The 144,179-nt window shown below is 36.4% G+C and overlaps 1 protein-coding gene and 1 pseudogene across 19 annotated transcripts; one reads left to right on the forward strand and one right to left on the reverse strand.

The window, feature by feature from the left end:
* Window positions 1-12,421: 12,421 nt before the first annotated feature.
* C2CD5 (C2 calcium dependent domain containing 5) lies at window positions 12,422-108,562 on the reverse strand. Of its 19 annotated transcripts, XM_063672514.1 has the most exons (28): window positions 108,300-108,500; window positions 108,044-108,159; window positions 99,294-99,380; window positions 91,503-91,674; window positions 89,417-89,512; window positions 88,269-88,424; window positions 87,220-87,418; window positions 81,788-81,939; window positions 78,772-78,963; window positions 77,130-77,215; window positions 70,827-70,935; window positions 57,347-57,461; window positions 54,234-54,329; window positions 48,804-48,995; window positions 46,655-46,841; window positions 42,454-42,618; window positions 38,904-39,044; window positions 36,892-36,955; window positions 36,434-36,495; window positions 36,115-36,213; window positions 35,549-35,638; window positions 34,958-35,045; window positions 33,841-33,927; window positions 23,487-23,537; window positions 22,470-22,571; window positions 20,956-21,146; window positions 17,862-18,008; window positions 12,422-13,729 (listed from the first exon to the last, which is right to left on the reverse strand). In XM_063672514.1, exons 2-28 carry the CDS (start codon window positions 108,131-108,133, stop codon window positions 13,598-13,600), a joined length of 3,348 nt encoding a protein of 1,115 aa, XP_063528584.1. In that variant the 5' UTR covers window positions 108,134-108,159; window positions 108,300-108,500; the 3' UTR covers window positions 12,422-13,597. The 19 variants fall into 19 exon arrangements, with proteins under 19 accessions (XP_063528584.1, XP_054301422.1, XP_063528577.1 ...); XM_054445447.2 differs by lacking the exon at window positions 78,772-78,963 and having other exon boundaries at window positions 108,300-108,562; XM_063672507.1 differs by lacking the exon at window positions 78,772-78,963 and having other exon boundaries at window positions 108,296-108,562.
* An 18,837-nt stretch (window positions 108,563-127,399) lies between these two features.
* Window positions 127,400-140,333, forward strand: LOC129010678 (leucine-rich repeat-containing protein 34-like; annotated as a pseudogene).
* The last annotated feature ends 3,846 nt before the right edge of the window (window positions 140,334-144,179 follow it).

A 144,179-nucleotide genomic window follows, 5' to 3' on the forward strand; every position in this document is an offset into this window, starting at 1 on the left:
TAAGTGAGAGAAGCTGGACTCAAAAGGAAACATTCTGAATTATTCCATTTATATAACATTCTTGAAAAGGTAAACTTGGGAACAAAAAACAGATCAGCAGTGTCAGGGTTTGGGTGCTGGTAGAGGGGATTCATTACATAGGGGCAGGAAGAAACTTTTTTGGGTGATGGAAATGTTCTAGATCTTGTTTACGATGATGGTTACACAACTACAAGTGCTTTTCAAAATTTATGGAATTCCACACACAAAACAGGTAAAATTTTTCGCATATAACTAGACCTCAATATACTCCAATAAATTTTGACTTGGTGGCAAGGAAGAATTTGTAAAAACAGAAGCCAACAGTCATGCAAAATTAAATACTTAAAAGATTAATAAATTTTAGCATGTGGAGATCACGGCAGATGGGAGGCTGGACTAGATTGCAGCTCCGGAGAGAGCAGCATACAGAGGCTTGCATTGTGAATTTTAGCTCCAGATCGGCTGCAAGAACAAACCAGCAATCCTGAGAGGACCCACAGGCCCTCTGAAGGAAGCGGACGGCTCCTGCAGGACCCGAGAGACACCCTAAATATTGTGAGTGCCCCAACTGTAGAAGTTGGAAAGGGAGACCCTCCTCTTCTGAACACACACCCGCACTGGAGAAGCTGAAGGTCTGTTTGTGGGAGAAGTTTCCAACTTTACCTGGAGCTGAGTCAAGTTAGAGAGCCGAGCCAAGCAAAATACAGGGGTAGAGAAAGCAGCAGAAAGGCCCTGGGGGGCTCACTGGGTCCCCAAGCAGCCCATTCCTGCCTGGCACCGCAGGGATCCATCAGGAGGGTGGCCAGAAGAGCAGAGGGTAAAACTCCACAGGGAGAAGGAATTCTCTGGCTAAACTTTGTAACAATTTGAACGGGGTGAGAAACCTCCTGGTCAGAACTTTGGGGGAGGGTGCAAATCTGGCTTGCAGACTTCACAGGCAGGGGAAGAACTAAAGCCCTTTTCTTTCACGGCTAGGAGACAGAAAGCCTTGGGCAAGTTTTCAAGCCTGTCTTGCCGTCCACCTGGAAACAGACTCGGGACTGTTGCGGTAGGCACGGTGGGAGTGAGACTGGCCCTTTGGTTTGTGTGAGAGCTGGGTGAGGTCTGTGACTGCTGGCTTTCCCCCACTTCCCTGACAACTTGCATGACTCAACAGAGGCAGCCATAATCCTCCTAGGTACACAACTCCAGTGATCTGGGAATCTCACCCCATGCCCCACAGCAGCCACAAGAAGACCCATCCAAGGAGAGTCTGAGCCCAGACACACCTAGCCCCACCCCCACCTGCTGGTCCTTCCCTACCCTCCCTGGTAGAGGAAGACAAAGGGCATATAATTTTGGGAGTTCTTGGGCCCCACCCATCACTGGTCTCTCTCCACACTACTACAGTTGATGCTTTCTGGAAAGTGCCACCTCCTGGCAGGAGGCCAACCAGCACAAAAATAGAGCATTAAACCACCAAAGCTAAGGACTCCCACAGAGTACACTGCACCCTCTGCCACCTCCACTGAACAGGCACTGGTATCCATGGCTGAGAGACCCATAGATGGTTCACATTACAGGGCTCTGTGCAGACAACCCCTAGTACCAGCCCAGAGCTGGGTAGACTCTCTGGGTGCCTAGACCCAGAAGAAAGACAACAATCACTGCAGTTCAGCTCACAGGGAGCCACAACCACAGGAAAAGCGGGAGAGTACTACACCAACAGAACAGCCCATGGGACAAAAAAATCCAAACAACATCTTTCAGCCCTAGACTCAGACTCTGACAGAACCTACTCAAATGAGAAGGAGCCAGAAAACCGACGCTGGTAATATGACAAAACAAGGCTTATCAATACCACCCCAAAAATCACACTAGTTCACCAGCAATAGATCCAAACCAAGAAGAAATCTCTTATTTATCTGAAAAAGAATTCAGGAAGTTAGTTACTGAGCTAATCAGGGAGGGGCCAGAGAAAGGCAAAGGCCAATGCAACGAAATCCAAAAAATGATACAAGAAGAGAAGGGAGAACTATCCAAGGAAATAGATAACTTAAAGAAAAAAATCAAAAATTCAGGAAACTTTGGATACACTTTAGGAATGCAAAATGCTCTGGGAAGTCTCGGCAATAGAATTGAACAAGTGGAAGAAAAAAATTCAGAGCTCGAAGACAAGACAAGGTCTTCAAATTAACCCACTTCAACAAAGACAAAGAAAAAAGAATTAGAAAGTATGAACAAAGCCTCCAAGAAATCTGGGATTGTGTTAAATGACAAAATCTAAGAATAATCGGTGTTCCTGAGGAAGAAGACAATTCTAAAAGCTTGGAAAACAATATTTGGGGGAATAATCAAGGAAAACTTCCCCAGCCCTGATAGAGACCGAGACATGCAAATACAAGAAGCACAAAGAACACCTGGGAAATTCACCGCAAAAAGATCTTCACCTAGGCACATTGTCATCAGGTTATACAAAGTTAAGATGAAGGAAAGAATCTTAAGAGCTGTGAGACAGAAGCACCAGGTAACCTATGAAGGAAAACCCATCAGATTAACAGCAGATTTCTCAGCAGAAACCCTACAAGCTAGAAGGAATTGAGGCCCTATATTCAGCCTACTCAAACGAAACAATTATCAGCCAAAAACTTTGTTTCCAGTGAAACTAAGCATGTTATGAAGGAAAGATACAGTCATTTTCAGATAAACAAATGCTGAGAGAATTTGCCATTACCAAGCAACCACTGTAAGAACTGCTAAAAGGAGCTCTAAATCCTGAAACAAATCCTAGAAACACATCAAAACAGAACTTCTTTAAAGCATAAATCACAAAGGACCTATAAAACAAAAATATAAGTTAAAAAAGCAAAAACAAAAAACAAAGCAAAGTACGTAGGCAACAGAGAACATGATCAATGCAACGGTACCTAACATTTCAATATTAACGTTGAATGGAAATGCCTAAGTGCTCCACTTAAAAGATACAGAACCACAGAATGGATAAGAGCTCACCAACCAACTATCGCTGCCTTCAAAAAACTCACCTAACAGATAAGGACTCACATAAACTTAAAGTAAAGGGGTGGAAAAAGGCATTTCATGCAAATGGACACCAAAAGTGAGCAGGGGTAGCTATTCTCATATCAGATAAAACAAACTGTAAAGCAACAGTGGTTAAAAGAGGCAAAGAGGAACATTACATATTGATAAAAGGCCTTGTCCAACAGGAAAATATCACAATCCTAAACATACATGCATCGAACACCTGAGATCCCAAATTTATGAAACAATTACTAACAGACCTAAGAAATTAGATAGATACCAATAAAATAATAGTGGGGGACTTCAATACTTCACTGGCAGCACTAGACAGGTCATCAAGACAGAAAGTCGACAAAGAAACAATGGATTTAAACTATACCGTGGAACAAATGGACTTAACAGATGTATACAGAACATTTCATCCAACAACCTCAGAACACACATTCTATTCAACAGCACATGGAAGTTTCTCCAAGATAGACCCTATGATAGGCCATAAAATGAGCCTCAATAAATTTAAGAAAATTGAAATTACATCAAGCACTCTCTTAGACCACAGTGGAATAACTGGAAATCAACTCCAGAAGGAATCTTCAAAACCAAGCAAATACATGGGAATTAAATAACCTGCTCCTGAATGAGCATTGGGTCAAAAGCAAAATCAAGATGGAAATTAAAAAATTATTCAAACTGAATGACAAGAATGACACAACCTATCAAAACCTCTGGGATACAGTTAAGGCAGTGATAAGAGGTTCATAGCCCTAAACGCCTATATCAAAAAGTCTGAAAGGGCACAAACAGACAATCTAAGGTCACACCTCAAGGAACTAGAGAAACAAGAACAAAACCAAACCCAAACCCAGGAGAATAAAGGAAATAACCAAGATCAGAGCAGAACCAAGTGAAACTGAAACAAACGAAAAAATACAAACAATAAATGAAGCAAAAAGCTGGTTCTTTGAAAAGATAAATAAAATTGATAGACCATTAGTAAGATTAACCAAGAAAAGAAGAGAGAAAATTCAAATAACCTCACTAAGAAATGAAGCAGGAGATATTACAACTGACACCACTGACACTACTGAAATACAAAAGATCATTCAAGGCTACTATGAACAACTTTACGCACATAAACTAGAAAACCTAGAAGAGATGGATAAATTCCCGGAAAAATACAACTCTCCTAGCTTAAATCAGGAAGAATTAGATACCCTGAGCAGACCAATAACAAGCAGTGAGATTGAAACAGTAATTTTAAAATTACCAACAAAAAAAAGTTCAGGACCAGACGGATTCACAGAAGAATTCTACCAGACATTCAAAGAAGAATTGGTACCAATCCTTTGACACTATTCCACAAGATAAAGAAGGAACCCTCCCTAATTCATTCTGTGAAGCCAGCATCACCCTAATACCAAAACCAGGAAAGGACACAACCACGAAAGAAAACTACAGACAGATATCCTTGATGAAGTTAGATGCTAAAATCCTTAATAAAATACTAGCTAACCAAATCCAACAACATATCAAAAAGATAATCCACCATGATCAACTGGGTTTCATACCAGGGATGCAGGGACAGTTTAACATACACGAGTCAATAAATACGATACACCACCTAAACAGAAGTAAAAACAAAAATCACATGATCATCTCAATAGATACAGAAAAAGCATTAGACAAAATCCAGCATCCCTTTATGATTAAAATTCTCAGCAAAATCAACATACAAGGGACATACCTTAATGTAATAAAGTCCATCTATGACAAACCCACAGCCAACATAATACTGAATGGGGAAAAATTGAAAGCATTCCCTCTGAGAACAGGAATGAGACAAGGATGCCCACTCTCATCGCTCCTCTTCAACATAGTATTGGAAGTCCTAGCCAGAGAAATCAGACAAGAGAAAGAAATAAAGGGCATCCAAATCAGTAAAGAGGAAAGTCAAACTGTCCCCGTTTGCTGATGATGTGATCGCTTACCTTGAAAATCCCAAGAACTCTTCCAGAAAGCTCCTAGAACTGATAAAAACATTCAACAAAGTTCCCAGATACAAGATTAATGTATGCAAATCAATAGCTCTTCTACACACCAACAGCAACCAAGCGGAGAATCAAATCAAGAACTCAACCCCCTTTACAGTAGCTGTAAATAAAATAAAATACTCAGGAATATACTTAACAAAGGAGTCGAAAGACCTCTACAAGAAAAACTACAAAATATTGCTGAAAGAAATCACAGACAATACAAACAAATGGAAACGCATCCCATGCTCATGGATGAGTAGAATCAATATTGTAAAAATGACCATTCTGCCAAAGTAATCCACAAATTAAATGCAATCCCCATCAAAATACCACCATCATTCTTCACAGAGTTAGAAAAAATAATTCTAAAATTCATATGGAACAAAAAAAGAGCCTGCATAGCCAAAGCAAGACTAAGCAAAAAGAACAAGTCTGGAGGCATCACACTACCTGATTTCAAACTATACTCTAAGACCATAGTCACTAAAAGAGTGTGGTGCTGGTAAAAAATATAGGCACATAGACCAATGGAACTGAGTAGAGAACCCAGAAATAAACCCAAATACTTACAGCCAACTGATCTTCAACAAAGCAAACAAAACCATAAAGTAGGGAAAGGACACTCTTTTCAACAAATGGTGCTGGGATAATTGGCTAGCCACATGTAGGAGAATTAAACTGGATCCTCATCTCTCACCTCATATAAAAATCAACTTAAGATGGATTAAGGACTTAAACCTAAGACCTGAAACTATAAAAATTCTAGAAGACAACATTGGAAAAACCCTTCTAGACATTGGCTTAGGCAAGGATTTCATGACCAAAAACCCAAAAGCAAATGCAATAAAAACAAAGATAAATAGCTAGGACCTAATTAAAGAGCTTTTCCATGTCAAAAGGAACAGTCAGCAGAGTAAACAGACAATCCACAGAGTGGGAGAAAATCTTCACAATCTATACATCTGACAAAGGACCAATACCCAGAATCTATAACAAACTCAAACAAATCAGTAAGAAAAAAACAATCCTATCAAAAAGTGGGCTAAGGACATGAATAGACAATACTCAAGATATACAAATGGCCAACAAGCATATGAAAAAATGCTCAACATCACTCATGATCAGGGAATTGCAAATCAAAACCACAATGCGATATCACCTTACTCCCAGGGAAATGGCCATAATCAAAAATCAAAAAACAGTAGATGTTGGCATGGGTGTGGTGATCAGAGAACACTTCTACACTGCTGGTGGGAATGTAAACTAGTACAGCCACAATGGAAAACAGTGTGGAGATTCCTTAATGAACTAAATGTAGAACTACCATTTGATCCAGCAATCTCACTACTGGGTATCTACCCAGAGGAAAACAAGTCATTATTTGAAAAAGATACTTGCACACGCATGTTTATAGCAGCACAATTCACAATTGCAAAATCGCAGAACCAACCCAAATGCCCATCAATCTAGTGGATAAAGAAACTGTGATATATATATATATCCATCATATATATATATATATATATATATATATGATGGAATACTACTCAGCCATAAAGAGGAATGAATTAACAGCACTTGCAGTGACCTGGATGAGATTGGAGACTATTATTCTAAGTGAAGTAACTCAGGATTGGAAACCCAAACATCATATGTTCTCACTGATATGTAGGAGCTAAGCTATGAGACACAAAGGCATAAGAATGATACAATGGACTTTGGAGACTTGAGGGGAAGAGTGGGAGGGGGGTGAGGGATAAAAGACTACAGATATGGTGCAGTGTATACTGCTCAGGTGATGGGTGCACCAAAATCTCACGAATCACCACTAAAGAACTTACTCATGTAACCAAACACCACCTGTACCCCAATAACTTATGGAAAAATAAAATAATAAAAATAAAAATAAATAAACATGAAAAAATAATACATTTTACCATATAAAGATCCTTTTAAAAGTTGAATTATGCTCTAAAAGATTAACTGTAATGAGAGGTATCAGCAAGTCCTCTATTACCAGAAAATCATCCTGACATTGCTAAACTCCCTTCAGAAGGATGTGTTACGAATACTTTGGAATTTCCTGACACGATTCCCTTCGGGGAATAAGGGAAAGGTCCATGGAAGCACTTGAGGATACTGCTATGAAGTGACAGACCCCAGAACCAGTTATGATAAGGAGCCCCTGGGGCTTCCTGGTCCACTGGGAGGCAGCTGTGAATGAGAACTAGAGGGTTGAGCACTGGGAACTGAACCTGGGCAGACTTTCTTGGCTGGATTAGGCATGGCCTAAAGACCCCTGGAAGCCTGTGCAGGAGTCTTGGTTAGTACAGCATCATCACCTGGGAAGAGGAGCTACTTCCCTGTTCTGTGTGGAACTCATTCCAACAGCGCCACCGTGTGATTATAAGAAGCAGACGCAACAGTGAACCGAGAAGGTTCCTGCACTGTAGCCGCTTGGATGTGGAAGCCGTTAACCCTTTGGGGACTTCATTGAGCCCTGGAGTTGTTGGACGATTCCAGAAGTAGAGAAGCGCTTACAGGCAGGAGATTCTGGACTTCCGCTAATTATTCATATGGGTATACACAAAATTGTTAGGAAAAATAAGAGAGATGACAGTGCGTTTACCTTGAATTTGTGAAGCATTTTCTATTAGACGTTACTATCACAAATAGCACAGCTGTACGGTAATTTTATACTTTATGTATCTCTATAGTTGAACTTGTATAGGAATTTGTATTCGTTTTCTGTTGCTACCGCAACCTTAGTGGTTTCAACAACACAAACTTATTACCTTACAGTTCAGTAGGTCAGAACTGACATGGGTCTCATCAGGCTAAAATCAAGTCATTGGCAGGACTGTTCCTTTCTGGAAACTCTAGGGGAGAACACACTTCCTTGTTCATTTGAATTTCTGGCATAATTCAGTTTCTTGTATTGTGGAACTGAGACGGTTTCTGGCTGTTGTCGGCTGAGAGTTATTCCCAGAGTCTAGTGGTCACACACATTTTTATTTTTTATTTTTTATCTTATTTTATTTTAATTTTGAGACTGAGTCTCCCTCTATCGCCCAGGCTGGAGTGCAGTGGCACAATCTCGGTTCACTGCAACCTCCGCCTCAGTGATTCTCGTGCCTCAGCCTCCCAAATAGCTGGGATACAGGCACCTACCACCATGCCCGGCTAATTTTTGTGTTTTTAGTGGAGACGGGGTTTCACCATGTTGGCCAGGCTGGTCTCGAACTTCTGACCTCAAGTGACCCGCCCGCCTTGGCCTCCCAAAGTGCTGGGATTACAGGCGTTAGCCACCGCGCCCAGCCCACATTTCTTCCTCTGTCTCAAAGTCAGCAGTGTTGAGTCAAGTCCTACTCACATAGAATCTCTCTGACCTCTTATACCCTCTGTTTCCATTTTAAAGGATTCATGTGATTAGATTCTAGGACCCTCCCAGATAAACTAGGATAATTTCTCCATCTCAAGGTCCTTAACCTTGATCACATTTGCAAAGTTTTTGATATGTCAGGTAATATATTCACAGGGGCTTAAGTTGGGGACATCTTTGAGGGCCCATTATTCTGCTTACCATAGATATTTTGAGGTTTTTTAATATTTAAAAATATAGTCTTTAAAAAAACTCCAATGAACAAATGTTTATTTAAAAGGATTTTTACAGACAACAACAGTCTTACTTTCAAAAAGCAGAGGAACCATTTTTATGTTTTTATTTTTTATATGTAAAAATATAGTCTTTGTTGGAGAGTACGTGGAGAAAAGGGAACCTTGCACGTTGTTGATAAGAATATAAATTAGTACAGCCATTATGGAAAAGAGTCTGGAGGCTTCCCAAAAAATTGAAAATAGAACTACCATATGATCCAGCAATCCCACTACTCTGCATGTTTCCAAGGGATATGAAATCAGTATGTCAAAGAGGTATCTGCACTCCCATGTTCATTACAGCGTTTTTCACAATAGCCAAGTTATGAAATCAACCTAAATGTCCACAAACAGATAAATGGATAGAGAAAATATGGTATCTATACACAATGGGATACTATTCAGTCTTTAAAAAGAAGGAAATTCTGCCATTTTCAACATGAATGAACCTGGAAGACACAATGTTACGTAAAATAAGCCAGGCAAGAATGACAAATACCACATGATCTTACATAGCATATGTGAAATCTAAAAAAGTTGAACTCATAGAAGTAGATAGTAAAATGGTGGTTGCCAGAGGTGGGGCATTAGGAGACGTTGGTCAAAGGATACAAAACTCCAATTAAATAGGAGGGATAAGTTCAAGGAGTCCATTGTACAACATGGTGACTACAGTTAATAATGTATTGTGTTCTTGAAAATTGCTAAGAGAAGTAGATTCTCAGTGGTCCCACCACAAAAGAAAAAAGTGAGGTAATGCATATGCTAATTAGCTCAATCTAGTCATTCCACAATGTATATATAATTTAAAACAACTGTTGTACAAGATTAATATCTGCAATCTTTTGCTATTAAAAAAAGTCAAAAAATTATATATAATTATATATCTACTTTAAGTTCAGATATCAATATAGGTATATTAATATATAATTTATATATAAATATATCTAATTATATAGAAATGTTATAAATATTAATATATTATATATTGATAATTAATCTATTAACTAAATATATATATTATATATAAATAATATATTGATTTATATTATATATAAATACATTTATATTTAATTTTATATATAGAGAGAGAGAGAGAGAAAGAGAGAGATTGAGAGTCTTTATAGTGCCTTGACTTGTCTATTAGAAAGAAGCCAAGCTTTTTAGGATAGTATTTATCCAACCATTCCTAACACTTTCTTCAGCATGGTTCCTTATTCAGCCTGGGGTCAAAGAAGTGGGTTCAATAAACGTCCTGAAGTAGTATGCAAAAGTTCATGTATATGCTTATTTTTGGGGACAAAAAAGGTCCAGAGCTTAGATCGGATTATCAAAAGTACTCTGAAAAAGACACTCCTCTGAAGGAAAAAGAAAAAAAAAGTTTGTAAATAAATGTGTTGCTTCCACACAGCACACATTTTTACGCTTCCACGTCTTTATGCACTGGTGCCATGAGATTAGGTGGCATATTGGAAAGAGGATAGGTTTTGATCTCCCAGACTTCTGATTCAAGCTAAACTGGCTAAATAGTAACAACACTTATAGAAATAAGAAATAGTAAATTTTTATTGATGGAGACATACTGACAAAAGAGCAATTCAAGATGTATGAAAATTGATGAAGCTTAAGGACAGCACCCCCCCCCCAAAAAAAAAAATCAAAGAGAGAGTAGAGGTCAATTTAAGAAGCTAAAAAAAGGAAAGATGGTCACACTGTCCATAACAAAAAGTATAGATATTGTGAAAAGTTACTGTAAACTGTAAAGATAGACAACAAAATAGAGGGGCAATTGTCACACACAGCAGATTAAATATTAACAAGAAAAAATCAACCCCATAGGACAGAAATTTTGATTTTCACAAAAAAAGTGCAAACCCAAATGCAAAACAACTCTGTTGGCCAAAAATGTTGTCCATGCATAGACGCATCTCAAAAGCATTATGCCAAATGAAAGTTGCTGAGCACAAGATCCCACTGACATGGAACGGGGAGTAGACTGACTGCAGAGGGACACCAGGGAACTTTATTGGTGATGGAAACGTTCCATATCTTGGCTACATGATGGAATATATTTGCCAAGCTCAAACTATACACTTAAAATAGATGAATTTTGCTGAATTTAAATTATATCTAACAGATTTTTCAAAATATGTAAGGATACACATTAGGTTATTAACATGGATTGGAAGTGATGTGATAGGGAAGAAGAGAAAACCAGGCAAAAAGGTAAAAAAGAAAACTACTCTAAACATTGTTTATATAATCCCATTTATGCACTTATGAAAAAGCTGTATGCATTAAAAAAAAAACTTTCGCCAAATACTTAATACCGCAAGACTGCAATCCAATACTTATATCTTTGGCGTGTTCAAATTCAGGGGCAGAACAGGTGATAAAAGCCAGATGAGAATGGATCATGGAAGAGAAGGAGGTGGAGGAAGTGGGACAGTGAGTTCGTTTAAATTGAGTCGTTTCCCTTGGAGCAGTGATGAAAGATGAAGGGCATGTTAAGCCTGCTGTAAATGCTGTAAACTGGCCTATTTCCAAGAGTAAGTCCCAGCATGTCCATTCCAGATGCTCATGTTTCAGGGGTAATGTACACATAGTGAAAGAGCAGCAGCTCTTGGGGTGTAGGGTAACATTAGCCTTTCTGGAAGGAACCAATCTTGGTCCAGATGATTATGCTTCAAAGGTAGCCCACATGAGCAAACAGGAGCAAACAGGCCCGTGTGAGTAAATAGGCAGCCAAGTTTGGGTGGTTAAGGAAACTCCAGCTTTGACAGAAATCAGTCTGGGTCTCGTCATGAGTATACAATTGTTCATACTAAAATAGAGATAATCCCACCTGGCTTGTTTTATGAATTATTAGCAATATTGTATGTACACAGGACATGGCACAAAACAGCCAATTAGCAATGGCTGTTATTATTCCTTTGCCTAGAAAGACTCTGGAGCACACTATGCAATCACGTAACAGCTGTTGGATGGACAAATGGCTGGACGAATGGATGCATGGATGAATAAACTGGGAATACCCAATTCCAGTGAACTATTTTTCCTGACTGAGCTAAAATATTGTCTCCTTTGGGAAGTACCTCTATTCCAAGCTACACTCACATTTGCTCACTTACTAGTGTAGGTTTTAGAGCCAAATTGCCTGTGCTTGAATCTTGACTCCACTATTCACTGTGTCTTTGGGGCAACTCACATAAACTCTCAATTCAGCTTCCTCAACTATAAACTGGTGCTTAACAATAAGGTTTCCGTAAGGATTAAAAGAGTTAATACAAAAACATCTTTATTAGACTGGCTGCCCATAGTAAGCATTCAATAAATATCAGCAATTATTAAAATACTACATTACCACATCTTACAAATTATTTACCTATGTAGACATTGACTGTAAGCTCTATGAGAGGAAGAACTTTTGTGTGTTTCGTTCACTGCCTAAAACTGTGCCCTGCCATCTAGCAGGCATTCAATAAACAGTTGTTGAATGAATACCTACCTACCCTGAAACAATGAAAGAGCCAAAATTACAAACACACACCCCTTCCAAAATTAAGGCCAGGTGCTCAATAGATGTTTGTTGACTGAAGAAATGAATGGAAATGATCAGATAGAAAGTGATTCAGAAAACTGACAGCAGTATATGATGGAGGTAAAAAAAAGATTTAGGAATATTCCAGTTTATTTTTATAAACTTTTTATTTAAAAAATAAAATTATAAACAAAATACAGAAAAATATTGACACCTGTGATAACAAGGAAATGACTCTTAAGGGCAGTTTGTTGTCCTGGGGGAAAAAATCATAAGTGTTATCAAGAAATATTATTGTGCAAAGGAGGAATGTAATATTTAAGGTTCATTTACAACGGGCATTTGGCGTTGACAGAAAAAGTCTTTCTATGTATACATTCAACATTTTGCAGCATATTTACATTCAAGTTACATTTCCAAATTCTATGCCAAATACAGTCTAACTCACCATCAACAATCCCTCAGATATTACTAAAATCCTGTTTATTTGGTAGGATACCAATATTATCTTATTAGAAAATAATTTTTATGTTCCTACTAAGTCAACTGTATTTTTACTACTTTAACAAAATTCACTGACATTTTTATCCCAGTTGAAGTCAAGCCTCTTTTAGACAGTCAGTACTAACTCAAATGTTGCCAGTTATAAAATTATATAATAATCTTTTCCTCCCTCCTTAGAGACAGTATTAAAACTTTCAATGAAAGGACACGAGCTATGATAAATTATTTTCTTTTACAAGAGTTAGGATGTATTACAGATATAAATTCCAGAATTTTAACTTGTTTTCAAAAGATGGCTGAAGCACTTTTCCCTTTCAGTTGTTACCGAATTCCTCAGCAAAACAGAACACATTCAGAAATCTACATAGTAGTTTTCTGAAAACTTTTCTCCATTGTCCCCACACATTTCTCAAATCAGAGTGCTTACTCACTAACAATTGGAGAATCTCTTGCTTAGTTTTTCTAAATTACACTAGAGTAGCTATCCTAATTTCCTGACAATCTTCCCATTTCATTTTTTAGATTATGATTTTATTAAAATCAACATAAATTACAAAGGTTCCATCTTTGCTACAGTTCTTTTAAAAATTTATCTTAACTTACTGAAGGGTCAAGACCCCACAGGGCCTGTCTAGAACAGGCAAACAAAATGTCAAAACTAGAAAATTCTCATGCCTCCAAAAGACTCCAGGCAAATCAAATCTACTCAATTCTTCCTTATTTATCTCAAGTTCAATTTTAAGTCTAAGAAGATAATTAATGACAAAATAACGGAGATTTATGAATTTCATTCAGTTGAGCTCTTTTTTCCTAATTTTCTTCAGGTTGTAACTTCACTTTCAGTACATGATGACTGGCAGTTGGTGGTAGGTTGCTGAGATGACACCACTTCTAAGTCAGATTCACGAACAAAAACCACTGCGTCACCACTTACATTTATAAGACACTGTGCCTATAGGAACAACAAACAGGACAGGTTCAGTTATACTCAACACGTTCATGCTCTTCTGTTACATAAGGGGCAGTGCTGTACAGCTAAAAAAGCACAGGCTTCTAAATCATTAGGATAAAGATAGGCAATCCAACAGAAAAATGAGAAAAGGGTAAGAGGGCAATTCACAGGAAAGAAAACTCAAGGAGCTCCTGTGAACATATGAAAACATATTCAAGCCTGCTATTAGAGATATACAATTAAAATGACAATGAGACACCACTTCATATATATTGGCAAAAAAATGTAAAAGTTGGATGTTACCACGTGTTAACAAAGATATGAGACAACAGCAACACACTTAACACTGCAGCAGTAAGTGCCACCATCCTGAAAAGAACCATCTCCTAAAGCAGAAAAAGAACACACTCCGTGACCCATTAATTCCATGTATATGTGTTCCCTAGAGAAATCTTGGACATGTATGCAACAAAGATTAATAAGTAACTTTTCACTGCATCATGTTTAGCAAAATACTAGAAACAAACTAAATGCCCATCAAAACGGAAATGAAAATAAACTGTGGAATATTCATGCCTGAAATACTATATGGAAGTGAAAAATGACCTAAAGCTCAATCAATATGGGTAAATCTCACAATAAATTAAAAACAATTTTCAAAATGATATATACAACATAAAATCATTTACATAATTATATATATCCTTCTATATTTATATAAAGAATGTGCAAAATATCTCGATGAAATATATGGAAGTGAAAAATGACCTAAAGCTCAAACAATATGGGTAAATCTTACGATAAATTAAAAACAATTTGCAAAATGATATATACAATATAAAATCATTTACATAATTATATATATATCCTTCTATATTTATATAAAGATGTGCAAAATATCTCGATGAAGGGGAACTTTGGAAATCTCTATGAAAATTACAAAGGTACTACTTTGACCTAGCAATTCTGTTTTAAGAAATTTTCCCTACAGAGATGCTCACACTTGTGCTAATCACTTATGCATCACATTGTTTTTGTAGCACAGTGTGTATTAGGCACAACATTTACTGAAAACAATCTAAATGTTTATCAGCAGGGGACTAATTAAAGAAATTCCGACCGACCTATACCATGGAGTGTTATGTGGTTGTAACAAACAATAAAGGTAATCTTTATGTCCTGAAATGAAAACGTTGCCAAGAAAAATCAGGTGAAAGAGAAAGCTGAGGAGCAATATGTACTGGAAAGCTACCACTTATATTAAACTTGGAGATAAAAGAATATATATTTATATATATTTGCTTGTATGTATAAAATCTCTCTGGTTACACACTCTGGAGTGTTACATCTCTAGAAGTTAACATGTGGGGAAGAAAACTGACTGGCTGGAACAGCAGACAAGGAGAGACTTTTCCATTCATACCTTTTTGAATTTTAAATCATGTACTACCTATTCAAAAATATATTAAAACATTTTAGATACAAAATAAGACAATTAATTTTTTTAAGATATAAAGGCATGCATAGGAATGACAACAAAACTAAGATGGTTCATTCAGTATAAAGAGGAAACAGGCCCACTGAGGCTTCAACCATATTTTTAATATTATATTTCTTAAGCTGAGGGTTACGTGTAAGAATGTCTGTGTGCAATTCTCTACATTTTTTGTGTATATGCAAGATCTCACATAAAAGTGGGGGGAAAAGCTAATGACATAAATCATGGCACCTGATATGTGTACACGTCAGTGGTAATCAGCCATTGACAGTTATTATTTGGGTACAGAGGAAGACGACTGGTGGTGGAAAATCTGGGTATATTCTAGCTTTTCTACTTATAGCCTCATACCAAACTTAAGTTTTTTAACCCTCAGTTTTTTTTCACCTACAAAATGGAGTTAATATCAACACTACAAAGTACTAGAAATGAAAAAAAAAAAAAAAAGCACAGTTCATTTGGAAAACCAAACAATTCAATCTACGTCTTGGGTATGTTAGGAGAGGTGAGGCGGGCAACAGATGAGTCTGAAAAGGTAGAAGACCTGAGAATGTGGAAGACCTTGTATGACATATTAAGAAGCATGACTTTGTCTTGTAAGAAATCGTTGAAGACAAACATTTAAAAGATAGTAGTAACAACTTTTACAGTGCTTACTATCCACCAGCACTAAGCACATTACATATATTAACTCATGATTTCCCCAATTTTTATCCCAGTGTTATAGATGAGAAAACTGAGGCATAGAGATAAATTCTGTTCTGGATAAGCTGATTTTGAGGCACTTGTTAAGGTGCTAGTTAAGTCAGTGAACAAGTTGTATAAATTTAACGCTGGGAAAAACCCAAAACTACAAATCTCAATCTCAAATATAAAGTAATTAAGCAAAAAACGATTCTTAAAGTAGGGAAAATCCTCTTATATCAAATAAATTATTACAAAGAAGTATCCAGTTGAATATAATTTCAAGATCTAATAGATGCTTTCTTTATGACCAGATAATATCAAATGATATCAAATACTCCTGCTCAGGATGTGCCTGGTTTCCATTCTACTTCTACTTTCAAATGATCTGTGTAGATGTAGTTCTCAGCCCTCCTGGTTTTCCTCCTGCCTTTCTCACTGTTCCTTTCTCAATCTTTCTTCTCCCCATGTACCCCTTTTGACAACTCCACACAATCTCCTTCACTCCAAATCTTATCAATAAGCTGGTTGCAAATCCAGAACTGCAGTAGCCTCACTAAGCTTTAGATATGCCCCAATTATCTACCAAAAATCCTCCTAGGATGTTTCATAGCTTCCCTTCCCCCTCCAACGTGCCTTAGCCATTGCCAAAACTTATGAAAAGGTTGTCTCCTAGTTTTGTTTATCACTATTTTTCTTCAACATGTTAATGAAGTTTAGTATACCATGAGTTAACGAAAATGTATAAACTATCAAGAAAACCTGAAAAGAACTTAGTAAATGAAGTAACCTTCTGAAGAAATTGATTAAACTTCATGATGTCAAAATAAAACTAAAACCAGTCAGGTGTGGTGGCATGTGCCAGTAGTCCCAGCCACTAGGGAAGCTGAGGTGGAAAGATCGCTTGAGCTCAGGAGTTCAAGTCCAGCCTGGGTAACATGGCAAGACCCTATCTCTTAAATAAAGCTAAAACAATTTTGCATTTCCATAATGTCTTTTCAAACTGCTTATATATTTATGACAGCAACTCACTTTCACTATAGGATAATTCTATTAATGAAAAAAACAATGATACTAAGAATTTAAATGATTTGTCTTTGGTTACAATTATTTAGAAGTACAGGTAGGGGCAAAAAATATATATACATACACACATCTATTCATTCTTACTCCTGCTTAAATGATAAGTAATTAGTCTATATTAGAGCTTCTTAAGCTCTGTGTCTGCCAAGATATTGATCCCCTCTGCTCTCAGGGGTGTCACTTGGGTCAGAAACTGAGGGCCAATTGCCAGCAGCCACATACAGCTCCATGCATTCATCATAGTGTACCAGTGGACCACACAAATAGGATTTTTGATGTGTGCCAAGAGAAGCAGGTTGGGAAGAACTGCCTTTATCCATTTCACACTATTTCGTATAGTTAATTAATTTTTAAAAAAACTTAACAATTTTAAGTGAATTATCTTAACACAAAATTTAGAAATTTATTTTAAGATTTAAACTAACTGCCTTCATCCCCATTAAGAGAATAACACTACTTATTAGAAATAAGCAAGCACTCTGGCCTCACTATGATATACTCTTCATTAGTAAGGCAGCTGAAACTGGACAGCATCATAGTCCAAACTAAAGGATATCTTTAGCTCTCCTCAGTTAGCTATCACTGTATTCTAAACACCTACCAAAAAGAGGGTGGAAACAGTAACTCAGGAGCACAAATTCCAGACGTGATTAAGAATAATACCTAGTTACCTGAGATGTCGAAATAGCATGTATTGACTTGTGACTATGTATGACCATGGTTATTAATAAATTCACTAAAATGTCTTACACATCTAGACTCAAAGGGCTCTAAAGAGCAATTCTCTTTGGAAGGGGGTTAGGGGTAGGAAGCCATGGAAGAAATTCTCAGGTTCCCGCCAATCAGGAATTTTTAACTGCATCTTACCTGGTTTTTATTTGGATTCTCCATGAAGACACACTGCTTCATTATGTAGGAGACAACAGCATTCCCTCCTAATGCAGCAACATGAGCTCTCACCATTGCAAACACTTCAGCAATAAAAGCATGGAGAAAACCACTGACTCCTCCTTCCTAAATAATAACGCACAGGAAAATCATACTATATATACATGTGTATGGACATAGGAATGCATACAAAATGTCAAAGAATATATATTAAAACATCCTAAATTATCTTAATATACCAAATAACTTAAACTTCTCTCACAATGGGGATTTACTGCATGAATGAACAAACATTGACTGAACACATGTCCAGGCAAGGATTTACTACCTTTACTTTACAGATGATAAAACTGAAGCCTGGAGAATTTGTAATTTGCCCATGACTAGCTATGATCAAATAGCTAGTAAGTAAACGGCAGGGCAAGAATTCAAATTGTGCCTCCACCTTCAACATCTCCATCAAATCATCATCATCATTTTATCATCATTTAAACAAATTGATGATAAGCCTAAACGATAAAACTTACCTGCTATCCATATCTCTCATTCTGAACCTGAACCATGTTCCAATCAAACTTGCCTTTTTTTCAGTTTCTCGAATGCACAAGCACTTTTCCTACCTCGGGCTCACTGGCACATGTTGCTCCCGAAGACTTTTCATTCAGTTTTTTTTTTTTTTTTTCAGAGAACAACTCATTCACTCCTTGGTCCCAACTTACATATAATGTCTTCCGAGATACTTTCTCTGACTGTGAACTCTAAGTTGAATTCTATTATATACTCTGATAGCCTCTGTTCAATTTCTTTATATTACTTACTCACCCTAGTAATTAGATACTAATTATGTGATTATTTGTTAATGTCTACCATGCTCCAGTTCTACTAGACTGTAAATTCCATCAGGTCAGGGACTGTATCTGTTTTGCATACAACTATATGCTAACATCTAGTTCAACAGGTGCATATAATAAGAATTCCATATATAATTGTTAGGAAATAAAATCTAGTAGTTCAGGGTACTTTTTCCATATTCAAAAACAAGCAAAACAGAAATCAAAGGCTAGTCAATAGCTTAAAATGCTTTTCAACCTAGGTTTCCACAAATTTTATTGGACTTATTTACAGTCTAGGAGGAAATCTCCAACTTTAAACTGGAAGTTAAGGGGAAAAATGACTACAGTATTAGAAAACCATTCTATTGGGTCACATCTTTCTGAAAAGCCTGAGGATCCTACATATACTTTTATAAAGATATCTCTTTTTGCAGTTAGGGAATTAAGGGAGTTGCTTCAGCCCGCCTCCAACTCAATCATAGTTCAGCATATTTTTTTCTTTGACTTTTATCAGTTTCCTCCTGTTTATTAAATCAAAAAATTCTGATGGCACAGTAGCAAAGAGGACTAATTTTAAAAAATATTAATTAACTGTAAGAAAATGACTCAGGCAATTAACACATTTGGGATATTGTGCTACACAGTTAATATTATAAGTTTCTGTTGAAGGAAAACCTACCAAGAAGCAACATTTTGAGGTATGGGAGCTTAAGTAGTCAAGAAGGCTTAGGAAATAAAATTTTATGGATTCAAAATAGTGTAATATCCATGTGCTACCAAGAGCAAGTAGAAAAGGTTAATTCATAATATATGCCAGCTTTTCGCACCAAGTCTTTGTCAAATTTAAATGGATGTAGAAGTATCATCTATTTTAATTCTCTATCAAAAGGTTTTTGAGAATATCTTGATAGTTTATTTTTCATCTTAACATAATTAACAGTGATATAAAAACTACTTTATCTTGTTTTGGGGGAAGGACAGAGTCTCACTCTGTCACCCAGGCTGGAGTGCAACGGCGCAATCTTGGCTCACTGCAACCTCCACCTCTCAGGTTCAAGCAATTCTCGTGCCTCAGCCTCCTGAGTAGCTGGGATTACAGGGGTGTGCCACCATGCCTGGCTAATTTTTGTATTTTTAGTAGAGAAGGGGTTTCGTCATGTTGGCCAGGCTGGTCTCAAACTGCTGGCCTCAAGCAATCTACCCACCTCAGCCTCCCAAAGTGGTGAGAATACAGGCGTGAGCCACTGTGCCTAGCCTAATTTACCTTAAAGAAAACATCCACCTAATTAATTAAATAATCTGTCAGAAGCTATTCATTCATTTGCACAAAAACATATTGTGTTTATTCCGTGCCGGCTACTGTGCTAGGCGCAGGATGGTGAGTATGATATTAAAGATAGTGTGCAGGCTGTTATTCCTAAGAAAGCATAGAAATATTGCTGATGAAAAAGGGCACAGCTAAGTCATCTTTATAATGAATATACTTTCTAAAAATACAAACTGCAGCTGAAGTAAAATTTGAAAAGGTTATTGGATGTCACACCTCAGTAATTAAAAAATTTCCCTATTCACAATATTAATTTGCTTGGTAACCCCTGTTCCTTAACATATGATACAATATAATTTTTTTAAGTTTAAATTCCTGTGTTATAAAAGATATAACAGGCTGACTCTGATTCTGAACTTTTCCCACATCAAGTAAAATATTACAACTTGTTATTTAAAAACCAAATTAAAGTTTAATGATACTCTGTGAGATAAGACTGAAGAAATGTCATCCTCATACACTAACGGAGAGAGTAAAAAATGAGAAGCTTCATTCCTTTCTCTGGATGAAGAAACAGCAGAGCTAAATTACATAAAGTATCTCCTTAGACATGTATCTATAATACAGTCCTCTACTATTTGTAAATGTGATCTATCAAAAATTGCTAAACTACTGAGAAAACGAAGCTGTTCTTTCAGGGCTATTTTAAACCTCTATTTGAACACAGATATTTGTGTTATTTACTATATGATAAGGTTCTAAGATTTCTAACAATAGGTTTAAAACTAACACAATTCTTGTGATAATCCTAGCTGCTAAATGAAATAAACTCTAGACTCAATCCAGATTATTATAATATAAATAAATATTTGTAAATTTTTGGCAAAAAACAACAATTTGAAACTTGTTTGGTTTTGTTACTAAATCTTCAGAGAAAATTTTTTAAGAAATGAAATAACTTCTATAAAATTACCTCCCGAAGAGAAGTAGTCTCTCGAATAAAAAACATGTTAATTATCCCAAGATACTTAGTTATTTTTGCTCCAGGAATAAAAGAAAGAGGTGTCATCTTAACAACCCCAACTGTGGAATTTGCACAAGGTGGAGCAGAACGATTCCGGAAATTTCCATCACCCACTGGACTTGCTTTTTCAACTGTCACGGCTAAAATTGGAGAAAGAGGAGAAAACATTCAGAACAGACGCTGGTAACACAATTATTCCCTGAGGTTTCCAAATAAGTGGTGACAACATTCAGCTGTCTGTGAGGCTAAGCCATGTCATGAAAGAAAAGAAATTATCATGCACTGCATGCAATTAAAAAAGAGAGACAGAAAAACATGAGAGGAAATGCTGGAATGGAATTCTTTTGGAAGAAAAATGGCATTCCTGCAAAAGAAAATGTTGATGCAGTATAGCTACACACACAATGATTGGTTATAAAGTGAAGAAAAAGAAAAAGCGGCAGAGCATTAAAATTATCTGCTGTAGGAACAAATTATTACAAGGAGAGTGTGAAAGTTGTTCTATTTCCCAGTGCAATTTTTCCATCTTTTTCAGACGACTTCATCATTGTCAACTTGTAGATAAACCTTATGTTCTCTAGTTGTAAGATACTGTTTTTTTCCAAACCTTTTTGAAAACCAACTCATAATTTTAAAAGCTTAACATAATGACCTCTGCTAGCTAAAAGTTGGTTGTTTATAAAGTAAAAAAATAGCTACCACTTATTAAATAACTGCCATAAGCCAGACATATATATATATAATCCTTACAACAACCCAAAAACACAGGTTATCATCATCATCCCCATTTCATGCATGAGGAAATGGAAGGTTAGAGAAGTAAAGTAACTTGCCCAAGGTCTCATAGCTATTAAAATGGCACTTCTAGGATACAGAACCAGATCTGGCTGGTTTCACATCCTATATTATTTCTTGTGAAATGTAGTTTTTTCCCCCTTTTAATGTACGGTAAGCTCTTTCACTCAAATATATTTACCTCAAAATTTACCAAAACACATGGGGTAAAGATAACATATAAGTAATGATTCTGATTCTAGCAGTAAGGTAATAACTACTTTCTCACCATAAATTCTTTATTAGTTTAGCCCTCTGCAGATCACACTTAATAAACCAACAGATGCCACATACTAAATAGTACCTTGGGTCCTGGAAGAATGTCTTTTCAATAAGAGAGAGTTGGTAATTTACTTCCAACTAGAATGATATAATATCTATTTATATACTTTTAAGAATACCTGCACAAAAAGGAAAATTTTAAAAACACAATTCTATAGGTAAAACTAATAAATCTAAAGGCCTTTCAAAAGCTTTTCCTAAATGACCATTACAGTCTGCAGCTTTCACACTCTAACACATGATGGATTGGCAATGTTATTACTGGGTAGTAAGGTCTAGCTTTCACCACTGGGAAATCAGGGATATGTTTCTCAGATTATCATAATGTGGTAGAAACATCCGCCTACTTGTCTTAATTGATCCACGCCTTATGGTCTGAGCTTTCAGTTTAATGAGCTCTATCCAGCTGCTGCATCTGTCTGCAAAGGAACTGTAATCAACTGACGTTGCTGAAAACACAGACAGAAAACAAAAGAAAAAAACAAAGAAAAAAATATGGATGATGTCTCTTACTCGTCTTAACACTCCTTTCGATGATGTAATTTAACTGTAACTCAGAAAAAGAATGGTCCTTTTCAAGTCAGATAAGAGAGATAGTAAAGAGTCAAGCTTTAGACACTGATTTGTCCAAAACCAAGTTCTCAGTTAGCAGGCTGAGCATTTTTGGTGATGTCATAGTTGTGTGGTCTCCTAGGGAGAGCCTGAGTGGGGTCTAACATAAATATCAATGAAAGGACCACATACTGTGCTTTAACTAACTTTATTTCCTATTCTTCTTAATTTACAATATTTCAGTTGTTTCTATTTTATTTTATAATCAAAGCTTTGTGAATAATTCATTTCCCTAGTTTTACCCTAAAATTTTAAAAAAAGAGAGAGAATCAAATGTTGAAGAATATATTTTAAAAAGTTAGTAGTTGACTTATCTGTTATTAAAATATCTTCTTTCTACAATCAGTAAGAGGAAAACCAAAGGGCCATTTTTGTTAATGTTTTGTTTCCATGTCTGATTTTGGGCAACAAAGTCTCTGATAATATGGGGTCAGGGCAGGTGTGAGCCTCACAAGTTCCTCCTTTTAAAAAGAATAACTTTTACTACTGCTAAGCTGGAAAAAAATTTTTAAGGAGCTAAAATTTTATGCTTAGAAACTGGGAAACCATTAACATACTAAAAAATTTAAATATTAGTTTAATTGATGTTTTTTAAAAGAACATATTCTACCTACAAAAAAAAAAAAAAAAGCCAGATTTTGGTGTCTATTCCATATTGTCCAGTGCATTTTCTTCAATGTCTATAATTTTATGCACCACCAAACTAGAATTTTACACCCTTGGTGACTATTTGCTTAATTAGACAAACTCACCTCTCTGTGCAGCTGGTATACCTGAGTTAGAACTTGCACTCTCCAGGTGTTCTAATAAGACAATATGAACAACATTAGCTCGGATGCTAAGTACAAGCCAGTACCTCTTCTTTGTTATTTGTTAATACCTCTATAAGCCAGAAGAATAGGAGGAAATCTTTATGGCTTCATTGCAAAAGCAAACCAAATAAAAGCATTTAGGTTTAAAATGCAGTTTCTATTGATAAATGAAAACTAGCTCAGTTCATAAATACCATGCCAAAGGAGACTACTTGCTTACTATAACACAAAAAGAGTTTCAGAAACTTTATAGTCACAAGAAAATATAAACATAGTAACAAATGTGAGTATGATGAAAGCAGGATGTGAGACTAGGCAGAGAAAAGGGTCAATGTGTTGGGAAGAATATCTGAAATGAAACATGGAAGGAAAATGTTTGCTGTGGGGAAGAGTCTATAAGATTAAGAATTACAGACAAGATAATGATTATGCTTCACAGATCAGCATAAGCTGCTCCCTAGTCTTAACTCTCACCACCAACTTCTTCATTCGAGGACTTCGATATCAACAGCTCCCTCTGGTGGTATCAAGACTTTGTGAAACTAAAAAATGAGTGATCACAGAGGTAACTAGGAATCCCAAGCCAGTATCACTCCCTTTCCAGTAACCTGACAGTAGCATCCAGAATTTTCCCTGATATTTTTTATTACAGGTATTTAAGGTATTGTACAAATTTAAATAGCACTATAAAAAAACTTCATAATCTATTTTTAATGCTCATGTTCTACCCACATTAGAATATTTAAATTTTTGTTTGAAAGAATTTTACAACTAAAAGAATAGTGCTGCCAATTTAGAAATAACTCATGAAAAGCACTGAGAATAATTCTGTTGGCTTAGTATAGTATAGTTTAAATATAGATAGATAGATAAATACGTTTTTTCATTTCTACTTAGTGTGTTGATTTTTTGGTAACATTCTTAAATTAATTTAAAAAACTTTTCAAAACATTATTTGTACAGAATGTTTCTACCATAGAATGTTGCTGCTAATTGAAAATACAATGCAAGTATCTCACCATGCCCCACCAACACAATTTTTTTTTTTTTTTTGAGACGGAGTTTCGTCTTGTTGCCCAGGCTGGAGTGTAGTGGCATGGTATCAGCTCACTGCAACCTCCATCTCCCAGGTTCAAGTGATTCTCCTGCCTCAGCCTCCCAAGTAGCTGGGATTACAGACACCCACCACCACGCCTGGCTAATTTTTTTGTATTTTTAGTAGAGATGGGTTTCACCATATTGGCCAGGCTGGTCTCGAACTCCTGACCTCAGGTAATCCACCTGCCTCGGCCTCCCAAAGTGGTGGAATTACAGGTGTGAGCCACTGCACCTGGCCCACAGTTTTTATAAAGCAATTGACCACTAGCTAATACTGCAGCATATACAGAGCTGATGAATAAAAAGGATCACCAGGTGGGGTCCACAAAAGGCCTATGAGGGTACCACACTGTGGACATGCCCTGACCATCATGCTCACTGACTGGAGATCTAGATAGGAAAAGTCCTCCTGATTCAGGATCTTGAGGGACTCTGGAAGTCTAGGAGGAGATGGGACCTATAGAAAGACCAGCACAGACCTGACATTCATAGGCTTACCAGATCTGTAGGGACACTCAGCACGGAAACAGACTCAATGGAGAGACTGGGACACCAACTGTCCTACCCCTAACTTACATATCTCAAGACAGTCCTGAGGCTCTCATATGTCTTGTGCAGTATAGATTTGGTTGGTGTAGAATTACAGAACATATAGCTGGCATTTAGGAATTCTGTGCATTTTTTTAAACTGCAGGGGAAAGAGCAATGGCTTAAAAATTTCTGAAAAATCACTAAAACGACAATCTTTTCTATACCTTGATATTATCTGAGTAATATGGAATTCCCTAGTAGGAACTGCATATATTTTAATGGCAAACATACACAGAAAGAGCTTACCTGAGTATGTATTAAATATCTGTTCCCATCTCTAACATCAAGTGGAAAAAACAAGGTACACAATGATATGTAAAATACTCATGTTTTTTAAAAAGGATGAATAGAGTATCTTTGAAAGACAGACAGTAAACTGCTAAAAGTAGTTGCCTCTTGGGGAAGGAAATGGAGAAGAGAGCTTTATTCTGGACTATATGATTTTTGTAATATTCGAATTTTTCACGATACACATGTATTACTTTTACCCCATAAAATTTATATAAAGGGTGAAGAGGGAAAAAATGGGAGGGAAAATGTTTATTCCCTGCCCTCAAATATGAATGCATCTGAAAAAAATCTGAAAAACCAGTTTTAAAGGGAGAAGATTTTTGATTTCACTTAGGGAGAGCAGGTTTATCTTTTAACATGCTTGCTATCTTAATTTTTCTCCCAGAAAAAAAGGCCCAAGAGGCCCAAGGCCAGCTGGTCCCAACAGCAGATAGACAGCAGCACCTTGGACGGGTCTGAATACCTCAAATGTCTGATGACCTCAGACTCCCAGGCCCTGAGCTCCTCCTGATCAGAGTTTGGCTTCCCAGGTGGTAGGCTTTTCAAAAGAGAAGGTACTGCAGATACACGCAGTCTGACTCACTGACCAACTGGGAGTTCTGGTTTAAAAGAAATAAAACAACATGCAATCTCTAGGCTAATACTAAATTAAAAACAACATAGTTCATTATTCAAGGGTAGAAATCTCCTTAAAAGTCTTTCAGGCTTTGTTGAGTTGTGCTCAGTTGTGTGCCATTTGTAGATCTATACGGAAGAGTCTGAAACAAATGCTTTTCATGTCAGATCCCCCTTCTAGCTGCAAACAGAGTCTCAATTAAGCCACACAACAGTCTGCTTCTATTATAATTTGGTTTCCCATTTAACCAAGAAGATTATTTTGCATTTTTTTAAAAGTCACCATTAAGTGATAACCCTGCAAGCCCCAAATAAATGACCCTAGAAACTTAGCAAAGCAAAACAGGGTTATGGTTTTATTATTCTCCTAGTGCACTCTAGCAATATTTAACAAGCCCTGTGTCTAGTGGTGTGGGAGGGAAACTAACCCAGGTTAAAAGCAGCTTAGTGGAAATGAGCATATTAATGACAAAAAGGATTCTTCCTCCCTGAAACAGACATTCTCCAGTGCGTCTAAAGTCTGAGACTTTTCCATTCTTCTAAATAACTTGTCGTAAACAATGGCAAAGGTATTTGTTAGCTGCAGCGATTATTTGAATGTAGGTCCCCTCCAAAACTCATTGAAATTTAACTGCCATTGTAACAGTACTAAGAAGTAGGACATTCTGGCCAGGGGCAGTGGTTCACACCTGTAATCCCAGCACTTTGGGAAACCTAAGTGGGCAGGTCGGTTGAGCTCAGGAGCTGGAGACCAGCCTGGGCAACATGTTGAAACCCCATCACTACAAAAAAAGATAAACATTAGCCAGGCAAGGGGGTGTTAGTGGTCCCAGCTACTCAGGAGGCTGAGGTGGGAGGATCGCTTGAACCCAGGAGGTAAAGGCTGCAGTGAGCCAAGATCGCAGCACTGCACTCCAGCCTGGGGGACAGAGTAAGACCCTGTCTCAAAGAGAGAAAAAAAAAAAAAAAAAAAGGCCAGGCACGGTGGCTCACGCCTGTAATCCCAGCACTTTGGGAGGCCAAGGCAGGTGGATCACTTGAGGTCAGGAATTCGATACCAGCCTGGCCAATAGGGTGAAACCCCGTCTCTACTAAAAATACAAAAAAAAATTAGCCAGGCATGGTGGCAGGCACCTGTAATCCCAGCTACTTGGGAGGCTGAGGCTGGAGAATCACTTGAACCTGGCAGGCGAAGGTTGCAGTGACCCAAAATCATGCCTCTGCACTCCAGCCTTGGCAAGAGAGAGAGACTCTTGTCTCAAAAAAAAAAAAAAGGAGGACATTTAAGGCCTGATTAGGCCAGGTCTCCACCCTCATGGGTGGGATTGGTGCCATTATAAAAAGGGAGATTTGATCTCCTCTTGCTCTCTTTTCGCCCTTCTGCCCTGTGATAACACAGCAAGAAGGCCCCTGCCAGATGCTGGTTCCTTGATATGGGACTTCCAACCTCCAGAATAAATAAATCTGTTTATTTATTCTGAGTCAATAAATGCCTGTTCTTTATAAATTACACGGTCTCAAGTGTTTTGTCACAGTAGTACCAAACAAACTAAGATAAATACAGGAATAAATTTCTACACTGATCAGTACCTCTTTTGACTATCTATTCACTTTATATCATTAGAATTTGCAGATCATCTTTGCTCTAAATAATTAAAAAATGTTTGAGAAAATCTTATCTGAATGTCTTTTAAAAATTACTAAAACTAAAAAACTTCCTACAAATTTGGAAATGATTCTCTGGCAGATTAAAATATATGCAGTTGGGAGTCATTATAATTTATGTTTTATTTTCCTATTTAAACATTCTCAGTTTTATTATGATCAAAACTCGGTTTTATGTTTCTTTAGGAATTTCCATCACTTGATAATGCATTGATTAGTTATGCTTTATAAGTATAAAATCTAACTTCATGACTGGGGTAGACAAATGATATATCTAAACATTCAGTATAAACCTGATCTATAACGATACTCCAATACTGTTGAATTGATAAGGAAACTGCCATATCACAGTTGTAAATTACTAAGGCACACAGAAAGACAGAACTAGCTTCAATTTGGACAGTTTACAAGGGAAAAATTCAACTGTGATACCTAGGTAGTACATATATTAGATAACAAAGACAATTAACTTCCCTATTTGGGTCATTTAAGTTTCTAATTAAAGGTGTACGACATCCTAAACCACTTGGTCTTTCTTCTTCAATCCCCTTCTTACATTTTCCTGCTTCTATTTCCAAGCATGCAATCTCCCTCTCACTCCTATCTTTTATAGCTTCTCTTCCAAATAATCCGTTTTCTGTCAGTAACTCAATGCAATTTTCCTTTGCTTTTTACTCCCTCTTCCTCTAACTATGGATTTCACTGTCCTCAAGCTGCCTTGAAGAAGCTACAGAGACAAAGATTCTTTATTCCTACTTCTGCATCAATTCTCTTGCCTTCCGTCCTTCCTTCCTTCCCATTTCTGGGATGAGTTTTTCACACATTTTCCTCTAGTTAGTTTCTGTTTTTTGCATTCTCTTCCCCTGAGCATCTCTTTCCTTTTAAAACTTGCCGTTGATTATTTGGCCATCCAATAACATCAAGAATTTTAACTGTTTTTTATTGTTGCTGCCACTTGGTCATAGTGACAAAATATATTTTTTAAAAAATAGTAATAACAGACATGCAATGGACTATTAATATATAAAAAAAACTATTAATATATAATAAAATATATAATATATTTAATTAGTATAAGGAAATATATATAGTCATAAGAATTCAAACCGTTAGTTGGCAGGAAAAGTAAAAGATAACTTCTGTATTTTTTACAAATATACAGTTCTAATTGCTATTTTAAAATAATGTTAGCAAGACTTTAAATTCAAACAGTTAAACTATTTTAAAATCAAATCTGTGAGACTGTCTCTAAAAAGAAAAAAAATCTAATTTGATTTAACAAAGAAAAAGTAACTCTTCTAGCCTACAATAAAAAACTCTGATGCAGACACCTAATTTTGAAGTACAATGTATTGTGGGTATAAGCCAACTTGATTTTGTATTGAAATCCAGATTTTAACCTATGCTTGCCACAGCAGTCAGCAGCTAATGTAATGAACAGAGTATTCCTGCCAGCCTATAGCTTATGCCACTGAACACGAGGAAAGTACTCTAGTAAAAGCAAAAGGAAAGCAGGAAACAAGGTGGGTATTAAAAAAAAAAGAGTCTTCTATACAGTTTCACTCAACGGTATTTAAAACTAAAATTGACTTAATTAAACCTTTTTAATTTTTAAACGATCAGTGTTTTAATGAAAACTATTATCCTACCTTAGGTAATATTTTTTAAGAACTTGAAATATATTTAAAGCAGTATATGATTTATACACACTTGTCTAATATAAGTTCTTAAGCCCTACAATACAGCAACTAATAGCTCAAGATGTAAACCTTTAGATTAATTTCTCTAAAGTAATATGCTAACCTTTTATAAAAATTACATGTATACAATTCTTGAGATAAACTGAAATCTATGAGAAAAATCTCGCTGATTTTTTTTACTCTTCTCCCAGACCTCAAACCAGACTCCCCCCAATTTTGCTCATTCTTTTTCCCTATATATATATATATATATATATATATATATATATATATATATACACATTATTTTTAAAGTCTCTTGAAAATCATTTCAGAGAAAAACTCAGGTTTGGATATCAATGATGAGGAAAAAACATGAAAATTGTATTAAAAATTTGCTATAGCTACCATTTTTCTCATAACACACTCTTGTATAAACATAAATAATTTATGTTGATACCATATCATCTATCCTTTAATAAATTATTTAGGCTCAGCACCAGTTAATATATCAAATCAGAAAAATCAAGACAACCAGCAAGGTGACACCAAATCAACCATAAATTTGAGACATACATCAAACTACTTAGTTACCTTTAAAAACAAAACCAAATATAATAAACGATGGAAAGAAAAAATTGAACATGGATGGACAATTCAGGCCCAGGCTTACTCTACACAGTGAATTAAGATACATGTTATTGAAGCAACATTTCTTTACATGACATTCACCCATTTTCAATAACACAAAAAGTCAATGAAAGGTTTATCTACAAGTAAAAAGATGGAAATATTAATAAACACACTATGCTTAGCTCTTGAGACTAATCCCCTAGTCAATATATAAGGAAATAAAAAATTTTAACAATCATCCTATTTGTGATTAAAAACATGAAATATAAACTGGAATTCAAAGTTACTGAAAGTAAAAAAAAAAAGCTATCGGCTTATTTAACTTAACAAAACAATTAAAAAACTATACTTTTATTTATCAGTATTAGTAACTGACTTTTAAGCCTCTTATGGTTGCATATTTTAAAAAGCAGAGAAATCTTTTGAGCATTTATCCCTAACACTCTTACCTTCCTCTCTTCCTACTTCCACTAAATTGCTATTCTTGAATTTTTCCAGACATTGCCTTCTGTCATGTTACAACACTCGATTACTCCATTTTTAAGACTCTAATAGAGTCTGAAAAATATAATAGTATTTTTCAGACCTTTTCAAAACCTATCTTACCCTCAAATTTTCCAAAACATTTTGAGATAGCTTTAAAAACTGTATTTAGCCCATGCCCTCCTGAAAAGACTTGAGGAAGCACAAGACAATAAATAAGCATGCAACATAAACCACAATTTACAAAACTACAGAAATATTGACAGAAAAGTACAGATACACTTTAAAGTGTTTACTGATGATTTTACAATGCAATATTCAAGGAAAAGCACATAGGTTTTACAGTTAAGCACTTAGTATAAAAAGTTTTACATATATTAGTATTAGATGTGATGGTCTGATGATGATGATGACAATAAAGGGTGGCATAATCAATCAATGGTTTTCAAACTTTTTGAGACCCTTTCTTCAAGTGAAATCACATACTTCTGTATGGATATATAACAACACATGGAATCAAAGCTGCTGTTTCAGAAAAGTAGGGGATCCAGAGACCTACCCTCAATCCCATCTTTCTCTGCTCCCTTTTACTCTGCCTCCTGGAAGGCCAAGAGGTACCTCTGACAAACCTCTATGGTTCAGAGGAGCAGAATTTAAAATTAAAATTATTGGTTTAATTGACTAAAAGTTATTTGAAATCATTTTTTATTTTGTTTTACTTTTTTGAGACAGCGTCACTCTGTCGCCCAGGCTGGAGTGCAGTGGTACAATCACAGCTTACTGTAGCCTCAACCTCCCCGGGCTCAGGTGATTCTACCACCCAGCTTCCTGGGTAGCTGGGACCACAGGCACACCACCATGCATGACTAATTTTTTGTATTTTTTGTAGAGAAGAGACTCCTAGGCTCAAGCAATCCGCCTGCTTCGGCCTCCCAAAGTGCTGGGATTACAGATATGAGTCACCGCGCCCAGCTGAACACACTTAAATTAAATACAGAAGCTCAGTGTGACCTTGGGGACTAATTTAGCTTTTGATTTACTTTTCGAAATGGGAATATGTTAATAATTGAAGAACCATAAACTACAAAAACCCAAGGAATTTTAAAGGTTAGAGAGAATCTTTTCACATTTCACACATGACGAACTGAGGCTCAAAGAGGTTAAGCAATTGGTCCAAGTTCTCATGCCTAATCCACAGCAGAACTCAGGAAACACAGGTCGGTTGCTCTTCCAACCTACCTCATGGTCCCTCTCAATTCTCCCTAAAATGAGTTGCAAATATTTTAGGTACTGTTCAAATAGGACTTACTCTACTCAAATTCTTATTTTCTTGTTTTTTAGTCCACAAAGTATCATTTTGCATACCATATACTAACGATCACATAAGCACCAGTTATAATTCCTTTGAAGACATTTTGAAAGCTACTGCAGAAGTGGAATGTTGTCCTTATAGACAAGGCAAACTTAGCTTAAATCTAATCTTCTGCAGAATTCAGTAGGTATTAACAACATAGTAAAACAGAGTTAATAGGGACCCCAAGTCCACAAATACGTTTTCCTACAGAATAACAATCAATCAAACCTTTGTCGATTAGGTTTTAGGGCTTTTTTTTTTTTTTTTGGCCCCTATTGCAGGATAAGGATAAATGAAATTATACCTAGAAGTGATTTGGAACTAACCCTGAATAAATACAAATTTCTGTATAAAGTAGATGTTAAAGAAAAAAAAACTTGCTGTACAGTGAGTTCAAGAAAGACTTTTCTTCTTTTTGAGAGAGGGTCTCCCCCTATCGCCTAGGCTGGAGTGCAATGGCACAATCACAGCTCACTGTAGCCTTAACCTCCTGGGATCAAGCAATCCTCCCACCTCAGCCTCCCACATAGCTAGGATCACAGGTACATACCACTACATGCAGCTAATTATTTATTTTTTGTAGAGCTGGGGTCTCACTGTGTTGCCCAGGCTGGTCTTAAGCTCCTGGATTCAAGCGATCTTCTCGCCTCAGCCTCTCAAAGTGCTGGGATTACAGGTATGAGCCAACAGGCCCGGCCCAAAGAAGACTCTTGACAGTTCTGCTTTCTTCCTGGAAGCTGTATTTAATTCATAAATCTGAACTCACATTACCTTTGAATTTGATTTTTCCTCTCTATTCTTTCAAGGATATTGAGATATGCTACAATTCTCTATGGAGTTCTAAATCAGAATTTTAGGTGATGACAAAAAGGAAAAAAAGGATCACAGTTACCACGTTACAAAGTTCAGAATTTGGAAGCAGCTTATTTTTCATCTTCGAAATGTGAGACAAGATCTATTTATCTATATAAACAGACTGTACTGATTTAATAAAGATTCTATTGACATATATGGAAAGTGAATATAAAACTATTCTGTATTATACATAATTTGGTATCAAATAACAAGTAGGAATCATAAAATAATATCCATTGTATTATAAGACATAAAAGTTGAAGAGCTGATTTCAAATAACTATCATTTCTCATAAATTTAGTGAAAAACATATACTACATTTATCTAATACATAATGCTACAAAATAAGGTACAGTAATTTTAAAATTTTTTGTAATAAAAACTATACTAAAATCAGATGAGAAATGGAAAACAATACCTCCCACTTTTCTCCGAAGATTATGCAGATCAAAATAGATTTATTGCTATTAAATTAAGGAGCTATCAATTTGCACTGGAAAAAAACATGGCAGTGTCTTATATAAGTATATAACAATGTTCTTCAATTATCGCCACAGCAAAGACAGGAAGCTCATCCCTTTCTCACTTGTACTACTCCCACTCAAAACCTCTTCATATATCTTCTGAAAAAAAAAAAGCATTCTGTTGTCCATGAAAATCCAAAACTTTTTGTGAAGGTTTAATTGTTGCTGGAAAAAACTTACCAAATATAATATAAAATATCAAGTATTCTATGTGTGAATAGTTACAGTGGGAAATCCAAACCTTTGAAAATAAAGCTTTAATACATTAAGGTATGAGAATGGAATATCATAGGAAAAATTACCTTAATAACTTACAATGAAATTATTTGAGAAATTAAAATAAAAGGAACATTAATTTCTCCCCTTTATGAATATGAAGAAACATATAATGAGGGAATGAAGGATAAATTTTCACCTCAAGGTTAGTAAGATTGCCTATAATGAAGAAGCAGTGAAAGGAACTAGAAACCAGGATTTGTGTTTGCTTTTTCCCTCACTTAACCAACCTTTTGCTGGTGGAAAAGGATGAGAAGGAAATGAATCTGAACACAGTTCCAGTGGAAATTGTAAAAGTTCTTCATTATCTGTTGAGGCTAGAAAGGCAAGAAAAATATCAGTTATTTAGTAATGATCTATTATTAATTTTTTAAAATTAAGAATCTGTGACAACATACATATACATATTCTCAGCTCCATCTCCCTGCCCCAATTTATTCTGGTCATTTTCTCCTTGATTTCTCCCATGGAAACCCTTCATCTGCATGATGCTGAGACTGGTGCTATCTTCCCTGCTATGACTCTTGTGAAGCTTTAAGAGATTAATATCTGTAACTCACTTAGCACAGTGCTTTGCAAATAATAAATGCTAGATAATAATTAATATCCTACATTTTGTCCATTACTAGTTTTTATGATACTTAAACCGGTTACATGTCTTCTTTGATAAATATCTGAACACATAATCATTTAATACATCTACCTGACGTTAACGCACTGCTCAAATCTTATCAATGCTATACATGTAGAATGTAAGCAACTTTTAAAAGTTTAGGACTAATCAGGAATATTTCATTTAGCCAGTAAATCATTCAAACTATACAAGAAAGTATAGTATCCCCCATTATGTGTTTTTCAGAACACACAGTTTCCAATAATTTGGATTTCTTCAGAATATATTAAGAATACTGCTTCCTAAATTTTACTGGATTAAGGCCACCTTTGTGAATCTGTTGAACACTATGGAACTTGTCCTGAAAATAATACACAGGCACACAATTGTGCTTACTACATCAGCAGGTCCTCAGATGCCTTGAAGACCTTGCCAGAGATCTTAGTATAGAAACCCTTATATTACTGCAGAATTAATACGCTATAATTTAAGTCTAAAAAACCAGCAGCATTCTCTACGTAAATATCAGGCAAATACCACCCAGTCGTGTGTGAAAAATATCAAGTCAGCCATACGCTTATCCACACAGTTACCTTCATAAAGATGAACAGAAAAAGCAGCAAATATTCTTCAAGAAACAAGTAATTTATTGAATCCATCTGTCGTCTATATTTTATCACTGAACCATAACACAGACAAACACAAACTGAACTTCCTATCCAGTAAAGATTTACCTCTTTGCAACGACTTTTCAACAGGGGTTTTTGTGGTTTGTAAAGCCTGATTTTTGTCAAAAGTTATTGCGACTGCCGTGACTGTAACCTAGAATTATAAAAACAATAATGGTTAGCAAAATAATCACTGCCAAAACTAAGTTTCTTACATATTTTTTTCAGTACCATGGAACAACCTATACCAAATACCTTTTCTGGTTAAAATCCTCAACCAGAATTATGTATAAATTCAGATACACAAACTACAACTATGCCAAACAGTTATACCTAAATCTAGATATTCCAGAAAAAGCTCAAGAACCTTCTCTAAAAAATGGGAACTGGTGAAATCCCACATGATGGGTACAGATCCTACTGTATACATGCTGAAGCATACGTGTGCTTACCCCCTCAGATAACTAAAGTTCAGAAAAAGAAACACACATGGCCTAATGCATACTAACATATATTTTTTAATATTGTGAGGTAAACTAGTATATGTTTAAGTTATTTAATTAAGGCAAAATTATGATAATGAAGCAGATAATAATGAAAATAATAAAACAGATCAGATAAAGACTATTATTTAATAATGGACTAAATCTTAATTACCTGAATTAATTCATCTTCAGGCAGAGATACTGTAAAATTTACATGGCAAAGGCAGCAGGGGATCATAGACCGTAGTTTAAAGTACAGGCTCTACACAATAGAAAATATTAGTATGTCACTTTTTTATTTAAAAATTTTTAAAAGCTGATTTTTTTAATGTACATTATATTATAGCAAATGGAGAGTTAAAAATAAAACAAAACTGGTCCACTTTTGTGTATTTTTACACTAACGATATACTTTTTGATATTTAAGTAGACAGTAAGATTTAATCATTTGTCAATAAGTCACAAAAAAATACAGTAAGTTCTTTTAAATATACACATATACACTAGATTTTTATCGAAGTTAAAGCTATTAACTAACTTAAACTATTTCTTTTATAGTGATATAGTAAAGGGGAGAGGACACCTTTAGTATCTCACTCACTGATAGAGGTAAGGTAAGTAGGTAAGAATGATTCAACCCACAACTGTGTAAGGTATTACAGATAATACAGCAATATAGACACTTAAAATTTCATTATCGTAGATGCATGAAATAAAATTTAGTCAGAAGGTTCCTACCTTGAGCAAATTTTCACAGAGATCATTAAAGTTCTTATTGAGAGCTTGATTAGTCAGGTTGAGGCTGCTTAATCTGATTACTCTTACTGAAGTGAACATCTAAATGTGGGGTGACATGTCATTTTATTATTTTTAACTAAATATTTTAACAGTTGATAAATTGCCAAATAATGAACAATACTAACTAATGTAGTAGAATAAGGATGGTATTTTAATTGCAATAAGGAGGTAAAAAAAAAAAAAAAAGACAAATATTTAGATGCAACTTACTAAAATAACTTATGTGTTATGTGCTTAAAATTAAGAAAAAAAGGTTTACCTGTATTTCAGATGTCCAATTATTTATACCGGGCATAATTTCTGTATTACAACTATAAAAGCCTGTCAAAATAAATCGTAATCAAAATATATGATAATATTTCATTGATTTTTGTGTTAAACGACATTTTTCAATTATTACATGAAGTTCTAACTATAAAACCCTTCATTTTTTTTCTCCTAAAACTATACCTGCAGGAGACTTTAAACCATCCTAATAAATTATCATAGGTTTTTTTTTCCATGTATGAGTATAAAAGGACTAAAAATCACTTCCACCTAAGTTCTAACGTAAGTATTTTTAAGGTATGTTTTCTACCTTGGAGTAGCAAAGTACATGACAAGCTGTGACACTGTGATAAGTCCTTCTTTTAAAGTAAAATTAGTACTGTAACAATTATGAGCGAAAACATTTATATGTAAAACTAGTTTCATCTCAAAGGTAATTTTTTTGTTCACCTGAAGGAGGAGGAACATCAGTAAGTAGAGAATGGACATCTTCCATGGCATCTGTGTCATCAATCTTAAAATAGAGATTAAAACTATTATGTAAGTAGTAAATGCATAATTATTTAACATTATAAAAGAACTATTAATAGAGTCAAGAAAAGGCAGTCATTTTTCCCTAAGTAAAAATATGTAACAAGAAAAAAATTCTAATATCAGTAAATTCCTCCACAGTAATAACCACAAATACTTCCAAGTGAAATATTTTACATACAAAGTACACTAAGTTAAAAAAGAAAACTAGCACTTTCTCAAGCCTTTATGAGAACATGTTTCTAAAGACTTACAAAGACACCATAAGCAATCATTATTCCAATTTGTTTAAATTAATAAAGTGTAATCAGATCCTTTCACTAAATGCAGAACTGCTTTACAATGGAATTAGGCAGAGATAAATTTAAAGACATGTCTAATAATAGGTCTAAACTCTATTTTTCTAATAAAATAAATAGGTCTAAATTCTATTTTTCTTACATCACCGTATTCCACTGTGAATAATAAATAGGGAAACTATCCAGCTGGACAGGCGCTGACATTCATCTGCACCTCAGTTTCTAAGTCCTAACCTGCAGACTCGCTAAGCTTCTTCCCACATCACCCTCAGGACTTCAAGAACTACTTTCACTTCCATTTCACGTGGCTACCCACAGTCACAGCCATACCTCAACCCATTATTCCCCAAAACATTCCACACCCAGGATCTCGAGCATTCTCCAACTACAGTCCTGTCTCTTTGACCTCTTACTGGATCTTCCACATGCCCTCTGTCCTCTGCCCATGTTTGAAGCACTTTGTTCTCATGTGCCTCTCTACTTAGCCAGGATCCCAAGATCAGACATATCAATAATGCCCGAGATCAAACTTCAGGTAATGTTTGGCATCACCTGGAAAGTTTGTTAAACAGATTCCTGGGCTCCACCTTGAAATTCTCATCTACTAGGTCTGAGGTAGGGGCCCAAGAATTTGCATTTCTTACAAGCTCCCAGGTAGAGCTGACGCCACAAGTAGTCACATCACACTTTGAGTAGCATTGCTGTAAATAGTACCCTGGAACTTTTAACCTCCTTGACCTGACATATTTTCCATGAGATATTTTCCATTCTCAGACTGTAGAGAAATGTGGGGAAAAAGTGGGGGACAAATAGCCACATAAGTTGAGTTTTCTACAAATCGACACTCTCACCTTGGTTAGGCCTGTGTGTCTCTCATATATTCTTGTTACAGCCACTGGCGCTGTTCCTGACTCTTTAAACCTCCAGTCCCATCCCAACACAATTCTACCACCAGCTTCCTGCTACACCAAGATCAAAGCATCTGATTTTCTTCCCTCTCAACTTACATCTTACTCATTTATTTTCCTTTCCTTCAATAGGAAAAAGAAAAATCTGTCTCTTTGGGAGCTAACCATTCTACAGGGGAGTGCAGAGGAAGCAGATCTGTGAGGAAGGAGTCTCCATAAACTTTTCATGTGACATTTACTCTCTGGGAAAGTGACTAAAGTGTTCTTAGTATCTTTTTATAAAGATGGATCAATTATACCTTTTGAATTCAGTAAGAAAATACTACACTCAGAATTCACAGTGATTATACTAAAAAATGTTATAACTACAGTAATATACAAAAAAGGTAATAATTATAGTAAGTTAAAGAATGGTACTTTAATTTCTTATTTAAATTCATTCAAGTTTACAAAAATAACTTCAAACGTTTAATACTATTTTATCATTATTTCAACCCATACATTAACTTTTTCAGAACCATCTGCATTATTGTATCAGTCACCTGGTATTGAACAAACATATGCTAACAAGTTCTGTTATTTTCAAGTTTGTTGCAATTTATATAATAATTTAAATATTTATAACAGTTGTAATGATATAAAAGTATCATATTAATTTAGCATCTGAAAAAATGTGTATCTTAGCTTCCAAAACCTTTAAGAAATTAGTCCAATGCCAAATTACCTCCAAAACAAAAGCATCTTTTTTCCCATGTGAAAGGTCTAATTCTGTAACTTCATCCGAGCTTTCTGATTGAGATCTTAGAAGTCTTGAGCGTTGCCTAGGTTCTGGGATGGGTGATCCTATAATCTCTTCAGATATCTCCTAAAAGAAAGATAATTGTTTTATATCATATGAGATTGTCTTTTCCAGTTTAAATTTTACATCTTTATATTAGTAGACACCTACCTGTGGAGAAAAAGCCTGTAAAATATACTCAGTGAAGTCTGTACTTAAGTTAACCTTTAAAACTAAACTTTTAAAGCAGATATGGCAGCCTTAATGATACACGAATCAGAAAAATATATACAACTTTCACAGACATAACAAGATAAAACTGACATCTAGTGTACACACAGGACACTACAATGTGTATGGAATTGGCAGTCCTTACAGCTCTGAAATCCAGTACTGCTGTGTGTGCATATTTTCTATTCAGCATTATGAAAGTCCTAATAGGCCTTAACAATTTAAAGACTTACGTTCCTAGAAAGAATTCTAATCCTTTATATCTTTTCTTATCCACTGGTAATTTTTCAAAGCTCCACATAGCAAAACATGAAATATGATCAATGTATGAGTATGAATACATATATACTTATACTATGCACATATTTGCTATTCAATTTATTAAGCTAAATAAACATTGGTACTTACAATAATGATCTTTTTAAGGTCAGTGTATGGTGCAATACTGTATGGCTTAGTGAGCTTTTCGCTGTTACATAGCCAAAGATCACTAGGGGTTCTAAGTGTCTGTTGGCCACAAGGAATGCTGGAAGAATGTGAATACGTGAACACAAAAGCAAAAGCCATGGCCTATTGCTGATGCAACAGAATTGTCTTTTTAATAAACAAGGAAATTGTACATAAAATTTTTCAAAAATATATAGTTTTAAATGTTCATTGGTAGTACACACCTTAGATAAAAGACTACCACTGCACAATTTCATAATGTAATGATCTACGGAGCACTTTCACATCCATTTATCTTATTTGTACTCCAAATTAATCTGCCCTCTATAAAGTTAACATTATAATAACTACAAAATGGAAAAGAGCTGTAATTCAGAAGTAAATTAGTAGTCTGCCTAAATTTGGAAAACTAGCAAGTGTAGAGCCAGTCTAGGTCAGTCTTTTGATACACAGTGCAACGTTATTCCCACTAGATACCACACTACTTTTTATAATTTTACAGTAGTTTTAAATTGTTACGCCTTTGTTCACAATGCCACAGACTTAACAAATATAACTGTCTAGTATTTAATACGTTCTAAATTCATACTGAAACTTCATCACTAGTACTATTATTCTGAGAGATGTGCATCTTATTTTGATACCTTTGATTATCTCCATAAAGCTTAAGTGGTACTACACCTTTGTATTAGAAACATTTTTTAATGTATTGAGAAAAAATTCAAACAGCAGCATTTATTTCAGTGAGGGCTATCATCCTAAGAGAAGGAACACTCTGATCTACATATTCAGGGTGGACATAACACAACACTGTAATGTGTATAGTGGCCTGGTAATCAACCTTGTACACTGACTCTGTCAAACAAATGCTGAGAGATTATGCTAAAAGACTATAAAGTAGTCAGTATCTACAATAAGGAAAGACATATTAGAAGATTCATAAACTGATGAGTACTGTTGTGAAAATACAGTCATCCTCAACACATGAAATTCATATATGCTAAAATTTTTAAAATCATAATAGATTTACTCCCTCCTTCCAAATGTAAACTGTATGACACACAGTAGCAGCTCAATAAGTACTGAATGGATGAAGTAACTTAATTCATAGTCTTATTTAAATACATCCCTGTCTCCAAAGGGCTTACATTATAGTAAAGGAAGACAGATATATAAAAACTAAGTATAATAATATGTAACAGTTTCTATACAAGTACATACAGGTACAACAAGTACACAATGGAGGAAGAGTCCATTCTTCCTGTGGGAGGTCAGGATGGATTTACAGAGGTGAGAAACACTATTAAGTAAGTTAAAAAGTTCAGCTCATATCATTAGAAATAATAAATGAAGAATATATGAAACCGTAACACAAAGCTTTACAAATCATTTTTTCCAAGTGGCATACTATAAACAGATGTTCAAATATCAAAATATAACTACCAAATAAAAATAATGTACTATAAAAATAAGCAGTCAGTAGAGTGGTGCACAGAGAACTTTTACAAAGTCTATTTTTAAAACATGAATATGTTAACACATCAACATTTGTATTCAGTTTATAGAAGCCCTAAGTCAGTATTGTTCAATAGAAATATAAAGCAAGTCACATACATAATAAAGTAAAAAGAAACAGATAAAATCCATTTTAATAAAACATTTTATTTCATTCAGTATATCCAAAATATTAAATTTTTGACACATAATCAATACAAAAATATTCATATTTTACACTATTTTTTCCACACTAAATCTTTAAAATCCAGTGTATATTTTATACTTACTACACATTTCAATTCAGACTAGTCACAAGTGCTCAAAAGTCACATGTGGCCAGTGGTTACCACAGTGAATAATGAATAGTGCAGCTGTAAGTCATATCCTTAAAATTCCTCCCAAATGAACAACTATGCTAGAATAATATGACGAAAGCTATATATGTGATGCAACAATCCAGACACACTGTTCCAGAAGACCAGCCAAAATTAGATAAGACGTTTAAAATAATAAAAATAATAATGTCATACTTTATTATGTTTTTTATTATACTGTAAGTTTTAGGGTACATGTGCACAATGTGCAGGTTTGTTACATATGTATACATGTGAATGTTGTACTTTCCTTTTGTGAAAGTATTTCATTATCAGAGACTCATAAAAACAAATAGTTCCATTCTAACTCCAATCCATTTTTCTTTCAATTCAGACTCTTGCCATCAGTCAACCACAGAGGAGGCAGCATTGTGATACTTATTGCAAAGTTGGTAAAAAGACTGATTAAAGGAAATGACTGGGAGCAAATTTGTAAAAAAAAAAAGAAACTGTAACTGAAAAACTGTATTCTTTCACATTTTTACCACCGATAAGAATCTCTTTTTACTAACAAAGAACATTTTAAACCATTTATTTCATCATTCAACAAATACTAAGAGACTACTACCAATAGGAACTTTTCTAGGCAAGAGAAATAAAGCCCTCATGGAGCTTCACTCTACCAGTACTAACAGGCAAAAGACCAACAAAACACACACACTCACACACACACACACACTCACAAAGATAAGAGCTATAGAAAACAATAAAAGAGGGAAAGGTGATAGGAAGTGGCAAAAATGAAGTCATAATTTTTAAATAGGATGTTTAGAGTAGGCTTACCCGAAAAGGAGACAGTTGAGCAAAGACATAAAGGGAGGTGAAAGAATGAGTAATAAGGAGAGCTAAACAGTGAAAAAAAAATCTTGTGTCCTCAATAAGATAACCTAAAAATATACTAATAAACAATAACTGATACATTCACAATGTAGGTTTGTTTTACTTACTGGAGGATTGATTTCATATAACTCTTTGTTTTTAGCAATTGTGTCATTTATCTTCTTCTGCATATGAGAGATGTGTTGTTCATATGAGCCGTCATTAGGAGTCTTCCCAGCAATCTGAATACCACCAGGAGTTGGTAAAGCTGCTAAATATACACCTGTGGCAGACTTGTAAAAAATAATGGGGAAATAATCAGAAAAAATATCTACAGAATAACAGTTCTTAAGTTTTCATATTTAAGAATGTGGTCAACAGCTGGGTGCAGTGGCTCACACCTGTAATCCCAGTACTTTGGGAGGCCGAGGCGGGGCAGATCACTTGAGGTCAGGAGTTTGAGACCAGCCTGGCCAACAAGGTGAAACCCCGTCTCTACTAAAAATACAGAAATTAGCCAGGTGTAGTGGTGTGTGCCCATAATCCCTGCTACTCAGGAGGGTGAGGCAGGACAATCACTTGAACCCGGGAGGTGGAGGTTGCAATGAGTCAGGATCATGCCTCTGCACTCCAGCCTGGGCAACAGAGCAAGACTCTGTCTCAAAAAAAGAAAAAAGGGAAAAAAAAAACCCAAGAATGTGGTCTTTGCTCATTAGGAAGAATATAATCAGCATCGGGGTATACATAGGACATCTCTGGAAAGGCACACAAAAACAACTGGTAACAAGCATTGGTTTCTTTTGGGGAGGACCCTGGGTAGGTGGGAGACAGTTATGAAATGGGGATTTACTTTTCACTGCATACCCAATTATATTTTTTATGTTTCTACCTCACAATTTTTTTTTTTTTTTTTTTTTGAGACGAAGTCCCACTCTTTCACCCAGGCTGGAGTGTAGTGGCGCGATCTTGGCTCACTGCAACCTCCAACTCCTGGGTTCAAGCGATTCTTCTGCCTCAGCCTCCTGAGTAGCTAGGATTACAGGTGCCCACCACCACCCTCAGCTAATTTTTGTATTTTTAGTAGAGATGGGTTTTCACCATGTTGGCCAGGCTGGTCTCCAACTCCTGACCTCAACTGATCCACCTGCCTTGGCCTCCTAAAGTGCTGGGATTACGGGCGTAAGCCACTGGGCCTGGACCTACCTCATAATTTTAAAAAATAGAATTAGAATTAAAAATAGCAAAAAAAAAATTAAAGGTTGCTAAAAAATAAATTTTTCATGAATGAGCAGACGCTCTATCTTTAAAGGTGGCAAAAGTAAAGAGGAAACTTTTGCAAGGCAAGAGACTGAAATTCAGAAAGGTCAGGGAACTTACTCAAGCCAAGTCAATAAATGTGGACAAACAATTTGAACTGAGTGTTTCTCACTCCAAAACCCAAATGCATTTCACTATATTGCCCTACCTTCCTAATTAGCAGAGAAAAATGTTTATTTGATACAGATTTATTTTAAATATCTAATTAAATTACTATTTAATATCTGACTCTGAAACAGTACTACATTTCATTAGTACTGGAAAACTATTATGGGAAATACAAAACAAGGTAACATTTATACATATCCTTATGTGCACTTATGTGTAAATATGCTAATAAGCAAAGCAAAAAAAATAGAAGTATAAACATCAAATTGTTAACATCAAAGGGGTGGAATGGGAAAGAGAAAAGAATTCTTTTAACTCTAGATATTTGTTACTATTATTTTTTAAATTAATTGCCAATTTTGTGAACACCAATCCTAAAAAGGGATTGATGAAGAAGTCTGCATAGTAGATAAAATTGTTCCTCAAGAGTGCTTACTCCTGGTTTGTTCATTAATGTCCATCACTGTATACATGACCCAATCTCTAATACTCAACCAGGGAACCCCCCCTTCTCCATGCCATATGAAGCCTTAGTCCACCACCTCTAATGTGTTTGAGCTCCACTCATTAACGAAGCAACAGCCCTGAATGGCTAAGAACACAGACTCTGGCATCAGAGAGGCCTGATTTGAAACCATTTCTAACACATGTAACCACATCACTTTACAGTCTCAACCTAACACAGCACACATTTTCTCCTCCTGCAAAGTGAAGGTAATATCACATTCCTTCTAGAATAGCACAGTGCCAGACACCTAGTCAGCACTCATGAGAGATCACCTAATAAAGAAGCTACTCTTGAGAACTTAGTATTTAAGTGCACAAACTATAACAAAGCACAAAGATGAAATGTCAAACAGTGGTAGTTAATAGCACTAGTGATCAAGAAGGAAAGAAAAGATTAGTATGAATCAGAAAAGCAATATTTGAGGCAAGTCTTGAATTACATCAGTGTCATAAACTAGTTTCCTAGGGCTCAACCATCAAAAATGTTTGTTATAGCTAGCAAAGTTTTTTAAACCCCTCAATTTAAATCCAGCTCTTAATTGACATGCATAGCCACCCACCAATCACTACAGTCTTGCATCAAGCACAAATTATACATTTATGTAATGTCCTCACTAAGCATACAAATTTTTAGACCACTGAATTAAAATAACCACTTTTCCCCAAGTTACTCTAAGTATAAAAGAAATTTTTTTTTTTTTTAAGACAGGGTCTCTCGCTCTGTCAGCCAGGCTGGAGTGCAGTGGCACGATCACGGCTCACTGCAGCCTCAAGCTCCCAGGCTCAGCTGATTCTCCCACCTCAGCCTCACAAGTTGCTGGGACTACAGGCACAAGCTGCCACGCCTGGGTAATTTTTGTATTTTTAGTAGAGATGGGGTTTCGCCCTGTTGCCCACACTGGTCTCAGACTCCTGGGCTTGAGCGATCTGCCCACCTCAGCCTCTCAAAGTGCTGGGATTACAGGCAAGAGTCACCATGCCCAGCCTAAGTATCAAATATTTTAATATGAACCAAGTTACCTAATTACTACAAATTTCTGTTGTTAGAAAACTGTAATACCTAATTAGTTTATCATCATCATACAATTATCCTCTACATACAAAACTACATATTTGCCCTTACAGAAAGATGAAACAGGAAACAAATGTGCACTTGACCTACAAATGTATAGAGACAAAAAAGTCAAATTCTATAAATTTCTTAAAATTAAATGTCTATGCATTCTCAAAAAGACGGCAAGAGAATTCAAATTTGAAAACTGCCAATAACACAGACAAAATGCTGGTTAGCAAAGTACCTAGAAAATGAGAGAATTTCCATAAACGTGGTTCATCAGATTCCATATGATCAATACACTTTTTGCAGGCACCTGGTTCTCTGAGTCCTACACTACTTGTAGAAGCAGCACTGGCTTTCCTCATTAACATCTTTAAAGTCAGAATTTATTTGCTAACAAGCCAAAATGAACATTAAGCTGAGACACAGCTTTTTCTTGTCTCATATTTCATCAGCACTTAAGAAACACACATTTTTTTTTTTTTTGAGACAGAGTCTCACTCTGTCGCCTCGGCTGGAGTGCAGTGATGTGATCAGGGCTCACTGCAGCCTCAACCTCCCAGTACTCAATTAATCCTCCCACTTAAGCTTCCTGCCAGCACACCTGGTTAATTTTTAGTTGTTTTTTTGTTTTGTTTTGTTTTTTTTATAGAGACAGTGGTCTCACCCAGGCTGGTCTAACTTCTGGGCTCAAGTGATCCTTCCACCTCAGCCGCCCAAGTGTTGGAATTATGGGTGTATTCTACCACTGGCCACAGGTGCACATTTATGATAAAGTTTAATTGTCTGTCCAATAGTGTCTCACATGTTTTGCTTTATCTTCTCCATCAAAACTAAAGATTAATCCACAAACTGGGGTAATTTTGCTCCACCCACCAAGGGACATTTGGCAATTTCTGAAGACATTCTTATTTGTCACAACTGGGGGGATGCTACTAGCTTATAGTGGGGAATTGCCATGGATGCTGCTAAGCATCCTACAATGCACAACTCAGTTCCCTGCAACAAAGAGGTATCCTGCCGTAGTACTGAGATGGAGGAACCCTGTTTTAGCAATATGTAAACAATAATAAAGTCCAGAAAAACTGTGGCCAACTTATTAAGCAAGCGACAAATGATAATTTTTAGAAATAGAATTATTAAAGTTATGATCACAGTCCCTTTAAAATACGTGAAAACCAATCACCAGACTTTTCACTTCTTAAAATGTCCTCGTCCCATACAGGTCTTAATGTCAAAGTCTTTAGATAAGCCTTCGAAAAGACTCTTTGAATCACATAACATAGAATCTACTATAATTAAGGAAATCATAAAACAAAACCAAAAACATCTAAACTTACCGCTAAGCCCATCAACATATTTTCACCCACTGTGATCTGAATTCTTAGTCCAAACAAAGCATTCATTCCTTTGAGTTTTAGTTTATTCATTAGCTGAGTATGCACTTCATATTCCATAAATGGCAAGAGATTACTGATAGCTGTAGCATTTGCTTCTGCCTGTGCTTTCTTTTTTAAGCGACATAACCTGTAAAGGAAAATAAGTCAGTGAACAGTATTCTTGGTACCACCTTTAAAAATGTCCAAATTTTAAAACTTGCTAAAAGTGTGCTGAATAAAACATTTACTTGTTTCTAATGGACTTACTGAGTTATATCAATAATCTTTTCTGCTTTTTATCATTGTATAAACTTGCACTAAAAATCCTATTTCATAACGGGTACACAAAAATAGAAAGAATGAATAAGACCTAGTATTTGATAGCACAACAGGGTGTCTACAGTCAATAATAATTGAATTGCACAAGTTAAAATAACTAAAAGAGTATAACAGGACTGTTTCTAACACAAAGGATAAATGCTTGAGGGGATGGATACCCCATCTTCCATGATGTGATTATTATGCATTGCATGCCTGTATCAAAGTATCTCATGTACCCTATAAATATATACACCTGTTTACCCACAAAAATTAAGTATTTTAAAGAATCATATTTCAATAAACAAAAATAAAAACTCTCAAAAATCTCTAAAAATGAAATAATGACCAAAATCACTAGAGAATATCATTTAAAATCTTAGGTTTTATAACTGCATGTGTTCAATATAAATGGAAAGCAGAAGAAAATGTTACTCATTGAAAAAAATACAAAAGTCACTTGAGCATCTACTTCATGCCACACAGGCTACATTGAAAGGGACAGTAACTAGACTAACATTATTTCTCAACAGTAGCAATGAAAGCCAGAAGACAGTGGTGAAGAGTACTTCAATGTGCTGTAAAGAAATAGCTGCCAGCCCAAAATAATTTTTAAAGATAAAAGTAAAATAAACACATTTTTCAGACAGACAAAAAAAATAGTTCACCACCAGCAGATCCATCAAAAGAAATACTAAAGCGTACACTTAAGGCAAAAGGAAAACAATCCCAAATGGAAGGTCTAAGATTCAAGAGGGAAAAAAAAAATGGATTAGAAATATATTTTAGAAGAAAAATCAACGGACTTTGTAACAAATTTGATGTGGGGAGGTTGAGAAAGAGGATAGTGCCAAAGAATACCAAATTTGGCATGCAGAACTGGATAGAGAAAGGTACCATTCATTAAAACAGAAAAGGCTAATAAGAAAAGTGAAGAAAATCAGCAGTTCAATGTGGAACGAGTATGAGATGCCTATGGCTTATCAAAATGGGGTATGAAGTAGACAGGTATGAGTCTAAAGCTCAAAAGAAAGTTCTGGACTAGAGTTTTAAATTTGGGAGTCACAGACACATAGATAGCATATAGATCTATATAAGTTGATGAGTTCAACTAGGGAGAGAGCTTTGGGCAGAGGGTCCAAACCCATGGCTCTCAAGGATCAAGAAAAGAGAAGTCATCAAGGAGGCTGAAGATTATACATAAAGGTAGGAAAACACAGGAGTAGCATCATGAAGTCAAAGGAATTTCAAGGTGAAAATAATTAATGGTGTCACTATTGCTGAGAAGTCAGAACTAAGATGAGGACAGAAGTACCTGATGGATTTGGTAACCTGGCAGCTGTTGTCATGAGTTCCCCAATTAGGATTTCCTACTCCAGTGTATTTTAAAAGGAACTCTTACCAGCTAACTAAAGCAGTAAAAGAAACACTTCATGGCACTATTCTTTAAAAGATAAAAAGAGTCAACTCCTAAAATGTGTTACATACTGAATGTCATTGAAGCAATCTATACTTAGTCACATCCCTTGCCTTTGGCAGGTTAATAATTCCCAAAATGACAAATATTTGTATAGAATTTAAAGTTAAAAACTGCTTTTGTATACAAACTTATTTGAGTTTTACACAGAGAGTTTTTTTTTACATGCAAAAAAACACAAAGTTCCAATAGAATTGTCCAATTTGTGCAGGATCAAACAGGTAGGAAACAGTAAAGCTGACACTTGAAAATAGGTTTATGGCTCCCTATCTCATACTTTTTCAGGGACACCAAATGCTGTTTTCACAAACATACCTTGCTTGAATAAGACAACCTTTTCCAATAACTGTTGCATCTGTTGGGAGGTCTATAGTTGTAAACAGAACATCAGGAACTTTTTGTTTCCTGCAGTTATAGCAATATGTGAGATGAGCTGGAAATGGCATATTCAGTTCATCATATGGTATATGACAAAATCCACAACGTGTAGGCAAATTTTCTTCAAGCCTATATAAATAGATTAAGAAAAAAATAAGATATTCTTTAAAAATGTACAAATTTTTTCAAAAATAATTATGAAACATATTACATACACAGTACTTGTATACGAACTATCCAACTTCTACCACTGCAGGCTACAAAAGTACCACTAAGATTGATAAGAATTAAAAACGACCATGAAATCAGAACCATACATTTGTCCTATGAGAGAAAAGACTTATCAATTGCAAAGTCATTTTGCACCAATTTATTTGTTTGATGACTTACCACCTGACAAACACCACTATCACCCCAAAGTTTTTTCTCTGGGATACAACATTTTAAAAAAATGGTTAGATGATAATGATGACATTTTCCCACTGGTTGACAAACATAACCACAAAAAAAATTCCCAAAGAAAAAAATATTTTGGTTACCAGAGGCTGGGAAGGGTAGTGGCAGGCTGGAGGGAAGGTGGGGATGGCTAGTGGGTACAAAAAAAATAGAAAGAGTGAATAAGACCTAGCGTTTGATAGCACAACAGGGTGACTATAATTGATAATTTAATTGTACATTTTCATGTACCCTATAAATATATACAGCTACTAGGCACCCCCAAAAATTAAAAAAAAATCCAAGTGTAATCATTTTTTAATTTATGAAGAAAGTATTAAAAAAGAAAAATAGTAAGTCAAAAACAGGCATACTCTAAGATTTCTAATTTCCTATGATAGCTTTAACTTTTTTGAAAAACAATAACATCTATTTCATAAAGTCATACTAAGCACTAAGTAGCAGGCCTCATGTTTGAATTTCAGTTTGTTTGAATCCAAAGCCAATGTGTTATAAGGGGGTACAAAAGGATGAAAACCGAAGCAATTTTTAACTAAACCACTCACACAAATTTCAATATTAGTGGTATACATAAGGCATAAAAATAAAAGTATTAAAATTTATGAAAGCATTTGAAATATGAAATGCACACAGGGATTATCCCTGAATAGTGAGATCATAAGGAATCTTCTCTTCCTTCTACTCTCCTACATTCTCCAAATTTTTTTGATTCATTTTAAAAATTTAATGAAGAAAACAAGTACTTTGCAACTAAGCATTATACGAGTCAAATGCAGATAGCTATCAAAACATTTTTAAAATAACCAAAGTTATTACACTGAAGTCCTGTTAAGTCCTGGTTATCCTAATACACATCTTATACTGAAATTTCTCTATGGGATGGGTTACTGAATAAAGTGAGAATTCCTGTACTTAGGATCCCTAGTTTTGACCTGCTACTTATCATGTCTTTTTAAAACCAGGCTTGAATGGAAAAAAAAAAACACTGCAAAGCACACTCTGAAGCTTTTGCTTAATGGACAGCTCTACTTCGGCCCATTCACTGTGGTCACTCATTCCCAGCTACTACACTGCTCTCGTATCGTTGGTTCCTGACTGACCTGCACTCTAGTTTGTTCAGAAAAGTCTAGAGGTGAAGCTTTAATCCTAATCCACAGTTTCCTTTCCCCGTATCAGTGCCAGAGCATTAGCAGAACCAGTATTTCTACATAAGGGAAAACTAATGAATTCATTTTAAACAAACTTCTTATAAGCCAAGACAAGGCATTAGCTATCAGTTATGACTTCAAATAAATACAACTGCTGAGGACTAGCACGTTGCATTTTTCCAACCACAGGTATAACCTGTGCATTTAGGTTATTTTATTTTTCTTTCAGGAAAATAATATAATTAAACATCTGCTCTCTAACATCTATACGAATGAATGGCTGATGATTTTAGAATCACTGACAGTTTGGTTTAAAGACAGAAGCTCATTTAATTTATTGTTTTTAATAGAATATTTCTTAAATGACATTTTAAGGAAATGCCAAGAATGTTGGTAGAACTAGAGTGTTTAGTGTAAGAAAAAGATGCAAAATTTAAGCCTTTCTTAAACTGTAGAATTATCTTGTGAATGGCAATTATTACTCAATATTGTGATATAGAGACAATAGAGCTCTCAGAAATAATGCCACACATCTACAACTATCTGATCTTTGACAAACCTGACAAAAACAAGAAATGGGGAAAGGATTCCCTGTTTAATAAATGGTGCTGGGAAAACCGGCTAGCCATATGTAGAAAGCTGAAACTGGATCCCTTCCTTACACCTTATACAAAAATTAATTCAAGATGGATTAAAGACTTAAACGTTAGACCTAAAACCATAAAAACCCTAGAAGAAAACCTAGGCAATACCATTCAGGACACAGGCATGGGCAAGGACTTCATGTCTAAAACATCAAAAGCAATGGCAACAAAAGCCAAAATTGACAAATGGGATCTAATTAAACTCAAGAGCTTCTGCACAGCAAAAGAAACTACCATCAGAGTGAACAGGCAACCTACAAAATGGGAGAACATTTTTGCAACCTACTCATCTGACAAAGGGCTAATATCCAGAATCTACAATGAACTCAAACAAATTTACAAGAAAAAAACAAACAACCCCATCAAAAAGTGGGTGAAGGATATGAACAGACATTTCTCAAAAGAAGACATTTATGCAGCGAAAAGACACATGAAAAAATGCTCATCATCACTGGCCATCAGAGAAATGCAAATCAAAACCACAATGAGATACCATCTCACACCAGTTAGAATGGTGATCATTAAAAAGTCAGGAAACAACAGGTGTTGGAGAGGATGTGGAGAAATAGGAACACTTTTACACTGTTGGTGGGAATGTAAACTAGTTCAACCATTGTGGAAGTCAGTGTGGTGATTCCTCAGGGATCTAGAACTAGAAATACCATTTGACCCAGCCATCCCATTAGTGGGTATATACCCAAAGGATTATAAATTGTGCTGCTATAAAGACACGTGCACACGTATGTTTATTGCGGCACTATTCACAATAGCAAAGACTTGGAACCAACCCAGATGTCCAACAATGATAGACTGGATTAAGAAAATGTGGCACATATACACCATGGAATACTATGCAGCCATAAAAAAGGATGAGTTCATGTCCTTTGTAGGGACATGGATGAAGCTGGAAACCATCATTCTCAGCAAACTATCGCAAGGACAAAAAACCAAACACCGCATGTTCTCACTCATAGGTGGGAATGGGAACACATGGACACAGGAAGGGGAACATCACACACCGGGGCCTGTTGTGGGGTAGGGGGAGCAGGGAGGGATAGCATTAGGAGATAAACCTAATATTAAATGACGAGTTAATGGGTGCAGCACATCAACATGGCACATGTATACATATGTAACAAACCTGCACGTTGTGCACATGTACCCTAAAACTTAAAGTATAATATAAAAAAAAAAAAAGAAATAGCAAACAAATGAGGATAAGAATTTCTATAGGCAGCATAGTGAATTAACATGAAAAATGACAGCTGACTTCAAGGCAAGATGTAGGAAATCTTACAAAGCATGTAAGAATTTGAAAAGTATGGCAATCTAGCATCATTTGATATAGGAACTCTCCAAATTTTTTCTAATAAGCAATAATAATTTTATAGCAGAAAGAAAAGACATTTTCCTTGTTTTTTCTTTTTTTTTACAACTAGGGGTGGCACCTATTGTATTCAACTACTGTATAAGAGAATGTATTGTATTCATCCAAGCCACAATACAGAAAAAAAACAAGCTACATGAAAAAGGTGATTTGTTAAATTAGGCTTCCTATCAACTTAAGAATGAAATCTACAGACGTGTAAGAACTATATTGTATCACTGGTACAACTCACTGACAAAGACAGTTTTCTCAATAGAATATTCTAATTATTTAGTGTGCTTCAAAATGCCCCACCTTCACTTTCCTATTTACAATGACCTTTAAGGCTCTGGAATTTATAATAGTCAATATCCATTTTAATACTGACAAAAGAAACTGATGAAGTTCCTCTAGTGAATACCAGAACTAGAATATATTAGTTATAAATGCTTGCAAGTTTATACTAAACTTGACAAGATACAGAATTTTTTTGCTACTTTTCTTTTTTTTTTTTTTTTTAAATAGAGTCTCACTCTGTTGCCCAGGTTAGAGAACAGTGGTGCCATCTTGGCTCACTGCGACCTCCACCTCCCAGGCTCAAGCAATCAATTCTCCTGCCTCAGCCTCCTGAGTAGCTGGCATTACAGGCGCCCACCATCATACCAGGCTAATTTTTGTATTTTTAGTGGAGACAGGGTTTCACCATGTTGGCCAGGCTGGTCTCAAACTCCTCACCTCAAGTGATCCACCCACCGCAGCCTCAGAAAGTGCTAGGATTACAGGCGTGAGCCACCACACTTGGCCTTTGCTTCCTTTCTTTATACTTAATATATTAATACTGGGGAGGTGGGGAGTAAATAGGCACACTGTGGCATAAGGGGTAATTAAAATCTGTATTATCTAGGTAGACTCCGGTACCAAACTAATAGTTTATATATGTGTGTATATATATATATATATATTTAAATATACAGTCACCCTTCCGTATCCATGGGTTTGGGATGCATGGATTCAACCAATCACAGGTTGAAAATAGGAAAACAATAAAAAATCCCACAAAATTCCGAAAAGCAAAACTTGAATTTGCCACATGCTCAGCATTACACTGAATTCATGAAAATGAAATGATGAACAGGTATTATATCAGGTATTATAAATAACCTAGAGATTATTTAAAGTATAGGGGAGAATGTGCATAGGTTACATGCAAATACTATACCATTTTATATAAGGGACTTGAGCATCTGCAGGTTTTGGTATCTGCAAGAGGTCCTGGAACCAATTCCCTATGGACACGGAAGGACCATATATATTATATCTACAGATAATCTTGATAAAATGCAGTACTTTTACTATTTTGTAAATTAAGAATTGTTTTTATAAAAATTGTTTCATAACCTCTTTCTGTTTTTGGAGGTGAGACACAGGGAAATGAAAGGAAGAGAAAAATTCAAAGATTATTTCTATATCATGACAAAGCAAAAAAAAATGGACACTTGAAATTCTTCAACTGGTAATCATACATGTCACTTATCAAGACACTAGAGACAATAATGTGTGCCATATAGTGCAGAATCCAATACTCTTCTGTTACTATGGGTTAGTTAAAAATTAGTGAAGTGCTTGGTCCTGATTTCTACACTGTACCACTGTAAGCCACCCTACGGAGAAGAATCATCCCAACTCTGAGAAAAAAAAGTCAACCTCTCCCTTCTCTGCCCTTATAGAAAATAAGCCAGGCTGCCATGACAACCTCTGTTCCAAACAGCCTTCCACGGTGCCATCCTGCAGAAATCTAGGATTCAGTACAGCCGCTGTGCCAGATGCAGATAAAATGCAGACCTCTTCACTATAAAGGAAAAAACACAAACAAGTTAACATTTTTCAGACAGTATAACTTCGGGAAATGCTAAATATCAAAATAATTATAACAGTGACAATTTAAGTTCAAGTTAGACTCTACTAAATATTAAATAATGTTTACGAGGTTCACCTCCTAAACCTAGCCTAGAAAACAGAAGTAACTTTATTTGAATGGAGGACAAGAATTCTTCATAAATTAAAAATTGAAAAAAGATAAAAGTATTAATATTAAAGACAATAACTTCATTTAAAATATGGCAAGGCTGAAAGAATGAAATGTTTCAAAATATAAGCAGTAATAAATTGTATTGCTGAATCTAGCATTAATCAATGAAACTATATTAAAATACTCTTTAAATCTATATGAAGTTTTATTAAAATTATTCTAAAAGCACAACTATGTAAATATCTCTATATAGGTGATTTATATAGCTTAATCTAAATTTAAATCATTATAAAGGTTACTGAAACAATATACAAAATATACTAAATGAAGCTTAAACTACATCATCATGTAACAGAAAACTGATATTCAAAATAATTTTTAAATTATTATATGTCACCCAATTTGAAAGCTAAAAAATTAAACCATCAACATAATTATTGAATGAGATCACCTAAACAAATGAGAAAAGTAGCAACTTAGGGATGAACTGCTGAAAACCAGGTATAAATAAAAGCCAGAAATAAAATAAAACAGAAGCCTAAGAGAACAAGGAAGGAACAGTCACTTGAACTGTAAATAAAATAAAGGGAGACCAGGCTTAAAGTGTAGGTAGGAATTAAGGATGTCAGAAGGAATAACATGAAACCACTGATGTCTTCGAATCAAGAAGTTATAAGAGCAGAAGTGCATTTCAGAGAGTTTAATCCAGTAACAGAAAGTAGCATGGGCTGGAACAGAAAAGATTAGTAAAAATTTAAATACATAGATGTTTCTGAGGTCTAGAAAGGACCTCTGTCAGACGACATCTGTCAGATGAACTCAAACTTCTAGGTAAATTAACTGAACTCATTTGCAGACTCCTCCATCTGTGACCTATCATCAGCCATCCTGAGTCTACATCCTATGGCCTTCTTTTTTTGCTACTCTTAAGTGTTGAATGCATCTTGTAAGCTTTGAAACCTCTCCTTATGCCTCTTCTTTTTATTTATATAATTCATATTCATCCCCCAAAATCCAACTCAAGCATCAGTTACTTCATTGACATTTTCTTCCGATTCTACTTTGAGCTTTCAGCCCTCTAGGATCCCAAAGCATCCTATATCTCGATCTTAAAATTTTAATTATCTTAAAATCATAATTATCCAGTAGAATGTAAATGTGATACCAAGAACTATGTCTTCTAAAACCGTGTCTCTGGCCGGGTGTGGTGGCTTACACCTATAATCCCAGCACTTTGGGAGGCCGAGGCGGACAGATCACGAGGTCAGGAGTTCAAGACCAGCCTGACCAACATGGCGAAACCCCATCTCTACTAAAAATACGAAAATTAGCCAGACAGGAAGGCAGGCACCTGTAATCCCAGCTACTAAGGAGGCTAAGGTGGGAGACTCACTTGAACCCGGGAGGCGGAAGTTGCACAGTGAGCCAAAATCACACCATTGCACTCCAGCCTGAGTGAAAGAGTGAAACTCTATCTCAAAAAAAAAAACAACAACAACAACAACAAAAAAAACCATATCTCTAAGGCCTCAACGTTTATGACATTAAATCCATCAATGTGGCAAGACAACCAGGGAGTAAGGCAAGATAAACTTGACAAAGTTAGTAGTTAACAAGAGTAGAACAGCTGCTATGGGAATAAACAGTCCAGGAGTATAACACATGATCTGCAAAGGAAAAGAAAAGCCCACAGAAGATTAAATAATATGGCTCTGTAATGCCCACATTTACTACAGTTTAATTATTTTTCCCTAACAATAAGGATCACCACAAGAGCAGAGGATCTAACAGTAAGAATTATCTAAGAATAGATGGTAGAAAAATAAGATAGCAGACGGTTAAACAGTTTCTGGATGATATCAATTGTAAACTTTTGAAGGGGCTGAAAGTAGGGTTCAAGGATGGCAAAAGAACAAGAAAAGCTAGAAACTAAGTAAGGAGCTGAGAAAACAACTGGTTAAGGTAAGGGTCAAAACAAACTAGATATAAAAGAGCAAATGATGTTGGTAGAAAAACGTTAAGTTGTGATCTGAGAGTAAAATTTTATAGTTTCAAAATTTTAAGGCGGAACAGTTTCAAGTGATACTGAGGTCCAAAATATGGTTGAAAGTTAAGTGGGGTCAGAGAACTTGAGAATAAGAAACTATAATGCCAGCTACTAGAATGAACATAATCGTATATAACTGGAGGAGAGTGCAGAGAAGTAACTAAGAAAGGCAGACGAATGCTTTGGAAGTAGACAATGGAACAGTAGAGTGGCATGTACTTTAAAGGAGGAGATTGTTCAAATGAAGGGAAGGAGAAAAAGGAATTGAGAACCAAGAGTATGAAAGCCCCTTCCTAATTTGTCAGTATTAGGAAGAATGATTTGTTAGCAAGAAAAGTTACATTACAGTAGGTAAAAGGAGGCAGAATGAGTTTATGGACAAACTTTAAAGACACATGGCAATTCGTTTACAGTACATCAAGGGTTCCAAAGGTTCCAGTGGAAGAAGTTAATACAGTTACATACTATAGTAAAGGAAGCCTAGAGTTAATATTTGCTATGTGCCAGTATTATATTCTCACTTAATCACTGATGTAAATGATTAATTGATCTGTGGTATTATCTCCATTTTAATGTACAAATTGAGGCTTAGAAGAGTTAAATAACTTTCTCAAAGTTACACAGTCATTAACTGGCAAAGACGGCATATAAACCTTAATCTAATGTACTCCAAGGCCCATGATTCTGAACACTTCACTATTCTCTTTTCTTTTATTTACATAAAGCTTTTCCCCTTTTAGATGGCAGTCTAAATTAGTGTCTGGAAAATCAAGTTGTTATTATCATTTACCAGATGCTAGTTGATTCACTGTAGCCCACTACAGCATGACAGCCTAATGCTTTAGCATGTGATTTTATTTCTTGTCTGATTTCTGCCCACCATGCATCTCGAGTTTCTGGTTCATCTGAAAAATAAATTTTAAATCAGTTTATTACTCAATAGCACATAATATATATGAATATGAAATGTTTAAAATAAACATACTATGGGAAGTAGAGAAGTTTTATTCTATAATGGATTTTTAAACTTCCCATCTTTAAAATGCTACTTCTCAAAAGGCATAAGATTTAACCTTTTAAACTCAATTGCTGGAAAACAAACCACCTATCTGTATTTGCTTTATTACTTTAAGAGATATCTATAGGAATATATTATTAGATATAATTTTAAATGTAGACCCAGAGTTTCCAAATTCTAATCTTAGCTATGATTAGAATTTTAGAATTAGACTAAGAGGATATTCTACATCTCACCTCACTGAGTGAACACCTTATGTATTATATCCATAAATTTAACTTTAATTCTGATTTCATTTCTTGGTACCTATTTTTTATAACTCACTATATTGTGGATTCTTTCCAAAGCAAAGATTTGTCAATGTTAAAAGAGAGAAAGCCATCTGTAAGCCATCCTTCTACAGAGATGTGGGTCTTTAGGCAAAATACAAAAAATTAGAGACTAATTAAAAAAAAAAAAAAAGCAAGCAAGCAAACACACTTAAAAAATTAACCAAATAATTTGGTAATGTATATAAGGAAAAATTTCAGATATAACACTCCATGTATTGATCTGTAATTTTTAAAAATGATTTAGAGTCACAGAATTGTATTTTATTACCAGAGAAGTCCAATATTGCTTGTAATGGAGCACTATAAATGAAGCATCTGTCACACATATTTCCTCATCACTTGCATTTAGCTGCAAACTACTGGTGACAGCAGCTGCAAATTATAGTAACTTTTTATGTACAATGTGTTAAAAACAGAAAGTCTATAATTAGCATATCATAATTTATTTCTTTTTGTGGCCAATTCTTACTTGGGAATAACTTGAGATAGAAAAAAAAAAAAATCAACTCTAGATAGAATGCTAAGCTCTCATTGTAATTTTTCCATATAAAAGACACTATTAAATCTAAAAACCAAAAAATCCAAAGTTTCTATTTTTGAATTGCAGTATATATCCAATTTTCAAAATATGTTTTTCAAAATTAGTAGAATAAGTAGAATTATACTCACTAGTAAAATAGTGAAGACAGCAAAGTAAAGAAAGGTTAAGAGGCGTGTTATAGCTCACAATCCTATGATGAAATTTTTGTTTCCTCCACAGGGAGGAGGATCAGCAAAAGGGAGAAATAAGGAGATAAAAGCCAGAACTACAAATGATGCCAGCCAGTTCTTGAATTAAAGTTTTGGTTCCAAGGCAAAGCTACCTTAAAACTTTCTTTCAGAAGAAAGAAATGCAGAATTCAGGAAACTGAGAAAAACATCAAAGTACAAGATAAAATAAGGAAGAGAAATAGAAAAGACTACAATATGGTATTAGCAATCAATGTTATAAATTAAGAAATGTGTGAACAATTAAGTGAACCTATTTTACACAAATACTACTTGTGTTAAAAGAATTTCTTCATATTCCCAAATGAAATGTATATAATAACAGCAAAAATACACTTCCAAATCCATACTCTCTTTTTCTTCTAAGACATACACACTTACGGACCAATCTGAACATCCATTTAACATCATCCTTTCCTAAAAGATAATTTTTCTATCATAAGGTGAACTATTATTCAAGTGGTTGCCCTAATCTATTAAATTACTATGATTCTGAGAAAATAATTGTCACAAATAACTATAGAAATGTATTTCAGTTTAGAAAATACCTATTTTCCCAAAAAAATTGCATGAAATAAAATTCTAACTTTTCTTAAACTCACTAATAAAACCTACTGTTTACTTTTTAAACCATTCTAGAAGTTTAAAATATTATTTTCTAAAGCAAATAATTATGTACTATGTTTTTATAAGATTTTTCTCACATTGGGTTTGCCTACATCTGTACCACAAGTAATACATGGTAGCTTTACTGTTTTAAAAATGAATTTTACAGAAAGTAATCCATAAACAGTGTTTTAAAAATTAATAAAAAATGGAGGAAGCTACTTAAGTTCTACATATATTTATTTTTAAAACGCCAGCATGTCTAAATGGGAAAGTACGTTATAACAATTCCTATGAGATACCACATAGAATACGAAGTTCATTTACATTAAACTTACCTTAGTATAACACATAAAATAATCAAATAATTAAACCAAACACTATGAAAGAATAAGTGGCTGATTCAAAAAACAAACGAACGAAAAAAAAAAGCTGAATGCAGCACAAGTGGAGCATTCATATTCTTCTGACAAATTCACAAGCAGCCTTTATTTTAACACATGAGCCACACAATTGCACATGGGGATGCCATTATTGTATTTAATAAGTATTTACAAGTTTAATACAAAGCTAAAGAGTTACATAACATGGGAGCTAAGGAAGCAAATGGCATATGTCCACACTCCAGAAAACTTCTTAAATTTGGTTTTTGGCTAAAGCAAAAGCTCAAAGAACGAAGGGTTTGCAAAGCAGATTCAGCATACAGGAGCCAGAAACAGTGGATATTTTGGCGCATGCTTGGATCAGGTGACAGTACAGACTGAAAACTATGGCAGCTCACTGAAATGGTTACAAGAAAGTAATGGCCCTAGAGTCTAGGTGAAAGCAAGGCAAGCATACGGTAGGGAGCACTTAATCACAAACTGGTAATTATATTAACAATCATCTACAACTGTAAGAAAGAGACTAAAGGAAAAATTTTGGGCTACTAAATTTAGGGGGCATTTAATTAAAACAAAATTAAGATTAATTTGTTTAACAATAAAGAGAAGTTAAATTTATCTTCAAAGCTTATTTTATACTCATGCCAGACATGAGCTAGAGAATCTTCAAGCAGTAATTATGATTCAGCCTATCCTATTACCAATAAAAATTCAGAGATATCACAGTATTTAATCCCTATAATAGAATGTTTAAGGTTTAAAAACTGATAACTACAGTCTTATAGGAATGTATTGTGTTTTCCTATAAGAAACACACTAATGAATTGGAATTATTTTATTCATCCTAAAAAGTACAAAATTGAGGATACTATACTAACATAAAAGCAAACAGTCTGGCTTAAAATTTTGTGGCAACTATATATGTGACACATGAAATGATACAATTTAGTTATCTGAGGGATATACAGCTGAGACGTGAGGTCATTTAATAAACATTTCAAAGATGTTAAGAAACAAACCTCTTCACCTTAAACACATTTCTTCTGATAATCTACAGAATTATTTATAATTATAAAAGTTATTATTTTAGGAAAATTTAAAATTTAATTATATACAAATTAATACATTTTTAATATATTTTTATATACAAATTATTATATATATGTTTAATATACAAGTTATATTTTATACTATTTTATGTTTTTCTTCTATGGGTCAAAACTCTTTGTAGATAATATCACAAATCTTTTAATATATCCTTTTAATTGCAGGCATGAACTGAGCTCTAAATCAATCCTCACTGATGTCTCTTTTAGGGGTAATGTCAGCACACTTAAGTTGACATCAGAATTCATTAATTTTTACTACGTTACATTCCTAGAGCATGGCCACAGCTCGATATCTTGCCATCTTTTTAACATTTTGTTTCTGAAGTACAGGTGAAACCAGTAAAATTCTAAAACGGTAGTTTATATCTCAGAAAATAACAATGTGAACAACTCAACATAATATGCTCTTATTAAACTCAACCTCTTTGAGATTTTAGGCTATCATACACTTGGCAAATAAGAAACACCAACTACCTGAAATGTTAAGTTCAGTTCATTTTTATATAGCTCTGGGAGAGAATAACTCTGCCTTGCAGATTCTTTTAATATGGTTAAAAGAAAAAAGAAATTATTCTAATGTTTTAAAGCAGAGTGACTATAATTACCAACACTGTACTGTATATTTCAAAACAGCTACAAGAGAGAACTTGAAATGTTCCCAACACTTAGAAATGATAAATACTCAAGGTGATGGATACTCCAAATACCCTGATTTGATCATTACTTATTCTATGCATGTAACAAAATAAAACATGTACCCCATAAATATAAACAAATATTATGTATCAATAAAAATTATTTTAAAAATGGACAGTTATTCAATCTAATTTATAAATCAACGAAAGGAGATAAAATGTTAGGTTGGATCAAATAAAGGTTAATACAATGATAATCTATCATGTTAACGGACAGTATAAAAAGCTATATTCCCAAATACCTGAAAGTAACATTCCAACTGCTAACCTCTTGAAGAAGATAAATTTCCCCTAATGAAAAAGAAATTAGAGAGTTCAGGTTCAAAGGAGTATATAACCTCAAACTGGGTGGGGATCAGTAGACTAGGAAGAAGATTCTCATTATAGAGGAAGTCATGTGCAAATACAGAGAAAACGTCAAGACCTAGTCATTTGTGATGTTAGGATGAAACCAAGATATAATCCATGTTTGACCGAACTGGAGTCTTTACTATCTGTAAATTTAGAAAGTCAAATGTGTAATCTACTCCATAATTGTGAAATTTCACTACACACACGCATGCACACACATACCCCGCCCCCCCCCCCCCACACACACACACAATGTAACTGGATTTTCATTACTCTAAAATTACTGGTAATATAGAAAAGCTCACATGTCACGCATGCTGTATTTATGCCATCTTGCATCTTGAACTCTTATTTATCTACTTCCTGAAAACCTTATTAAAATACTGAAAACCAAAAGCTGTATAAGTTAGGTATAGTTTGCACATCTGCTCATAAATATCTCTCAGAGAAAACGATAACTGCTGAGATTATCAGTAAAATTAAAGTTCCAAGAGAGCCTACCACCTATCTCCATTTAACTAATACACACATATGCACACACCAAAAGTGTAAGAATTACCCTAGACTAGGTGTGTACAGGACGTCTGCCTGGCTTAACAATTATGTTTCCAGTACCCAACACAGTGTGCAACACATGGTAGGCACTCCACAAACATCCACTGAATAAAAACTTAACTGAATTGAAACCTAAACTAAAAAAACAAAAAAATTCATTCAGATGAGCAGACTGATCTGTACATTCTATAAATATATCCCTATATAATCAGCTGACTCACATCTTGTTACCATTAAATATTTTGTAAAGTAATTAACTTATTTTTATAGGACATAACTACTCGCTTTTGCTCTTAAACTAAATGAATTTTCTAAACAACTATAATTCTGATGGCTAACAAAAAAGACTAATATTTTCTAATTTTGAACCATTAATCCAAAGCTTGTTTATCACTAGTAAAAGTTTATGATTGAGACAAACTTAAGTATATGTCCTAAGATCTATAATCTGTCTAAAATAAAATTTGTTTAAAAACCCTTTTAAAAATATTCTCAAAAACAAACAAAAGGCTATCCAGTGTTAAACACTTGTTTTACTAACTCAGGACTTAAAATATCAACTCACAAATTTTGTCTACGTCCGGAAGCTATCTCCCACTAATAAACAATTACATTTTGCTACCACGTTATATAACTATCTTACTTCTTCTTGCCACTTCCTGAAAAAAAATCTAAGCTGACATGCAATCTCTACAGAGGAAAAAATAGCAAATTATCCACAACTATCAAGATTATCACTGATTTAAAAATTATGTACGTGAGCTACTCAGAAATACTTCTAGTGGTAACTCAAGGGAAAAAAATAAAAGATCATACTCATTTGAAAAATGAGTTAAGACTATTAAAACTTGCTCTTTAAATATTTTCCCATCTCATCACTCAAATAAACTTGAGTTTCCGAAGGGTAGAACTCAATTGCTATGCATAATTTTAGAACTGTAGGTATGTGGGATAATTCCCCTTTCTGTCTCTTGTCTTGAAAGCAGACAAGAGCATGCTTCATTTGCCACATTTCACTAGTTACTAGGTCCTGCTGTTATTACACTCAAAATATCTCATTAATTTATAGTTAAGAGTATAGGTTCTGAAGCCAGAGTACTCAGGTACAAATTGTGGCTTAGCCACTTTCTAACTATTCACCTTTGGAAAACTACTGTTTCACTTTGCTCACCTACAAAACAGGATTAGAGTCGACCTCAGAGATCTGTTTTGAGGATTAAATGGCCTACTATTATAAAGCATTTAAAAGAGTACGTGGCATATAATAAGTTCTTGATCAGTGTAGCTCTTCTATCACCACCAAAACCTAGGTTACTTATGTAGCCAAGGTTACCACACAGTCTGCTAACTGGTCTCCCTGTCTCTAGTCTTATTGCCTTTAAGCCCATTCTCCACCCTACAGTCAATGATCTAATGCAAATGTGCGCATGGGCTACCCTAATTCTTACACACTTCCAATCCTAGAATGTCACATATAAGATTTATAAATGCTGCAATCTGCTTCCTAGCAGCAACACTCACCTGCCTGGCCTTTCTCAAAGTCTGTTACCAAGCCAGAAACATAAGCAGCATGATAAGTAAAGGTAACATTTTAAAAATAAATTCTAATATTGAGTTCCCTTCTTCCTGCTCTATAAAAACATTTCTAGGGCTGGGTGCAGTGGCTCACGCCCGTAATCCCCACACTTTGGGAGGCTGAGGCAGATGGATCACTTGAGGTCAGAAGTTCGAGATCAGCCTGGCCAACATGGTGAAACCCCATCTCTACCAAAAAATAATTAGCCAGGCATGGTGGCACATGCCTGTAATCCCAGCTACTTGGGAGGCTGAGGCATGAAAATCACTTGAATTTGGGAGGCGGAGGTTGCAGTGAGCTGAGATCACGCCACTGAACTCCAGCCTGGGCGACAGAGCAAGATTCCATCTCCAAAAAAAAAAATTGTAACGCTGTAGTTAACACAAACTAAGGCGGCAAAGCAGGAGAAAAGGAGACAAAAAAAAAAAAGCTAAACTAACCAAGATATTTTGTACTCTGTGGCAAGCAACCTAGTAAGCATGAAGTAACTATGTAAACATCACCAAATGAGTACTGGCTAGGACATTGTTTTGTAAATGCTAGAAGTTTCAGAACCACACTCAAAGTATGTATAAACATGGGTCCAAAAACACTGAAATACAAATCTATGTGATTCTCCCATCTATCCTTCAAATCTGAGCTCAAGAATTACCACTTCTATAAGTTTCTCTCATACAGAGTTAATCAAGTCTTCTTCTTTAACTCTTTATCTTATATCACACCATACCACACAGTAAATTATTTAATGTCTGTCTATCCTCCAAGAATATGAGCTTCCTGAAGGCAGGGGGACTGGCAATCTTTCCACCCTAGCACCTAGCAAGTTGCGTGGCACAAAATAAATTCTGATATAAGTTTGCATGATCTGTCATATTTTATACATTACTGCATAATATAATAACATTTTCCTATATCTTTCCATATTTTAATGTTTCTGAAATAAGAATGTCTAATAATTAATAAGTATATTTAATATGGTGGTATATATTTTTCTTTTCTCTTGGAAGTCTGTTATTAAAATGATGATGCTTCATATAATACATGGTACAAAGCAGCCAGGAAATACAGTGTGAATGAGCAATTCTAGCCCTAATAAAAATGGTATCAACAATTCTTTTCCTAACATGGTTAGTTCTTGATTTTCTACATAGGAGAGCAATCGCTAAATATTCTCAATTTACAGAGAAGAATACATAAATGATTTGCATATATTTACCTATATCAAATTTTTCTTCAGAATTATCAAGTTATTTTTCCTAAACAAGTATGAAAATCCGTTGTTTCTGAAGATATACTAAGTCTTACCAGAAAGATTCTAATTAATCAAAAGCATACTACGAGATGTCATCATTTATGTTCTTTTAACATTTTATAACATATCTACCTTTTTTCTTCATACACTTCCTACATGACATTATTTTAAATGATGGCAAGATATACTGCTTCCTCAACCATGTTTTTCTTTGCCAAACCGTAATTCTGCTTACATGGGACAATGTCCTTACTATGTCTATAAGATTTAATTATTGCCATTTCCATTTCCAAGATTGTTCTACCATTTGACCAACACACATCTCACCCTAAACATCTTTGCCCTGACAAGATTTCAGTTCCTTATATTATTAATGATCAATATGCTCTCAATGTCCTTTTTCTATATATCTTTCCACTATACTAATCTGTCTATGTTTTAAAATTTCTTAAGAAATCAACCTAGCAAAGTATTTTTCAATTTCTCACTAAAAACCAATTATAAAATATTACACTAACAAATGATCATTTTAATTCTAATCAATGACAGCAGGCTGGTAAAAACTTGGATAAGAAATTTCCCTATGGATTTACCGATTGATATCAATCTACATCTGTAAATGTTGGACTTATATGGTTTACCAGACTGAATTTAGGTAAATCTACATGATGAATATGATTTACTTCATAGTCAAACATGCATTACTTACATCAAAACTTATATCTTGAACTCCTAAGAACAAAAAAAAGTTTACAATATTGAAAAGATTATGAGATATTATCTAAAATTCTGAGCCCCGTGGCGTCTTTGCTTTTCTGTAAGATATACCTTCTGAGACAAATAACTGAAAAATTTCTTTAGGCAACATGCCAGCTTCTGACACTGAATCAAAATGGTTGTATTATTTCATTCTAAAAAATATAATATAAACAATTAGAAATGTACATTATTATGTTTTTATCAAAAAGAAAAATTAATTACTTTTGACTCTAAAACATCATCAGCTGTAAAGCTCGCTATCGTAGTCTGGTTTATTTAAAAGCTACAAAATACATTCATATGTAAAATTACTTTTTAAAAATTATATTCACATGTGGAAAGGGAAGGAGGAAAGTTTAAGAAAGCTGTTAATCCCCAAAAAGTCTATTCTTAGTTATCTAATTTTGGAACACTTCTAGAATTATAAATAAAAATGCTAACAGTTACACTTTTACAGTAGCCTATAGAACGCTAAATATATTCTATTCAAATCTAAATGTGCATTTAAATATACTTTATTTTTAGATTTATGAAACATTACTTATATTTAACAAATATTTGCTTAATCTTAAAGCTAATGCCTACATCATTTACCTGATATAGAAAACCATCCAAAATGTAATAAATATAATTTTAAATGATCATTTTGAAGTTAATCACCTAAGAAAAGTCATTGATAATTTATGGTATTTCTATGGCTTTCATTAATTCATTTTAGTTAACACATTTTTATATTTGTATTTCCATTGAAATTACAAGAGTTATTACATACGTAGCACAGAATATTATCTGTATAACTGAATTGACCTTAAACCTACTTCATCTAGAACATTTCTAAAAACTTCACTGAGCTGCCATAATTTTTGTCAGCATATGTAGTACTGAATGACCATTAAAATACCTGAATTGAAACTATTCCAGTCTAGCAGTTTGTAAGATCTTGTGTTACCCATAATTCCGACAAAGGCTGAGTTCAAAACAGCAAATTAGTAGATCAGTTTTAGGTGCAGAATAGTAGGAATAAAACAAAAAACACTACAAACAAGAACGCAATTGACAACACCACTCGACAGGAACTGGAAAGACACAGACAGCAGAGTTAATAAGAAGTAGAAATAGAAAGGGGGAAAGGAGCATGCTATAGTAATCTAACATTAACTAATCTAATTATTTAATTACCTTGATTTTTAAAACCACCCCATTCTTTCCCTTGTTGTAGTCACCTGTTTGCTCAATATTTACCAAAGGAGGATGTTCTTTAAAAAAGCCTCCAAAATAATAATCCATAGTTAGCAGGTGGTAGTGGTTTTAAAATAAGATTTTTTCCCTTCTATAGTGAGAATGAAACAAAAATTTCCCATATTCACTAGTCAAAAAATAGCTGCAAAATTCATTTGAGAATGCAAACACAACATTTTTAACATTAGCACATGCATCTCAATCCATCGTAAGTTTCTCTCCACAGAGGAACTCATTGTCACAAAATTAAAACATCATCATTATGGTAGATGTTAATCTAGAGTTTTGTTTCAACATTCAGCTTTTCTTCAATATATTAAAGTTTCTTCATAAATAATTACTTAAGAGGCCTGGAGATTAGTAAATGTTCTCAAGAAAATGTTCCTTTTTAGTGCGTAATAATACATAAAACAATCCGAAGAATGTGACATTCTATTTTATTTTTTGAGATGGAGTCTCCCTCTGTCACCTAGGCTGGAGTGCAGTCGCATGATCTCGGCTTACTGCAACCTCCATCTCTAGGGTTCAAGTGATCGTCCTGCCTCAGCCTCCCAAGTAGCTAGGACCACAGACACTGTACCACCACATCCGGATAATTTTTGTATTTTTGGTAGAGAGAGGGTTTCACCATGCTGCCCAGGCCGGTCTCAAACTCCTGAGCTCAAGCGATCTGCCCGCCTTGGCCTCCCAAAATGCTGGGATTACAGGTGTAAGCGACCGTGCCCAGTCAGAATGTGATACTTTAAATCAAAATAATATTAGAACCATTAGAATAATTACACGTATTTAACTAAAAATAAAACAAAATGAAAATATAACTTATACACCATTGAAAGCACTTATATGTATATGTCCATGACCTTTTGGGAAATAATCCATTAATAACTGAGAATTTCTAAATGTGAGCTGAGAAAATACTCTAAACTGGGAGGAAAGGCAGAGAATGGGTGAGCTGGTAGTTACAATACACAAAACACATTCTGTAATAAGAATTACTCTTTTCTTCCCTGGGCCTGGATTCTTACATTTCTTGCACAATTAGCATGAACTGGCACATAAAATAAACCCCAAAATGCAGTTAGTTTTTTTTTTTTTAAAGTAGTGACATTTTAAATACAACTCTCTACTTAAACTTATTTAAGTAAATTTCACCTGTTCTCCCAGACTCTATAGCTTACTCAGAGTACATGGAAGCAACAAAATAAAATCAAAATGTTTTTCTTTCTTTTTTTTTTTTTTTTTTGAGAAGGAGTCTCGTTCTGTCGCCCAGGCTGGAGTGCAGTGGCGCAATCTCAGCTCACTATAACCTCCGCCTCCCGGTTTCAAGCAATTCTTCTGTCTCAGCCTCCCGAGTAGCTGGGACTACAGGCGCCTGGCACCAGGCCCAGCTAATTTTTGTATTTTTAGTAGAGATGGGGTTTCACCTTGTTGGTCAGGCTGGTCTCAAAACTCCTGACCTGAGGTGATCCACCCGCCTCAAAGTGGCTTCCCAACGTGTTGAGATTACAGGCGTGAGCCTCCGTGCCCAGCCCAAAATGTTTTTCAGTAAGCAGAAGACATCTAGTAATTAAATATATTCCTGAAACCATGTTTCGAACTATCAGATCAGTGGGTGCCATCTATTAAAATATTTGAGTCAGTGGTCCATAGAAACACAGGTAACTAGCCTTGGGTCACAAGGGTGATGTCAGGTATCTTAACTCAGTATTTCCTTGCATTTTCCAAATAATTCAAGCTCCTTAACACAAAGATGTAGAATTTGGCATAGTCTTCAAGATCCCAACACATTAAACTGGCATCAGTCTGAATTTTTCTTTAAGTACTGTACACAAATACTACAATGGAGAAAACATCTTATATTGACCACAAAAATAAGAAACAGGGAAAAAAAAAACTAAAGAAGGGAAAAAAAAGAGAAAACCAGTGCTTAGAAGATGTATTTGGCCAGTTTTAGAGTTAAATAATCCTGACTCGCACTGTTTTTCTGAAATCTCATTCAGGGTCCAGAGAATTCTAGTCTTCTTCTCTGAAATAAACTCAAATGACATCAAACTACAGGGCATAAATTAAACTTTAAAAAATTTTAAAAAATAGTAATGCTCTGTATCCTCAAAAATAGTCATTATCTACAATGTTTTGGTCCAATAACTTCAAAGCATTTTACCCTTCTTTTTTTTTTTTTTTTTTTGAGACAGAGTTTCGCTCTTGTCGCCCAGGCTGGAGTGTAGTGGCGCAATCTCGGCTCACTGCAACCTCCACCTCCCGGGTTCAAGCAATTCTCTGCCTCAGCTTCCTGAATAGCTGGGATTACAGGTGCCTACCACCATGCTCAGCTAATTTTTGTATTTTTAGTATTTTACAGGCGTGAGCCACTGTGTCCGGCCACCCTTCTTTTTATAGCTGTCAATACAAGCCTCACAAAGAGGTCACTGGATGTGCCAATTTAAAATTTTCAAAAATATATACGTCTATACGCCAAATAAGAATACTAATATAACTTCAGGTTTAACGTATGTTGATTGAGCATCTCGTCAATGAGAGATGCAAGAACACATTCCATATGGAAAGTTCCCACTATTCGTCATGCTTATTTTAGACGTAGAAAAATCACCAGAGGATTTCTGATCCAAGGGCCTGAATCCAGCGGGACTTTGATGCCTACTTGCTTTTATAATTATGGTCCTATGTTTTAAAGAAGTAAGCTACTATTCTTAATCATTTGCTTAAACATAACAAATAGCTACATAAAAGAAACTGAACGACCAGATGTTAGTTTGCTCATCTGTTTTTCAATTCTTAGCTACTCTAGACAACGCCTACAATTACTTTGTTGCCCATGCTGGATTCCACCAGTGACAGAGTGGAATCCCAGCACAGTGCTGGGATCTGGGTTCTGTGTCGCCTGAGTGCTGCCTAGGTAGGCTGGAGGGGACAGGTGGCCGTGGTCGAAGACAGTCCCAGTGTGTTCAAGTTACACAATAAGCTCTAAGAAATGACAGCTCCAGTAGCCTGCTCAGGAAGAGGGTCTTTGATCCATGGACTGGTCTGGTTCCCTGTGCTACCTATCTGTTCCTATGACACCCACAGTGTTTACATAGGTCTTGTTACGTTGCCCAGGTTGTTGCCCAAGTCTGGCTATGTTGCCCTGGGCTCAAGAGATCCTCCTTGCCCCGGCCTCCTGAGTAGCTGGGACAACAGGCACATGCTACTGTGCCCAGCTTTACAATTACATTTTTTAAAATACCTGTTTTAAGAACAAGGAAAATAATTAATCTGTAAAAAGCTACTGCTAATGAAAAGAACTAACATCTTAAACTAATGGCCATAATGGTCAATTTATAAAAATGTTTATCTCCCCTGGGTCAAAGAAAAGTTATTTAAGGATTTCCTTAAAGTGATATTGTGACCAAAAATAAATCAAGATTTGTTTTTTACAGAAAAGTAACTAAAATACACTTAGTTTATTTATAATTAAGATGACTACAAATATATTAAAGTAACATGCTAGTTTATAGTTTCTTTTCATTTCTCTTTTCAGATAGATTTGGCTTTAAGAAAAATCATAAAAATCAATTTTAATAACCACAATTTAAATAAAGGAAACATTGAAACTTTTTAAGAACATACCAGGATTGTGGATACGATCCAAAAGCTTCACAGAACGTGCACTAACTACACCCCCAACGTGTACAAGGAATCCAGGAGGAAATGCCGTCAAGGTAAAAAATGGAAATTCCTAGTGGAAAGAATAGGGGAAAAATACAACTTATCATGTGTAAAGTGTAAAAAATTTGCTTATTAAAAAGCTTGCCATAGCAAATGTATTACATCCCTTGAAATAAAAGGCCACCCATTATACATTACACATGCTTTGTAATTAGAAGTTTTATTAAATGTTTAGAGTTTCAAATCCATTTCCCCATATATACAATGTTATACAGAATCCAAAGACCCATTTCATCAATTCTCAATGAGGAAAAAAAAAGTGTTCTTTCAATTTAAGATATTTGAAACACACTCTTCCTTCCTCTGAATCTCCAACTCTGATGGAACTTCTCAATGAGATGAGGGAACTGCCCTATCCCTCTACCCCATTATCTATTTCTCAGTGGTTTAGACACCCCCTTCACATGAACACCCAGTATAAGACACCGGTAAAGACTCTAAAAACCTGGGGCCAAGGGATCTAAATGAAAGTGGGACCAAAGGAGGGTAAGTGAGAGGATAAGCAGTGTGGGTTAAGAGAAAGAGGATAGTGGCAAATATCAAGTTGAGGTGGGTAGAGAATCATTGTGAGGTTACTCTATCAACTCCAATGTGGCAGGAACAAATACAAGTGCATAAAGGTACATTAAGGAAAGGTGAAAGGTACATAGATAAAAGCTAGGAAGGCAATAAAATTCCACAAGTTCTTGCAAGCTTTATTCTCTCCTTCTCTCTTAAAGAATAAAATTCATCAACTTAGAGACAAAGAGAAACACAAAAAAGAGAAATGAAAAAGCCGAGAAAGGAAATTCATTGAAATAGCATCCAATAAGAAAACGGAGCTCCTGTGGAAACATGGAGGCCCCTCACATTACACAAATTGGATGCAAGTAACGAAAACTTGATGTTTGACCTGTCTGGCTGCAAGATTAATGTAGCTCACTTAACTGGAATCACTTACCAGTAGCCTCAGCTATTTAGAACATAATTGAGCACAATTGAGAAAAATAAGCAAAACAGGGCTCTCAACAGTCAAAAGAACTGTTACGGTCTTAAGCACTAAAGCTCATACACTTTATTCATAGGAGACTCCCACAGATCATATTCATACTATATTATAATAGTTACAAATTTTTATCTTAAGAACAAACAATTCTAAAATTTATCATGATCTTATTTTCAAGACCACCTCAGATTAAATGCAACAAATAAAAGCTGGTAAAGAGATACAGAATACCACCAGAAGCAGGCTCATTAAAAGCAGCAAGAATTATTCACTGGCTGTTTCAAGCATGGAGAATACAAACTCCCAAAAGCATGATTACAAAGCACAGCAACTTGGAATCATTTTGCACAAAAGCAATCAGTCCTATGCACCTCAGTAACCCATGAAGGTTGAGTATAAAAAAAATTTCTAAAATTTATTTAGAAATAAATTCAGTTCAAATTTAGAAGTAATCTTTAAACAAGAGAAAGAAAAATCTACGCTATGTAAGAAAAGAGTAAAAAACCAGTCTATGGAAGTGGTTAGGTGTGGCCCAGCAGAAAGGTAGAGGGAAAATAAGAAAGAGGATGGAAGGAGAGTACGTCACTTATAATAAATGTATTATAATATGTTTAGTCAAAATGCATCCTTATTTCCATTTAAACTTCTTTTTCTGTCCTCCGAGTTTTATTCCTGGAAATCTAATAAAAACTGTACAAACTAGAAGATTACCTCATAATGAATTCATATTTATTATTAGGAAATTTGAATGTAAATGAAGTTTTGAGTCATAAAAATATTTGAATGGATTTATTGTTAGGCACAGCACACACAGGGTAATTACACAATAATATAACTATTAAGAAAGAAGTTGGGAAAACAGTTTGGTAATCACTGACCAAGTCCATCTGAACTTTATAAACGTGAGTTTTAAATGAGAAATGTATAGGTAAGCTTATATTATTAATAATGTAGTTAAGTCTTTCAGATTTTTTTTTCAGTGTTAGGATCACTTAAATTTTAATATTTCCTCAAAATATCTGAGGCATGTGGTGGTCTCACAGAATAAAAAATCACTTTATATGTAATCTTCATACTTAAATCTTTTAAATATCTAGAAAAGACATACTGAAAATAATATTTTTGTAAGCTAAATGGAAGATAGTACTTCCTTTTTCCTTCTAAAGAAATAAACTAGGTAAATTATGTATTAGAAAACATTTTCATATAAGATTTTATATAAGTATGAATAAATGAACCTAAATGACTTCTCAATTCAGGGTTCTTTACCCTTCTCCCCATAGTTCTTTGTTTGGGATAAAGAAAGGAGGGGAAGCATTGTACTGGAGCTAGTCAGAAAGAAACACACAGGCCGATGGCTGCCCATTGAGGCCACGACCCACTCTCCACCTCACATGTCCCCAGTTCACCTAATCGGCACACCAATTCACTCTAAAACACAAAATTTAACCTATAATAAATAAAAATGTCATTGTTATTTAACCAAAACTCCATCTTCATACAATTCTCTCATGAGAAGAGCTACTGCTGAAAGCTATAGCAGATTGTTAAGTACCTATCATCACCACCATAACTAGCAACTACTGTCAAGTACTTCTATGTGCCAGGCCCTGTAGCCTGTGCTTCATAACCTTTCCCATATGAGGGAAGTACTATTATCTCCATTTCTTATATGAAAAACTGAAGTCAAGAGGGCCTTTTATTCCTAGATTCTTTATAAGCAACAAACTTTATCATCTCGTTTCACTGTCATTTAGAGTTAAGGATTTGATTTTACTACACTTGATGAATTTATAGATTTTTCTTCTGTTTAAAAGAATAGCTTCTGCCAGGCACAGTGGCTCACACCTGTAATCCCAGCACTTTGGGAGGCTGAGGTGGGTGGATCACCTGAGGTTAGGAGTTCAAGACCAGCCTGGTCAACATAGTGAAACCCCGTCTCTACTAAAAATACAAAAATTAGCCAGTCGTGGTGGCGGACGCCTGTAATCCCAGCTACTCAAGAGGCTGAGGCAGGAGAATTGCTTGAACCCTGGAGGCAGAGGTTGCAGTGAGCCAAGATCATGCCATTGCCCTCTACCCTGGGCAAGAAAAGCAAAACTTCCTCTCGATGAAAAAAAAAAAGAATAGCTTCCTTAAGATCAGCCCAAGCACATCCTGCTTTCAATGCCTAGATATGAATTTCAGGAACTGCAGAAGAAATTTTCTCCAGAAAGTCTTCATATTTAAAGTAGCTTTCCCTGTGGTACCTAGATAAAGTTACATGCTGATGCTTTGACATAAGCCAAGGGCAGGCAGCATAAAAATATTTAATAGTATGTGCTCAAAGACAGGTTAGTTGAAAAAATCATCAGAGCACAATGGGAGTATTCTTTTAAAAAGAGATTTAAATAGGATTTTTCTTAGGAGATATTTAATAGTTTATTCTTTAAATCAAATACTCTTTTTATTATTGCAAAAGACTAAACTTTCTAGACATAAAATCCATAACAGATTTCTACCATGATTTATTGTACAATTTTATTCCCACTTCTAAAAAAATCAAAATTCTTCAAGAGTTTACCTTATATCAATGTTTCCCAAAATGTGTTCCTCACTAACAGGTATTTTAAAAGGAAAGTTCTATGGTAAAATGTACTTGTGAAATACTAGGTTAAACTAAGTTAACTAGGTTTCTTGACTGAAGGAACTAAAAAAGTACTTCCATATTTTCTCACAGGTAAAATAAAAGTCTTATTGAAAAACAAATCTGGCTGATCACAGTGGCTCATGCCTCTAGCCCCAGCACTCTAAGAGGCTGAGATGGGAAGATCACTTGAGCCCAGGAGTTCAAAAACAGCCTGGGCATCATAGAGAGAGCCTCTCTCCTAATTAATTAATTAAATATCTATTTACTTTACATCAAAAAATTCATAGGTGGAACTTAAATCTAAATAAAACTTTTATCTCTATTTCTCATCTCCCAAAAACCTGGCAATGCTTCTGTGGAGTAAAGAATAACACTTTGAATTTTGACAACTACTACTTGAATAATCCGTAAAAGAGATTGGGCAAATAAAGTTTCTCTTTCCTCAAGAGAAAAAAAAAAAAAAAGCCATATAATTTATTAAGGGTGGTTTACCAAAGGGATAGAAATGAATATTAAAGAAAGGAATATAAAACATCATATAAGTAGATCATGTCAGTGACATAATCTAGTGTTCAGATTAGCAGAATTAAGTCATATCTGAACACATAGGGGGAGAGTTCTTCATACTTCTTGCTTTTCCCCAAACAAAAGCCATACTAATGGCAGTCACAAGTGAATAGGAAAGCCAAAGATGATAATGCTTTGGCTGCTTACTTTGTACACAAGGTAGAGAAGTACTTTCATAAACTTAAGTAACTGCTACTTGGAGGTTAGACAATATAGATGTACTGCCAACTCAGGACTGACAAAGTTGTAAATGAAAACTATAGTTCTCTACACCTTTGCTGTTAATTCCATGAAGATTATTCAGTAATCTATGTCCAATGTGTAAATGTGTCCAAAATTTTAAGAATGTTTAAATGCATATCTGAAAACACAAATTTTATCCAAACTAATTCAAAATGGTTTTCACTGCTTAATATTTTTTTCCCTTAAAGTAAGATGGTTTTTAAAGATTCTTGGTACACACAGTAAAGTCACAGGCACAACATACAAGTAAAATCTTATTATATCGAATTTCAAGGGAACCCACATTTTTCTGTTGATGTGAATTCCAGAATGGTAATTTGATTATAAGCAAGCATATTCCTATTGTGAAAAACTCTGTAGAGAACATAATAATGGGACAGGGAAAAAGAGCATTCTGGCCTAAAAAAATGGTGAGTGGACACACACACATCCCCCTTCACTCTGACCCTCTTCAACGTTTTCAGTCTTTTGTTATACTTGGTTCTAACAGTTGATTTGAATGTTTAGGTGACCTTTCGGTGGCAGTTGTAGGTTTGCCTGCAAGGTGTGAGAGTAGCTGGAAGGTAACTGCTGCTTGATAGAGCATGAAGCAAAAAAGGAGCTAAAGCCTCATCACTGCTTAGTTCAGCTCTGCTCTCTCCAGCCTTGTCTAGGTAAACAGTGCATACACAGATACTGTCAGCATAAGGAGGGAAAAGTCTAGAAAATAAATTGTACCAACCTCTAGAGGGGAAATACTTTAGTTTTATGAAATGTATCCTTTTACAGGTATTTACTCTTTCACCTTTTTTTCCCCCCAAATGCTAGTGTAATATAGAACATGTAAAAGAAAATTCTGTAAATGATTATAGCTTCCAAATCAGACATAATGAAAGCTATAGAACGATGTCTTAAAATTATTGACATGACATGTATAACATGCACCATATTATTAGTTAGTAGAAAAAAGAACATGAGTCTCACAGTGCTATTAAATAAAAAAAAAAAAAACTTTGCATTACGAAAAGAAAAACGCTGTCAACATTTGCTAAAAGCTTAAATAAAACTTAAATGACCAAGATTAAAACTAGAAAAGCTATCAATACAAGAAATACGCTCTCACACATTTTTCAGAAACATACCCGCCTTCTACAGAACCTATGAGGCGATCCTCCCTTAGCAATGAAGTTTATTTAAAAAAAAAAAAAAAAAAAAAGAGAGAGAGAAATCATCCAAAAACTGTAACTGCTTATTTTCCCAATCAACAAATATAGCTAAATCTCAAACTTACAATAACTAAAATAGATGCATTATACTGAATAACCACATTATTTATATTAATCTTTAGAAATATAGAATCTGTACATTTCTTATTCCTAAGAGATTGGTCAATGATAAAAGTAATCTCAGCAAATAAATACATTTCTATGCTAAGGAATTATTTTTAATATAATAAAATGCTACTGTAATATTTTTTTCTGCAAAAATGTTTACCATCTCCTTTCCAATAATAAATGTAATGGAAAATTACTTCAGCATTCAATAGGTATTCTCAAAAATAGTATTTCTGATAAAAGATTAAATGACAAAACAAAAATTATTATTATGTAATTATTCCAAATCAACAGTAATTATCCATAAACAAATTACTTTGACACCTTAAATCCATTTTGGACTTCAAAACTGCAATATTATAGATATGTAACCAAAACAGTTCATGAAAACATGTAAGTACATGGAAGCATAAGATAACAAAGTCATATTAACAGTGTAAGAACAAAGAATATCAAGTGACTCTTACCCTCTGTTCCAACGCTGATTGAGTCTGTTGTCTTAAAAGAGCTTTAAAGGGCCCCCCTTCTTTTCCAGCACTACCACTTCCCATTCCTACAGAACATCAGTACATAAATAACAACCAAAAAAACAACTATAGAAACAAAGTTTAATTGCATTCATCTTCATAAACATCATGAGTTGAAATGTGATAAAATGATCGAAACATTTAAAGCATTGGGGATGACAACTAAAGCACATATTTTACTCTACTTTTATTCACCGTTTTCTTTAGATGGAAGATGTCAGAGCCCTACTGACCCCAGCTAGTTTTGGACTTATTTTTTTCTGAAAATTATAAGAAAAATTATGTAAAGGTGATGAATCTTTGCATAATATTCCATTTTAAAAGCTGAGTCTTTTAATTAAAATAATCAAGATAATAACAATTACTATGCTAACAATTTAAGAATACTAAAAAATGAGAAATATAAAATGTCTGATTAAATGTAAATATAGAGACAAAAGCACTACTTGTGCTCACTGAAAATATTCCAAAATTCTCTAGAAAACATAAAATTTAGGTGAGTTTGAAATATAGTCAAATCTATTTTCTTATAACTTCCCATTTCTAAACATATCATGACAAAACAGTATTAATTTCATACGTGTCAATGCTCATTCACAAAAATCAACAAAAAACCACGGACATGTAATAGACACATCACAAATGTACATAGTTATGAATGAAAGAATTATCTTTCCCAAGCTCTTAGATGTATTTTTTACGGCTTAATTTTAAATTTCTTTCCCTACCTTATTTTATTGTTCTGACCATGCCAATAGATCAACTATGGTCAAACAATCATAGAAAGCAGGGGACAGGTAAGAAGCCAGTGCTCTACAGACTAGAGTTAATCCCATCCCTTTCAAAATGGAAGATGCATACAGCCAAATTTACCACAATGACTTAAAAAGGAACTAATTAACTTTTACATTTTTAGCTGTTCTTGGATAAGGAAACAAAGGTTAGCATATGTATAGTCCCATTCTGTTCTTAAAAACAAAAAGTGGTTTCTCTTATAGTAATATGAACATTATTTTTAGAGACTATACAATACTAAACATAGAAATGAAACTAAGATCTTTATATGAAGCATATTAAAAGCCAGAAAATAAAATGTAAATTTGTAGTGATAATTGAAATATCAGAAAATATAGCAGAAAAATTTAATAATTAATGCAACAGACAGAAAAAAAGATAATAAAAGAATATCACCAAAATGAGACTTAAACTGATTCAAACAGAATAATTTACTAATGTAATCATATGGTTTAGCAACATGATGATATAGGTCCAATGTGAATGGAGTTGGTATGAAGGGAAAGAAAGTAAAGCATCTAAAACAGAAACTGTAGTAATAAGAATCTAATAATATTAGAAATACCCAGATCTATGTCTTATATAATTTTTTAATATATAAAATAATTTGGCAGAATATTCATGATTAGCCATCAAGTAATCTTCAATTATACCCTTATAATTCCAATTATTTAACTCTGACTACCAGTAAGAAAAATAATAGCAAGGCATCTTGTAAAAAATACCCAATACTTTTTTACAGCATGAAAAATAAAGGGATTAAAAAGCTGACATAATGTGATCCTACCAGAAGCAGCCAGGAACAGCTCTTCACTGAAAGAAACACTTTTCCTCAGAACTGGGCTGACAAGGCTAGAATGATGAGGGGTAAGGCTAGATTCCGAGAGGAGGAGACAGGACTTTTTAAGATGAAGGGAACCACAAGAGAGAGAGGGGGAGCTGGGACACAGGTAAATCCTAGGTCCCTGTGGGTAAGGTGCTGCGGAGGAAAGTAGCAGAGAAAAGATGCAGATTCAGAAGATGATCAGAAAACGCAGGCTAAGGAAAGCAATGATGAGGCAAAATATAACAATAAAAATGAACTTTAAAATGTACAGACAAATTACACTAAGCAAATGAAAAGTCACTAGCAAGACCATCTATCCCACATAATGTAAATAAAAGGCATAGTCTAAAACTTAACAAAACCTTTACAAACTTCACATTCATTAAAATTTTTTAAATCACTAACTTAGGATTTTATGTGATTCTAATAACTTTTAATTGATGTCTTCAAAATACTTAACTTGCCTGCCCTTTTTGGCTTAAGAATTTGTAAGATTAAAATGTACCACATTTTCAAATTTTTAGAGCCAGACTTGCTGCCTAAAATATAAACACTTATTTAAAGTTATAAAGGTGCAGTACTTCAAATGTTACTAACTAAAAGATAGCATCAATGGGCACTTTAATTGAATACCCATAAAAAATACTCAGTACTGAATTAGGTAAACAGTTGTCAGTATTAATTTTAATATTAACTTCTTTATGTCCAGTTTTGAGATATATATTAATACTTTTCTTTTTCCTCTAAAATGTTTAACACTTTACTCTGATCATAGTATTATTTGCATTTACAGAGATGTGAGTACCCTAAGGGTCAAATACCCTCTATAAAAACTATACATAGTTAAAAGACTGGCTAAAAAAATTAGCTAAAATCAGGTGTCAAATCAATATTCTAACAATGGTAAATCTAAAATTCTACTATTAGTTAAATACTTGGGAAAAAATATAAAAATAAAACCTTGTAAATGTCAAAAGTTAGTATCTACAGAAATAAATATAAAATTTTTTAAGAGACCTACCAGAAATACAGATAATGTAGCTTTAACTACAAACAGAAAAAAAAAAAAACTTTCTCAGTCTAAATGTTATTAACTTTATTCTACTTTTGGATTCCCAAATAAATTATAATCAGCTTATCTCTGTCCATTATTTCTCAAGACACTGATTCTGATATAGGTAAATTAGAAGGCAGAAAATCATGAAATACAGGCTGAAATTATAGTTTTAGAACTTTTATAACAATCACAATTTTGCCATTTGAAGTCTCCATGAGAAATAGGAGTGTTCCTCAGGACAATTCAGAGCTATTTAGGGACTCATAATATAAGGCCAAGGGGCTGAAAATTGCTAATATTATATAAATAAACTATTGAAGTAATAAATAATTTTGGGAAAAACAAAATTATTTCGAGGTAGCTTATGAATACAGGAATACATGAGAATAACACCCCATTTGTAAATAAATTTTTTTAAACTAAAAATTTGGAGCCAGAAGATAAAATACGACAAGTTCATTGATATTTATTCCTTGACAATCTTCTTTAGGCTTGGCCTTTCTGGTAAATTAAAAAAAAAGAAAAAAGAAAAAAGAAACAGAAAGACCAAGGAAATGCTTTCCAAACTTTATCTGTGGTATGGCAAAAAAAAATAAAATAATAATAATAAAGAAATAAAGGCCTGGAATATGCAGTCTGTGGACCAAAGTCTCAAAAATATTTTTTTAAACTTATTACTCAAATAGTAATGTAAGTCTTTCTTGTCTTGATTGTCATGAACTTTAAGGCCAGAGTCTCTTACTCTTTATCTGAGAAAAAAAAATCTTTTTTCACTACAATCTGGATGGTTCCATTTTTATGGCATAAACCTGGTAAGGTGCCAAATTCCAAAGCATCCATTACTGTCAAATAACTACATATTTGTAGACATTATTCGCAATTATCTAGAAAGATGAAGCTGTTAGCTTCAAGAAAACAGGTGTTTATAATTATCTTCATATTTTACGACTTCATTTATAAAAACAGAAATTAAATCTATAGGCTTTTTAAAAAATGATCTTTCCTTAGAAGTAGCACTGCTTTGGATTTAGACTTCTTTTCCTCATTTTCACAAAATCTAGGATTGTTTTATAAATTTCTTTTCTAACATACATATAGGGCTATTAAAAATATTAACTAAAAATAACAAATAAGAACTATGTTTTAATCATCTGATGGGAAAACTGTCAGACAAAAATACTATTTATAAAAATTTCATCACTATTAAGTTTTTAAATTTATTTTAAATTTTTCTAAACAATAATAATTTAATGATTTAAATAAGTTAATTCTATTCTAAGGTATAAGGAACTAATTTGATTTTTCATCAACTTTTTATCATAAAACATATTCATAAAAACCCAGAAATCATTCATCAAAATACAATAGAAAAGAAAATATAAATTTAATGAACAGAAAAATTTAAGAATAAGTAAAAATGCTATTTTCTAACCTAGAAAGACTAGTAAAACCAAACATTTTAAGTACCCAGTTAATAAATAGATAGATGTACTCTAATATAACCATTTCAGTGGTTTAAAGTTTTTTCATAATAAAATCTTAGAATTATATTCATTAATAGGCAGAAATAATAAATTCAAAAATGCTTGTATGCAATTGATTGCAAGCTACTAGTGTTACTTTTTAGTCAAATGTTTTAAGATGTTATTCCTCTTAATTCGAGCATAAAATGAAAAATGTCTATATGCCAAAATAAATCGTGGACTTTGATATCTACACTATGATTAAATCAATGAAATGTAGACAAGATAATTTCTGAATTATACAAAATTTTCATATTTTAATTGCGGTAACTGAAAATGGTCAGTATTCACATTTTAACTTAAGTGCCAAAAACAAGAGGAAGGATTTGGATGGAAAGCTAATAAGAAACAAATTTTTAAAAAAAGAAAAAACAAAAGGTGGGTGGAAGCGCCTTACCAGTTTTGGGTGTCAAACTCAAATCTGTGTCAGAAGAAGAGGACTGTCGACTGTAGGACTTGGAAGGTGAAAAGGAATAGGTTTGGTTTTTCAGAGGGGTTGAGGGTCCTGATGAGTGAGTATTGGGATTGGGATCTTCATTGAAGGGAATCCTGCCAGAAGAAGGTGGAGAAATATTAAGTAATCATGTGCCAAAGGACTTGACAGGTGGCAGCATGATCCAAACACCAGGAAAGAATTGGGGCAGGGCCAGCAGTCATTTCTTACGTGTGGAGCTGGGAATGAGGCCAAAGACAACCAATTGCTGTTTAACCATTCATCACTCTCCAGATAAATATTATCTGCATTGAAACAGTTAATAAGCCAAGTGAAAAAGCAAAAAAGCATGAAATGACAGACTAAGGGGATAAAAAATATCAAAAGGAGAAATAAAAAGAATATATGACAAAATATTTTCAAATAAACAATGCTGTAAGTTACAAAAGAAAAATGGTAACTACAAATGGTGTGTGTAAATATTCATAATTGTTTTTATATTTGCACACACACAGATATCCTCAAAAGAAAAAATGTTTCCTTATCCTATAGCAGCAAGAGTGCCACAGCTAAAAACACAGCAGAGAGAAAAATGAATACAGCTACACAGAAACATCGCATTTAATGCAGAATAGTTGCTTACCTGTTCTCCAATAGCTCTCTTCCACAGAATGAAATAGGACCTACTGTAACAGCTTTTGCATATAAAGAAAATAAGCAAATTGGAAGCTTTGGCAGCTATTTCATTTAGAATCTAATCATCAATTTTATTTTTAAACAAATGCAGAAATAATTATAAAAATATATATGGGAGGATTCGCCACAAAACTCACAGTACACATATACAAAATAGCATTATTTGAGGATCTGTGGAAGAGACTTTGGAAGCTGGAAGAATACCTTCACTTCCATATAGTTAGAGACTCTGTGGCAGCTAAATACAGAAGTTCCTCACTGCAACTGGACTTCGAGTAAGAAAAGGATGAAGCAAAGACTTGTGGTACCTGCCTACACTACCTGCCTGCCTGCCTCTGCAGCCACTCTGCCCGTGGCCTGCATCTCCCCAGCTCTGGAGTCTGAGCAGTCTCGTACCAGTATAGATGAGAGTGGGAACAGACACAGAGAAGTTCTGAGTAAGTCGTGAGCCAGTAGCAGTGTGAATTGGGCTGTTGTGAGTCGAGCGGCATCCATGGCTTGGAGGATGAACCAGCGGAGACCTGAGGGAATTTGTGGTCAAAGTGGAAGAAAAGAAAACAATACATACAACAGATTGCAGAGTTATGTTAAAATAATTTCAAAGGAGCTTTAGTTAGGGAAGAGAACTTATTTTTTTAATCCCTAGCATGCAAAAAACAAGTTGAAATTGAAAAATAGCTAAATATTAATTTGTTAGGATATAGTCATAGTTTTAAAGTATCCGATTAATAATTGTGATTAATTTATTAATTGTGAATAAGAAAATAGCAAGCAGAATAGTCAATGAAATTAAATGAGAACAAGACTAAGATCTGTATTTTAAGTTTCCTTAACATATTTTTATTATTTTCATCACAATAAAACTTACTATGCACTATTTATGGGGAGGGACACCCATAAAAGTAAAAAGTCAAATATAAAGTTCTTATATTACCTTTGAAACTGAGATATGAATTGCTGATATAATTAATTATATTTTTCTATAAAGAAAGTTAAATAACTAGGCTACTAAGATAGGGGTACTTAAGAATATGAGAGATGATAGCATAAAGAGGAATGAGTGAACTGATTGGATATACGCAGATAAACATATTCCAGTATTTCAATACACCAAATACATAGCTTAAAATCAGGTTACACCGGAAACAAAACAAGGGGACCTTGCTTTTAAAGACACCTTCATAAAACAATGTCAATAACTTTGGCTCTCATACAGAATATATCATACAAACTATATTCCAAATCAAAATTTTATAAGATACCAACTTACATCCTATAATAAACCATATCTATGTGTGTGTATACTTAGAGCAGTTATACAAGTATGTATTGATATATAAGATTTGAAATTTTTAAGGAAAAATTTGGCTAAAAGGATGACATTGAATGTTGTCAAAAGGTATATTACATAAATAAGAATCCTGAATTTAATATCAGCAATTATTTCATTGTGCAATGTCTTTTCTTACACACAATGAAGGAAACAGAATCATATGAATCATATGTGAGTACACTCTGAAAAACTATCGTCCCCATTTTTTAGAACGCAAATTAAAGGCAGGCAAAGAGCCCAACTTTACCTGCTCTTTTTTTTCTTTTCCATTGCTATATTACTGACTGCCCAGGAACATTCCCCAATTCACAATTTGTCGAGGTTCTAACATGAGCTATCACTAATTGATCATAATAGTCCTTCCTAAAGTCTACAGACTACTTTCTGAAAATATTACTGATTTTACAATAGGAGAATTGTTTCTACATTTGTTGCTACTAGAAATTAAAAGGTATTTACTATAATGGATAAAAATTAAACAATTCATTGGTGATCTACTTTTACACCAAAAAATGAGTAAGGTTTTGTTTTTGTTTTTATTTCTCTGCTGAAGTGAGAAAAAGTATAAGAATTCTCAAAAAGAATTAAAAAATCCAAGACTTAAAAATAAACAATGCTATATTTATTATAATCAGTAGTATACACAGGAGAATTTGTCTCGTAGTACTTTTTTTAAGTAAAGAAGCAATAACTCATACTTAAATGCACTTTCTATTGTCAAGAGAGTTAAGCTGGAAAACACCAAAGGGATTTATAGTGTGCATGACACTAAACATCAAAAAGAAAAAAACAAACTTAGGAAGTAGAACACACCATTAATGTAGGTAAAATAAAATGAAAAAACTAAAATGAACAGTGTAAAATGTTCAAATTATGGCATCAAATTAAAATTCAAATACACTGGAACATCACCATAATGTACTCTTGGAGTTTTCTGATTTGATCAGTCTCTCTGCATGAAAGGATGCCTCATAATAACCTGTGGTATTTATAATATTAATATTCCTTTCCGGTCAGTCAATAATATAATCTAAACCACCTTTTATCAAATTCCTGTCTAGAATCAACAATATTACATAATTAAATACCAGAATAGTTATACTCCACTGAATCATAAAATAGGCTTTGAAATAGAACCCAAATTGCTTCATTATCAAAAAATACAATGAAGCCAGTTGAAATAAAACAGCCTGAGTATTGAGGATTTTTAAAAAATAACTTGACTTAATTAGTAAGATGCCTTTTAGAATATCCTAAGGAAGGAACTTACATCCATCATGAGGCTACAAGATTAGAAAAGGAGAAAACATATACAATCCCAGAAGATTTACACTAACAGAACTCTTCCTGAATGCATGCAAAACATATCCCCTTGCTATCTGTATTTCATTCTAAGGAACCAACAGGTAATATAGCTTTGTCATTCTCCTTCCACTAGGTAACTTACTTAAATTTGCTTAAACTTGCATTTTAATTTGCTAGTAAATATTTACTGAAATTTGCTACAGAGAGAGGGAAAAAAATGTGAATCCCTCAAAAAGCTAAACCTGCAATCTGACTCTACTGCTGGCAGATGGCAATTCTTATATTTCTAGGAGATATTTTAAATGGAATATAAAGCAAATTCATTCTTCGATTTATTTAAAACAATTATTTCATGTGCCAATGTCTTTCCAAATAAAATTAAGCAGTATGTAACACTGTGCTTCCTCTTATGAATAAAAATTCAACCCAAATGACTAAAGGCCATCAGAAATAAAACGGCTAAACAAAAAGAATGCACTTAAGATAAAGATGAAAATTTCATTTTAAAAAAGATGGTGAAAAAACATGCTTTTTCATACTATGATACCTTTCTATTCAACCCCTCCTGACTACTGAACTGAGAAACGTTTTAGGTTTCCCGACTATACAACTCTGACTCCCTGATTATCTAGGACAGGAGTCCTCAAACTACAGACTGCAGTCCGAATCTGTCCTACCATCTGTTTTGTAAGTAAGTTTTATTTGAACACAGCCACACTGTATTCACTTGCATACTGTTTATGTTTGCTTTTGTGCTACAATGGCAGTTATGAAGTAGCATCAGCAAAAACTAAATCATTTACCTGTACCATTTGGTCATTCACAGAAAAAGTTTGCCAACCCTTGACTTAGAAGAATCTCTAAATGAGTGGTCTTCAACCGAAGTACTAAAGGCATTTAGGATGAAACAAGTCTTCATTGTATAGGGTTGTCCCTTGCTGTGCAGGATAGTCAGCCTTTCTAGTCCCCAACAGCACCTAGCACCCTAATCATTATGACTGAAAAATCTTGTTCCAAACACTCTGTGTTGACAGTCATGACCACCATCATGTTGAAAATCTCTGCCTCTGACACAATGATGACACACACAGGCCAAATCAAGCCAACAGAAGTGTTTTGCAGGATCACACATAGATTTTCTAAAATGTATGACTCTAAATTTCTTTAGGGATCAACAAACTCCTTTTTTGGTAAATAAAGACAAGAGATTGTATGGGCAGACCCTAAAGTATTGGCCTTTCCCAAAAAAAGTTTGCCAACCTTGGCTTTACAGGCAGTAGTATACTCTATTTAATTACACTCAGTTAGTTTATTCATATAAACTCCCTGGCCTCTAGACATTTGAGTTTAAGACTTCTGCACAAATCAATTTTGCCTGCTTTATATACTATGTGGCCATTAATAAATATAATTGGATTATCTGGTAGAGGGTTTTAAGCATTCCTCAGAAAATAAAATGCCACACAACGCTTGAATATTCATTTTATGCTTTATATATGCAGTGTCTAAATATCTGGAATAAGTTTAATTTTATATTACTTAATTTGTTTCATATTAAGATGGTATAGGCCGGGCACAGTGGGTCACACCTGTAAATCCCAGCATTTTGGGAAGTCAAGGCAGGTAGATCACTTGAGCCCAGGAGTTTGAGACCAGCCTGGGCAACATGACAAAACCCCATCTCTACTAAAAATACAAAAATTAGCTGGGCATTGTGGCGTGCCCCTGTAGTCCCAGCTACTCAGGAGACTGAGGTGGGAGGATCACCTGAGCCTAGAAGGTCAAGGCTGCAGTGAGCCAAGACTGTGCCACTGAACTCCAGCCTGGGCAACAGAGCAAGACCCTGTCACAAAAAATAAAAATAAAAATAAATAAGATGGTATAAATAAAATATTAGGAATATTTAAATATTTTTAAGTTTTAAATTTTGACAGTCATCACCAATAAAAATCATCACAGAGAAAATGTTGAACAACCCTACTAAAATGTTTCAAATCAAATGAAAAAGCACAGATAAAAGATAAAAATCTTAGCAAGAACAATTTCATTGATTCATACTTACTCCTTCATTTCTTTGGATGGGGAATTACACGCAGGAAGGAATGCTGCTGGGCTACTTAATTTATCCAGAGTACACGCCGTTCCTATGGCTCGCACCACTAACCCAGACTCGCCCTCCAGATCGAAACACTGTAAGTACCCCACAACTGCATTTCCTCTCATTTCAAGTACTTTCAAGCCAATCTTCCTCTGCAGCTCACCTACAAAAAATGGGAAATCTCATTCTTGCTTTGTATCCTTACATTACATACTATACGACTGGACATGGTAGTGGTAAAAAAAAAAAAAGTCCAAGAAAATGACAGATTTTCAGAACTTGAAGGAAACTTAAAAGATAATCTGGTTTAGCCTCTACAGAATACAGAACATAATTCTATTATAATATAGCATAATTATAAAATATAATCTATACTTATACAGCACAAATACATAGAATAAAAACAAATATACATATTTGCTATATAAATATAACATTGATACTTTGTGTGAAATATGTATATGCATATATATTCACACATATACACATATAACTCTTAATATAAACTTTAAATAAAACGGTAAACAACTTTTTCAAAGAAAAATTTAAAAAGGGAATGAGGTCAGAGTGGCAGGGAAAGTGGTCAAACGGGTAAAGGGAACTACAGTGTACCTAGGTAAGAACTGTGAAAAGGGAACATCTGAACAGGAAGTATGAGAGACAGAAGAAGGTGATTTGCTTAAGCTCTGACAAATAAATGGTAGATGAAGGAAAGCTAGAATCCAGGTTCCCACTCAGGGTTCCTTCCTGAACGCCCCTTGCTCAGCGCTCTTTCCACTACACTACCTCATCAACACAATTTCCTTTTACTACAAGCTTCTGATTTGCATTTCCACTTGTTTGCTAAAAGAGGGCAATGCAAGTGTGTTCAGGAAGACTGGCCCAGGGGAAGGCATGCAGTCACTTATAATTCATAGCCTTCATTGTAAAAGTTGAGGTAGCATGTCAAAGAAAAGTAAAAAATTTGAGAGAGTACTAAATCAGTCAGTAATAAAGTTATTTTTTTAAAATACCTGACATTAATGAAATGAGTCTCTGTCTGGCCTCATTTGATGCCCTTGGTGTGCGAATTCGATCAATCCACTGATATTCTGGGTCTTCATTGACCACAAGTTCTTCTACAAATCCATGAATTATCACAGCTCTATAGCACTTTGGAATAGATGTTGCTGTTAAAACAAATTATTATGCTTCTGTTTATCAAAAGGTAAAACTCAATTTTTAAAAAATGTACATCTCAATTTTCTGATCTTTAGATACATAATACAAGAACATCTTTTACTGTAATATTTTCAATGTAATCATAATAATACTTCCAATCAGTCTTCTAAGATCTATTTCATTTTTAGAAATAATTATTTTCTTTCATGGAGGCTCTCACCTTTCTCACGTAAGCAAAGTAAATATAAATTGCATTTGTATAATTTGGAAAACAGCTACAGACAACCTTAAACAGAATTCAATAAATACAAAGTTTAAAAAATCAAAATTTAAGTCAGCTAGCTAATTATTATATAAATAGGTAGAAAGCAGACAATGAATTTTTTTAAATCTTTAATTATTCAAAGCCCTTTGTAAAAGTACTTCTGTATACCACATAGCACAGTTTCAAAAATCAAACCATTATCTTTCTGACATAACCTGAGGAGTCAAGTTCAGATTCAAAAAGGAGAGAGAGAACCTGAATACATCTGTACCAAATTAGTCTCTTAAAATAAACATTGGTGCACTGAAGTTAAGTCAACTACTTAGGGATTTCAATCCTACTACTGCAGGCTGGCTGTGATCACCAAGACCTGCCCATTTCAGTCCCATATATTTCATGGAGTTCCCTAGACCCAATACCCATAGAAGCCTGTGTACTTTGGGACAGCACCATAGTGCTTAGCCATAGTGTTTTGCTCCTTTCTTTCAGTGTCCTATACTACAGTAAAATGTCACTGGATTTTTCTAATAAAAACTTCTATAAATTTTCAAAAACTAGATATCATTTATATTCAAATCAGAACTACTCTAACTATTCTAGAAAATTAACAATTTTCTCTTTGGCATTAAAACCAAGTATAATACCTTTTCTACTTGCCTTCTGAAATGTTAACTTGATTTCTCATATTTAACAGTTATTACATTTCCTGTTGAGTAATAGAATGTATTTACTTACTGCAAAAGAATTTGACTCCACATGATGACTGCCTAAATCGATTTAAATCATTGAAGAGGTCTACTTTGACAACTACATTGATTTCCCCACGGATACCTATAAATTTAAAAAGAAAATCAAGTTTCTACCTTAAGAAAGTAATGTACAATTAAATATGAAGCAAATTAATGCTAAATAATGATTTTAAAATACAATGATTTAACTTACAATTTTTTTTAACTTTACCATGGTGCAAAACCATTCTGTTTTTCACTTTCAGTCCAGAATTCAATGAATTACATGAGATGTTCAATACTTTATTTAAAAAATAGTCTTTGTTTTAGTTGATTCTGTCCAACTGTAGGCCAATATAAGTGTTCTGTGCACATTTGAGATAGGCTAGGCTAAGCTATAATGTTTGGTTGATTAGATATATTAAATGCATTTTCAACTTGGGATGAGTTTATCTGGATATAACGCCATCACAAATCAAGGTGCATCTGTAATTGTGTTGATCATAATAGTAATACCGGCTTTGTTTCCTAGTTACTTTCATTTTCAGTAGTTTCTGTATATTTTCTGAAGCACAACATGTATGCATTAGAATATGAATAATTTTCATTTTCACAAGTCTCCACTTTGACCCAAGACTAATTAGAAAGGAGTCCCATTTGAATTGATGATGATAATGATTACGGTGACAACATTTGCTGAGCACTGATAGAGGATATACTAAATGCTTTACAGGTAGTATCTCTGAGTGGTCACATCAACCCAATAAGGTAGTATCATCTCCATTTTACAAAGGAAGAAATTAATATTTAATAAAAATTAAGTAATTTACAGTGTCAATAGCTGTTAAGTGGCAGATCCAGGATTAAAATTCAGATCTTTATGATCCCAGATTATATATTCTTAACAATTAATGCAAGAATCTGATTTAAAACAAAAGAAGTTTTATTCTTTTCAATGAATATAAGCTAAAGTAAGCTAACTAAAAAATTCCAAGCCAGGAGTAGTGGCTCATGCCTGTAATCTCAGTGCTCTGGGAGACAAGGCAGGAGGACAGCTTGAGCTCAGGGGTTTGAGACTAGCCTGGGCAACACGCGAGAAAAAAATTAAGTAAATAAAAAATTCCAAGAATAAGGGTTTTCAAAACATGCTCTGATAAATAAGAATGACCCAGCTCTTATCTCTAAACATTTACTAAATATTTTCACTTGACTGTCCTGACTTCATGTCAAATTTATACTTATGGTGGAAGACCTAAGAAAACTGACTCAATAATTTACCTACTTAAATATTAAGAAAGCTAATCCCAGCACTCTGGGAAGCTGAGGCAGGTGGATCACTTGAGCTCTAGAGTTAAGGCCAGCCTAGCCAATATGGCAAAACCGTGCCTCTACAAAAAATTAAAAATCAGCCAGGCATCATGGCATGTGCCTGCAATCACAGCTGCCCGGGAGGCCCTGCTTCAGGCAACAAAAAACTTTTAAGTAACTTTTAAGCACAAAAATCATTATTAATCAGTTTGAAAATGTGTTTTAGAAACACAGTATCCATACTAGATCAGTTTTAAATCATGCATTTACTTACTATACTATACAAATTTAGCAAGCATTATCTCAAATTATGTTCAGAGAAGCAACAATTTTACTAACAATAATTTACTATTATTTATTTTTAAAAAGGCATCATCTTAAGAGAGATATATATATATATATTTTTTTTTTTGAGATAGAGTTTCGCTCTTGTTGCACAGGACACAATCTCAGCTCACTTGCAACCTCCGCCTCCCGGGTTCAAGTGATTCTCCTGCCTCAGCCTCCCAAGTAGCTGGGATTACAGGCATGCACCACCACACCTGGCTAATTTTGTATTTTTAGTAGAGACGGGGTTTCTCCATGTTGCTCAGCCTGGTCTCGAACTCCCAACCTCAGGTGATCCACCCGCCTCAGCCTCCCAAAGTGCTGGGATTACAGGCATAAGCCTCCGCACCTAGCCTAAAGATACATATTTTAAACCACCAAATATAGCACAAACGCCTTTAAGGACAAATAAAAAAGATTAAGATTGTTATTTATAATGCTTTCTTATTATTCCTTACCATGTATGGTGTCATAAATTGGAAACCATCCTGAGATGACTGTTGCAGCTTCACTATACAGTAAAGGATCAATATCAATGTACACTTTACCAATGGCATCATTTGCACTGTAAGTATCATGGTCAAGAACTGTGATCTGTAAAGGTTCATCTTGTAAGTCTTCATCATCCACCTAAAAGTATACCTTAAAATTAAATCTCATATAGTTTTTAAATCTTAATTACCACAAATGTATACCTATATCAAATGAAAAGGATGACACATCTGCAAATAAAATCTTACAGATTTCTAAGCACCAAAGTAAGGAAAAGAATTAACGCACAAAAAGTTATAGCTCCTTTTCCTACACAATATCCCATCTTTCTAAAGAAAAAAAGTTTATCTCTCAGCACAAGAGTGGGATGACTAACAACAAAAAAATTTAAATCTCAATTTTTTTTACATATTATCCTGTGTTTTACAACTTTGCCTATGATACATAGCAAAAATGCCTAAGGAATGTCATATTAGAGTTCATGTAGTATCTATAGAGAGAAGAATGCTAATTGAGCACAATGATACCACAATTTCTAAGGGCGATTTCAGAGAACAGAACCATAAGCAAAATTAACATTATGTGTAAGAAAAAACAACCTAAGTTCACAAATTAAGTTCATGATATAAACGTCTACCCTCTCCCCTTTTATTTAGTCATTATCGAGTTATTATCATATGCCAAACACTGTGCCAAACAGAGGGATTTACAATGGAGAAAGTGCAAAATGATTTCTCCCTCATGGAAGACATACTCACTATTTTGGCTGCCACCTTCTAGATATCATGCCATTATCTAATTTACCAGCCCCCTTCATCAAATATAGTGGCCAGAAGGGAACATATTATAGACAGTATTAAGATTGGGACAGAATACCAAAGGATTCTTATTTTCTATAATTAGAAAACTATACTTTTAAAATGCAGTCTATGGATGTTCTTCTTTACACCAGACATACCATACTATTAAAACTGAGTCTGTGGTTGGCTAAAATCTCTGTATCATTCTTACATATGCTTTGGTCATGTGATAGCTCTGCAACCCTTATACTTTGGTTGCTTTTTTAAACTCGGATATGAAACATTTATGCCTTTCCCTATCCCCTATTTAATTTCTTGTTGATGTTAAGCTAATAATCCAGCCTCTGAAGATTATTTTAAGAATTAAAGTATATTAAGGAATTATTGATATCATTAGTGTGATAATGTGATCTAAGGTTTTGTTTATTTATAAGGGGTCCTTCTGTATAAGAGGTATATAATTTGGAATTCATAGATGAAATCATATAACATCTCAAATTTGCCTTAAAATATCCCCACAAGGAAAACCCGGGTGGGCGGGAGTTAAAAAGGCGAAACAAGAACAGTAGAATGTAGACAGCTGTTAAAGGTGGGTGAGGTTCAATATACTAATCTATCTTTGTGCATGCTTGAAATTTTCCATAATGAAATGTTAAAATAAAATGATCATTTTGAATCCCAATCCATTCCGAATCATGTCATCCAATGGCATTCTGTCCACTACTGTTGTGTTATGTATACATTTAACAGAAGAGAAAGAATCATAAACCAAACCATTAACCATTACTCTAAGACATTCCCCCCAATTTCTAACTCCATTAAAAATACTCTCTGTATATACTTATTTAACCACCTGTACATTGACCTCTGAGCATTATCATTTTTTCTCATGGTATACTAAGGTAGCCCTTCCCTGACATTAGGGGGTGCTATACTAACAACTAAGTGACTAAAAATAGCTTGTGATACATACATAGATAGCTAACAAGATGAATAATATGAATAGGGAAATCCAAGCATTAATCATAATGAATTAAGAATACCAGGAAGGGGAACATCACACTTCGGGGACTGTTGTGGGGTGGGGGGAGGGGGGAGGGATAGCATTGGGAGATATACCTAATGCTAGATGACGAGTTGGTGGGTGCAGCGCACCAGCATGGCACATGTATACATATGTAACTTACCTGCACGTTGCACACATGTACCATAGAGCGTAAAGTATAATAATAATAATAATAATAAAAAAAAGAAAAAAAAAAAAAAAGAATACCTAGTAGAGTAAATGAAGCCTATCTGGAATCGCAAAATATTATAAATTAAGACTTTCTGAGAAATGTTTCAAATGTTTAAATTAGCAATATGCACTGCTAAAAGACTGCATTTATTAGCCTCCCTTGCAACTAAATGTGATACAAGCATAAATCATTACATAGAGCTTGGTAGGGAGGGGGCAAACTTGTTAAAGAAGGCTTGCTCATCTGAAAGTGTTAGGTTAACTCATCAGCTCCTCCTCCTGGACTCCCCTTCACTCTAGCTCCTTCTGCCAGCCTGGAACACTCATGTGCTCACTGGAACTCCAGGCGCTAAACTGGAGCCAAAAGGACCTTGAATCATTTTAAGAGAAACCACAGGCTATGTATAGATGATGGAGTCCGAAATGACTGCGTGGAGCAACCATACTACCCTTACACTGCCTGGCACAACATTTCTTTCACATAAGAGAAAAACATGTATTTTGCTTAAGACATTTATTTGAGTGCTATATATATATATATATACATATATATACACACACACACACACACACAACTGTGTATATATATAATATATACTTAACTGTATATATATACAACGATATATACAACTGTATATATATACAACTATATATATACAACTGTGTATATATAGTATATATATAACTGTATATATACAACTGTGTATACATATACACAACTGTGTGTGTGTATATATATAAAACTGAATATATATATATATATATATAACTGAATGCAATTAACAACTGATAAACAGGGTTAAAAAAAGTACTACATAATCAATGTCAACTATAAACACAAAGTTTTAAGTACATTTTTCACAGCATATATATTATTCAGCAAGACTAATCAAAACGGTAACTTACTAAATTTTTTTTTTTTTTAAGACAGAGTCTCACTCTGTCACCCAGGCTGGAGTGCAATGGCGTGATCTCGACTCACTGCAACCTCTGCCTCCCAACCAGGTTCAAGCGATTCTCGGGCCTCGGCCTCCCACGTAGCTGGGATTACAGGTGCACACCACCACGCCTGGCTAATTTTTGTATTTTAGTAGAGACGGGGTTTCACCCTGTTGCCCAGGCTGGTCTTGAACCCTGGATCTCAGGTGATCTGCCTGCCTCGGCTTCTCAAAGTCCCAAGATTATAGGTGTGAGCCACTGCACCCAGCCACTAACTTACTAAATTTTAAGGGAACTGCCTGGTAAATCCCTTATTTCAGAAAATAAATATATTATTTTTCATATTGTTAAGTAAGCTGCTTGAGTACTCATTAGCTTTAAAAATACCAGTTTATTACCATCATCATTAAAATGAAATATCATTTTTTAGTATTTCCTAGTATCATGAAAATTACTCTGACATATGAAGTTGCCTCCTCCCACCATTCCAATAACAATGTAATGAAAACTATTTGTTTTTAACCATTTCTAGGTTATAGTCGGGGAGGGGAAAGGCTATCAAAATAAACTATATAAACATTCCAGTGTTTTGCTTGGGTAATGAAGATAGACTCTAATTCTAAATCCATCTGAAATCATGTAAGGAAGTTACTTGGATTATTTTTTGACTAATATATTCCACACCTTTACCTTAATAATGTAGTTTAAAATGCCACAATAGACTGAATACATGTGCAACAGGTCTTTCAAAATACATACTGTGGCATTTTAGAAGCAGCTAAAAGAAAAATCTGTACATATACACAAAAGAAAATGAGAAGAGAATCAAAATATTTCACGATGAAAATATCAACTAAAAATATGAACTTGTAGGACTCTCACTTCCTGATTTCAAAACTCACTACAAAGCTATAGTAATCAAAACAGTATGGTAATAGTATAAAGACAGACATATAGACCAATGGAATGGAGTTGAGAGGCCAGAAATAAATCCTTACATCTATGTCCAACTGATTTTTTTTTTAACTTGCCTCAAAGGTAAAGTCCTAAAAAATGTACTGACTTCCAGTTCATTGTTCTAGCAGATAACACGGAAGTCCATTTTAAAAGAGGAGGAGTTTACAGAAACTAGAAATTATCTTCCTTAGAGAGATCCATCTGCTTGAAAATCTTTGGGTGAAAGCTACTGGGAGGTTAAGAATAACAGTTTCTATAACTGAGTCCTTTTGATAGAAGACTGAGACACAGCCAAGCTACTCTGATGAGGTAGTAATTTTGAGAAACATAGTTATATTCCACAGAGATAATAAATAAAAGCTGTCACTGTCCATAAATGCTCTGAGTCTACAGATGAGGTACACCTTTCTTATACAAACTGAGATTAAAGTTTAGCAACAAAAGCTTTTCAAACTGCAGTTCTATTTTTTTAGCACACCTACACCACTCAGACTAACTAAACTATACATTAACGAAAGAACAGAAGATATACCCCAAAATGCTAATATTTAAACCCACTTTCTGCCAAACGCTGAATGTCTATCCAAAATGCTGAATGATTTAAAAATATTATTCCCGGGCCGGGCATTACGTCTGTAATCCCAGCACTTTGGGAGGCCAAGGTGGGTGGATCACCTGAGGTCGCGAGTTTGAGAACAGCTTGACCAACAAGGAGAAATCCTGTCTCTACTAAAAATACAAAATTAGCCAGGTATGGTGGCGCATGACTGTACTCCCAGCTACTCAAGAGGCTGAGGCAGGAGAATCGCTTGAACCTGGGAGGCAGAGGTTGCAGTGAGCCAAGATCGCACCATTGCCCACCAGCCTGGGCAACAGGAGCAAAACTCCGTCTCAAAAAAAAAAAAAAAAAAGTATATATATATTGTTCTCTTTTTGTTGACTAGTGCAACTCATATTAACATACAGCAACATGCTTCATAGCCACCTCATTACTACTCTGGAAAGGATTCAAGTTTGAAAAAAACAGAGGCTCCAAATGGTAAGGCTGTCTGAGGTCATCTGCAAATTAGCAGGCACCAGAAATAGAATTTGTTTTCTCTTAATCCAGACTTTTAAGCTTTTCCAATAGAGGGCTGCTATGCAGTATCCCAACCACTACAGAATGTGCCTTCCAAAACTAAAGGAAAGATCACGGTCCTAATATAAACCATAAGCAAAGCAGTGTCTAAAAATCGTAGTGTCATTTCTTCCATCTTCAGGTATGAGTTTGGCAGGTTCCCCAGCATGATCAAAGAATCTTTCAAGCAAACCAATACTTTCCTTCCCTTGTTCTCTTTCACTGAAGAATGACACATTACCCTGCAAGAGCTAAACTTTACCCAGGCTCCATAATGGTTATGAAATAGGCCTCAGAAAAGGCACAGCAGCCACAATGCTGCCCAATATAAGGGCTAGCATGAAATAGCAGGGGAGGAAAAACCAAATTGGTCCTCACAAGGTTCTTAAGTAGTCCAATGAAAATTCCAAAGAAGAAAATTTCACTTCCAGCTGAGGGGTGAAGGAAGCAGTATCAGAGAAATGGGCAATATGTGTGGTAAATATTTACTGAGAGTCATGCTCTTCTAGGCATTGAGGATATAGCAGTGAAGAAGAACAAAAAAAGCAGGGAAAACATTGCTGGCACAGGGAACAACAACTGACAAAGATGTTTAACTTGGGAAGGGGGGGTGGTGGGTAGAATGGGAGAATGTAAGATGGAGGTGTGGTGGTCTGGTAATAGCTTTGAAGTCAGGCAGACTTTGGTTTGAATCCTCGCTCTACCACTTAGCTAGCTCTGGGTTGGACTTCTGAGTCATCTTAAAATAAAAGGTGCCTTCATGGCATTGTGAGAATTGAATGAGGTTAACACATGTAAAGCACTTCACCAGTGTCTGGGCTATAATAAGCAGTCTGTAAGTGAGAACTGTATCTCCTTTTGTACGTCATCTTGTTGTTCTCAAAGCCTAGTACAGTCCCTATAATCTCTTGGAGGATTGGGGCATGCCGACAGACCAAATCAACCCATGAAAAAATAAACAGATGTAAAGAGAAAGAGGGCAAAAACTGCAGGGAGGTGGCTGGGCACAACATAAAACAGACATCCTAACAGTAACACAACGGAATTCCTAAGAAGAGCACAAGAGGAGAACATGAGTGATAGGGACCTCTACGTTCAAGTGCCTCAAGGAAGGAAGCACAAGCGGGAAGAAGGTAGAAATGAAAAGAGACCTGGGTGAGGAGATGGGAGGCTCTCCTTTTGGAGAAGTCCCCTCAGATCACCAGGCCATGAGTCATTTGAACATAACCACCTCCTGTCTCTGTGCAGACTACCAATCAATGGGAAAAGAACAGTCTCTTCAACAAATGTGCCCAAACAACTGAATTTCTACATGCATGAATTTCTACATACATGAATGAAGTTGGGGCCAGGCATGGTGGCTAACGTCTGTAATCCTAGCACTTTGGGAGGCCAAGGCAGGCAGATCACTTGAGGTCAGGAGTTTGAGACCAGCCGGGCCAACAGGGCAAAACCCCATCTCTACTAAAAATACAAAAAAATTAGCCAGGCATGATGGCCCATGTCTGTAATCCCAGCTACTAGGGAGGTTGAGGCAGGAGAATCGCTTGAACCCAGCAGGCGGAGGTTGCAGTGAGCCAAGATCGCACCACTGCACTCCAGCCTGGGCAACATAGCAAGACTCTGTTTAAAAAAAAAAAAGGAATGAAGTTGGCCTCTTACCTCACACCATTATAAAAATTAACTCCAAATGAATCCATGACCTATATATAAGAACTAAAACCATAAAACTCTTACAAAAAAAAATAGGGATAATCTTCACGACCTTAGAGTTGACAATGGATTCTTTCATTTCACACCAAAACAAAAATAAATATATTGGATTTCATCAAAATTAAAAACTTTTGTGCATCAAAGAAAATTATCAAGAAAGTAAAAACACAACCTATTGAATGAGTGAAAATATTTGAAAATTATATATCTCATAATGAGTTAATATTCAGAATATATAAAGAACTTTTACAACTCAACAATCAAAATAACTCAATTAGAAAATAACATGTGGCATACACATACAATGGGTTATTATTCAGCCATGAGAAGGAATAAAATTCTGATAAAAGTTACATTGTGGATGAACCCTGAAAACATTATGCTGAGTAAAAGAAAGCAGATACAACAGGACAAGTATTATATGATTCCATTTATATGAAATATCTAGCATAAGCAAATTCAAAGAGACAGAAAGTAGATTAGAGGTCACCAGAGTCTAGGGAGAGAAGGGAATGGGAAGTTATTGGTTAGTGGGTACACAATTTCCATTTAGGGTAAAGAAAAAGTTCTGGAAACAGTGGTGATAGTAGCAAAACACTGTGAATGTAATTAATGCTACCAAACTGCACACTTACAAATGATTTAAATGGCAATATTCACAATATATCGTATTACACTTTTTAAAAATTTATTTTAATCCATATATTATTCTTAAGTAATTTTTGGTATATGCTAAAATCTAGAGAAAACTACAATAATAATAATAATATAATACATCTGAGGACTTCTTTTGTTCATGTGTTATCATATACTATATTTTCTTAAATGTAATATAACTTTCTTTAGACTCAATATTCCTAGGTAACCAGAAAAGAAAATATTTTTATGATGAAGAAATACTACTATGCCTGAAATAAAAGGTTCTCATTATTCCTGAGGGAAAAGAGTCACCTCAAAAAAATACACTCAAAAATGCTAACATTTAAAAACTTACCTCAAATTTAAACCACTCCGAGTTCCACTGAGGGTTGAGTGACTTAAGGTACACATCTGTTTTAAAGGTGGTATTACCAAATTTTACCTAAAAACAAATAAGAAATTATTCACATATGAATATCAAAAATGTGAATAAAAGTAAATTTTAATGTCACCCAACCACTAGAAGGATTAACCATAAAGGGGAAAAAAGACTATTATCCTCTGGGACAAAGCGAAGAAGGTACAGATGGATCCAGGTAAGCTTGTAGACTAATAATAATACCCGCAACAAGGGATCACCCACTGCTCTGCTTGACCAGCTCCACACATCACAAAGAACTAACTTCCTCCATTTCTAAAGAGCACGTACAGAGCAATAAAAGATCAACAACCCAACAGAAAAAATAGGCAAAGGATATGATCAGACAAGTCACAGAAATGGAAATACAGCTGTCTTTAACCACATCAAAACATGATCAACCTCATTCATACTAAGAGAAATGCAAACTAAAATATTTTTACTTATCAGGCTGGCAAAGATCAAAAGGTTTGAAAACAGAATTGGTGAGGTACTGTCATACTTTGCTGGTAGGAGTTGTAGAACAATCTCTACAGAGAATTTGACAACATATATCAAAATTTTAAGTGCCTTAAATCCCTTTTAAGCTAGCAATTCTACTTCTTAGAATTTATCCCACAGAGGTACACAATGGCATATATCAGCAGCATTACTGTAGCAAAAGCTTGGAAACAAGTTAAATATCTGTCAGTATGGAACTAATTACATTTATGGTAAAGCAACACAATGTAGCACTAAATAGAATAAAGCAGTTCTCCATGTACTGATAAGGAACAACTTCCAAGATACATCTTTCTACTACAGATATATGGCATTCTTCAGCAAAAAAAAAAAAAAAAAGACAGAATTCATATAATAGTTATATGTCTATATATGCGCACATTATTTCTAGAAGTATATACAAGAAATAGTAACAGTGGCCACTAGAAAGAGCAGAAGAGGTTGGTTAAAGGAAAGGCTGTGAAAGAGAAGCTGACTCACTTTGTACCTTTTGAATTCTGAACCATGCATACTACTACCTATTTTAAATGCATTATTTTAAAATTCAAAAACATCAAAAATTAAAATTCAAATGGCAATAACTTTATTTTCATTCAAATTACAGAATCCTAGGTTTCCTACCAGGAATTTAACCTACAGAAGTACTTTCACATAAGCCCTCCCCACCAAAAATATAGTCATTCAGCAGGAAAGTGACCGAACAAATCATGTGCCCTATAAAGAATGGAGTCAATTATATGTACTGTCACGAGAAGATATCAATTACACAATCACTGAAAAAACAAGTAGCAGAATATATAAAGTATGATTATATTTGTTTCTAAAAATGCAATATAGATATACAAGTATTTTTTAAGGGGATGAAGAATAGATTAACATAACCAAAGAAATGACAGCAATTATCTCTGAAGAAGGGACTGATACGGTGCAGGGAATAGAGTACAGTGTTGTAAGAAGAAAGTAACGGGTTTTCAAGTTATATTTGAGTGTTTGAATCTTTTTTAATGGGGAGCATTCAAGTATTACTTGGATAATTTTTTTAATCACAATGATAAAGAAATGAAACTTAATGAGGAAAAACTTAGGAAGAATAGGGGTTCTTGTTTAATTACTAATTTAATTTTCATTCCATTTAAATATTCAAGGCATGATGGAAATACTTATTGTTTAATTTATCTAAAGCTGCTTTATATGAAGTAAAATACTGTTAGGATTTATAAAAACATTCAAAATCATCAAAAGCCAAATATACTTAAGGGTTTTGGCTCAACTGCCAAAAGTACTACATGATTTTTTAAGTGACAAGTTTAGAGCACTCTACAGTTTTGTCCCACTATAACAGTTGTGCTATATACTGTGCCTTTTTGTTGCTGTGCAATTGTTCATTCTAAATAAAGATCTGATAGTCCACAAACTGCTTTAAACAAACAAAAAAGACTTTAGAAAAAAGGAAAAGGCATCAGCCAGGCAGGGTGGTGCGTGCCTGGAGTCCCTGCTACTCAAGAAGCTAAGGCAAGAGGATTGCTTGAAGCCAAGAGTTCAAGGCTGCTGCATTCAGGCCTGGGCGACAGAGCAAGACCCAGTCTTTCAAACAAGCAAACAAATAAAGGACAAGAAACAAAAAGAAAAAGGCTGGAGTGTGTATTTTGCCAACACTGGATGATTTCCACTCTAGTACAGGAGAATCTCAGTTCACTTAGTCTTAATTTAATTAAAAGGACATTTTATTACTCAGCAATTAAATGAATGCCTTATAACTTTGTTAAAGAACATCAGGGATTTTAATGCAGATTTCCCCCAGTGAAGTAAAGCATTCTCTTTACCTACTCATTAGCTAAATTACCTTGGGAAAGTTATTAACCCGTTATTTAAATTGGCTTCCTCCTCTGAAAAGTGGGATTGTAAGTGAGCATTACATGATATAATGCATGTAGAGACCTAGCAAAATGTCTGCACATAGGAAATATTCATTAAATATTTATTTTCCTCTCCCTGTTCCCTCAAAGGTTCCTAGACAAACACAAGATGACAATGTAGTTTAGCCAAACAATTGGTAACACACATTAATATTGAGATATATTTCCATTAATACTTCGCTTGTACAGAATCCCATCTTACTCTAGAGATTCCTGCAAGACTACTCGTCTTGAAGTATTACTTGGACTTCAGTGGGTCCCTACACTCCTGACGTCATATATAGTGGAAATTCTCTCAATCAATGCAACCAGGACCAATACTTGATCAGTTAATCAAATAACTTGGTTAAATTAGAGGATCACTAAAAATAATACAAACTGTAAACATTTTAAGATAAAACATATAAACAAACATTCATTCCTGTCTTTTAATGTAAGGCTAAGACCTCTTCTTTGCGTAAAAGTCAACTGTTTAGTCATCTTTTTTTGCATAAGCCACATTCATCTCTGATTTCCAGTTTGGGTTGCTTTAAAAAGTATGAACAAAGAATCCTCTATTTTTCACAATCTTTTCTCCACCTAATTCAAGAGCAATTTTTAGTGACCATTTCCATGTCTTTACATTCACTCATTTATATAAGGTTTAAATAAAATATAGTAACAAATACACTTGACATAAGCAGATTTGGGAATAAACACAACTGCCTCTTGGTAAAGTATATCAGCCAACTGATGGGAAACTCCAGGCACACTGAGACTAGTCTTACCCAGAGGAGTATTTACGAATACGCTTTATGGAAGGATGCAGAGCGCTGAGGATTGCAATGAGTCAGTTAACGGAGGTTGTTAAGACAGCTTCAACTGTATTGACCTCTCCTCCTAATTTTTGGACTACTCAGTAATCTGTATCCCCCTTTTGTAGCCAGATTTATTTCCCACTTCTATTCAACAAGGATCTTCCTTTCAATCACATATGAATGAAATTCATTCAATTGAAATACATTCAACTACATCAATACATACTCTGTATCTTCTTTTGCTTGTATCAAGTTTGTCCTAGTCACCTGAAAATTTTCTTCCTTTTTCTCTCTGCCTTTGAAAATTTTACCATCCTCTAGGCCCACGATAAAGGTTTCTCATGACTAGCCCACGCTTCATTATCTCCCTCTTCTATGAACTTAGTGTGTATCAAGCATTTATCCCTTTATTGTATTGTAATCCTTCATTATCCCCCTTTTCCTGCATTAATTTTTCCCCTTTCTACTGGATTATTCCTATTAGCACACAAATAGGCTCTGTATCTTTTCATTTATTTTTTAAGTACTAAAACTACTTCTCAAATACCACACTATTTTTCCTCCCCCCTTCATAGCCATACATCTTGAAACAGTTGCCTATTCATGCTCTACTTCCTCACTTCCCATGTACTTTAATTCTCTTTAAATCACTACAGGATGGGATTCCATCCCCATCATGCCTCTTATCGCATCCCCCATGTTGTCCAGTCCAATAATTTTTCTGTCTTCTTACTTGACCCCAGTGACATCTGACAGTTGAGCTTCCTCCCTCTTTCCAGAAACTTCCTCTCTTGCCTTCTAAGACATTATGTTCCCCATTTTTCTCCCAACCACTGGCTCACAATCTCAGTTTCCTTCCTCTAGTCCTCCTCCTCTAATAAACCTCTTAATATCAAGTTTTTTCAAGGATTCATCCTGTTTCTCTCCCTTCCCCTAAGTCACAGGTTTGCAAAAAAGACAGAACCAACTCCTAAAGCTTTGCAAAAAAGACAGAACCAACTCCAACTCCTAAAGAAGCTTTAGACATGTCCAGCAGTGGTTTTGGGGAAAATAGTAATTGCATTAAGTGAGGAAGGGCCAGAGATGCCAGGTATTCTTCAATGCAAGAGAGTTCCCAACAATGAAGACTTTTACCATGTCATGATTTTCAAATGTCCCACTAGATAATCACATGGGTAAGAAACCTACCTAGAAGGCCGGGTGCGGTGGCTCATCCCACACTTTGGGAGGCCAAGGCGGGTGGATCACCTGAGGTCAAGTGTTCAAGACCAGTCTGGCCAACATGGTGAATCCCCGTCTCTACAAAAATACAAAAAATTAGCCAGGCGTGGTGGTGCACTGGTAGTCCCAGCTACTCAGGAGGCTGAGGCAGGAGAATTGCTTGAACCTGAGAGGCGGAGTTTACAGTGAGCTGAGATCGCGCCATTGCACTCCAACCTGGGCAAGAAGAGCGAAGCTCCATCTCAAAAAAAAAAAAAAGAGAGAGAGAAAAAAAAAAAACCCTACCTAGAACCTCAGTTTTACAGATAAAAGTATCACAACCGGGTTTCAATGTACATAATTGTCAAGAACTACAATCATCATGTAAATCAAGAGGCAACTCTGCCTTTTCCCATGAGTTGACTATCTTGAAAAATCAGATAACCAATGGCAATGAAGATCTGAGATGCCAAAACTACACAACTGTCTCACTCTGTTTGAGAAGCAGTCACATTCGCGTGATTTTCACATAGGCGAGGCACTCCCTATTCTGAGTCTCAGCTTTATTTTCTCCATATATTATTCTTAAGTAATTTTTGGTATATGCTAAAATCTAGAGAAAACTAGACCATCCAGCATACTATATCTTTTACTTATTTATGAACTCTCTCCTCCCACTAAAATGTAAGTTCCATGACTGAAGTTTTTTTAAATTTATTGCTATATCCCCAGCATCCAGTACAGTGTCTAATACATACAAAGGCCGAATTCACTGATTCATCTGATTACTTCATGTTTTCTATTATGGTCATGAAAAAGCACTTCCATATTAAAATAATAACAACAGGCCGGGCACGGTGGCTCACAGCTATAATCCCAGCACTTTGGGAGACCAAGGCAGGTGGATCACCTGAGGTCAGGAGTTCAAGACCAGCCTGGCCAATGTGGTGAAACCCCGTATCTACTAAAAATACAAAAATTAGCTGGGCGCAGTGGCAAGCACCTGTAAACCCAGCTACTCTGGAGGCTGAGGCAGGAGAATCGCTTGAACCCAGGTGACGGAGGTTGCAGTGAGACAAGATCGCACCACTGCACTCCAGCCTGGGTGAAAGAGCAAGACTCTGTCTCAAAAAAATAATAATGATAACAACAACAACAAATACTTCTATTTGTTATAGTTAAACCGTGGTACTTATTTTTTAATTGTAAGGATATATTAACTAAAAAATATCATGCCGAGATAGAAAGGGTAGATTTCAAAATACCAGCTATCTAAAGGGAGTCCTGGGTCTCACAGTTGAGAAACACTGGCTTGTGTGCTCATTTTTAACTCAGACCTCTTTTTTTGAATGCCATAGTCATAAATCACTTCCTTAACGTCTCCAATGAAAGGCCCTATAGACATCACAAACCTAACATGCTCAAATGGAAAATGATCCTCCTCAATCTTTACCATCCCCCTGGAGTATCAGAAAACCCAATACTTCGGAAAGCTAGGAGTCATCTTTTAATCTATCTTCAAAATATACCTGGAATTCATCCACTTGTCCGCATTACCAAATCCATCACTTGGATAACATTACCTGTTATTTGAACTATTATAGAATCTCCTAACTGCCTGATTTCTACTCTTTCCCCTTCAATCCATTCTCCACATAACAGTGCTCATATTCAAACTTAATCATGGCCTTAGTCCTTGCAAGACTGGTTCTTTGATTAACTCTCCAACTTTATCTGATACTACTCTTCCCTTCACTGACTACGTGCCAGCCACACACATTTTCCTTCACTTCCTAAAACACACCAAATCTCTACATGAGATCTCCGGGTTACCTTCTGTCCACCCACTCCCCTACACACACAAATATGCTCCCTCAGCAGCAGGCTCCTTCTCATCCAGCAGATCTTGGTTTTGACAAACACTTTTCTCAGGGGCCTCTCCTGATTACTCAACCTAAAGTAGGTGTTCCCTGTTGTTCTCTTTCTATTGTTCTCTTTCATGGCACCCATCCCAACTTGTAACTATATATTTAATAATTTATTTACCTTTTAAACATCTGTCTCTCCCACTAAAATATAAGCTGAATTAAGAGAAGGAACCAAGTCTGTCTTATTCACCATGTATATACATCAGCTAGACCAGTAACTAGCCCAGAGCCTGGCAAACAGCAAACAATCTGTTCAAAGAAGGAAGTAATAAGTAACCCCTGAATCAGCCCCCTTCCTCACCAGCAAAATCCACCTAGTTATCAAGGCCTGACTATTTTAATCTAAAAAATGTCCCACGAATCTTTCTGTTCAAATCCATTCCTATTCCCATTCCCACATATTACCTGGATAATTTTACCACCTTCGTAACTGATCTCCCTGCCTCACTTCCCATCTGTCTAGTCCATCAATAGCATCCCCATTCAGGCCATCCTATAAAGAAACAAACTAATACAAACATGATCTTATTTTATTTCTGCTTAAAAAACTCCCCTGGCCAGGCGTGGTGGCTCAGGCCCATAATCCCAGCACTTTGGGAGGCCGAAGCAGGAGAGGCAGGAGGATGGCTTGAGGCCAGGAGTTGGAGGCTGCAGTGACCTGCATTCAGCTTCCTTGTCCCTCCTTATAAATATTACAGAAAATGAGGTTTTATAGCAAATGGGGCTTTCCAGCCTCATCCCTAACAAGCTCCACTACCTACATATCTCATACCCTTTCCTCCAGACACATACTAAACTAAGGCAGTTTCCTGAACATACTATATATCCCAGTCTATGCCTTTGCCTTTGATGTTCCCTTTGCCTGGTAAAATCCTGGGTGTCCTTCAAGGCCCACTTCAAATGTCACTTTCACAAGAAGCCTTTCTCAACCTTCAGAGACACAATTGTTTCCATATTCTAATACAATACTCATCACTTTGGTGAGGCCGTATTAGCAGAGTGGTTAAGAGAACAAACTGTCAGGCTGTGGAGGTTTGCAAGCTATGTAACCTTAAGCAAATTATTTACCCTTACTGGATCTCAGTTACATCAACTGTAACATGGGACAATAACAATACTCCTATAGCAGGACTGTTGTGAAAACTAAGAATTTAAAAGTACTTAGTACAGATCTGGCAATTATTAAATTCAACACGTTACCTATTAGTTATTAAATAGGCTGTGTGGGTCAATGTCTGAACTACCGGAAAGCAAACACTATGTTTTGGTTATTTGTGGATTCCTATCACCTAACATCTGGCATAAGAGCACTCAAGAACTTTCTCAAATGAAGTGATTAAGAATCACCATGACAATGGGGGGGGGAGGCAGTGAACTACAATTATTAGGTTAGATAACATTTAGGAAACATCAGGAATACTGAGATGAAATCGGGCTATATATTACATCTATCCATCAACTCTAAGCACTAATAGCCCAAATGATTACTGCTCTAATGCTCTGGCTCATCATGCCAATTTTTATTACAATCTTTACTTGGCTTCTTTCAGACTCTGGGTTATTACCTTCCGGCCGTAGGCCTTTACTAATTTGCATGACTTTTAAACTAATCATTAGACTTAAAAAGCAATTTTGCAATTTAAGTCCATGGCAATTAACTGACTTCCTACCTCAAGGCGCTAAATTACCCTGAAACACCTCATCAGACCTACCAGTCTATACAAGAGCAGGAAGTGTTGCAGTTGTGTTTTAGAACGTGCATGGCAGATTCACAAAATGTTAGGCCTGAGAGTGGATTTCCTCGCACTGTGAGACTCCAAGTGCCCATAAAGGGCTTCATGCACCTTCTTAAACATGATGTCCACCACTCTGGCCACCCCTTCCAAGGGTGTGTGTGGGTGTGTGTGTTTCAGTGGCCGCGGGGCCACACCTTGGGATCTCCTGAGTGGCAGGTGGCCTGTTAATGAGTCCTGACATCAGTTATCCCGGCGTGTGTGTGTGTGTGTGTGTGTGTGTGTGTGTGTGTCGGTGGCTGCGCGGCCACACCTTGGGATCTCCTGAGTGGCAGGTGGCCTGTTAATGAGTCCTGACATCAGGGTCACCCCCGCATGCAGAACAGTACAAGCCTCCCCGCGCAGCGGACTGTGCCGCGGACGCCTGCAAGCCGTGCACCCATCGCACGCACTGAGGTCTCGGCGGTCATCCCTCGTGGGAGAGCTGGACAACCACGGCCGACGGGAGGGCAGTCGAGGGGGGAATAGGCTGAGGGGCTGGGGGCGAGGTGGGTAGATCCTTCACAGGGCTTGGCGCTCCCTGTGTTTTGAGGGGCAGGACCCTGCACCAACCTCCACGAAGGCATCAGTCAGGTCACTAGCACGGTCCATCACTGGCAAATGGCGCCCGGCCACGATTTTCACCTTCAGCTTCCCAGGCATGGTCTCGGTTTCGGCCTCTTCTTCTCCTGCAGAAACAAACAAACGAGTCTGCGCCGAGCGCGGGGCCGGCGGGAGAGGGGCGGAGGCGCGCGGGGTAACTGACAGCGAAGGAGCGCGCGGGGGCGCGCGCGGGCGCCCGGCAGTCGCGCCACAGCTCGCCACTCACTGTCGCAAGAGGAAGGGTGCTGTCCCGCGCGGGCGCTGAGACCTCATTCCGGAGAGGCGGCGGGAGGAAGGGCTTTGATGGGTTCTTCCGTCCAGGCCCCACAGGGCTGGGAGGAGAAGCAGAACCCAGTCAGCATCCCGTTGAGCCTCTGCCGCCCCTGCATGTTTCTCCTCCCCCGCCCTCAAAAATGGCGGCTCTCGGGGCGCGGAAGAAAGCATCGATCGTTCGGCGCTCTGCCCACTTGGCGGGGCGAAACTAAACTCGCCGAGGAAAGATAAGGGGGCGGGGCTGACTTTGAGAAAGCTGGAGGGCAGGGAAATGGGTCGAGTCCTGCATCATCCACCGAGTCGGGGCTGTGGATAGGTGCAGCGCTGCTTCCCTGGAGGGAAACGCTCCATCTTGCGGGCCGAATCGCGAGTGCTGTTCTGTGACAGCCTCCGACCGCGGCCTTCCCAGCTGCTGCCGCCGCTTTTCGGATGGGCTGTGATAGATGGAGTAGCAGCGAAGGCTGCTAGAAGAGCCTTTTCAGTCGGCCTTTAGTGATTCGTAAAACCAAATTAGCTGGTTTCTACTTGGAAGGGGTACAGGTGCGTGTGGTGGTTCCAGTTTTCTACGAAATAGAATTAGACGGCCGGGCGCAGTGGCTCACGTCTGTAATCCCAGCACTTTGGGAGGCCTAGGCGGGCGGATCACCTGAGGTCAGGAGTTCAAGACCAGCCTGGACAACATGGCGAAACCCCGTCTCTACTAAAAATACAAAAATTAGCTGGGCGTCGTGGCGAGCGCCTCTAATTCCAGCTACTCAGGAGGCTGAGGCAGGAAAATCGCTTGAACCTGGGAGGCGGAGGTTGCAGTGAGCCGAGATCACTCTGTCTCCAAAAAAAAAAAAAAAAGAGAGATACCAGGCACATCTCGAATAGTGAAATAAATATTTAGTGAAATTTTTTATTCAGTCATAGGCACTTGTATTGTGCACTGGGTCACAGATATTACTGTGGGCGGGGTGGGGGAGGTCACCTTGAAATCCAAAGTCGCCTCTTGATAAAAAGTTTCTGCTGGTGGGTGTGGTGGCCCAGACTTGTAATCCCAGCACTGTGGGAGGCTGAGGTAGGAGGATCGATTGAGTCCAGGAGTTCGAGACCAGCCTCATGGAGAAGGGGCAACATAGTAAGACCCCTTCTCTACAAGAAATGCAAAAATTAGCTGGGCCGGTGGCTCATCTGTGGTCTCAGCTACCTAGGAAGCTGAGGTGGGAGAATCTGGGAGAATTGCTTGAGCCCAGGAGTTTGAGGCTGCAGTGAGCTGCCATCTCACCACTGCACCCCAACCTGGGCAACAGAGCAAAACTCTGTCTCTTAAAAAAATTTTTTTTTTAAATTAAATGTCCTGCACTCTTAGATCATCTCAGTGTTCTTATTAAGCATCCACAAGCCTAAAGATAAGACCTACAGTAGTAGCAAAAGTTCAGGACTTCCCACCATGGAAAGTATAGTCAACCACAAGAAATGAACATGGAGAGCGTTAAACATCTTGAAGAACTGACCCAACTATACATAAAGTAAGGTGTTATCTACAGTCTCAGACCATATTAGGGAAATTGAGGTACACACAAGATGTAACATAAATTAGTCCTTACCAAATATAAAAATCAGCATTAACAATATACCCAGTATCAACAAAATCAGAGTTCATGCCGGCTCAAAGATTGTAACAGTTCATTCCTAAGTGAAGATATCCGTATGATCTTTTTAACTTCAAAAATACTCAATAGAGTAAATACTCCAAATAGTAGTGATCCCGAATTATCTTTTCATGACAAAAATTCCTTCTGTGGCAGGAATATTGTTCACATAAGTGAGAAGTTGAACTCCTACAGAGAAAACGACTTCCTCAAAATAAAAATCTAAAAAAATCGCTTGCTTTTTGGACTAGAGAAACTTTTATCAATTCAAACTATGTCAAAGGGATAGGGGTTATAGGTCCCATGTGAATTTCCTTAGGTCCATCTGCAGCTTTTTCTGGAGTCTGACTCTGCCCTTAAAATACCCTTGCCAGAATTCTGGAGTCTGACTCTGCCCTTAAAATACCCTTGGCTACACTATGTGATCAACGTTTTTTATTTATTTATTTAGAGACAGGGTCTCACAGTGGCCCAGACTGGAGTGCAGTGACATGATCATAGCTCACTACAGCCTCAGTCTTCTGGGCCAAGCAATCCTCCCACCTCAGCCCCCCAAGTTCCTGGGACTACATGCACACACCACCATGCACCGCTGGTTTTTTTAATTTTTTGAAGAGATGGAGTCTCCCTGTATTGCCCAGGCTGGTCTCAATCCTGGCTTAAGCCATCCTCCTGCCTCGGCCTCACAAAGTGCTGGGATAACAGGCATGAGCCGTCTTGCCCGGCATGATCAGTGTTTTTTGTTGTTTTGGGTGGTAAGGTTGAAGTCGTTTTTGTGGTGAAATCGAAGTATTACCATATTACCAACTCATTTTTAAAAACATGAAATGTATAAAGAAAAAATATTAGAAAAGTGAAGTTTAGCATCAATATTAATGGAAAATAATGCATTGCATTACAAAATGTAATGTAAAAAAATTTGCAAATTGCACAATTAGAGGTTAGCAATCTCAGCCTCCTAATTAGTAGACTTTAAGGTACTTGTACATACTTTGTTGCCTTAGGCTTCACCAACAAGAGATTATAATTAAGATGCTTCCTGAAAACTATTTTTAGTAGACTTAAGCCTGACTTCAGTTGAACTGTTTCCTAATAATTGTTCTCATTTGTTTTAATTAATGCTGGGAACAGTGCTAACTTTCCTGACAAATCTACCATGATGTGACTCCTGATTACCTTCTTTAGCTTCATACCCTGACACTCTTTTTGCATTTTAAATTATCAATAACAAGAATTAACGTGTATTGATGGTTTGCTGCACACCAGCTACTGAACTCAGTGTTTCACAGCTTTTAAGGCTCCCTAAAATCCTGAGGTAGGAATTATCAGCCTTCATTTTATAAATGAGAAAATTATGGCTTTTCAAAGCTGTGGTGATTACCCAAGGTCACAAAGCTTCTAATGATAGAGGCAAGTTTTAAATCTAGACAATGTGATTCCAAGAACTCACGTCTTTAAAGATTACATGTAGTTTTCCAATAAACTATACTTTTCCTTCTTCCTGGAGTATCTCTGTCATAGTCATCCTACCAAACACCTATGAATTCATAACTCAGTTCAAAAGTCAATACTCTGGTTTCTCTTTAGAGTGTATAAATCTTTTGCCTTTTACAAAAGTCACTTCTACATCTTCTCTAATCTCCTTCCTAATAAATATGCTCTTCACTCCCACCTATGCTACTACTAAATCTAGTACATTTATTATTATACTTTCCATGCAATAATTATTAATCCATCTCTCTCCCACCCACCCCCCACTAAACCATGAGCACTCTGAGGGAATGGATTGCTTCTTACTCATCTCTCAATTCTCAGTTCTTTGTCGTGTGCCCTTCATGTGATCAACAAATTATTGTGGAATTAAATTAACAGTTAACACACCTGCTATTGCTACTTGGATCGCTCTTCTTTACTTAACAGTTAACACACCTGCTATTGCTACTTGGATCGCTCGTCTTTCCTGGATTTCTAAAATGTTCCTGTTAATCTTTCTCATTCTTTCAAGGTTAAATTACTCAAGGGTTGTCAGTACTTGGTGCCCTCTCCTCACTTCCTAAGCGCTCCAAAAACTATTAATATCTGGGTTTAGACACCACCACTCTACAAAAACAGCTTTCACTAATGCCATCAATAACCTCTGGTTGCTAAACGCAATGGACACTTTTTTTAGTTTTATGTTTTTATTTTTGAGATGGGGGTCTTGCTATCTTGCCCAGACTGGTCTCAAATCCTTGGGCTCACGCAGTCCTTCTGCCTCAGGCTCCCAGGCTGCTGAGACTGCAGGCACGTGCCACCATGCCTGGCTTCAGTTTTTTATTTACATGACTCTCAGTAGCATTTGACGCTGTTGACCACGCTGTCCTTAAAATAATCTTCCTCTTGGTATTCAGAAACCAAGCTTCTCTTACCTATTCTGGTTTATACATCTGTCTTCTCAGCCTACTCATTGTCCTTAACTATTAAATATGTGTTTTTCTCAGGTTCAGTTTTTGTCTATTCTCTTCCAACTGTACTGTCTCCCTAGGTGATCTCATCCAAGCTCACAATTTTAATTTCCATCTGTTTAGCCAAGGACTCTCAAATCGTTATCTTTAGTCTGTAACTCGCTTCTGGGATCTTGACCCATATATGCAACTGCCAAGTTACTATTTCCATTTGGAGTATCAAAGTGACCTCAAAAGTCAAGATGTCCAAAACTGACCTGATTTTCTTTACCTTTCCCGTAACTACAACAACGACAATGACAACAACAACAACAAAAGACCTGGTAGTCTTCTACTAAACAGCAACACCAACTACATAGTCAATTGCTCAAGCCAGAAACTCAGTGATTTAAGTTTGAAAGTGGGCTGGGATTACAAGTATAATTATACAAATGACAACTTGGGCTCAGTTCAGTTACTATTGCTTTGATTTTTTTTTTCCTTTGGGCCAGGGTCCCACTCTGTTACCCAGGCTAGAGTGCAGTGGCAAGATCACAGTTCACCACAGCCTCAACCTCCCAGGCTCAGGTGATCCTCCAACCTTAGCCTCCTGAATAGCTGGGACTACAGGCGCACACCACCACGTCTGGCTAATTTTTATATTTTAGTAGAGATGAGGTCTCCCCATGTTGCCCAGGCTGATCTCGAACTCTTGGGCTCAAGTGATCCGCCTGCCTCATCCTCCCGAAGTGCTAGAATTGCAGGTGTGAGCCACTGTGTGGCCCACTTTTGCTTTGATTAAGGAGTAAAAATGAGATAAGTAGGCATCTAGGTAAACTCATCATCTTATTAGTTCCCTTATATCTCATGAGGGCATACCTAATGTACCATGGGCATAAGGACCACATCAAGTAAAATATTCTCTAAATTGGAAGATTATTGCAGTGGAACACGTTGCTTTTTTGGGGAGTTTTGCTCTTGTTGCCCAGGCTGGAGTGCAATGGCGTGATCTCTGCTCACTGCCACACCTCCGCCTCCCAGGTTCAAGTGATTCTCCTGACTCAGCCTCTCAAGTAGCTGGGATTACAGGCACCTGCCACCACACCCAGCTAATTTTTGTATTTTTAGTAGAGATGGGGGTTTCACCATGTTGGTCAAGCTGATCTCGAACTCCTGACCTCAGGTGATCCACCCAACTCGGCCTCCCAAAGTGCTGGGATTACAGGTGTGAGCCACCACAGCCGGCCCACATTGCTTTTTATCAGTGCATATCAATGCACTCAATGAGTCATGGTACTGAGATATAAATAGGCAGACACTTCCTTATTGTGTTAGCACCAAGACAAGTTCCCCTTATTCATGCTGGTACTGCAAAGCCTGCAGGTTTTCCATTTATGTCTACATAAGGGCTTTGTGGAAACTCTAGTCTGAACTGACCCTTACCTTTGATTCTTCCTCAACCCTGACCAGTTAATCACCAATTCCCTTTTTTTGTTTGTTTGTTTGTTTGAGACAGAGTCTCGCTTGGTCGCCCAGGCTGGAGTGCAGTGGCATACAATCTCAGCTCACTGCAACCTCCGTCTCCTGGGTTCAAGTGATTCTCCTGCCTCAGCCTCCTGAGTAGCTGGGATTACAGGCGTGTACCACCATGCCCGGCTAATTTTTGTATTTTTAGTGGAGATGGGGTTTCGCCATATTGGCCAGGCTGGTCTTGAACTCCTGACTGCAGGTGATCCACCCACCGAGGCCTCCCAAAGTGCTAGGATTACAGGCATGAGCCACTGCGCCCAGCCCCTATTGTTTATAATTCCTACAGATCTCTCGAATTCATCTATCTTCCACCATTATCTATCACCTGGAAGACTGGATCACTTTTGCTCTTCTCTAATCCTTTCAGCACAAAGTGACCCAAGTCAGCTTTTTATGTAGCAAATTTGTCCCTCTGTTTCAGGAGAATTTTTTAGGAAAGATCAGACCTTTGTCTTATTCTTATTAGAATAAGACCTTATTCTTGTCAGACCTTTTTGTTATAAAAAAATGTTTTATATCTTCAGAACTTCAAGAGAAAGTTTGGTCAGCTGTGAATTTATTTTATTTTATTTTTGCTTCGTTGGGTTTGTTTAAAATTAAACTCTAGGCTGGGCGCAGTGGCTCACTCCTGTAATCCCAGTACTTCAGGAGTCCACAGCAGGTGGATCGCTTGAGATGAGGGGTTTGAGACCATCTTGACCAACATGGTGAAACCCTGTCTCTACTGAAAATACAAAAATTAGCCAGGCGTGGGGGTAAGCGCCTGTAATCCCAGCTACTTGGGAGGTTGAGGCACGAGAATCATTTGAGCTCAGGAGGTAGAGGCTGCAGTTAGCTGAGATTGCGCCACTGCACTCCAGCCTGGGCAACAGAGTGAGACTCTGTCTCAAAAAAAATTAAAAATAAAATTAAAATTAAACTCTATGGCTTCTCCACCTTGTGTTAGCTTGTCACCTAGTGCTAGATTGTTCCATTTTAATTTAACATTATCTACAAACTTAAGGAGGTCCCAGTTCACCTCAGTTCATGGGATCCAGGTTATACTCCTGACTCTTAAAAATTTTAACCCCAAAATTTTAATCCAACACTACATATTTTCTTTTATTCACACCCCTTTCCCTTTGCCAATTAGATGGCATTAATAATTAGAGTTTTTATCGTCCTATAAGCCATTATCTTCACAGAGGCACTAACTGTAATGTTAATTAGATTAATTAAATTGACAGGTAATTTCCCAACCCACTTGTTAACTTCCAGTCTTTCCCTGTTGTTAGAGGAGCAATCTGATAACATATCCAATGTACCTTGAAAAGTAAAGCTAGATATATTTGCTAAATCTGTAAAGACTAGGATACTGTGGCTCTCCAGCTGAACTCGCTATGCACTAGCGTTATTTGAAGGAGTGCTGACAAGTGGGCAGTTAAAAATTACTGCAATTGATGGGAAGAGCAAAAGTGAGCTGAGTCCATGGCTAGTGTCCTTATACAGCCCATGCGATATGGCACCTATCCAGTTTGTTCCAGACAGCTGCATAAGAGAATTCTAAACTTGCTATAGGTTGTGTTGCTTCCCACAGAGGGAGTAGCTTCTTCACACATTACAGGTACCATCATACAGGCAGCTACTGCTGTTCAGATGAAGTGAAGTTGAAGTTTTAACCTTAAGTAGCAATACTTATGGGAAACATTAGAATGAGAAAAGTCAATACAGGTCTTCTAATACTAAAGCTATTGGGGCTTTAGTGTCTTTAATACCAAAGATTCATACCCTGGGACTTTAGTCATTACTTCTCCCTCTTGTGGCTTGGTTACCAGGTCATCAATGTCTTGCCTCCTATTTGAGCAAATAAACCTACCATCCCTAGCTAAGGGAGGTTTGCTCAAACATCCCGACACATTCTACCTAGCTTGAAACTCTTCAGTGGTTGTCTACTGCTATTAAGATAAAAACCAAAATTTCCAGGGTAGACCACAAGACTCTATGATCTGGTCCCTACCTACTTTACTATATTTATTTCACGTGACTCTCCAACTGCCCTGTTCCAACTACATTGGTCTTATTTCAATTGCATAAAAACCATATTCCATTTCTTAATCATTGACGTTGGGATAACTGGACAGCTAGATGAAAAATGAAAAACTGAATGTGTTCCTCATAATATTTGGAACTTATATCACAGAAAAAAGAATTAATATATAAAGGGCTGATATATAAAGAGCTTCTAAAAGAGCTAAAAATCCTTTTGAAAAATAGACAAGAACTATACACAGATGAGTCACAGAAAAAGAAAGTCAAATGGTCCTTTACCGTGTAAAGAGATGCCATAATAAAAGAGATGCAAATTTATATTATAATGTAAATTTTTTGCATATTAGTTACAAATCCAAATGTTTGACATCGTACTCTGTTGAAAAGGCTGTGGATAAATACACACCCTCATATATTTCAGCTCGGCATGCAAAATGATACAACCCCTATCGAGGAGAATTTGCCAATATCTAGCACAATTAGGTTGTGCTTGACCCAATAATTCTACTTCCAGGAATCTATCCCAAAGAAACACCAGCAAAAACACAAAAAGTTGTGTGCACAGGGATATTAATGGCAGCACTCTTTGACATAACGAAAAGGCTAGGAACAATGCATATAACTACCATAAAAAGATTGGTTGAATAAACTGTTATTTTGCATATTTGAATAATATTCAGCCATAAAATAAATATCTACATATGACTGTGGTGTAATCGCCAGGGTTTACTAGGTAAACATTAAAAAACAAGCATGTTTAGGAAAAAAAAGCATCTTTTATCTAAGAAAGGAGTGCAAAAATAATACAGAGAAATCTATTTGCATATATTATTTTTAAATGGAGGATAAACAAAAACAGTTACCTATGGGGGTCAGAGAGGACAGAGTGAGTAAAAAAGTAATGAAGCTAAACTTTTCTGAATGTACCTTGTTTGATAGTATCAGCTTTGGAAGCATGTAAGTGATTTATATCGTTTGATATGGTTTGGATTTGTGTCCCTGCCCAAATCTCATGATGAATTGTAATCCCCGGTGTTGGAGGAGGGGTCTAGTGAGAGGTGATCGGATCATGGGGGCAGCTTTCCCCCTTGCTGATCTCATGATAGTGAGTTCTCATGAGATCTGGTTCTTTAAAAGTGTGTGGCACCCCTACCCCTTATCTCTGTCTTTCTCCTTCTCTGATCATGTGAGGCTTGCCTCCTTTCTCTTTGCCTTCTGCCATGATTGCAAGTTTCCCCAGCCATGCTTCCTGTACAGCCTGCATAACGGTGAGCCAGCTAAACCTCTTTATAAATTACCTAGTGTCAGATAGTTCTTTATAGCAATGCAAGAACAGACTAATACATCTTTATAAAGTAAAATAAACCAAAATAAAATTTTAATTGAAAACAAAATGAAATAACAAGGTAGAGATATGGAAAATTAACCACACAGAAAAGAAGTATTTTAAGTTCTTTTACAATATAGGAATTTATCTAAACATCCCTAGTGGGAAATGGCCTAAGGACAAAAGTAACTACAAAAAAAATCTTAAACTATTTTGTGATCATATTGCTAGTAATAATACCAGTATTATATATCTGTAATTATATATATATGTATGTATGTATACATATAGAGAAAGAGTGTTCACACAATTATTTCAATCTCATCAGGGACCAAGATTTTCAGGGTTAGAAAAAAAGAGATACCATATAAAAATTAAATAAATATAGTCATCCTAATTTATAGTTAGAAATAACATTATGAATAGTATGAATTTATAATATATTTTCTCTTTTCTTTTTCTTTTTTTTTTCCTTTTGAGGCCAGTCTTGCCATGTCACCCAGGCTGGAGTGCAGTAGTGCAATGATGCAATCACAGCTCACTGCAGCCTCAACCTTCTGAGCTCAAGTGATCCTCCCAGCTCAGCCTCCCAAGTAGCTGGAACAACAGACACACACCACCACACCCAGCTAACTTAAAAAAAAATTTTTTTATACAGATGGGATCTTACCATGTTGCCCAGGCTGGTATGGAATTCCTGGGCTCAAGCGATCCTCCTGCCTTGGCATCCCAAAGTGCTGGGATTACAGGCATGATGTTTTATTTATTTATTTATTTAAGTTTTTTTCTAACTATATTCATGGAAATGTTTTATAAATATTTACCAAGCAGTAACAACGAATTCACCCAGTGCTGAGATTGTGCCCTCTACTCTAAATGCTATTTCCTACTTAAAAGAACCAAGACATGTCTATAGAGAAAAGGCTAATAGGAAGACAAATCAAGATGAGTTGATCATACTGGAAAGCAAGGAATCTATCCAAGACTGATAGGATCACAACAAAGGAACACAGGAGCCAATAAAAGAGGCTCCCATGGCCAGTGATGGAGCGATCTGAGCTTCAGGAAGATCAATACCTGCAATTAATTGGAACACATCAAATTTGCAATAATCCAGAGTTCATAATGATATTAACAACAACTACTACTACAGAAATTATCAGGGGAACCTGCCCCCAATATTTCAATGTAGGTTCTTTCTATTTTCTGTAAGTGTCAGCTGGCTGAGAAATAAAGAGAGACAGTACAAAGACAGGAATTTTACAGCTGGGCCACTGGGGTGACATCACATATTGGTAGGACCATGATGCCCACCTGAGCCTCAAAACCAGCAAGTTTTTTTAAGGATTTCAAAAGGGGAGGGGGTGTAAGAACAGGGAGTAGGTACAAAGATCACATGCTTCAAAGGACAAAAAGCAGAACTACTAATAAGGGTCTAACAAAGATCACATGCTTTTGAGGGAACAGGACAAAGGGCAAAAGCAGAACTACTGATAAGGGTCCAAAAAAGATCTCAAGGCAAAGGGCAAAAGCAGAACTACTGATAAGCATCTATGTTCAGCAGTGCACATATTGTCTTGATAAACATCTTAAACAACAGAAAACAGGGTTCGAGAGCGGAGAACCGGTCTGACCACAAATTTACCACGGCAGAGTTTTTCCCCACCCTAGTAAGCCTGAGGGTACTGCAGGAGACCAGGGCATATCTCAGTCCTTATCTCAACTGCACAAGACAGACATTCCCATGGCGGCCTTTTATAGACCTCCCCCCAGGAATGCATTCCTTTCCCAGGGTATTAATATTAATATTCCTTGCTAGGAAAATAATTTAATGATATCTTCCCTACTTGCACATCCATTTGTAGGCCCTCTGCAAGAAGAAAAATATGGCTATTTTGCCCAACCCCAAAGGCAGTCAGACCTTATGGTTGTCTTCCCTTGTTCCTTAAAAATTGCTGTTATTCTGTTCTTTTTCAAGGTGCACTGATTTCATATTGTTCAAACATACATGTTTTACAATCAATTTGTACAGTTAACACAATGATCACAGTGGTCCTGAGGTGACATACATCCTCAGCTTACAAAGATAACAGGATTAAGAGACCAGCTCCAGCAGGTCCCTCCATTCAGGGTCCCTGACTTCCTGCAACAAGAAATGACCAACAGGCCGGGTGCAGTGGGTCACGCCTGTAATCCCAGCACTTTGGGAGGCCGAGGCAGGCAGATCACGAGGTCAGGAGATTGAGACCATCCTAGCTAACACGGTGAAACCCCATCTCTGCTAAAAATACAAAAAAATTAGCTGAGCGTGGTGGCAGGCGCCTGTAGTCCCAGCTACTCTGGAGGCTGAGGCAGGAGAATGGCGTGAACCCGGGAGGTGGAGCTTGCAGTGAGCTGAGATCACGCCACTGCACTCCAGCCTGGGTGACAGAGTGAGACTCCATCTCAAAAAAAAAGAAATGACCAACAAAACTTATTGACTCCTTTGGAGAATGCTGGGAAACCAATATGTTATTCTAAAAACAGCAACAACAAAAAGAATGAATCAAGTGTTTATCTTGCCCTTCCTGGAAGAACTGCACCTCAGGGTAACCTAAGGGAATAGTTGATGAGAGAAAGTTTTTCTATAAGAAATATTGTAGTTAATAAATGAAGAAGAATTGGTAAAATTAAAATATCACCTGTCTGCAACTCATAATGAAATCTTGGGTCCAGGCAATGGTGATTAATGGTTGCTGACATCACAGAAAGAGAACCAAGCTTATGTGTCTCCTTATTTGATGCCATAGTACAAACACAATACTTCCCATGACATATTCCTGCTTTAAATAAAATTGAAACTGAATTGAATCAAACCTCATACCTATTTGCCAATTTTATAAAAAATACAGTAGACAGAGGAGCATGTTAAATAACACCATTGGGATGCAATCAGGAAGATCTAAAATAAAGACAATTCTGTAAACAAATTCGTGTTTCTTCAACAAATACATTGCAAGAAAAATAAAGAACTGGAGAAATGTTTTATATTTTAAAAGACTTAAGACATAATTCAACCAAAGGCAATGTTTGAATCCTGATTGGATCCTTCTGTTAACAAACTGCAAGACCATTTCTAAGACAATCAGGGAAATTTTAATCTTGCCTGGATATTTGATAATATTTATTGCTAAGTTTTTAGGCATAGCATCTGTGTTGTAAAGTGACAATTGTGGCCCCAGGAAAAGTACCTAAAAGCAGCCTCTAGTTGCTGAGAGAAATTCCTAGCTGATAGCCAGGAAGGAAATGGGACCTCAGTTCCACAACCACAAGGGACTGAATTGTGCTAACTGTACCACTGAACTTGGAAGCAGATTTTTTTCTCCAGAGCCACCAGATAAAAACTCAGTCTGAATAACACCTGGTCTAAGCCTTGTAATACCCTGAGCAGATGACCCAGTAACACCCTGCCAGACTATTAAAACAGTTGGTGAGGTATAGGATGGGAGAGAAACAGGTGATTCTGTAATGACTTCTCCTTTTGAGAATCAGCATACTGAAATTACACTGTTAAATTAGGTGCTGTGGTCTGAACGTGTCCCCCCAAAAATCATATGTTGAAACCTAATCTCTGATGTGATAATATTAAGAGATGGGGCCATTGTGGTGTTGTGAGGATGGAACCCTCATGAATGGGATTAGTACCCCTATAAAAGAGGCCCCCAACAGCTGTCTTGCCCTTCCACCTCATGCGCACAGTGAGAAGGTGTCATTCTGTGAACCAGGAAGCAGGCCCTCACCAGACATCAAATCTGCCAGTGCCTTGAGCTTATACTTCCCAGCCTCCAGAACCATGAGAAATAAATATTTATCATTTATAAGTTACCCAGTTTATGATATTTTGTTATATCAGCTGAATGGACTAAGACATAGAGCATTACAAAGACTCACAACAAAAGGAAAATAGGAATAAAATGTCATGTGTTCCTGACTTGTGTTTGAGTCATATTCAACAGTAGCAAGCCAAGCACAGTCCCACTCAATTCACCACTGTCATGAATAAAAACTTCTTGTAGCTGGCACATATGTCATTTCTAAGTATGTGTCTTACTATGTAAAAAATGTATAAGCCTGTGTTAAACTTCAGATTTTCTTTTCTTCTTTTTCTTTTTTTTGAAACAGGGTCTCACTCTGTTGCCCAGACTAGAGTACAGTGGTGTGATCTTGGCTCACTGCAACCTCCACCTCCCAGGTTCAAGCAATTCTCCTACCTTATCCCCCCACCAAATAGCTGGGATTACAGGCGTGCACCACCACACCCAGCTAATTTTTGTATTTTTAGTAGAGACAGGGTGTCACCATGTTGGCCAGGCTGGTCTTGAACTCCTGACTGCAGGTAATCCGCCTCGGCCTCCTAAAGTGTTGGGATTACGGGCGTGAGCCACCGTGCCCGGCCCAGCATTTCTTAATTACTTTACCCTCTCTTGTTTTATTGCTTCATTTGCTTCTCTGAAGAAAGCAGGTTTCTCATTATCGTCAAGGTAACTGCTTCCCCCTGCAGTGTTCATGGGATACTTAGAAAATAGCCCACTCTGTGTCCTTTATATTTTTATTCTACCTCAGCCCCCCGAATAGCTGGGATTACAGGCGTGCACCACCACACCCAGCTAATTTTTGTATTTTTAGTAAAGACAGGGTGTCACCACGTTGGCCAGGCTGGTCTTGAACTCCTGACCACAGGTAATCCGCCTCGGCCTCCTAAAGTGCTGGGATTACAGGCATGAGTCACCGTGCCCGGCCCAGCATTTCTTAATTACTTTACCCTCTCTTGTTTTATTGCTTCATATGCTTCTCTGAAGAAGGCAGGTTTCTCATTATCGTCAAGGTAACTGTTTCCCCCTGCAGTGTTCATGGGATACTTAGAAAAAAGCCCACCCTGTGTCCTTTATATTTTTATTTTTTCTTAACAGGAAGGCAAATTTGGTTGCATTTTAAACTTAATAGTCATCATTTTAAACATAATTGTAGTATAAACACATAATCCGAACCCTCTTTGACTGAGGAATCACATTCATTTATTCACTCAACAAATGTCTGTTGAGCTCCAGCTGTGTATCTTTAAGTAAAGTTCTCAGGATACAAAAGAACAAGATCCCAGTCAAAGGAACTTACCATCTAGAGGTAGAGATAGGCTCACAACCAGGAATGCAATGCAATACGGCAAGTGCTGGGTGAGAGGCAAGGACAGGAAGTTGTGGGAACATTTGGGAAGAGCATCTAACATAATTTGAGGGGACCAGGAAAGGCATTCCAGAGGAAGTGTATTAGTTTCCCATTGCTGCTGTAACAAATTACCAGAAATTTAATGGCTTAAAATAACACAAATGTATTAGCTTGCAGTAGTGGACATTGAAAGTCCAAGATCAAGGTATCAGCAGGGCTGCATTCTCTCTGGAGGCTGTAAGCAATAGTCTGTTCTTTGCCTTTTCTGACTTTCAGAGGCTGCCTACATTCCTCACGGCCCCCTACCAGCAATGGCATCACTCTGACCTCTCTGCTTCCATCATCATATCTTCTCTCTTACTCTGATCTCCCTGCCTCACTCTTGGAAGAGCCTTTGTAATTACACTGGGCCTATTCAGATAATACAAGGATAATTTCCTATCTCAAATTCTGAACCTAATCACAACTGCAAAATCATTTTACCACGTTAGGTAACAGGTTCCCGGGATTGGGATGTGAATGCCTTAGGGGAGCCACTAATCAACCTACTGCAGGAAGTAACCACAGCAGGATATTGGAGAGTTTTCCAAGGAAGGGAAATGTAGAAAAGCATATAAAGACCTAGGGGAAGGGAACTGTGAAACTTTACAGCTTAGTGACTGACGTGGTTTGGATGTGTGTCCACTCCAAATCTCATGCTGAAGTGTGATCCCTAATGTTGGAGGTGGACCTAGGGGGAGGAATTTGGGTTATGGGAGCAGATCCCTCATGAATGTCTTGGTGCTGTCCTCATGGTAATGACTGAGTTCTCTATGAGTTCACATGAGAGCTGGTTGTTTAAAAGAGTACGACACGACACGCATCTCTCTCTCTCTCTTGCTCCCTCTCTTGCCATGTGGTATGCCAGCTCCCCCTCTGCCTTCCACCATGATTGTGAGCTTCCTGAGGCCTCACTAGAAGCTGTGCAGATGTTGACGCCATGCTTGTACAGCCTGCAGAATCGTAGGCCAAATAAACTTCTTTCTAAAATAAATTCCCAACCTCAGGTAACCCTTTATAGCAGTATCTTTGGCTATCAAATAATATAGAAATAATATAATAGTATCTGTATCACTTCACCATATAGAATAAAATAATACATGTAAAGCTCTAAGAACATTATGTGTTCATTCTGTGTCAGTACACAATGTTAGCCATGGCAATGACAAATAGAGGAAAAAGAGGAAATCCAGAATAGAGGTTGAAATAGAAAGCAGGGACCAGAACAAGATTGATCTGGTGAGGTCTTGTGGAATTAACCTGAGGGGAATACTTTGATGAATTTTAAGCAGGAATGTGGCATGTGGCATGATTACTTACGTATTTTAGTTGACTGGCTGCCTGGCGAAATGGAAAACAGATTGAGGGAGACAAGACTGGAGGTAGGAGAAGGGCGAGGACAAGAGTGAAATGAGGACAACACTTGCTTTTTGTACACACCTTAAGGAGGCACCAAAATATTTGGGAATCAAGATAAATGAAATTTTGATGCAATATTTTACAAAATCAAATTAATGCAAAAAAAACATGATGAACAACTTATGAAAATTTAAATAAAGCGGGTTATTAGGGAGTTCATTGAAAGGATGTTCTAATAATCCAAGTCAGAGATGATGACAGCCTAAAGCAGAGGGGTAGCACTGGATATGAAGATAGTTGGACAGATTAAGGAAACCTATGGAAGGAATTGGGTGAGGGGAGGATCTGGTAATATCTTTTACTGAGAGAGTTATTCAAAAGCAGGCAGAAGTTTACCTGGCAGCATGGGCAGAATGTGTCAAGGAGGAACTTCAGTTCTATTTTGCACATATTGAGCTTAAGAAGCCTCCGATTCATTCAACTGGAGATTCTAGTCAGCAGTTGAAATATGTAACTACAATGAGGCAAAACCTGTTACCTATACACATCCCCAGCTTTTCTATTTCTTATATGTTAACCTCTAAATTTCTTCACTAATATTTTCTTCCCAGTTCCTGACCAGTTCTTTGGGAGGAAAGAAAAGGATCTTAAAGGACGTAAATCCCTGGGGTATAGAAGCAAGTTGGGAGCTAATTTTTGGAAGGGAGAGGACTAGAGAGTGTCAGGCATGAGTTAGAGTGACTGATCTTCCCTTTGTCCCTGAACCATTTCCAGATCATTACATTTTTACTCTCATTGTTTCTTTATGTTCATGACATCAGCTGTGTCAACCTCTAATCTCTGTTGGTGCTGTCACTTACTGACAACGTGGCCATTTTCTCTTTCTCATCAAAGACTTTGACCCCTTGGATGTGCCATACACTACATCGTAAAATTACCTAAACTCTTTCACTCTTAGTTCATACATTCCAACATACCTCTCTAGAACTTTAATGTTCCAACTCTTCCCTCAATCATTCCTATTATATTGGTTCCTTGAGCTCATAAATACTTAATAGGGCTGGGCGCGATGGCCTGTAATCCCAGCACTTTGGGAGGCTGAGGGGCAGATCACCCGAGGTCAGGAGCTCGAGACCAGCCTGGCCAACATGGTGAAACCCTGTTTCTACTAAAAATACAAAAATTTGCTGGGCATGGTGGCAGGCACCTGTAATCCCAGCTACTCTGGAGGCTGAGGCAGGAGAATTGCTTGAACCCAGTAGGCGGAGGTGGCAGTGAGCTGAGATCTCACCATTGCACTCCAGCCTGAGCAACAAGAGCCAACAGCAAGACTCCGTCTCAAAAAAGAAAAAAAAAATACTTAATGGCCCTTGATCCCCTCGACTGGATGTCTATCAGCACCTTTCCACCTTACCTCCCACCCCTATTCAGATAACACTAAAGTGACCTGTCTTTTCAGCCATTTTTGTGCCAATATCCTCACTTTCCATGCTGTATCCGAAACAACCATCATTTGGGGGTCTGATAGACCCCCAAATCTGAAAGCATAAGAGCAGTCTGTGCACTGCACAAAAGCACCCAGCAAAGGAGACAAATGGAAAAAAACTAAAGCTTTGCTCAGAGTCCTGGGGTAGATCTGTCCCGAGCATGTACCTTTCTCTAATTTGCCACGTAGTTTAGGGCAGAGGTTTACAAACTACGGACCCCACAGACCAAATCAACCTGCTGCCTGTTTTTGTGTGGCCCACAAGCTAAGAATTTTTTTTTTGTTTTTAAACAGTTGAAAAAAAAAACAAAGGAAGAGTAATGTTTTGTGACATGAAAGGTGTTAAATTCAGATTTCAGTGAACATAAGTGTTACTGGAACACAGCCATGCTCATTTGTTTATATATTATCTATGGCTGATTTTATACTACAAAGGCAGAGTTGAATAGCTGTGATTGAAACTATATGGCCTGCAAATCCTAAAATATGTACTATCTGGCTCTTTACAGGAAAAGTTTGCCTACTCCTGGTCTAGCAGGTTTATTGTCTACTTTCTCTGTACTAATACCTGGGCTGTTAAATATTTGCTAGAGAAAATCCATCAATCATATAGATTGGTGCCACAATACATTCACAATTTCTAACCCCTCCTAGAAAGTCAACATTACCTGGAAACCCTCTAATTTTCCTCGTCAGCTCTCTCTCCTCATTTCTTCAGCCTTTCACTTTTCCTACTCTTCTAAGCCTCCAAAACACTTCACCCCGTCATTTCAAAAGATGCTTCAGTCCTACTTCAAAGTGGATATAGAAACCATCAGATTAACACTCCCTCAGTTTCCTGCCACTGCACCTACAAATTTGCCCGCAGCTGCCTTCATCCTTTATTTACTACCTCTTGTTTCAGAAGTGGGAACTTTTCACTCATTTAAAGCAATTTCTTCAACCAGTGCCTTGACAGTTCATTTTATGTGTCAAGTTGACTGGGTTAAGTGATACACAAATAGCTGATAAAACGTTTCTGGGTGTGTCTGTGAAGCTGTTTCCAGAAGAGATTAGCATTCAGCTCAGTAGACTCAGTAAAGATAATCCACCCTTGCCAATGTAGGCAGGCACCATCCAATCCCTTGAGTACCCAGATGGAACAAAAAGGCAAAGGAAAGGCAAATTCTCACTTTCCTGTGTAGCCGAAACAACCATCATCCCCTGCCTTGGAATATCAGAGTTCCAGGCTCTCAGGACTCACATCAGCAACCCCTATACACATGCACTACTTGTCCCCGGCTTTCAGGCTTTTGAACTGAGAGTTACAGCATTGGTTCCCCTGATTCTCAGGCTTTTAGATTCAGACTGAATTACACTATTAGCTTGCTTGGTTCTCCAGCTTGCAAAACAGCGTATCTTTCTAATTCTTTTCCTCCATAATCACATGAGCCAATTCCCGTAATAAATCCTCTGATATATCTATCTTTCTCTGTATCTTATTAGTTGTAATTCTCTAGAGAACCTTAACTAATACAGATCTTGGTAACAAGAGTGATTCTAGAGGAACAGAATTTTTTAAATGAATTTTCTCAATTGGTTTTGGGGTTTCTGGAATTGGCTCTTTGATCTGATTAGATCTAAAAATGCTCAGGATCTCATTTCCCATAGTAAAGAAAGCACTAATAGTCCATGCTGTGAACTGTTTATAGAAATATGCAAAATATCTGCATTGGATATTCCTAATCAACCCCTTACAAGAGGCAAGGAGATGAGTAACTCTGTATATGATAGTTTCAAATATTTTTGTAAAACTGAAAAATATAATGATGTTGATTGGTTGCTACTAATGCCACTGGATAAAGTAATGAAAGAAAATGATGAGCTCAGGAATTTAAATTCCCAGGTCAAGCACAGCATAAATAACCTAAGAGCTTCTAGGTGTGCCATAAAGGACAGCCTTATTTCCTATAGTGTAGGGTATCTACTGTAAAAGTATAGGCACCAACTGGGAAAGAATGAGATCCTGTAAGTTGGAATGGGGACATGTGGGTAGACCCTGACGAACCTGGGGACCTTGAGTCCCTAAATTCTGATGAGTCCTCTTTGCCAGTAGATGAGGTCTTCTCACCCTCAGCAAAGGCCTCTCCAACCCAAATGGACGAAGACAAGTGCCCTGGATGCCTTCCTCTTCTCCAGTGTCCTACAGCCAGTGATTAGCCCTTCTGTCTCTTGAAGCTTAACATTTCCCTGTCTATTGGTTCCTTATCATTAGCATTTTTTTGAGACCAGTATCTGGAGTGAAGTGGTACAATTATGGCTCACTGCAGCTTTGACCTCCTGGGCTCAAGTGATCCTCCCATCTCAGCCTCCCAAGTAGCTGGGTCCACAGGGGTATGCCACAGCACCAAGCTAGTTTTTTTATTTTTCACAGAGATAAGGCCTTGCTATATTTCTCAGGCTGGTCTCGAACTCCCAGGCTCAAGCAATCCTCCCTCCTCGGCCTCCCAAAGTGCTGGAATTACAGGTGTGAGCCACTGGACCTGGTCCTCCTTACCATTAGCATTTTGATGATGCTATTATCAGTTGACACAGTTAGTCTCACACTCTCCTCCTTGAAAGAATTTGTTCACTTGGTTTCCAGGATATCCCATTTCCAGTTTTTCTCCTTCCTCAATGGGCCACTCCTCCACTGTCTCATTTACTGGTTTCTTCTCATGTCTCCTGCCTATAAACCAGTAGTTTTCAAACTTTTTGGTATCAAGACCCCATTTACATTCTTAAAAATTATTAAAGCTCTCAAAGAGCTTTTGGTTATGTGGTTTTTATCTATCAGCTATGACTGTATCAGAAATTAAAGTTGAGACTTAAAAAGAATTATTGATTAATTTGTTTAAATATGATAATTAGAAACCCACTACATGTTAAGAGAAATACAATTTTATGAAAAAATAGCTACATTTTCAAAACCTACGTACAATTTTTATGGAAAAAAACTTTTTCAAAACAAATTAGTGAGAAAACTGGTATTGTTTTATAGTTTTGAAAACATATTTACTGTCTAGTGTGGGGCTAGGTTCTGCAAACTACAGCCTATTGGACAAATTCAGACCACTGCTTATTTTTATAAATATTTATTGGAATACAGCCATGTTCACTAACTTACATAGTATTTGTGGCAGTTTTCTCACTACAATGAAAGAGTTGCATATTTGTGACAAAGAGAAACTGTATGGCAGGCAAATCCTAAAATAACAACTATTTGGACTTTTATGGAAAAGGTTTGCCCACTCCTAGTCTAGTTTAAAAGAAGACAGCTGGAGTGTCATTTCTCCTTCTAATTCAATCTATTCTAATGCATTGTTTGGGTTGAAGGATATGAAGAAAATCTGACCTAACTTAGGTAATATATTTGGAAAAAGGAAGAGTATTTTAATACCCTTTTGAAATAATTTTGGATGCTCCCCTTTGATTTTGTACCTGAATTCCAAGTGGTAGTTTCTTGAAGGTCACTTGTAAAGTGCAATCTAAAACTGTATCAGTAAACTTTTTGTACTCAGTTATGTGAAAATCTATTGTCTATCCTGCACTTTAAATGGCTTTTTTACCCATTCATGATTTTGTAACATTATGCATTGGTCAATTGGAAAATATTAGTTCCCTGAATTATGCAGATTTTTCAAATGTTGACACATCTCATTATATAATATAAAAAAATCACATTTCCTAATATCACTACTGATCTCACCTGACAATATTGGGAAGCTGTCAAGCTCACAGAGGCAAATCTTCCAAAATTTTTGCTTGAAAGTGTAAATGTTATCACTGGCAACAAATACAGTCAGTTGTTTTCCTTAAAGTGACAAGGTCACTTGGTTTCTTTTCTTTTCTTTTTTTTTTTTTTTTTGAGACGGAGTCTCGCTCTATCGCCCAGCCTGGAGCGCAGTGGCGCGATCTCGGCTCACGGCAAGCTCCGCCTCTCGGGTTCCTGCCATTCTCGTGCCTCAGCCTCCCAAGTAGCTGGAACTACAGGCGCCCGCCACCACGCCCGGCTAATTTTTTTGTATTTTTAGTAGCGACGGGGTTTCACCATGTTAGCCAGGATGGTCTCGATCTCCTGATCTCGTGATCCACCCGCCTCGGCCTCCCAAAGTGCTGGGATTACAGGCATGAGCCCCACTGCGCCCAGCCTACCTGGTTTATTTTCAAGAAAATGTCTGCCAAAAACCCAAGTTTGAATAAACCTAATTTTTCTGTTAGTTGATTTTCAGATAAAAAAATGTGTTCCATAAAGAGAGTCATCCAGCCTGCAATTCAAACAATGGCACAAGTGTCTTTCCTTGAGCCAATCAAAGTATTTTACTTTGGACCAGAAGTACTTTATGAGAAGTTTCCATGTTTTTATACAGAATGTTGTTAATAAATAGATGTGTAACAAAGGATCATCAGGAATGGTTACTCTGTCCTCAAGGGCATTCTTACATTTTCATTTTAAACTACAAGAGCAATAGTTGGCATTTCATTTTAAACTACAAGAGCAACAGTGGTGAAACATACAATAACTTCTAATTGAGTTTAGTACCACCGTCTTTGATTTATGCTAAAGTGACAGCAATTTACCCACCATTGTTTTTGTATTTCAGTGCGATTGTCAACACAGTAAAAAAAAAAAAAAAAAAAAAAAAGGCAGATAATATCTTTGTATGGTTATGGAAATGTAGTTTTGACCTCCAGGTTTCCATATGAGAGTCTTAGGGAACCCCATGGGACCACAGATCATACTTTGAGAACAGCTGCTCTAAACATTGAAATGTCTGTCTCAGAATTTAGTTATTGGAACTTCTCTTCTCAATTTGCTCTAAATCCCTAGAAAATTCCACCTAGCCTCATGGCTTTCAATCTTATTTATATGCTCACAACTCTTAAGTTTATATCTCATATATAAATCAAGAATCATTGTCCTGCAGACTGGATGTCTATAGGTATTTCTAACTTAACATTCCTGAACAGAATCCCTGATGTTATTGTCCTCCCCCAGCTTACTATTTTTGCCCTCTTTCTCATGCCATCATCTGGCAAAAAATCCATGAGACTTCTTGATTCTCTTTCTTTCACCTCACATTAAATCTATCAACAAACTTTCTCATAATTTAGAACCCAGATTCTGACCATTCCTCATCATCTGCACTGCTACTACCCGACTGCCACCATCATGTCTCATCTAGCTTACTGTATCACCTTGCTAAATTGTCTCCCTCCTTCTTTCTTTGGCTACCTATGTTTTTGTGGTTTTTTTTTCCAACATAGTAACCAGAGTAATCTTCTTGAAAGGTCAGATCATGTCACTCTGGCTCGAAATATTAGAATGTCTTCCCATCTCACTCAAAATAAAAACCAAAATTCTTACAATGGTGTATTAATTACCTATTGCTGCACAAAAATCAACCCCAAAACTTAGTGCCTTGAAACATCATCCCTTTTATTTGCTTATAATTTTATGGACCAGTGCAACTCGAGCTGGACTCAAATGAGATATTCTTCTTTTGGTATTGCTGGGAATTACTCATGTGACTGAAATCGTGAGGTAGCTTGTCTGGGGCTAGATTGTCTGAAAAATGCACTTACATGCCTGGCGGTTAGTACTGCTGTTGATTGGGCCTAATGACTCCAGCATGAAGCCTACTAGCTCAGGCTTTTTTATATGGCAACCTCAAGGCTGTAAGAGAGGGCAAAGCAAATCACAATGCCAAGCCTGGAGTCAATGTGGTGCTGCAGGATATTTTCTTGACCCCTTTGTAGTACTTGCGACAGAAGTGCCCCTTTAACTCAGCCCACCTCGCTCAACCCCTCACAGGTGGGAGAACTTAGGTGCCGTAAGGAGCAAACTCCACTCACTCGGGTGTGCTGTGCTCCACTCCTCAGGGGAGGGAGTGCTCAAGTAAGAAAGTGTGGGAACCAGCTGCTTTAGCACCAGCAGGAGCAAACTTCATGCAGGCCCCACGGCAGCATCCACGTTGGGGTGCCTATGACTCCAAGGCCCCAGAGGGTGTGTTACAATGCTCCCTTAGCTCTGCTGACTGCAAACAGCAGTGTCACACGGGGCAGCTGCCCTCCACCAGTGAGGGCAAAGGGCCAGTATGAGAGCTTTTTTTGGGTACCCGTGCTTAGTGCATCCCGAATTCTTTTCTGGTGCCCAAAAGGAATGAGGTCATACTGATGAACTGAAGCATGGTGAATGTAGAGAATTGTACTGAGTGATGAAAGCAACTCTCAGTGGAGAGAGGAGCTGGAAAGGAGATGAGAAGGGCAGGTTGCTCTCCCCTGAAGTTAAGTCACCTCTCTGTCTCTCTCTTCTGAATTCAAATTGCCTCTTTCTGACATCCAGCTGCTTTCTCTGAAGTCAACCTGCTTCTTCCCAACATCCAGCCACTTCTCTCCTCTGCCAGCTGAGTCTGGAGTCTTTACAGACACAGGATGAGGTGGGGAAGGCCGTAGATAGTTTTGGAACAGGCAACATTTGATTGGTAGAAAGACATTATTCAGAAAGAACCAATAGGGAAGGAAAGAGCAGGCACACAGGGATGCAAGTTCTCACTTTGGGCGCTGGGTTTCAGGCTTTTCACCTGGAAGGTGGGGTTTTGCCAGAGACCCGCCCTTGTCTGCCTAGAATTTCTCTTCCTCCAGCCTCTATCATTCGATCAGGGGGAGAGGTCTAACAAAGTATGGACCAGTGATGTGCCAAGGGTGGGACCGTGAGAGCGGTCTATCTTAAGAGCAGGCACTAAGCAGATGTATTGTCCACTGAGAATCTTGAAACAGTACTAAAACCTACTAAAAATTACTTTGATTTTTATTAGCACAGTGAGCCATTAATTCTAGATAATGGCAATGATAGCATACTCCTTCCTGAAAAATTATTTTGTTGGTTCAGTTTTAGTAATTGTTACAGATACTATTACATTTTATTTTATTTTATGATTATTATTTTTTATGAGATGGAGTCTCGCTCTGTTGCCCAGGCTGGAGTGCAGTGGTGCGATCTTGGCTCACTGCAATCTCTGCCTCCCGGTTTCAAGGGATTCTCCTGCCTCAGCCTCCCAAGTAGCTGGGATTACAGGCACTTACCACCATGCCCCACTAATGTTTTGTATTTTTAGTAGAGATGGGGTTTTACCACGTTGGACAGGCTGGTTTTGAACTCCTGACCTCAAGTGATCTGCCTGCCTCGGCCTCCCAAAGTGCTAGGATTACAGGCGTGAGCCACCAGGCGTGAGGTTAAGAGGTGACTTAACCTCAGGGGAGAGCAACCTGCCCTTCCCATCCCCTTTCCAGCTCCCCTCTCCGCTGAGGGTTGTTTTCATCACTCACCTAGCCACATTTTTATTACTTTTTGAATAAACGTTTTATTCTACATGGTAGCTAATTCAGAGAATTTCCAGTTATATAGTTGCCTCCAACACACATAGACTCAGCTACCTGTGTTGGTTGCAAAATTACATTTGCAACATTTATGAATAATTTGAGCTCCCTTGGATCCTGTCTCCAATCCCCACAGCACTACCTATCCCTGAATTTATACAGTAGATTCTAAATTAGAAATCAGGCTGGGCACAGTGACTCATGCCTGTAATCCCAGCACTTCGGGAGGCTGAGGTAGGAGGACTGCTTGAGCCAAAGGGTCAAAGTTCAAATGGTTAGGCAGACAGAAAAGCCATTAAATAAGTCAATGTGCTTTTTAGTGTATATTTGCTCTTTATTTTTTACTGGCAGTATTGTATAAAAGTTGAATAGAAGAACATTTTTACTATGTTTCTTTTCTGATCATTATTATGATTCATTTTATTTTATGATTATTTCTGAGAATCATTTTTTCATGTCAAAGAGGGAGTTGTTAAGAATTATCTGCTTGGAAGATGAAAAAATTTCTGGAAATAGATGCTGGTGATGGTTGCCAACAATGTAAATGTATTTAATGACACTGAATTGCACACTTAAAAGAGGCTAAAATGACAAATTGTATGCCATGTATATTTTACCACAATTTAAAAAAAACCTGCTTGGGCCACACTCCAGAGTATTAAATTGGAATATCTGGGGGTGGGACCTAAGTATCTTTTATATTTGTTATTTGTAAGTTTACTTTGAAAGTAGTAAAGAACAGAATAAGTACTGAGAAAATGGGATTTTTGATGGAGAGGGCAGATCTGAAAATTTTCTAAAAAAAGAAAAAGCCACAAAACCAGATTAAAATAATGAGAAAGAAGATGATAAAGATGGAGAAGAGTAAAAAAAAATCAAATTTAATAAGTATAGGATTGCCTGAGGATCAAGTGAGAACAATGGGAACAGAAACGAAAATTAAAGATGTAATTGAGGAAAATGTGGCTGAGAGAAAAAAAAAGAAAACAACCAATTTGAGCCTATAAATTAGAAAAGCTTGCTATATTTTAAGCAAAGTCAGTAACAGGGGACTCATATCTTTATAGAGCCTAAAGAGAATGATGGTTTATTTTGCATTACCAATAAATTTTGTTAAAAAAATTGTTCTGTGGGTCAAATGTACTAGGTATACTACTGGTATGTATACAAGGTAGCATACTTCACTTGGAACGATTATGGAAACAATCTACCATAAAGCCTTATGAAATAGGTGACCACAGGTGGAATGCAGTGGCTCACCTCTGTTATCCCAGTACTTTGGGAGGCTGAGGTGGGCAAATGGCTTGAGCCCAGGAATTCAAGACCAGCCTGGGCAACATGACAAAACACCGTATCTACAAAAAATACAAAAATTAGCTGGCTGTGGTGACAAGCACTTGTAGTCCCAGCTACTTGGGAGGCTGAGGTGGGAGGATCACCTGAGCCTGGGAGATCAAGACTGCAGTGAGCCATGATTGCACCTCTGCACTCCAGCCTGGGTGATAGAGTGAGACTGTGTCTAAAAAAAAAAAAAAAATAGTGACCACATATTCTACTGCCCGCTCACTTTAGCATCTTCCTGGATTTTTCATTTTAAATAAAATATGATTATCATTTTAAATAAAATATAATAATGCAATAGATGCATTTTAATAATCTGAGATGATTTTGGTAAGCCTTCACTTTATACTTCCAGCTTCTGTCACGGTCTCTTCTAGTAGTATGAGAGATGTAAGTGCACCAAACAGAGACTTCAGCTACACACATGTTAAATCTTAAATATGATCAGGTTATCACTCTTTCCCCAGCTCTTTCCAGACATAAAATAACTTATGCTCCATTTTGAAGATACCCATTCAGGGAATCTGTGAATATAAAAAAGTTCACTTGGACATGAGCAGTGAGGATCAGCTGAAGTTGGTCTCAGGTGGCAGTGAGTGAAGTAATTAATACAGCTGTTCCTTCCAGCCACTTAGTTTATCAGCCAGTTGTGCCATGACCTGTGCCTGGCATGTGTTTTAGCTTGCAAGATGCACGTATCCACCAGTCTACCAGTCCCTGGAGATGAGTGAGAAATATAATAAATTGTTGGTTGGAAGTACTTTGGTTAGAAGTACATGAGATACATGCAGGGAATAAAGGTGGCACAGTCCTACTGTAAAAGTATATTGAGAAGTCTGGAAATTTTTTTTTTTTTGAAATGAAGTTTCGCTCTTGTTGCCCAGGCTGAAGTGCAATGCTGCGATCTGGGCTCGTTGCGACCTCCGCCTCCCGGGGTCAAGTGATTCTCCTGCCTCAGCCTCCTGAGTAGCTGGGACTACAGGCATGCGTGACCACGCCCAGCTAATTTTGTATTTTTAGTAGAGATGGGATTTCTCCATCTTGGTCAGACTGGTCTTGAACTCCTGACCTGAGGTGATCTGCCCACCTCAGCCTCCCAAAGTGCTGGTATCACAGGCGTGAGCCACCACGCCTGGCCGGGAATTTTTAGTACTATGTTTTGTCATTCATTGCACAATTCACATATAAAATGGCTTAGTTATACTATTGAGTGGTAATGCATTTTTATTTTATAATAAGCCTTTTTAGCAATAATGTACTTAAAAATAATGTAAGCACATTGTATTAGTCTGTTAAGGTTGCTGTAACAAAGTACACACAATGTGGGTGGCTTAAAGAACATAAATTCATTGTCTCACAGTTCTGAAGGCTGGAAGTCCAAAATCAAGCTGTCAGTGGGATTGGTTCCTTCTGAGGGCTATGAAAGAGAATCTGTTCCATGCCTCTACCCTAGCTTCTGGTGAATTGCTGGCAAACTTTGGCATTCCATGGCTTGCAAAAATATCACCCCAACTCTCTGCCATTACTTTCACATGGCATTTCCCTTGTGTTCACGTCTGTGTCCAAATTTCTCCCTTTTGGTAAGGACACCGTCACATTGTATTAGAGGGGCACTCTACTCCAGTATTACCTCATCTTAACTAATTAAGCCTAAAATGACCCTATTCCCAAATAAGATCATATTCTGCAGTACTGGTGCTAGAACTTTAATATATAAATTTGCGGGGGTGGGGTGGGGCACAATTCAACCCATAACATACATGTCTAATGAAAAAATTACTGTGTTTCCATTTCTTAAGAACATTAATGGTGGGTGTGTTATTTGAACAGCGTGTTTGCCACTATTTACATCTACCGTAGGGACCATAGTAATATCACTGACTACTGAAAATCCAAAATAAACAAATCAGTTAAAGAAACATTGGCTTCTACTTTAAAAGCGAATACTTAATTTTAAAAGACTGTACCCAGAGACAAAAATTTAAAATATGAAGATGTATAAAGCCTATTTACATATCACTTTGTGAAGCACACCTTTGGATTAGATCGATGTTTCAATTAATTTTGCCCATTTTTATTGAAACTTCTTTTGTGCACTTATGAAAAGTGGAGCAATAGCTATTAAGGTGTTGGCTCCATTAGCAGAAGGAAAGGCTTTGCAAACAGTTAAATGGTGGCTGTTTTTTTTTTTTCCAGTGTTATCAGATACTTAAAATAGAATATCAGTTAATTTCAGTAATAGAGGTTCTTCATCCAATTTATAGAATCAAAACAAATCTTTTGGAAGGCCGTTATTCTGCCTAAAGTGAAATATCTAACATTATTGTAAAGGCTTTTGTAAATTCCATTTAAAAATCTTTCAGATCTGGGTGTGGTGGCTCACGCCTATAATCCCAGTACTTTGGGAGGCCAAGGTGGGAGGGTCACCTGAGCCCAGAAATTCAAGACCAGCCTAGACAACACAGTGGGACTTCATCTCTACAAAAAATTAAAAAATTAGGAAGGGTGGTGTGCACCTATAGTCCCAGCTACTTGGGAGGCTGAGCTGGGAGGATCACTTGAGCTGGGGAGGTTGAGGCTGCAGTGAGCCGTGGTCATGCTACTGCACTCCAGCCTGGGCTGCAGAGCAAGACCCTGTCTCAAACAAACAAACAAAAACAAAACAACAACAACAACAACAAAAAACTTTTAGCATTGAATGGTGGCACAGCTGCTGCAGCCTGTGGGGTGAGAGGAGTAGGTGGAGCAGCTGGTAGGATGCTGCCTCTGCCCTGGCTGGTTCATCCCCTCTGGCCCCCATTCTGACCACAGCTCTGGCATTGGCCCCAGTGGGCGTTAACTAGAATGAAGCACATTAAACATTGCTGTTAATAATTACTTATTGACAGTAAAAAGAGTAACAGGTGAAGATTTTTGGATTCTTTCTAAAATTTTTTTTTTTTTTTTGAGACAGAGTCTCACTTTGTCGCCTAGGCTAGATAGAGTGCAGTGGCGTGATCTCGGCTCACTACAAGCTCTGCCTCCCAGGTTCACACCATTCTCCTGCCTCAGCCTCCCAAGTAGCTGGGACTACAGGCATCCGCCACCACACCCGGCTAATTTTTTGTATTTTCAGTAGAGAAGGGGTTTCACCATGTTTGGCAGGATGGTCTCAATCCCCTGACCTCGTGATCTGCCTGCCTTGGCCTCCCAAAGTGCTGGGATTACAGGCTTGAGCCACGGCACCTGGCCCCTTTCTAGAATTTTAAATAGTTAACTAGCCTGGGTACAGTGGCTCATGCCCGTAAACTCGGAAATTTGGGAGGCCAAGGCAGGAGGATCACTTGAGCCCAGGGGTTCAAGGCTTCAGTGAACTATGATAGTGCCACTGCACAATCTCAGTTCTTTTTTTTTTTTTTAAATAATCAGTTATATATCAAGAGTTTGGATGTTAGATATAACCTCGTAAGTGATGTTGGCACATACTATAGTGTAAAACTGCTTCGGAAATAACTTAATCTCATTTACTTAAACTTTATGTTTGATGATACTGGGCCTGAAGGAGAATTTTTCTTTTTCTTTTTTTTTTTTTTTAACAGAGTTTCGCTCTGTTGCCCAGGCTGGACTGTAGCGGTATAATCTTGGCTCACTGCAACCTCCACCTCCCGGGTTCAAGCAATTCTCCTGCCTTAGCCTCCCGAGTAGCTGGCATGCGCCACCATCCCTGGCTAATTTTTGTATTTTCAGTAGAGGCAGGGTTTCGCCATGTTAGCCAGGCTGGTATCGAACTCCTGACCTCAGGTGATACATCTGCCTCGGCCTCATAAAGTGCTGGCATCACAGGCATGAGCCACTGCACCCAGCCAAGGTGGAGAATTGATTGGCAAAGCACTAAATAAGAACACAACTCTGAAATACCTAAGAATGACTGGAAACAAGATTAAAAATAACAGTGGAATATTTTTTGCTGCAATGCTGCAAATTAATTCATCCTTAGAGAAAGTAGGTCTGGGTTACTGTGATCTGGGAATGCAAAGTGTGATAGCATTTGCTACAATACTAACTCAAAACAAAGCAATTAAGGGAATAAACCTAAACTGACCTATGCAGTATGGCAAACAGAAAGAGTCCACAGCCCACGTAGGCCATATGTTGAAAGAAAAAAACTGCCTTGTTCAACTACACATGTGTAAGCATAATATAAAAAACTGTAGTATACAACAATTACGTGTTATTCAATGTATCTGAACAGTAGCCTATGCTACCTTGATGTCAGCTGCAATCAAATAACTCAGGATGGAATTATGTATCTGGCTGATGTAAAAGCAATATTACCCTAGAAGCAGTAGATTTTTCTTTTAACAGAATAGAAAATGCAGGAGCTAAGTATCTCCAAGAAATTCTTACTTTACACAATGGGAGTTTTAAAGCATTGTCAGTAGTCAGCAACAACATGGAGAAGGACTTGCACTTTCACAATCAATGAAAACAAATCCCACATTTTCTAATATCTACATTTGGAGAAACAAATTTAGCCTGGGCAACATAGTGAGACCCCATCTCTACAAAAAAATTGCAAACGTTAGCTGGCCATGGTGGTGCGTGCCTGTAGTCCTACTTGGGTGGCTGAGGTGATAGGATCACCTGAGCCCAGGGAGGTCAAGGCTGGAAGTGAGCTGTAATGGTGTCACTGCACTCCAGACTGAGCAATGTGAGACCCTGTCTCAAAAACAAAACAAAACAAAAACAAATTTGATGAGGCTACAGGTGTATCATGTTCAGACATAATTCAAATAGGCCATCTAAAAACAGACAATAGGCCAGGTGAACTGGTTCATGCCTGTAATCCCAGCGCTTTGGGAGGCCGAGACAGGCAGATCACTTGAGGCCAGGAGTTCGAGACCAGCCTGGCCAATATGGGGAAACTCTGTCTCTACTGAAAATACAAAAATTAGCTGGTCATGGTGGCACACACCTGTAGTCCCACCTACTCGGGAGGCTGAGGCACAAGAATTGCTTGAACCCAGGTGGCGGAGGTTGCAGTGAGCTGAGATCACACCACTGTACTCCACCTGGGCGACAGAGCGAGACTCTGTCTCACAAATAAATAAATAAATAAACAAAAGCAGATAACACAGATGTGGAGTTATTTGTGGTGGATGGACGCTCACAGAAGTCTCCAATGACCTTAAGAAACATTATTATTGAACACCAACTTATGGAGAAGTTTAGAGTCTCTCATCTAATGCAGATTTTGCTCTTGTTCCAGTAAGTCAACATCTAGGAAAAAGAAGATATAAAATCTTTTTTTTTTTTTTTTTTTGAGATGGAGTCTCGCTCTGTTGCCCAGGCTGAAGTACAGTGGCGCAATCTTGGCTCACTGAAACCTCTGCCTCCAGGGTTCAGGAGATTCTCCTCCCTTGGTGTCTTGAGTAGCTGGGATTACAGGCACGTGCCACCGTGCTCAGCTAAATAAAATCATTTTTATACATTTGTCTTATTGCTTTTACAGAGATTTTTATAGCTTATTAAATTTTTCTTTCATAAATTAAAACAAGTTACTTTTATCAAATGTATAAAAGGTAATAACTATATTAAAGTTTGTATAACTGTCCATTGTGGGAAAAAGAAAGCTTTCAGCACTGAAACATAATTTTTACAAAAATTATTCATCCAAACACAGACGCTGGTGAGTCACAGAATCACGGTAAAGACAATGATCCTAATGAATGAAGAAATGTGTGGAGCAAAGTGTACTTAGAATTGGTTTTGGTGCACAAAGTTATTAATTTTTTGCAGACACATACTTCATAAAAAGAGCTAAAGATGCAAATAATCACATGAAAGGATGTTCAATATCATTAATCACTAGAGAAGTACAAACGAAAACCACAGTGAGATAACACTCTACAATCTGTATTAGTCTGCTTGGCTATCACCACAGAATACCACAGAATGGACTGCAACAGGAATTTATTTTCTCACATTTCTGGAGGCTGGAAGTCCAAAATTAAGAACCAGTATGTTGGTTTCTAGGGAGGCCTCTTTTCTTGGCTTACAGGTGGTGCCTTCTTGCTGTGGCCTCACGTGGCCTTTCCTCTGTGCACGTGAATTCCTGGTGTTTCTTCCTCTTATAAAGATGCCGGTTCTGTTGGATTACAGCCCCACCCATGTGATGTCATTTAACCTAAATTACCTCCTGAAAGGCCCTATCTCTAAATACAGTCACATTGAGGGTTAAGATTTCAGCACATGTATTTTGGGTAGGACACAACTGAGTTCATAACAACACGTAAAATTTAAAAAAAACAAAACAAAAAAATGAAAATATAAAATGCTGGCTAAAATACAGAGCAACTAGAACTCCCATACATTGCTAATGGAGATCCAAATAATACAACCATTTTGGAAAACAGTTTGGCAGTTTCTTATAAAGCTAAATATACCATTAACCCAGCAATCCCAGTCCTATGTGATTACCCAAAATAAATGAAAACTTATATTCATACAAAGATATCTGCATGAATATTTATAGCACCTTTATTTATAGTAGCCCCAAATTGGAAATAACCAAAATGTTCTTTGGCTTGTGAATGAAAAAAAAAAAAAAATATATATATATATATATATATATATTACATCCACACAATGGCATACTACTTAATAAAAAGAAACAAATTTGTCCATTCACCTATTGATAGACATTTGGGTTGGATTCAGTTTGGGGCTATTATAAATGAAGTTGCTATAAATACTCAGATTTAAATTCTTACGTGGATATGTGTTTTCATTTCCATTGGATAAACCTAGGAGTGGAATTGCTGGGTTGAGCTATGTGTTTAACTTTATAAGAAATTGTTAAACTATTTTCCAAAATTCCCATACCGTTTGCGTTCCCATCAGCAATCCATGAGTCCTAGTATATTCACATTCTCCCCAACATTTGATGTTATCAGTCTTTTTAATATTAGCCACTCTAATGGATGGGCAGTGGTATCTTATTGTGATTTAAATTTGCATTTCCATGACGACTTAAGATAATGTACTTTTTTTGTTTTCTTTTTTTGCTATTCATATATTTTCTTTTGTAAAGTGTCTTTTCAGATCTTTTGCTCAGTTTTTTTTTTTTTTTAAAAGCTGGAGTCTTACTATATTGCCCAGGCTGGAGTGCAATAGTTATTCACAGGTGTGAGGATAGTGCACTACAGCCTCAGACTCCTAGCCTTAAGCAATCCCCCAACCTCAGCCTGCTGAGCAGCTGGGACTACAGGCGTGTGCTACCATGCCTGGCTTTTTGCTCACTTTTAAGAACTGGCTTCTTTGTCTTTGTGAATTGTAAGAGTTTTGGATATAAGCTCTTTATCAGTATATACATGTATGACAAATATTTTCTCTGTGACTCACCTTTCATTTTCTTGGTTGTATTTTTCAGAGCAAGAGTTCTCACTTTGATAAAGTCGTATGTATTCATTTATTTGTTTTATAGCACATGCTTTTTATGTTCTAAGAAATCTCTACCTATGCCAAGGTCACAACTTTTTATAACTTTTAACATTTACATTTAATTCTGTTACCCATTTCAAGTTAAGTTTTGTGAAATGAAGATTAAGGATTAAGCTTCATTTTTTTTCCCTCTTGTCTTAATCTGTTTTGTGTTCCTGTGAAGAAATACCTGAGACTGGGAAATTTATAAAGAAAAGAGGTTTATTTTGCTTATGGTTCTACAGGCTGTACAAGAAACATGGCACCAACATCTGCATTTGGTGTGGACCTCAGGCTACTTCCATTCATGGTGGAAGGTGAAAGGGAGCTGGTGTTGTGGAGATAACATAGAAAGAGAGGAGGAAAGAGAGAGAGGGATAAGGTACTAGGCTCTCTTTAAGAATCAGCTTTCTTAGGAATTAATAGAGTGAGAACTCACTTACCCCCAGGGAAGGGCACTAATCTATTCATGAGGGATCTGCCCCATGGCTCAAACACTTCCCATTAGGCCACCTCCAACCTTGGGGATCAAATTTCAACATGAGATTTGCTGGGGACAAACAACCCATATCCAAACTATAGAACTTCTGAATAACCAGTTCTTCCAGTATCATTTGTTGAAAAAGATTATTCCTTTCACATTGAAATACCTTGGCATCTTTGTCGAAAATCAATTGGCCATGTATGTGTATAGTTCTATTTCTGCCTTTTATTCTGCTTACATCTATATTCCATATATATAAATATATAAGTTATATAAATATATGGAATATATATAGAATATATGTATATATATGCATACCGTATATGGAGTATATATAGAATATATATGTGTATATTCTATATATATGTGTATATATGTGCATGTCATATATCATATATATTCTATATATACTCCATATACATACATATTTATTCTATGTATATTCCATATATTCATATAATGAATGCCAAGACTTACTATAAAGTTACAAAAATTAAGAAAGTGTGCATGCCAATACATACTTTCTTAATTTTTGTAGCTTTATAGTAAGTCTTGAAATCAGTAAGTGTAAGTCCTACAAATTTATTCTTCTAGACCATAATATTTTTAATACAGAAAATATTCTCTCTACAGATTCTGAAGTACTTGGAAAATTCAGAGAAAATTCTGCTAAATGGAAGATATTATAAATTTTTTTTATTGATATGTAAAATACCTTGGGCTCAAATATTTTCAGAAGTAAAGATTTTTAACCTCCATTCATATTATCTTGTGTGTGTGTGTGTGTGTGTTTGTGTGTGTGTGTGGAGATGGGGTCTCACTACATTGCCCAGGCTGGTGTCAGATTTCTGGCCTCAAGCAATCCTCTTGCCTTGGCCTACCGAAGTGCTGGGGATTACAGGCGTGAGCCACCATGCCTGGTCCATAGTATCTTTTTTAAAAAAAGATTTTTTTTCAAGATAAACCGTCTTAAGTTGTCTCTAGGGTTTGTAAGAATAATTTATCAAATGTAGCTGCAGCAAAATTATTGGATTTATCAATTTCACTCTTTCCGTTATAAAATATATTCAAAGAATGAATCTATTACGATGGAATTCAATTTTTGTTAATTTTACATTCTCGTTAAATGTATTTTTACATTTTTTCTATTTTTTCTTTGCTTTCATAGAGGTAATTTTAATGTCTTCCTGTTTGAAAGCTTAGTTTAATAATCAGAATTTGCTAAAACTTAAAAAGCTGAAGTCTTTTGATGATCCAATGTTTTAATTAAATTTTGCAACTGATTTTGAACAAAATTAAACGCAAATATAGAGTACTAGTTTGCAAAATTTCAATACCGTTATAAAACACTTAGATTGGTTCACAAAATAATTATTAAAAGGCTCATTTAAAAAATCTTATTGATGTTTGAGAACAAAGAGAAAGTACATACTGTAATGCTAAAGTTTTTGGTTGCAGTATTCAATATCAGCTTTATTTTTTTTGATCTTGCTCTGTCACCCAGGCTGTAGTGCACTGGTGCGATCTCAGCTCACTGCAACCTCTGCCTCCCAGGTTCAAGCAGTTCTCGTGCCTCAGCCTCCCAAGTAGCTAGGACTACAGGTATGTGTCACCATGCCTGGCTAATTTTTGTATTTTTAGTAGTGATGGGATTTCACTATGTTGCCTAGGCTGGTCTCAAACTCCTGGCCTCAGGTGATCCTCCAGCCTCGGCTGGGATTATAGGCATGACTCACTGCACCTGGCCCAATATCAACTTTATAACAAAAGTTTTTTGTTTTTTTTTTTTTTTGAGACGAAGTCTGATTCTATCGCCCAGGCTGGAGTGCAATGGCACGATCTCGGTTCACTGCAACCTCCACCTCCCGGGTTCAAGCCATTCTCCTGCCTCTGCCTCCCGATAACAAAAGTTTTGTAGTCAGTTTTTCTGAATGGATAGATAGAGAGAGAGATGGATAGATAGATAGGTGGACAGATAAATATAGATATTTATATTTTATAACTACAATAAAAAAATAGAAATAGAGACAGTGTCTCACTATGTTGCTCACATTGGTTTCAAACTTCTAAGCTGAAATGATCCTCCTGCCTTAGCCTCCCAAAGTGCTAGGATTACAGGCA

Source organism: Pongo pygmaeus, chromosome 10 (genome assembly GCF_028885625.2).
Source record: "Pongo pygmaeus isolate AG05252 chromosome 10, NHGRI_mPonPyg2-v2.0_pri, whole genome shotgun sequence".
Classification (NCBI taxonomy): Eukaryota; Metazoa; Chordata; class Mammalia; order Primates; family Hominidae; genus Pongo; species Pongo pygmaeus.

What these genes read in the sequence shown, in the direction of transcription:
- C2CD5 (XM_063672514.1), bottom strand. Translation starts at nt 108,133, where the DNA reads ATGCCTGGGAAGCTGAAGGTGAAAATCGTGGCCGGGCGCCATTTGCCA. An exon ending in GGATCGTATCCACAATCCTG is followed by an intron (nt 57,462 to 70,826) that starts GTATGTTCTTAA and finishes TTTATTTTTCAG; the next exon opens with ATGAACCAGAAACTCGAGAT. An exon ending in GAAGGCTGTTTGGAACAGAG is followed by an intron (nt 48,996 to 54,233) that starts GTTGTCATGGCA and finishes CTATTTATATAG; the next exon opens with GCTTGAAGAAAATTTGCCTA.